Source organism: Aythya ferina, assembly GCF_964211825.1.
Source record: "Aythya ferina genome assembly, chromosome: 10".
NCBI lineage: Eukaryota > Metazoa > Chordata > Aves > Anseriformes > Anatidae > Aythya > Aythya ferina.
Window position 1 is genome coordinate 5120775 of NC_140306.1, and position 116385 is coordinate 5237159.

General features: G+C 48.7%; 1 protein-coding gene across 7 annotated transcripts; it reads left to right on the top strand.

Moving 5' to 3' along the window:
- The first annotated feature begins 1734 nt into the window (after positions 1-1734).
- FRMD4B (FERM domain containing 4B) lies at positions 1735-116120 on the top strand. 7 transcript variants are annotated; one of them, XM_084530875.1, is made up of 24 exons: positions 1735-1853; positions 58683-58748; positions 59348-59442; positions 61395-61487; positions 64689-64773; positions 75657-75713; positions 76746-76768; positions 89720-89803; positions 90948-91013; positions 91990-92047; positions 92992-93078; positions 101269-101345; positions 101820-101958; positions 102455-102596; positions 103450-103583; positions 103666-103785; positions 104840-105068; positions 108284-108340; positions 109654-109801; positions 110486-110611; positions 111453-112258; positions 112788-112920; positions 113449-113724; positions 114409-116120. In XM_084530875.1, coding segments are annotated over exons 1-24 (3120 nt in total). In that variant the 5' UTR covers positions 1735-1835; the 3' UTR covers positions 114410-116120. The 7 variants fall into 7 exon arrangements, with proteins under 7 accessions (XP_084387001.1, XP_084387004.1, XP_084387005.1 ...); XM_084530878.1 differs by lacking the exon at positions 1735-1853 and adding an exon at positions 9274-9318; XM_084530879.1 differs by lacking the exon at positions 1735-1853 and adding an exon at positions 32820-32834.
- The last annotated feature ends 265 nt before the right edge of the window (positions 116121-116385 follow it).

Genomic DNA, 116385 nt, shown 5'->3' on the forward strand with positions numbered 1-116385 from the left:
AAATAAATCACTTGTCATCTTCCAAGTATGACATGACCTCTGCATCACAGGAAGAAATCCACCCCATAAGGTTAAGTCACTACTTATCTGCTTAATGTCTGATTGACATTAAGCAGATTGACTGGGAGATTCAATTTATTTGTTTTTAAATAGGAGCCCAAACAACTTAATATTCCTTCTTGACTTAATCTGCTGGCAGGCTGGGTGTCCAATTCATTGTGTTTATGTATGTACGTATTTATTTATTTTTTTATGCCTCTTTTAGCATCTCATAGTCTGTGGGTTCCTATGGGAGTGGATGCTGTGTAACTGCACTATTGTAGCAATGGATGAAACCCACACAGAGATTATCCTTCATGTATAGCCATCTGCATTGGCTGCACTGACTTTAACAGCAATTTTTAAAGCATAGGCTCTTGTGGATTATCTGCTTGCTTCAGTGAATACAAATCAACTTGCTGGTAGATTAAGATACAAAAATTTCCATATCTGGAAAGTGTCAAATTAGTAATGGTAAAAAAAAATAATTAAAAAATAATAATAATATTAAAGCATCATAGAGGTTGCAATGTTTGGTCAGCAATTTAAGTAAATGGCTGCTTGTGAGGAACACTGGAACTGGGAATCCTTTACAGGTTAAGAAAATGGAAAATTTAGATCTGTCATTCATTAAACATGACCCAAACTACTCTAACCCTCTCCCATGAAATCACCATCTTCTGAACTGTAACATGTTAAGTATACCTAAGAAATAAAGCTGATTTAGTACCCTTTTGTACAGCTGTACCCCTGAAACAAAGGGCAGTGAGTTCCTCACTTCTGTGAGCACCTCGCTTTTGTTCTTTTGATCTAGTTTGGTACCAAGAGAGAAGGGTAGAGGCGAACTATCAAGGAGCTGATTACAATTTAATCACTGTGGTGATTACCATGTGCTAATTAAAGGCCTGCTGCTGTGAGACGCTGTATCCTTTCCGTGCCTTTACAGACCAGTTTTTCTACTGATGGTGGCTAGTCCTTTCCAAATGAGCAGGGTGGGATTTTCAGCAGCACATGCAGGAGCCCAGGTTACTTGGGTTTACATGAGGCAGCTGCTTGTGGATAGCTTCTGGAAGCCCCGTCTAACAGTAGTCTAACGAGAGATTTTGTTTGTTTGTTTACACAGTACAAACAGATGTAAACGCTGGCTCTCTTCTAGACATAAAAATTTAATGAACTCGGCCTTCTGTGCTAACCTCCGTGGGCCAGAAACCCCCCTTTCCATTTGTTTTAGACTCAGTCACAAAGAAGAGAAGAAAACCAGGCGTACTGGCTTCCAAGCTGTCTGATTATAAAGCCCTCAGTCTCTGTGAGACAGTTACACTGCCCTGAAGTCAGATGTTTAAAACACGCAGCAGGCTTTGTGGCCTAGCGCCCCTCTCCATTTCTCATACACAGACACCTTCAGTACCATCTAAATCCTCACTGCCTTTTTTGGCTTTTTTTTAAAACCTTCTAGAAGTTAAGATCCCTGCACTACCACACTGTGGAGATTAACATTTGTAGGATGTGCAGATGAAGACTTAATGGCCCTGACCAGCCTCATCTGGGGCCTCACCTGCCCCTATTTAAGCTCAGGTCAGGGGTTTGGCCCTTTCCTGAGCTGGTTTGGGTGAGTGCTGATCTTCAGCTTGGTTATGTCCCTGCTTGGCTGCCCACAGCCTGAGCTCTCCGCCTGGCCATGGGGTTGCCTGGTGGTGTGTGCCCCTGGCTGAAGGTGGCAGCTGCCTCAGGGCCTGCTCTGCTCAGGTACTGCAGGGCTGAGCCCTGCCCGATGAGGTCCCTGTCCTGCGGGGTGCATGGGTGCTCTGACAAAGGTAAGATCAGCTCTATGCTGTTCTTTGACAAAAAACAAATTTCTTAATGTGTTCTTTAAATTCTATGGAGTGTTTTTGCTACTATTACACTGGGGAAGTGAGATTTTGTGCCCGTGTTGTGGATGTTGAGCAGTGTTTGGAGATGTTATGGTGCTCAGTTTAACTTCTGAGCAGCAATAGCTTTGGTGAACTTCCTGTTGATGCATTTTCTTTGAGGTATTTTTTCCATGTAGAGGATTTGAAGCATAAGGGAAAATATGTTGCTGAAATATGGCTTGGGTGGTAACCTTTGTCATGGTCATTCTTGCTGTCCTTTTTTTGAGAACATTGAACATGTGGCTTTAACTTCACGGATCTGTATGACAGTCTTGTTTGATTCCCGGAAGGGTCTTGTGATGGACATGCTTGTAGGCTCTCTTCCTGATACAGGAAGAGGTCAAGACTCTCCATGAGTGTAATTGCATGGTTCACTTACTCACCCAAAGTCATTTTGGAGTACTCCGGAGGCTGAGAGCTCTAATGGAAGGTCAGCAACTTCATTTTAGATGGCTCAAGGTCAGAGTCTGATCTAGGCTGCATTAGTGAGGAAGCACAGCAAATCTTGTAAGTTAAGTGTTTTTATTCCTTCTTGACACCAGCATAACAGAACTGGAATGTACCCTTCAGAGTAGTTTAATTTATTATGATCAAATGAACAGGATTTAACAAACAGGACCCTGTTTTTCGGAATTCAGTCTATTGACTGTCCCATGGTATTTTTAGTTGGTTAAATGCCTCTAGTGTTATGCTATTTTCTGTCTTAATGTGTCTCCATAGTCTGGCTGGCCAAACGGGAAAACAAAAAGCCCTCACATCAAACCCACATGTAGCCATTGAGATCTGCCTGACAGCAAGAAGAATAGTTGTGCCAATGGTTTATGGCTGTCAAATATTCCTGGAGTTAGAAGCAAAGTAGCCTAAAGCTCTCCTCCTGACATTGGAGGACAGAAATAAGTCTAAATGTAACGTAATCATTTTCCTGATGCATCAGAAAAAGCCTGACAGCCTTTGCCTACTAAGCAAACGCATCTCAGGAAAACATGGTGGTGGAGAATTGGATTGAGCACATTCCGGAGTTCTCTGTAGAAAGAAACTAATGGATGAAGTGCTGAGAGTGTTTAGCTTACATTTGGATGGAAGCTTACCTAGCATCCTGCAAGCAGACTTTCTCCCCTGCCTCCTAGAAGTGATGTAGCTGTGGCCACTGGCTCTGGGTATGTGCACAGTGGCTGTTTTTTCATCTTGCCTGCACATGCATACGTGTTGAGTCTCCTGCAAATTAGTGCTTCAGGGTTAATGAAAGAGCACTTCTAGAGCCCGTCTTTATGGACTGCTCTAATATATGAAGCTAATAAATACCAAAGTGCATGTGATTGACATTTGGGTCTCCACTAGAGTCCAAAATGTAGTTCAGCAAAAACCACCTGAAAAGAAAAGGAGGAAGTCCTAGAGGAATTTTGGGCAGAAAAAGCCTAAGGATGGATTTGTGTGGAGGACAGGCTCAGGAATGTGGCTTTCCTGTTGGTAAGCCTGTTGACCTTTGTTATCCTCAGCTATCTCCATTTATAAAAATGAGGGACACTGCTAATATTAATCTTTGTAATGTGCTTTTGTCTCTCCTGGTGAGACTCTGGGTATTGTTTTCATTAATGCATGACAAGGCCCAGAGGTCTCCTTGATACTAGAAGGCCAGATTTTAACATGTTTGGATAACATTTTGAAATATGGGAGATTCTGCTTTTTGAATCTATAAGGGGCTACTATGACTCCAGAAACAACTGGGGAAAATGAGTGAATTGTTTGCTTTCAAAAATCAATAAATATTCCAAATCAGTCTGGAAGTACAAATGTAATGATCAGGAATATGAATGTAAAACCTCTTTCTGATTAGATCTAAATATATAGGGATATGAAAAGAAACATGCAGAGCAGGATCTCTTCCATTATTAATGATGTTGCAGACATAATGTGTTTCTGGAAAGACACGCTCCTGATCAACAGCAGTTAGGAAACCATGAACTTCTACAGTCACGGGTGAAATGCTGCGGCCTGTGGAGTGTGGGGTGGTTGGACCAAGTGGTTATAAAGAGCTACTCTGCACTTAGTAACTTGCCTTTGATTCTGTGGAAACAGTAGATAGAGCTCATAGTGAAGCAGGACATGAAATGCAAGAAAAGCCCAGTAGATTGTGCTATCAGCCATCAAAATTGCCATCATTCTTGAGAGAACTGAGTTTCAGTGATAAAAGGGAAAACATCTATGTCTTCAACTTATTTTCTCTTTTTATTGAGTATAATAAGTCTTGGAGAAGGTGTATAGCACCTGGGTGTGTATTTCTTGTCCTACTGTTAGCCTGTGGAAGTGCCTCATGTTTAGGAACACTGGGGCGATTAAGGGCCTGGAAACCAAATGTGAAAAATTCAACTCCTGCTGCAGGCTTCATCCACAGTCTGAGCTCATCTGTTGTATTAACCTGCGTGTAGGAGATCTCACCTACATTATAAATGAACAATATGAGGAGGTGGAATAGATAATTGCAAGCTCAGAGTGGAGGTGCAGGGAGATGACCTGAGTTAAGCTCCAGTTCACTCATCGAGTTTCAGGCTCTTGAGCTCGGGCACCAAGTTAGCCTGGGTGGAGAAAATGAAAGGAGGGGAGGTTATCACTGTCTCCCTCTAACATGGAATAAAACATGCAGCCTATAACGGTTTCTCTTGCTTGAAATATAACAAAATCTGTCCTTTGGGGGAGATGGAAATCAGATCTGGTGAAATGCCTTTGAAGATGAGAAATGTCTCTCTGCATAAAGAGCCTGGCCTAGCTGGGCCCAGCCCTAGTGGGCTTTCAGGTAACCCTGTAAGCAGCCAGCCAGACTGCCTCCAGCCCCAGCAGCACTCCCTTGGTAGCTGCTTTTGGGGTAATTGCTTGGTTAGGTTTTGTGGGTGGACTAAAACTGGTCTGTATAAGCAGACTTGTAGAAAAGAACAAATTGTCAACACTAATGGATTTTATAATCATTACCATTTCTAATTGCATTTATAGTGTTTTAGGAGAATACCAGCTAACAGAGCCATATTTGAGATGTGTTTGAATGAAAGCTGAAAATTGTACAGTAATGTTTGAGATCCTTCATTGTTAGGCATCACTAGGAACCCTATTTTTTGTCCATGTTTAATGCTACTGATTCTGTATTCAGCAGAGTCCCTTAGAATTGCATCAGTGTGTCTAAATTTAAGACATAGGTTTCCTCAAAATTTGAAGGGTTTGAGCTCTTTAAAGCTTATGCATTGTCAAGACAACTTATGAAAGCATATAGTGTAACACAAGGTAAGAATGAAAGCATATAGTGTAACACAAGGTAAGAATGATGTTTGTTTTACATCTGCTTAGTGAGGCTAAGGAGAGCCCAAGAAGCCAAATGGGGGGACCAGTGCTCTGAAGATGTCAATTTTTAGTTAATTCTATGCTAGGGTAAGACTGAATAGTGCTATTTTCCCTATTTCCCAGGTTTTGTACCTGTAAAATGGGGACAGCAACAAGTGTCCTTTGTAAAACAGCTCAGGTCCCTCTGAGCACAGCAAGCCATGAACAGGGGTTGTGTAGTGGTGCAGAGGTGGAGGAAGGCACTTCAGCACAGCCAAGCCTTTTAAACTGAGCTGGCACAGGTAGGCTGCTCACATCTGGAGTTGCTGGTGCCCCAGCGATACCCCAGGAGCCCTACTGAAAGCTGAAGCTAAGCATGTATAAATGTAGTTGCTGAATTTGGACCTTGTACTTGAATTCTGGTGTCTAGAGGTTGCTTTTCAGAGTTTCTCAGGGCTCAGGCCTGCTGTTGTATTTTTATAACAATAGCTTGTGTGTTTTGGCAGTTAAGGTAAATTACATCACTTTACTCTTTCCACATTTTATTTACCTCATTTCCTTTTCTAAAAATACACAAAAGATGACTATTCAGTGTATAAGGCACACTTGATACAAGTCAGAAATCAGATGTAGAAAAGCCAGCAGCCCCTTGTCCTCCGCTTCGTTTAAAACACATCACCCACATCACGCCCCACAAATAGATGCTGCTTGTGAAAGGCCGAGGTAGGAACAGCCCCAGGCTGCTCTGGAGAAGCAAAGGAAGGAGGAGGGAAAGCAGGAAAGGAGAGGGGGCCTTCAGCTTCCTCTCTGGGAGGAAGGCTGTGCCGGTGGGAGGAACCAGGCTCTCAGCCCTGCCATGCTCTGTGCAGCTGCCCCAAGAGCAGCTCTCTGCTGTCTTCTGCAGTTGACTCCAGTCTATCTTGGATGGTTTCTAGCATATTTTGTGCCCATACTGTAAAGGTTTGTGTATATTTGAACCTCCACCATCTTTTTGAAGAAGGAATATGGATCCCTTCCAAGCTGGTTGCCATCCTCCTCTTCTGGAGGTTTGTGCTCTGCCATGGGCATGGAGCTCCAGCACGTGGCTGCTTATCTCTGCTCTAGCACAGATCAGCAACAACAGTGTTTTGAGCTAAGCTGGCTGACTTTGCCTGAGAGTTGGGGAGGAATTATGTTTTTCCCACCCCAGAAGAATCTGGAAAGGGTTTTTTTGGTCTCAGCCTAAACTTCAAGCCTACCCCAGAACCCCAAAACCTGGATAGCTGCAGCTAGCACGCCTGGGTGTGGAGTCATTGTGCAGAGAGCATGAAATACAGCCTGACGTCTGCCATGCCATCACTCCAGTGATGCTCGTTTTAGGATCTGTATATAAAGTCATGGCTGAACTCCATAAACAGCCCGTGTCTTTAGTGGGGTCTCCCAGCAGAATGCTGCAATGGGCTAGACCAGAAGCCCATTTAGCCTGGCATCATACTGCTCATCCTAAATAATAAATGTTACCCACTCCGGCGGTTTGTACAGATTAAAATCAATGACAGATCTCAGCAGAGAGGCAAAGTACCTCTTAAAACATTAATATTCCTCCTTTGCTATAAAGGGATTTTGCAGAGCGCTATGGTCAATGCTGTAGTCTACCTTCCAAGTGAGGAAAAAAATACAAATTCAGTGATTATTCTCAAGAGATCTTTAACCCAATCTGTTTTAGATATTTATCCCCTAAGCTTTAGATATTTGCTTAACAAGAAGCTGATATCCAAAAAGTGTTTTGGGGCTAGGAATGCGGGGTTATATTACAGACTGCCAAACCTCCAGGAAATGCACTGATGGACTGTGCTGCGATGCATTTCACTTCCAGTTCTGAATTGTGCCAACAGCTCTTGGCCAAGGAAGGTGAAAGGACTTCATGAAGTCCTGCTTCAAGTTCTGCTCCAAGCCATGGACTAAAGTGGGTTTTCTCCCCAACCCTGACACCTGAAAGGCAGCCCTGCAGCCTCCCTCTCTGTGCTCAAGGTTCGTGTTTCAGGGATAACACCGTGGCCCTGCAGGTGAGTTTTAGGGAAGCAACCAAAAGGGCCTCTGCAGCCGGGGCAGTGCCGCTTTGCTGGCAGGTAGGACATGCAATCGTTTGATGTTGGTCTGGATCTGTCCTGAGCTTAGTTCTGTGTTTGTGCTGCCACCTTGGCTGAAGGTTGTGGGTTCCTTTATGGCTTGCTGCAAGTCTCCAGGCACACCCCACCTGCAGGTTCTTCCCTCTGTGCTTTGCTTGGTCTCCCTGCTGCTGAGGGCAAGAGACCGCTTCAGTTTGTGGGACACCTGCCCCATGGGGTCCTGGTCCTGGTTGGTGTTTTGGGGTCACATACAAGCCAGAAGGGGCTGCATAGCTTAAGGACTTCTCCATGTTGCCTTCATCACATCAGGTCTTCTACCATCACTTGTTCTCTGTGCACACTTGGTTCAGTTGCACCATTTTCTACAAGCCTTTGATTTCATTATAATGCAGCTATAAAACAGATGAAGAGTATTTATTCCAGCTACTATAAATATCGGCTGACCTTCTTTCTTCAAAGGAAGCTCACTCCTGTCTCTAGACTTTGATTTAGGATTACTTATGGAAGGCAAATAGATGCATACATCACATCATTAGGGGAAATTACATTGATATTTTGAAGTACTGCATGCAGGAAGGTTGGGATAGTGAACTTCAGTGGCTGAAATAAGTAGTGGTGGAATTTTTTGTGATACGCAGCAATCTCTGGGGGAGGCTGTGTGCATATTCTGCAGGACAGAGCCCACTGGGGATGGGGACTGGTAGCTGGAAGTTGGGCAGGGATGAGACTGGTGTAGTGATAAATGTAGCAGTAGCTAAGATCAGGGCTTGGTGTTTCTGTGGATAAATACCAGGGGATTGTGCAGGAAGTGCTGTGAGTGCAGGATTGTGCTGTGAGTGATGCAGGTGCAACAAATCTGCAAGGTGTATGGCAGAGAGCTTTGGAGGGTGATGTACAAAAAAAGAGACAAAGCCGCTGGGGTAGGAGCCCCAAGTCTGGGCTGCTCGGAGCAGGAGGGATGATGTTGCCACAGTCATGGCAAGAGGAAATGCACCTGGGAGCATCTTCACATCTTCTGAGTCCAGACCAGAACCCCAGAGGAAGAGAAGGAAGAAGACCCCCAGGAAGCCTCTGCTAGCCTGGGAAGGATGCTGTAAAGCTGAGTTCTGTGAGTGCAGATGGGGATACAGGCAAAACATGTAAGCAAGCTGAGTTGTTTGTTCCTCTGTTTTAGCCAGGCACTGGGTAATTGGGTGCTGTACCCTGAAAATGTGGCACACGGGAAGGTGTGGCCCTGCTGGGGCTGATCCCTTGTTCCTTACCAAAGGATTCCGAGGCAAATGGATCACGTTTACCTGGGAGGATTTCAATCTTGTGAATTATTAAATGCACCACCAAGGATTTGTGAAACTTTGGGAAGGACCCCAGCCTGCTCCTTGGTGACGATCGGAGCTTTTGGGTGCATTTCCTCACCCTGAAAGCCGCAATGGCTTGGTTGGGGGAACAGATGGGACTTGCCATGGTGCTGCTGGCTCCCGGGGGCCCCCCGCCCGGTGGTGCATCCACCCGCACCCCCTCTTTCTGTGCCAGCCCCGAGGCTGCTGCTCCCCGCTCGGCTCCGGGCACCGAGGCAGCGACAAAGCAAGGATCGTGGCAGCCCAGCGCGGCTGTTCCCGAGCTCAGCCCATTGTTCCCCGCCGCAGCCGGGTGACAAAGGGGCTGCCACAGCCCCCGGAGCTCAGCGCCCCCATCCCGGGGATGCTGCGCCCGGCCAGGGGCGCGCAGGGCGGGGGGGACCGCGGCCGGCCCCGGAGCCCCCCCGGGGCTCTCCGGGAGGGGAGAAGGGGCCGAGGGGGCCGGGAAGCGGCTCTGCCCCCACCCCCGGGCCGGGGGGGCCGGCGTTAAGCCCAGCCCAGCCCAGGCGCCGCAGGGAGGGCGGCCCGGGCGGGGATGCGGGGCCGGGCTGGGCTCCGCCGGCCGCCCCCCGTGTGGTGCTGAGCCCCGCCGGAGCCAAGGTAAGGGGGGACGAGGGGCGAGGGGACACGGGGGGAGGATGAAACGGGGGGTTCTCGGTGCTCCCGCAGCCCCCCCCGAGCTCGGGATCGGGGTCCCCGCGGTGCGGGGGGCGCTGCTGGATGCTCCCTGCCTGCCGCAGGGTGCGCGGAGCCGGGGACCCGCTGCTGCCCTCGCCGTGGCGGTGCCGAGCCGGGCAGCCGGGGCTGGCCCCGCACATGGCTGGGGACAGGCGGACAGCCAGCCAGCCGGACAGACAGCGGGGCGCTGGTGCCGGCCCCAGGCCGAGCAGAGGAAACCCACAGCGCTTCCTCCTGCTTTTGTTGCCGGGGTTCGCCTTCCCGGCTTCGCCTGGCTTCCTCCCGGCTCCCAGAATAGCAGGCGGCATCGCTGCCTTCCCCGCATTGTTCTCGGGGTGCTTCCTCTCGCCTCGCTCTTCCTCCAGCTCCGGCCAGAGGCAGGTTCGCAGCGCCCGGAGCTGCCGGGTCCTGCCCTGCCTCCTGGGGCAGCTTCTCCTCGCCCCTCGGTGTGAAGCCTGACAGCTGTGCCCCCATTCCGTCCCCATTGCCCGGAGGAGGTTTAAACTGCACCCAAATCAACTTTTTTAGCAGCTGCTGCGTGCTCAGGGTGTGATTGCTGGTGGCCTCTGCGGCGCTTTGCATGGGCTGGGGTGATGCTAGGCACTGCGCCCCTAAGCCAGGCTTTCCAACCCAGCTGTAATGATGGGAAATAACCTAATGCTTCAATTTTGACCATGGTGCGCCCTTTTTTCTTATGTGGGACTAGGTGGCCCACAGCTGTGTTGGGTGTAGCCGGGGACTTGCATTGAACATCTTGATCCTGGGCAGGGGAGGTGAGCGTGCCCGTGGTGGCTGCAGGAGGAGGTCCAGGGAGGAGCTGGGTCAGGAGCTTGGGTCTGAAGCTCCCCATCCCCACCTCCTGCAGTGTCCTGGTGTTACCCAGACCCGTTTGGAGGTGTTCCTGTGCCTGTGCTGGGCCAGAGGGCGGCCGGTAGCTGCTGGCTGCAGGACCGGGCTGCTTATGGGGCTTTGTTCCATAAGCTCTTACTTAGGGTTTTACCTAATGGGAAGCAAAGAGCAGCTGAGCTCATTCTCGTAACTTTCGCAGAATTCCCAGCAGTGAAGTGGCCTTTAATCAGGTCTTATGTGGCTGCAGCTTGGGAGGTCTTTGAGCAGCAGGAGGGCACTGGCTGGAGAGCTGCTCTGCGGGCTGGGGACACTGCAGGGCTTCCCATAGGGCTGCTTCATGCAGGGGTGGAGATGTGTCTAGGAACAGCCACCTGCTTTCATTTGTGGTCTCACTTTCTTGAATGATTCCTTGAAGATCTTAAGAGCTGCTTCTGCAGGAGTTAGCAGTGCTTTCCTTAAAGATTTATATTCCCTGCAACTGTGTGTTTCCAGGTTTGGTCTGGTTTATCCCAAGATTTATCGTGCTGATTTCCTTGAACATCTATGGGTGCAGCTGTGTCAGACTTGATCTTTTCAGTTTGATTCTAATGTATTGAACATGTCAAAAATAACTCAGTATGAACATGCACTTCAGTCCATTAGAAATGTCATCTTTGTCAGAAGGCAGCGGTTGTACAGAAACCTTTCAATCTGTTCAGTGCCGGAATGCCGTGGCTTTGAACACACGAATTCCTGAGGTCTGTCACGCAGGTGACTGTTTTCCTGTGGTTTGCCATGGTGATGCTCGCTTCGTAGGTGCTGAAGCTGGGGTGTTTTTGGGCTAGTGAGATAAAATGCTCTCTGCCCAGTGGGGTCGTGGATAGGCACCCTGGGCACAGGCCAGCCTGCCCTGAGCTGCTGGTAATTAAAGCAGCAGAGGGGAAGGGAGGCTCACTGCAGGGCTTACGCAATTTTCAAAGATCTCTTGCACCTCATCCTCTTTTCTTCCTCCTGTGCTCCTTAGTGTCTGCTGAATGGCAGAGGAGGGAAGGGGATGCAAGGAGTGGGGCAAATGGCATCCCCTGGCATCAGAGGCCTGTGCCTGTTGCACCTCCAGTGGAGATGGTGGCTCAGTGTCAGGCGCTGTTGTGAGCGGTAGTATAAATTAAAGCTTGGGGATGAGCAGGTTAGGAGGTTAATGAGATGTCTGAACTGAATTGATTTTCCATACAAACTGGCTATAATGTTTTCTTCACTTTCTCCCTGTCCCTGGGATGCTGTGTTTCAGCAGTCGAAGGATGTAAGGAGCAGCAAAAGGGCTGGAGGCATGGGGAGTTGTGGCAAGTTGGAGAATGTGGCTGGAAAACCTCTGTCCTTCTCCCTAGGTGTGCTGACACAACTTTGGCCAGAGTAAGGGAACTCAGAGCCCAGCTGGTGGTGTGCCAAGGGGCAGACCCCGAGTTCAGGCTACGTGGGAGCAAGGTGCAGCTCGTCCTGAGCTCCTTTGATATGAGATCTGCTTAAATCACGATTCAGACTTCACTCTTGGATTATATACCAAAAAATCTTAATTTTTAATTAAGGAAAAAACAGTTCTGTAAGAGCCTAGTACCAGGCTTCAACTTGCTGTTTTTCTAACTGTAGTACAAGTGAAACGGTTTCCGTGCTTAAAGGGGAAGCTGGAGTGAATGTAAGGGCTGCCTGCGGACAGCAGCTTTCACACAGCAGCGCAATTCTTGCGTAAGGTCTCTGAGCAGCTGAGGACAGCTGTGGAGCACATGAACCCACATGGCAGGTGAGGAGGATGGAGCTGCTCAGATCACCTCACCACTGCAGGAAGGGCTGGTGGGAGGGAGATGTAGGCTTGGCACCTCTGCATTTGTGATCAGAGCTCAGATAAACCAACGTGTGCCACTGCCACGGGGCTGGTCGATGCTTCAAACTCTGAGGTTGTGGTTAAGTCTAGGGCTGAGTGCACTGAGTAGGTCACTACCGGGCATTACTGATAAATGAGCTGTCCCCTTATCTCATGGGCCTGGCCATCAGTGTTGTATGGCAGCAGTTAGTTACGGGAACAGTTCCTCGGCTGGCTTAGAGCATGTATATCTATTTTTTAACAGGCTAAGCAGTTTGCATCCAGTGTAATGATGAAAAGCCACAAGGAAAGCTGCTATTGTTTGGCTGCAGCCGTTTCGAAGCATTAAGCCTTCCTCTTGCCCCCAACCATAATGCATCAGTGCTCTCAGCAACTGTTAACAATTCTGTGGTTAAATGGTGTAGCTTATGGAAAGCTGGCATTTTTTGTCTCCTGCTTTTTAAAGCAACACAACAAACCACCGAAACGTGGCTCCTTCAGGATTGTAATTTTTGGAAAGCGTAGATTGCACGTTGGATACATGCAAACTGTAATTTCAGCTAGCCCTTTGTTTTTGCTTAGCCTGCTTACAGGGTTCTTCCCCAAAATCTTCCCCCGAAGTTGGGGAAGGATGTGTTATGGTGATGCCTTCTCGGCTTAGAGCCTGACCTGGTTGGTGGTTGCAGTACGTAGAGCAGGCAAGTTTCAGGTTTTCTGCAGCTGTTACAACTTCAGCGCCAAGGAAGGGGACTTCCTTGTACAAAAGAAGGATGCTGAAGAGAAATGCACTTCTACCATGGTCATTTTGTTAGCTCTTGGCTGCTTTAACAAACCACTATCAAAGCCATTGTCCAGGACCTTATGAAGTTCCCTCAGACCTTCAGATGTCCAAAGCCCTGACACTGAGGTCCTTCCATTCCTCTGCCAGTGCAGGAGGTCCCTGCTCTGTGCCTCTGGCTCACAGCTGTAATTTTTCCAAATCTGGTGAGTGCTGGGTGTGACCAGAGCTGCTATGGTGTAGTTATGGTGCCAAATGAATTAAGCCACTGCTTTGTTGGTCTTAAGGGCATGCGTGTGATCAGTTACTGCTGGTACTGATCAGCACTGACCAGCTGAAATCACCACAGCCTGCTTGGCCGCGTTCTGCTGTGTGCCCGTGGCTTTGCAGTGGGAGGTAGGTACCCCAAACCCTCTAATATGCGCAAGATCTGTACCCTGCGGTTTTTCTAATGCTAATGTCTGAGCTATGCTTAGTTTCTTTGAAAGAGAATTCCACAGTCTGGTTAATCTCTGTGTATATCAATCTCTTACAATTAATCCTCTATTTTTTCAGATCCTCGTGCGTGAGGCAGTTTTAGAACCCAATCCATTTACCTTGTGTTGCATTACAAACAACCTCCCTTTTCCTGAAAGCAGAGACAAAGCGAAAATGGACACTTGTGCGTATTCTGCAGAGCAGTGGTTATTATTCCTCTGTGCTGTTTACATAAAATATTTCAGAGAATTATCTTTTCTCCCTGCAAACATTCCAAGGAAGATTACTTTCAGGGCTCATCAGTCCTGGAAAAAAAAAATATAGGAAATCCAGTGATGAGAGAAAATCCAATGGTGAAATCTTGATCCTCTTGAAATTAACTGGAATCATGAGGCCAAAATTTTGCCTGGAGTTTTACTTAAGAATTTCCTTGGAATACCGTTTGTGTGCTTCAGAGCTGTGGAATTGCACAGTTTTACTGAAATACCACTTCCCATGTGTTCCAGCTTTATTCATAAATGATCCAGCTGATTTTTTCCCCCCTTGAAATGAGGCCTAATATGATTAGGAAACTCCTGGAGTATTTCAATTGTTATTAAATCTACCATTTAAAAACATCAGCAAATAGTTGGGCACCCTTTCTCCTTATTTCCCAAGAAGTCCTAGAAGGACTTGAGCTCATTACGAGCATCTTGGGGCAGAGACTGTTTTCTGTTGTTTAGAAACAAGCCTGAAAGCAATAACAATCACTGGAGATTTTGGAGAACACTTGACTCAGCCTGCCCTGGCCCACGGAGCACGGCAGAGGCTGTGGCTGTGGTCAGAGCATGCTGAGTATTTTCATATGGCAGCGCTTAATGTGCTCATCCCTTTGGTTTAAGGCTCGAGTAAGAGGTGGAGGATGATGATGTGGTGGGAAGATGTAAGGAACAGGAGGCAAACTTGGGTTTTTGGGGTGTGAAGGAGTCCCCAAAGCCAGGAGGAGGAGAGCAGCTCTGTGGGGCAGTTCCAGATCTGGCTGGGCACAGCACAAAAGGCAGCTGCCATCCGTATTCTAGCCTCAGGCTGAGATCATAGCATATTGATGTATTTTATCTGACATAATACCTCCAGAGACACTGCAGTGCTAAATGCATGGGCTACAGGAATGCGGCTGCTGCATCAGTCCCAAGAATCTCGCTTGGCTCTTATGGGAAGCAGATGGACACATGCTCAGGAGCTGTTGTGCAAGAAAGCTTGGTCTGAAGCAACACTATAAAGAAAGCAATAATTAAAGGTAAAATGCCTTAAATATCAAAAGACAAAAAGATTAGACCTCGATGTGGTCTGTGACATTTGTCCCTGAAAGCAGTAGGGGGGGGTGGAAACGTGTACCCAGAGCGTGGCAAGCATCTCCAAAACGCTGGTCCCCAACTCATGGGGGTAGCTACCAGTTGTTTCATGAAAAGGAGGTTTTCTCCTTACTTTCATTTAGTTGTAAGACAATCTCTTATTACTCTTTCTGTTTTAATTTAGACTTATGTTCCTGGTTTAGAAAGCAAACTAATAACCCCTCCAGAATGCAGACCCAGCAATTTAAGTGTATTTAATTCTGACACCGAGCATAATGTGAAGGAAATATCTTTATTTGCAGGAATGATGCCTGGGAGCAGAACCTGGCTGAAAGCAAACTTTAAATGACCAAAACTTTAATAATACTCTTTCAGTAAAATGACAGCACCACATATGAAAGCTGTGTATGGAGCAAAAGGGTGAAACATGGGAACTTGAAAAGGATGTGCTGCGGTGGGAGTCTTTCCAACCTCTACCATGTTACTTGCCTAGCTTTGCAGTAAAATACAACAGTTTTTAAACACTTGTTCCTCCCCCAGTACCAAAGAAGCTCAGCGTAGGGTTGGTGAATTCTAATGCTTTAGTTATTAAAATACAGTTGGAGTATACTGAAAGCGAGCTTGTCAGTGTAATGTAGGAGAGATGTGAACCTGTTGTGTAGATAATGTACTGGAGTTTCTGGATACCTGGACTCAGTTTTCTTTCATCTTTCGAAATGAATGTTTAGGTAATGAACTGAACTCTTCTAACACTTGTCTTCACACTGAAAATTAATCTCATCTCTTGATTTAGCAGTCTCTGCTTTTTTTGCACAGGAAAAAGCTTGGAGAAGTGATGTTTCCTAATCATTTCTACGGCATGACCTGGTCCTGCCTGCATGGGAGTCAGAAATGGGAAGCTCCAGGAGGTGTCTGTTTGGCAGCCTTGCTGCTGATGCATTATCTGGCACGGAGCGAACGTTTATGTGCTTATCTGTCAGTATTTCCTAATGCTGACCATGTGAGTCTGCTGCTCTTGGCAAAGCGTAGCTCACTTTCCATGTTTTAGCCTTCATTGCACTTACAAGTAAATTGCCATAAGGGTTGGATTTGAGTCTCTGCTGGAAACAGAGGAGCCATCTAATAAGCTTTCTGTGGAACAGGAGGTGAATTGGAATTGAAGTCTAATAAGTGAACGGGTCCCAGTTAACCTGAGACATCCGGGGGTGTTGGCAGGCTTGGCTTGACAGCTCTTTTATAGGCAGTAGTGTGAGGCAGGTAAGGAACGTGCCAAAGCTGAAGCTTCCCAAGTTTGTCCCTTTGGACTGATTATTGCTGGGGGAGGAGAATAAAGCAGTGTGCCGTTCAGAGAGCAGATGCAGGGGGAAGCCAGGGGTGTATGTGTCTGGGCTGGGGTTACTGCTATCATCAAAGCTCCTGTCTTTCCCTTGCAAACCTTGCTTGTCTCTAAAAATCATGGGGCAGGTGAGTTCAGTGACTTTAACCAATTGTTTGCAGCCTAAACCTCATTTTTAACCCTGTGCTAGTGGCTGTGATTGCTGGTGCAGTGCATTAACATCTCCTCCTTCACCAGCTGCACCCTATCAGGGCATAATGTGCCTGTTAGGGCACGCTGCACCTCTTCTCCTTCCTGTAGGGGAAATCCTGTCCCCTTTTCCCATCTCTTCCACATGACTTGGCTGTAGCCCGGGGTGTGCAGCAGCAGAGATGCGGGATGTGCATTCAGATCCGTTCGAGTGCCATCACTGCTGCGTGGGATCTGGGAGGCAGCAGGAGCGAGGCTCCCTGCTTGCTCCAACACTTGTCTCCAGCTTCGTTGCTTCAGTGCAGGGTGTCTGCCTGTGCTTTGTGGTAGACTGCCTGTCTGGCACTTCCTCTGCAGAGTTGTAATTGCTGTTTTTACATGCTAGTGCTGTTCTGTAGCCCTGTCCTCCGAAAATAAAATGTGGGGAAAAAAAAAAGTCAAGAAAAGCTGACCCTGGGTGGGGCAGGGCTGGGAGCAGCAGCCAGAGGAAAAACAAAGGGAACTTGTGCGAAGTGACACAGGGTGGCAAGTGTGGGACTGCTGCAGGCAGGCAGCTGGCCAGCCCTTCTCATTAAAAGCTTCGCCCAGTGATTCCAGGTAAGTGGAAAAACAATCGGACGTGCTCTTCCACACCATTGCTGGGCTGTCTGTGGAGCTGCTGAATGCAGCATGGGAGCAGATTTCCTGCTCTTGTGGCTGTTTGAAAGGACATCGTGTTGTTCCCTCACCTTGCAGCCACTGCAGAAGCATGAGGGCAGGCCTGGGAGGTGCCAGAAGTTATTTCATGTCTTCTCCTTTATTTTTGGTGCGCTGCTGACTTCTGTAGTCGCAATCCTGCCTCTTCAATGTTCCTGCAAGCTGAAAGCTTTGCAGGATGCTTGGATATTCCCAGCTCTGGTGGTGGCAGGGGCAGCGCTGCAGCTCTAAGTGCTGCCCGGGGAGGCAGGTCCCTGCCTGCTGCCGTCTCCAGCTGCTCCTCCAGGCCCCTCCTGGTCCCGCTCGCTGTGCTCTGCAGCCCCTGGGCCTCTCCCAGCCCCGGGGGAGGCTTTGGGGCGGCCGTGCCTCCCGGGGCAGGAGTGGGAGCTCCTGTTGTGCAGGAAGCGATGGCTGATAAGGCTCCTCGGGGTGCTGCGCTTCCCAGCCTGGTATCCAGCGCTTCTGGAAGGGAATGAAAGGCTTTGGAGGGGGGTTGTTTGGTGGGGAAGTTTGTAACAGATGAACCAACACCTGGGCGTAGCTTGCTTTCTTCTCCTGGGGCTCCTGCAGATGTGGGAGCAGCCTCTAGCAGCGGTGCCCATCACCTCAGGCTGGAGAGACTTGGATTTTTAGGCTGCACATCACATTCAGTCCCTGATATCACTGGCTCTTGTGCAAGCCTTGTCTGGGTCCTTGTGGCTTGTGCTGTACCCCCTCTAAGCCTGCAAGACCCCTGGGTCCAGCCTGCTGCTGGCTACCAGGTAGGTTTAGCAGAGCCTTCCCAGCCATGAGGATCTCCTGGAGCTTGCCCATCATTACTGGTCCTTGTCCTGGGCAGCGCTGCGTGGGTTTGCAGAGCAGCCCTTTGCTGATGGAGCCCGAGAGGCTGAACCTGAGGCTCCTGCCATCAGCTGCAGGGGCTGGTTGTGTGTGGGAGAATCAAGGAACGGAAAGATGTGCATGGGAAGAAAAATAGTGGAGGAGTAAAAGCAGTTTTTGGTGAACTGGGAAGATCTGCATGAAATACTTCGTTGTGAGTGGTCTCTTCTGTGCATGGCGCATGGAAGTGGTGTGGTGACTCCCGGAGTCAATGAGGTGATGCTGTAAGGCTGCTCACAGCACAGGCCAGGTGTGCAAATAACCACCAAAGCACTAGGAGGTGTTTGGGCAGTGCAAAGAAACCCGCTGGCAGGTATTTGATGGGCGCAGGAGACCCATTCAGTGCCGTGTCACAAGAGGTGGTAGTGCAGGAGGCTGAGGAAACAGGTAGGAGCCTGGTTTGGATTTGCTCCATTTTAGCAAATTCTTCAGATAAGCCCATGCCAGGCACCAGCACATTGGCCTGAACAACAAGCAGGAGGCTTCGAGGCAGAGCTGTGACTGCAACAGGGTAAGTTTTGGGACCAGACATAACAGATGTAGGACGAAGCACGGCACGTCTCTGGGGGAGGAAGGATTCGGAGGCGTTCAGTGATGGTGCTTTGGGCCCTGCTCAAGCACAAAAGGCTTTGAAAGTTTTGGTTTGTCCCTTCGGTGCGCAATTATTTCAAGCAAACAATTTCTCTGAAGCTGTGCTGTGTGCCTGAGGGGAGAATGGGGCAAGACGGGAGAAGGGATTAAATTGCAGCCTCCCCCCATGCCTTCGGTGAGCTGTTATTACAGGCTGGCAATATCAGCTACTGGAGTCATTCCTCCGAAAATGAGGTGGTTCTCCGAAGCACTGTGCTCCTGACAGGTGCACATTCAATTAAAGCGCATTTAACTTCATTCAGAAAAAATCAAGATGCAGGTATTGATTAAAACAGCTCAGCCGTGGGCACGCAGCCCTGCCCTGTCCCTCAAGCTCTGCTCTGAGGCCACAATCACAGCTGCTTGTGAGCTGGGCGGGGATGTGCTGCATCTCCCCAAATTTTGAAGACGACCCTTAACAGAGGGATGTATTTTGCATGCTCATCATTCTTAGGAAACTAGCCATGAATGTAAAGTAAACCTCCAGCAAATATTGTGAGGAATGGCACATCCCCCAAGTTTTGGGAGAGCAATTCATCCTGCCGTAGTCGATTGCCTTGTCCTGGAGCTCCATCTCAACGAGCACTGCATGGGTGGCTACAGTAAACCTCCCTCCTTCCTTTTAATATGTGTCTCTACTACCTGATATTCAAAATGGGATTAGGAGAGGTGAATTGCTGCTGAAATAGGTAATAACAGAAAGCAAACCTGTCTGACAGCATCTGCTGCCTTCTGATCTGCTGGGAGCAGGCAAAAGAATCCTTAATTAACTTTTTTGCAAGGGTGGGGTGCTGTTTCTGTGCAGGATTCATTTAGGAAAGGCACAGCTGGAGTTGCTGTTGCCCGAGTTCCAGGAGCCTAATGAATTGCCCCAAATTAGCTCCTAGCCTGAAGTGGCTGCTGGGTTTGAGAGGAAAAGCTGAAATGGTTGCAGGGCGGGGAGCTGACTTGGGAGACTTGTGAAAGCTGGGGTAATAACGTGTCAGCTCTGACCTGCTGTTGTCAGAACCACCCCAAAAGCTGGTTACCAAAAGCTCTGTGCTGTTCCTGCCTTGTTTCTCTGACTCCTGCCTGCGTGAGGCTGCTCAGCCTGGTGCAGGGGTTGCACCCAACCTGCAGCAGAAGAAAACCTCTTTGTGCGTGGCCTTAACAAAAAGGGTCTGGGGTTGGGGGCTGAGGTGGCCCTGGGTGCACCCGAGGGCACAACGCTGTGCTGTGAGCTGTGGCTGAGCGCTGGCACTGCCCTGCCCTGGGCCTGGGTGCAGCAGCATTCACGAATGCCTTGAATTCTGGCCTCCCTACCCACTTGCTGTGTGTCTCCAGCTGCTCCTGCGTGGTTTCCGTGCATGCACGCAGCAGTCAGATGGTTGGGAGCTGCCTCAGCTGTTGGAGGCAGCGGTGCTGGGCTTATCTGCGTGGTGCTGAGGGCTTGCTGCTGATTGTAGTAGCAGAAACGTCCCTTCCTCCAGCAGAGCTCAGCGGTGTTACATGGAGGATGAATTCTGAAGGCTTTCCAGTGCTGCTGTGTGGGGATGGGATGTGTGCTGAGGTGCTCTCAGCAGAGATGCTCGGTGAAATGTGGAGCGTCTGGCTTTTGGGGTTGCTCTGAACCAGCAGAGCTGGGCTGCTGCTCTCATTAAGAGCTTGCTGAATCCAAAGCCCACATTGAACCGATGGGTTCTGTTGGAGTTCAGGCTCAAATTTTCAGAGCTGGGGATTTTAAAGTTTTAAATGCTGTGGAGCTGTAGCCACGTTTCTGTCTGTTGCTGTTTTAATGGCTCTGAGGTGACTTCTAAACCTGCTCTACATATCCTGTGTGCGGAGCAGTGCCAAGCAGCCCCTTCTTGTGAATTCTGTTAGAAAACCCAACTCAGCTCCAAAACAACAATGAACAACAGCTGAGAAGTGGTGTGCTGCTGCTCCGACGGAGAAACCTGATAGAGCAGGCTCCACGTCTTTGCTAAATTACACTGGGAGCTGTTGCAGTGAGCAGGAGCACTGCCACGTGCCCATGTGCCGGTGAGTTACGAGCACATTATCCTGCTGCTGCTCGAGGTGCTGCTGGGCACGGAGAGCCTGTGCTGGAACACAGCTTATCCAGCAGCTCTGCTGGCTCAAAATATTTGTCACGTCATCTTTTCTCTCCTTGTTCCCGGCTCTCCGTTTCAGAAGCTCTCACAAGGCATGAGCAGATCGATCCTTTCCTTCTCACCCCCAGCCCTCTCCCCATCACCGCGTGGTCTCTGGGGCTTCTCGTGGTGGTTTTGCTTCCTGTGCTGCTGAGGTGTGAGCAAACCATCTTGGGGGGGGGCTGGCTTCAGCCTAGTGCTCCTGATTTAAAACCAGTGCAGGCACTTGCAGAACAGGATCACCAAATCTGTTTGAATTACCGCTGCACTGCCTGACTGCAGAGGAAAGAGCCAAACCATGCACAAAAATAGTTGATATTTCTATGCCCAGCTGTGCATTTCCATAGAGGGGATGTTTATAGCAGTGCAACGGGAATGCATGGCACATAAGTACAACATATTCCCGGGGAGGTCTCTGCCAGGGGAAGGAATGAGATAAATCCTTCTTGGGCTGCTGGCAGGGCAGGGCAGCAAGCTCTGTTTCCCAGATGGATCTCATTTTGAGGACACCTGTGCCACCTTCTCCCCCTATCAGTGGGTGTGAAGAGCAGGTCAGCTGCGAACATCCCTGAGCAGCAGGGAGATCTTGGAGCAATTTTTCTATTAAGGAGTCGAATCCCTCTTGGAGAGGAAACTTGGCTGTTGATGAGCAGGGGCCTCTGCCCTGGCAGGGAAGTGGCTCGCTGGTAGCAAGCAAGCTGCAGGGAAGGTGCTCTACCTGTTCCACTGCCTTCTGGACATCTGTGGCACTGCATGGAAAGGCCCTTGTCTGGTTTCAGAGCTGAGCTGCTGGTCTGGATGGAGGAGCAGCTTGAAGCTGGCCGCTCCTGCTTGTGCAGGAGCCCTTGGGGACAGCTGGCACCTGCCCTGCTTTGGGAGAGGAGCTGCACCTCGGCTTCAGTTCCTTGCCAGGTGGCAGCTGTACCTTCTTTGCAGGGCGTGCAGAGGGTGCAGCCTTCTTCCACGCCCTGCAGTGTCCTTGTACCCCCAGGAGCCCCTCGGGGTGGTGCTGGCTGGCTCTGTGCAGGGATCTGGCTCCGTGCGTGCCTCGGCAGGAGGGGAGGCGAGTGCACGCTGCCTCGGGCTCCTTGTTCTGCGTTGCTGGACCTGTCTGACAGCAGGGCCGGGGTTTGCTCTGCCACTTTCTTCATTCTACTTAATAGATGCTTGTGGGCAGCCAGTAATCAACCCCAAAATGAAATGCAGAAGACGGGAAGGTTGCAAATGCGAGATGGATGAGCTTTCAGCTGCGTGCGTGGGACTTTGCATCTCTGGGGATGTACGTTCGTAAAGGCTGCGTTTGGGGATGGCACAATGGAGACCTAATTACAGGCCTGCTCTGTCACAGCTGTGCTACCCTCTTGTGCAGACCAGGCATACATTTTGGTTTCTCAGGGGAAAATATTGTGTGTAATTATGTATTTTAATTTTATCCATATAAGCTAAAATGAAGAATTTCTCATCCTTTTTTTCTCTACCAGTCACGCCTGTCCTTTCCCCCCTACTCCTTTGCCGGTGACTCTGGATTTTTACCTTTTTTCCCCTCTTCTGTCAATTTTCTGTTTTCATAGACATTAGGGGGTGCCTTTCTCTGGGTCACAGCTGGAGACATCACCAGGATTTGGGCTTCTTGCTCACTGCATCTGCGTGTCTGGGGAGCCACGAAGTCATCTGGCTTTTTCCCAAAGCTGTGTTTAAGACGTGGTGTAACAGAATTCCCTGCAGGAGAGGTGGTTTTGAATAGAAGCCCCCTTGAGCCTCGATGCTGAATGCCACCCAGGACTGAAATAAGGAGGGTGGCGAACTCTGCATGAAATCACCATAAAGCTGAAGCAAAGTCCCTTGAGCATCTCTAATGCGCTGTGATGGATGGGAACCTCACAAAATAGGCGTTTGGATGCTTTTTTAGGAAGTCTGTCACAGCACCATTGCTGACACAAAAAAAAAAAAAAGAAAATCAGTACAGTGAACGAGCTCTTCTTACTTCCTTCTCCCTGATAGAAAAATAGGATTTGTTTTGGATTCAGCTGCTGTTTTTCTTACTGGGGAAGCATTTAAAACATTTGTCAGCAGGTGTAGAGCCTGACTGCAGTTTTTTATTGCGTGTGTGCAGAGGAACTGGTTTGCTTTCCATGGAGCTGTTCAGGACAGAAAATGGAGCTGGGAGCCCAGCACATCGCCTCCCAAAGACTGCTTGGGGGAGCGTAACATTGCAGGGCAGGCTTGTTGCGTTAGCCTTACGTGGCACACAATTAAAAACAGTAAGTGAAAGCTGCTTTAATTTCTACTTTCACCTCTTTTCCCTTTTTTTCTCCCATGCTCACCCTTTGCAAAGGCATCCCGGAGCTGTGAGGTGCAGCAGCACCAGGCTGGGCCCCACGGGGAGCAGCTCCTGGCTCCCCAGCACAGCCCGTGCCCTGACGTGCAGCCACTTGCAGCTTCTTGGCTTTGTTGCAGGAGCCAAGAAATCAGCAGGAAAAGCATTTTTGGGCAAGTGGTACGAAGTCTTACAAACTCAACCCCCTGTGTTTCTGGCTTGTACACACTGACAGCAGTGGGAGGTGTCCCTGCCTGTGGCAGGGGGGCTGGAATTAGGGGATCTTTAAGGTCCCTTCCAACCCAAACCGTTCTGTGAGATTTTTTAGCATGGAAGCAGTCCTGTGAGCAGATGGCATTTGCATAACACTGTATCAGGACCTCTCTAAAACCCAAAGTGGCTTTCTCAGTTGCAGAGATTATTTATTTTTTGCTACAAATAATAAACATTTTTTTCAGCAGTAGTCCCTGCAGGGAATACTGATCAAGGCAGTTCCTAAGATCTTGGAGCATTGTCTCATAAAGCTGATGTGCAATCGGGTTGTGGTGTCTTGGGCTATGTACCTGGGCAGCTTCCCACCCATGGCTAGGTGGGGAAGTGTGCGGTGATACTAAGATCTGCCCTTGCTTCGCTTTGCCGGGTGTCTTACCAATACAGGCTCCTGAAAGGTTCATTATTTGGCGCTTGAAGCGTGGTCTGTGAGGATTCATTGATCTTTGTAAAGCAATTTGATCTTTTGCTAAAATGCAATCACGTCTCATGTTCAGTTATTACTGTGAAATGGAACCGGTGGTGGCTCTGAATGCAGGGCTCCTGCCAGGGAAGGGTTTCTTGACTCGGTTCTGATGATAAATTGTTTTTTAGGAGTACTCGGTTATGTGGGGTCGTGTGGGGGGAAGGACTCGCTTCTCCTGCTGCCATGGCATCAGGTTGGGGAATTGGAGGTGTTTGGAGGTGCGGCGATTTTAAACCCTGGTCTTACAGGGGTGAAAATGGTGTTAGCTGGGGGATCTTGCTTAGGGGCAACTCACTGGGGTTTAGGTTGCATACAGGTGTGAGGCTTTGTGTGAGATGGTAACAAGCCTGAAAATTGGGACAACTTTGCTTTCATGGATATTGCTGAAGACTAAAGAGCATAGCTCAAGTGCCTAGATGCTAGTGAGCAGAGGTTTGAATGAGGGAGAGCTGCTTCTCTGTGTTGTGGACAGCCTCAGACAGTAAATAACTCGCTTTCTGGGGTCTGATTCAAGCCTGCAGAAGGCGAGCTACCTGCTTGGGAGTTCAGCAACATCAGCTACCAGGCAGTCTTGGAGCAGCCCCCTGCCCATGTTGTTCCTGCTCTCCTGCACTTGCTCTGTTCCCAAAAGTTCAGGCAGCTGCCCAGATTTAGCAAAAACAGTTTGCTGGGCAGCACCTTCAGCGTGGCACCTGCTTCGAAGGGTAAAACTGGGCCTTGCTGATGCTTCAGCAGGTCAGGCCTGGTGTAAGGGAGAAGCTCTGGTGCCTGTGTGCTGCACTAGTGATGAACATCCACCAAGGACCTGGCTGGTGGTTCCCTAAGCAACCAGGAGGTCCTGGAGCCAGGAGAAGGGCTGCGGTTCCAGCTAGGACAGCCTGTGCCACGCCACTTGCTCAGATACCCCACGGAGGGGCCAGCAGGTAACATTTCCTTGGGACCCCACCTTGCAGAGCTGCTCTGTGCCTCCAGGCAGGAATCTTAATGCCCAGGGTGAGCAGAGCCTGTGGCCACAGCCTGCTGGGTGTTATTGTACTTTGGGTCTGGGCTTTAAAGGCTTGCAGGTGGGGCAGGATGGATTTCTGTCTGCGATGAGCACAGTACAGCTCTTGGGAATGGGACCACGGGATGTGTGCTCCCACCAATGCTAGGTGGACTTGCACAAGTGAGGGGGTGGATAAAAGTGGTGTTGGTGCTTTAAAAAAAATATCTTGAATGCCCTTCAGGGCTATAAATCTGCTCATCAAATTCACAAGTGCTTTAATTACAGAAGAGGTCCGTAAGCTATTGAAAGGCAGGCGCTCCGCTACCGCCTTGAAATCAAAGCGAAGCCAAAAATCACAGCACCAAATTAATCATCTTTGAGTTAAATCTTGCAAGTAATACTGTATAAACACTTCAGATCCAAAGGGGATTATAGGCAAATACTGAGCTGATGGAGGAGTTTAAGGCTCTTCTGAATTGCAAAGCGGGTGTGCAGCAAGCCTCGCTGGAGCCATGTGGGCTGTAGAGCAGGCAGGGCTGAGGAAATCGGACTTGAGTGAGAGCAGGTGGCTGGGGGGAGAGGGAAGGTGAAGCTGCAGATCCAGGAGTGGCCGAAGGTCCGTGTGTTGGTGGTGCTTTGCCCTCTGTCTGCTCCCAGGAGCTAGTGGGGTGAGCAGTGCTGCCTGGTCCTGGGTGAATCTCTGCCCTCTGGGTCTGCTGATCCATCTGGAAAACAGGCGTTGGCCTTGGTAGGAAGCTCAAGTCAACAGATTGCTAAATATTTGGGATGGTGTTTCACTTCACATCACTCTGCAGTGCAGCCAGGTGGGAAATCCTGTGTAACTGTGCTGTGATGGATCTGCTCGGTCATTGCCATGGGGGAGGAGGAGGAGGAGGCGGTGTCGCACGGATCTTCTGTGATGAAGAAAGCTGATTGCTGCCTTGCATGGTCCTTAGGGCTGTATCAGGAGGGGTGTTTCCAGAAAGCAGTCCCAGACACTCCCTCACAAAGACAACTCCAGGTTTTCATGCTTTGTATCTCCAGCAGAATACCCATGATTAATTGATGGCTTCATTTCCCTGAAGCTGCGTGCTTGAAGCCAGTCTCCATTATCCTCCCTGCACCTACCCAGACTGTAGAGGAATGACTCAAAGTACACATCACGTTGTTTTTCTAGTATTCCAGAGATTTTCCTCTTTTTTGAAATGCTTTGACTTCTCTTATCACTTCTACCTGCAGTGACTTGCAGTGCGAGCTCTGCACAGCTCATGTTCTCAGATGATTTATTTACCAGTGACACAGCGGAGCCCTCAACACAGTAATTGCAATGACGTGATCATCAAAGCATCAAAGGCAGGAGCCCCTCATTTCTCATCTGCCTTGTGCTGCTGCAGTCCTCCTACCTCTCCCTTTGTGCTCTTTGTTGCCTTCATCCTCTTGGGGAAGGGGAAAAAAATCCCATAACCAGATAAAAACCTGCGTGAGTGCAGCTGTAGGTCGTGGCTTCCTTTAGCCAAAGAGCACCAAAATGCTGTCACATTGCTTGGGGGTTTGCTGTCCCTGTCCCCCTCCATGACCCAGTGCTTTTTTTAGTGCCCCAGCCCTGCTCGGCTCCATCCTCTCCTGGTGAGAAGCTGCTGGGGTTGTGCTCCTGGGGACCCACCAGGACCATCATTGCCTGGCCTGGGGAGGGCTGGGAAGGTCCCTGGGAAGTGTCTTGGAAAATATGGGTCTTGTGTGGCTTGTGCTGAGAGCTGAACATCACACAGAGCTATCAACAAGAAGTGAGGACTGCTTTTATCCTGTCTGGGAGATGCTCCATGCAGCTGGAGAACTTGGCATTGAATTGGAAGATTTTGGCCACTGGGACTAAACGTCTGCCTGGGGCACAGGTGAGCAGCTGGCAGGAGTCCGCTCTGTGCCTGGGGAGCAGCCTCAGGGCAGGGTGGGAGCAGAAAGCTCACCTCTTCCCTGCTCTTCTCCTCATCCCCGTGCTGGTTCCTGCTCTGCAGCCCGCACAGGTGCTCCAGCTCAAAGGGGAGATTTGGGGCTCTTCTGTCTTGAGAGCATAACCCTCCCACAGCCTGGAATTTGGAAGCGGCTCCTCAGTGGGGAGGTGAGCGCTGGCGTGGGGATTAAGAAGCGCTGGGAAGGAGGAGGTCTGGTGGCACAGTGTGTGGAGCTGCCTCCTCTCTTGCCAGTCACCCCGCAGCGAGCTGCAGCTCCATGACATGCTAACAGCCTGAGAAATGACATGGGCTTGTTAGGCAGCTCGCTAAATGGACCTAGAGCCTGCAGCAGGAACCTTTCCAGCAGCCTTGGGAGCATCTAGGAACAAAACAAGCTGCAAACGCAGGGTTACTGCGGGCTTTCCTTCTGGGATGCTGCTGCTGCGGACCTTGGGGGTGTGGGTGCCTCTGGGGATGGGGTCCGGGGCTCTGCTCCCAGTGCTGGGACCTGCTTTTTATAGGGCTGGGCTGTGCTGCAGCTCCTCTGAGGGGTGGAGGAGGCCTGTGGGAAGGTTTTCCAAGTGATGGAGGAGCTCTTAGAGTCTAGCTTTGAAACAAATGCTTTCAGGTTCGGCTTGGTGTGTTGCTTTGAAAACGCACTCCTGCTCTCATATACTGGAGCCGAGCACGCTTGTCTCTGCAGAAGGGGCTGAAACTGCCTCTGGGGCTTGCTGTAGATCAAATGCTGCTGAGTTTGCTGCAGGAGGAACAGCAGATGGATCATCCACACCAGCTGAAGGACTTGGCTCCTGAGCACTGGGGCACCGGGAGCCGCTGTGCTCGGTACAGGTGGCCGTGTCCCTCTGCTACCCCGCTCCATTTAGGCAGGGCAGCCTGTGATCAGCCTGTGATGCTTCTGGTAAATGGAGGAGGGAAGTGCTGTTTTAAAATTCTGTATTAAAAGAAGCAGCTGTTGAATACGTTGCTTCCTGTCGCTGTGACAACTCCGTTGCAGTGTGAACTGCTCCAGGGGCGTGGGGAGAAGGGAGGTCTGCTGTGTTGCATCCTGATCAGAGCTTGGGCTCGTCCACCCTCAGAGGAAGTGTTTGTCCTGACCCCTGCCATTTAGTGGGTCATCTGTGCCCTAAAAATGTTTTTGTGTCCTCATGCTGTCCGTGCACAGGGTTTCTAGATGCTGGAGCTGCTGCCCTCCCTGGTAGTGATGGGGAATGAGATCTGCAGCGTTTGCGGCTCTCACCAGCAGTAACCCTCGGGCTTTCTCTTGTAAGCCCCAGACCCTGGGAGGCTTGATGTCGCTGTAGGTGCTCTCCTGTTCGGTGGATTTGCAGCTTTCAGGGTAACTGAGGAAATCTTGGGCATAGGAACCTCAAAGGATAAATAGAAAGAAGCCCAAATAAGAACTTGTAAAGGATTTCTCCCTTCTTTGTCGTCTTATCCCAGACAAAGCTTTTATCCCATAACTGTGAGTCCCCGTGGGCAACTTAACCAAAGCAAGTTTTTGAAGGAGTTGGCTTTATCTGCTAGGTGCTGTGTGATCTCCCAGAGCAGATATTGGCCCAACTGGAGGAAAGCTTTGAGGGCAAATTCCTGCAGTTTCAGCGAGCTGCTCAGGAGACGGGCTCTGACCCTGTTCAGCAGGATCGTCTGCATTTGCATCCCTAAGCAATGTGGTCGGGTGATGTGCTGCTCTATGTGGTAGCCTTCCCTTTTCCCTCTTCCCCTTCTGTTTAAGCTGTGAGGATCATTTCTGAGACTGTTCTTTTGCCACTTGTGGAAAGTGCAGAATTTTTCTTACACATCCAAGAAAATGAGTAAAACCTGTGGTTGAAATCTCTGTCCTGGAACTCATGTTCTGTACTCTGTATCTCGTATCTTATAACGTGTTGTCTTATTTTTGGCTGCCTTCTCTCAGGTTGTGCTGCGTGCCGTGGCTCCTGCTGGAGGACAACAAGCAGCAGCAGTGCAGGGAAGGCAAAATGTCCTTCTGCAGGCTGAGTGCAGTGGCCAACGCTTGCAGAGAGCAGCTCAGAAATGTGATCCAGGGCTCAGATCAGTGGACTGACCGCTAGGGAACCACGTCCAGACTTCAGGTTGTGCCATGCATCACTACAGCCTCTCTAGAAGTTGTGCTCTGCGACTTCAGCCAAGAGTTGCAGCTTTGCAGGGCGCTGCCAAATAACAGTGATGCAAGACGGGGCTCTCACTGCAGCTTCAACCCTTTAATTAAAGTAACATGGAACAAAAAGGGAGAATTAGTTAAAAATAACTCTCGGAAGCCCGGCTTGTCTTTTTATTAGACTTGTCCTCGCTTTCTCAGCTGCTCTGATAAGGATATTCTCCCTCTGGGATGGAGAGAATAAACTGGGATGTAACTCATTTGTTTGGGCATCGTGTTAATTAATTTCTAACACTAATCCCTTCCCTGTGCTCTCTCTGCTGGTTTGTCTGTAACAGTCCTGTTCCAAGGAGGGGATCAGCAACTCTTCCTGCTGGAAGTGAGGTGTTGGCACTGTGCACCCAGGGCTGGGGGGCTTGGTGTAGCCCTGTGGGGCGGTGCAGTTGGGGGAACCCCCCAAAGCCCATCCAGAGCACATGAAACTTCAGAGGAGGTTGGATCTACCTGAAATGTAGCTTTGCTTTTCTGTGAGACCAAATGTGTGCTGGGCACCATTCCCTAGAATAAACTGAAGTAATCCTCAAGCCTCTGGATAACACGGGCTGTTTTTTCTGATATCTTGACTTTTCTTGACTTCCTATGGAAGAAATTGTTGAAGTTCTCTTTAAACTGATGGGAACTTTGCCATTCAGGTGGGGGAAGACACGGGCTCTCTCTGATCTTCCAGGAATGTGGTGGGTTTTTGTGCAGCCCTTCCTCTCTCTCAGCAGTTATTCCTGGCTGCCCCCACATCCTGCTTGCTTAGCTCTGTCCATTCTTTCAAAATCAATAAAATTGCAGCTAAATCATTGGAGATGGAGAACAAAAACAAAATCCCAGCTGAGGTTTTGGCACGTGAGCATTGCTTATACACTGATGCGATGGTCTTGAATTCAGGCCAGCTTGTTTCTCAGCTCTCATCTATATACGTCTGAGCAGAAATCCCTGTTTCAGGCAAGTAAAGCCCTAGGCAGGCCTGGCAGAGGCCACTTTTTCCACTCTGTCCTAGCACCTAAGCTACTGCAGGTGTCCCAGCCCATGACCTCATGTGCTGCCCTGCCTGCCGAGCGCTTTCCCAGTGGCTGCTCGGGGCTGACTTTCTAGCAACGGAGCAGAGCGTGACCTCTGTCTGCCATCTTGCTGTCTTTTCAGGAGTTAAGGAACAGATGGAAAAAGTGCCTGTGAGACAAATCCTGGCTTCCGAACACTAAAAATCTGCTGGTGTGGAGGTGGACAGGCCAGGCAGGCTTTTAAAGCACACAGAGCAGGAAAGCACTAATTATGTAGTGGCTGCGGACTGTGGAAAGGACTGATCCTCCTAGGGAACCTCTCCAATCATGCTTCAGCTGCAAAGAGACATTTGGGATCTGTCTTGGGTCTAAATGCAGGATTGGGACCGTGGCAGCCTCGAGCTGAGAGCAGCTTGTAAAATATGAAGGGTAATCATCCCCTTAATGATCCTTTCTGTGGTGTCTGTTAACTTGTGTTCCTTTCTAGCCCAAGAACAATTTTATTCTATTAGATACCAGTTCTTGGAGTCTTTGGCTACAACAGACCTGGATTATTATTTTTTTTTTTTTGGAGAACACCATCACCTGGGGAAATTCAGCTGGGCAGTTCCTGTGAACAGAAAGCAGCTTTGCCCTGGGCAGGATGGGTATGGCTTCACTTTTCTGTGTGCAAAATTGGTGTTTTGCGTACCTATTTTGGTTCTGCTGGCAAAAATGGGCAAGCAAAATCCGTGTTTTGCTGAGGCTGGAGGTGATGGGAGCCTGACCCGGCACCGGCTGCCCTCTAGTGTGCTGCTGCCCTCAGCCAGTGCTGCGTGGCCCCAGGGTGCCCTCCACTGATGCTGAACCCTGTGACTGGTGCAGGCCTTTTAATCTCTACTTAAACTGACGCTCTGCTTTCCTGCCAGGAACCTGAGCAATGCATAATTGCTTCACATCGAGCAGAGGGGAGTTTAATCCTCATCTGAGGAGCACGGCCACTTTGGGAAGGCTGCTGCTGCGATGTGCCGGCCCTTCCCTCTGCCCCTGAGTTTTGGGGGGACCTGCTCCTGGGCAGGATCTGCTGGCACAGGTGAAGGGCAAGTTTCTGTGCTGGGTTTCTCAGTTTTGAAGCCGTAGGGTGGCTTCTAGCAGCTGCTGGAGTGAATCAGTGCCGCCATCCCTCCCTGCCAGCCTCACCATCTGTGTGTGGGGAGAGGTTTTGCTGTGTTGCTGTAGGTGAGAGGTGCTGCACGGTGCGTTTTGCATCCCTTATTTCTCTGGCTGCTTGTGTGTGGGGAGGGTTGAGCCAGTGGAAGTCCTGTCCGACAGCTGCTGCCCTCCCAGAGAGCCTTAACACACACTTAGAGCTGTGGCTGGCAGCACTGAAATCCCCCGGGGGCTGAGGACAGCTGCCCCAGACAATGAACTGAGCTCCAAAAAATGTGTTAACTCGAGGGATGCTCGCATAGCCCTGGAGAGAAGTGGAGCCCCTGCTTTTACCAAGGGTCTCAGAAAGCTGCACTGTGAGCTCTGAGCCACGCTGTGCAGCCTGGGCCGCAGCAGAGAGCGCAGATCCCAGCCCCACTGCCTGCCCTTGGTGCTGGAGCTCATCCCCTCGATGAGCAGGGATGTGCAGGTGCTGGGGGAGCACTGCAGCACCCTGCGGGAGGGAAGGCAAGGTGGAAAAGCTTTTCCTGCAGAAAACAGGCCTGAAGCAGCCCCGTGCAGCTTGCAGAGGGTCCTGCAGCGGGAAGCGGTGCTGCTCCTCGTCGGGGATAGCTGGGGGCAGGCGGGATGGAGCCCAGGACCTGAGTGTTGGGAGGATCTGCTTCAGCCTGACTGTAATTAGGCAGCGTGTTTGTATCTGCAGCTTGGAAGCACTTCATTCGTGAGCCTAATGGGGGAGGAATTATGCAGAGGTGAACCCAGAAGATGTTGAGCATGCCTTGGTTTGTTACAGACACAAAACCAGCCTTGCAGCAGACGTCCCCCTGGAAAGGGGAGCACAGAAACAATTTTTGCAATACGCCAGGCTTAATCAGCAGCCTGGTCCCTGCTGTTATGGGCTTGGACAGGGAGGTTCTGTGCCACTGTGGATAAAAAATGGAGAAATATCATCCTTTGAGGATGTGGGGGAGTTGTAAGGGGAAATTCATATTGCTATAGCGTCCAATGAAGGATCTGGACACAGGTCAGAAGTTCAGAAGGATGCAATCTGGGGTAGTGGATGGTGAGGGTTAAGCAGAGGCAGGAGGCTGCACCAGAGCTGCAGGCGGGTTGGTGTCACAAAGCAGCCCAGTGGCATGCCCGAGGTGTGACCAGCTGGGGGTGTTTTCAGATATCTTAAATTCTGCGTGTCAAATTCTCCATGCGGAGCACTCTGTGCCTGAGCCATCTGCTCCTTTGGGCGTGCTGGTGTTAAACCCGTCCCTGGGCATGCAGGGGAAGTGGATGAACGTCTTCCTGAGCAGCAGCAGCCCTTAGTGCTAAGGCAGGGGAAGCTGAAGTGCACAAACAGCAGCAGGGCTGTGACAGCGACCGCCAAGAGCTTGGTTTGTCCCTGGGAACCCCTCGTACTGCTGGGAGGCTCCCGAGGTCTGAGCTGCTTGAGCTGGACCCCGCTGGAGGGGAGAAGTGGAACCAAGAGCCCTAATTCCTGGCTGAGCAGTAAAACTAGGGGTGGAGAAGAGGGGCACATAATTATTATATTAAAAAAAATATTATATTTTTAAAAAATCTAGGAGAAGAGGAAAGGTTGTGTTTTGCATTGAAGCTCTGACTCTTGCCTTGTTTTTAATCCAGTCACCAGCCATCCCCTTTGAAAACAGCTAGGGGAAAGTCTGCAATCTCTGAACCGCCTTTGTTTTCCCCCTTCCCAGCCGGGGCAGGAGCAAACACATTACTCAGACACCTCCTGCACCGCTCGGCCTTCAGCGTGGCAGCAACAGGCTGAACCAGTCTGCTCGCTGCTCCCCGGGAGGTGCCGAGCAGGAACCCCGGGCACCCGCGGCAGGAGGAGCTCTGTGGGAGGCAGGAGCTGGGCTGCGGGCACCGGGTGCGGATCCAGCGCCGCGGAGGCTTTCATGGAGCGTGGCAGAGAGTGACCAGGGCAGGCAGCGTGTGGCTCCCTGAGGGACTCACCTCCCGAGTCGCAGGTGAGAGGGGTTTGATTGTGGGGAGCCTGGGAGGCCGGTGGGGTGTGTGTGTGTGGTTGTGTTTGTGGGGTTGGAGGTGTCCCTGGGAGCTCGGGTCAGGTGTCTTAGCCCAAAAGGCCTTTAGAAAAAGGAATTTAGAAGCTGCTTTGGAGTATGCTTTGCTTGAAGATTGCAGTGTGTAAGCAGCATGTGCCATGAGGAGTGTTGTGCTGCCCTGCTGTTTGCAGGAGCTTCTTGAGGACCCAGAGGGCTGGAGGCTCACAGTACTGGGCTGGGGGGGCTTCGCTGTCCCTGCTCCAGCCCCCTGCCCACAGAGCAGCTGCTGAGCCGCAACTCAGAGCCAGCCAGGAGCTGGAGCTTTGCTCCATGGCCTCTCAGAGCCGTGCTTTAGCAGTAGCTCTGCGTGCAGCAGAGGGAGCAGCAGGGCAGCGCAGCCAGCAGGGCTCAGCCCTGGGCTCTGCACCCCACAGCCCCGCTGGGCTCGGTGCTCCCACCTGCACCCCGCTGGGCACCACGACCCTTAGGGCTGGTGCTGTGCCAAGCTCCTCCTCATTTTGGGTGCTCCGAGGTCTGCTCGGACCCAGGCTGGAAGCTCCCAGCTGATGGCTGAGGCTGTATTTGTGTAAGTCCCGTATATCCCGATCTCAGGCTGTGGAAATGCTGGCTGCTGTTCTCCTTGTCGTAACAGACAACTTGCTGCAACCCTGCAAATAGGTAGGAATTGCTGATATAAACATGGTCTGGCACTGTAAGACAAACAGCTGGAAAATGTGCTTTCTCTGGTATATTGGAGGATGCGTGGCATCATCAGGGGCTATTCGTTAGGGCTGGCACCATCCCGTGTCAGAAAATCACCTGTCCCTGTCTTGATGTTTGCTCCCTCCCAGCTGTGCAGCAGGCAGGTGTCAGTCCCTTTCTCTCGTGACAGATGTCCTGCCCGTCACCTCAGCAGCACCTCGATGGGATACGCAAGTAAATCCCTGCTGTGGTAGCTGGCAGCAGGCGTGCGGAGGAGCAGATGGTGCCGTGCTGCAGCCGTACCTGCTGGAAGGCTGCTGCATAATTCAGCCCTGCAGAGTTGTCTTCCAGTGGCTGCTGTGTTCTTGGGGGGGTTTGTCTGATTTACCCCTTCCTCTTGCTGATGGTTAAAGGATATTATACATAACTTCTACTCCCAGAGGATTGGGAAATGCAATATCAAGTAGATTTGCGCAGGAATCCCTGAATTTATTCTCCCCTTGCTGTTTCTGTGCAAGGCATACTGATGTGTGCCACGTGTGCTGCAGGAGCTCGCTGCCTCTGGAGCAGGCAGGGGCCCTGTGTCCCACCACGGCCAGGTAATGCGCTTGGATTTAAAGGTGGGCTTGATCTTACGACTGCAGAAAGGGCCCAATATGAGCTCTCGAACTCAGTAACTCAATTTCCAAGCATCCTCTTCCTGCTCCAAATGGCTTCCTTTCCCTGGCTAAAGCTCACATCACGTCCTCTCCAAGGAGGATGGGAGAAATGCTCTTTAATTTCTCACTCTTGGCAGCTGAGGACTCACACCCATGAAAACAAATACCTGTTAATTATGACCATGAAACACTGATTGAATCATGGCTCTGATAATGGTAAGGGCAGTTTGCAAGCCTGCTTTATATCCCAAAGGGGAGAAAAAGAAATGAAATTCTCATTTAGGAAGCTTTGAGCCCCTCCTGTCCCTCTATGGAGGAGTTCCTCTGCCAGCAGGTACTGCTCAGTTACGGCACCGTTTCCACTTGGAGCGTGAGGGGGAGACTGAAATTACTGCCTGGGATAATGGCTGACAAATGGGGGATGCTCACTTGTGCTCATTAGGGGAGGAGGAACACCACCAGGTGTGGGAATGGGCTTGGGTCGATTCCTGCTGGGGACCTGGTGCTGTTGTAGGGTGGCCAGGCTGAGCCCAGTGGTGTGGCTGAGGGAAGTCAAAGCGATTAAAGACGGAGTAAAACACGAGATCCAAACTGCTTAAAAGGATTTTGGCTCCAGGTAAGCTTGTACCATCTACAGCCTTTTGTTAAAAGCCACTCTTCCTTGTACCTCTCTTCTCGTATCCCCCATGACCCTATAAAACACAGAGCTCTGCTTGGTTCAGCCCTGTGGTTGCTCTCTGCCACGTGGGCTGGCCTTTCCTCAGCCTCTACATCCCTGTCCTCACCCTATACCAAGGGAAGGGCGAGATGTGGGGAAGCTCCCTGGTGGCAGGGCAGGGCTCCGTGCCCGACACCTGTGTGGGTCTCGCCCTGCCACCACAGATCCCCCGCAGGGCCGAGGTCCTGCCCGGAGGGGCTGACTCAGCTGCGCAGCTCCCCTCAGCGCTGCCCTCGTGGCTTCCTCTGGTGTTGTCCCTTGGATGTTTCCTGGGGTCACTGCTCCCACCCCGGGGGCATCTGATAAAACTGCTGCTGCCGTCAGTCCCTTCTCTCAGTGCTTTTTTTAAAAAGGGAGGGAGGTTTGGACTTGGGGCTCCTCATGAAGCCAGAAGCAGAGCCGTGATTCAGCCTTTCTGTGCCAAGAGCAGTCCTGTGGGCACCACCCACGGGGATCTGGATTCCTGACCAATCTGTTTTCACAGGCATTGGGTAGAAAGCCTTAATACTTCAAAACAAGTTTTATTTTTGACTAATTTTAGCCGGCGTGAGGAGCTAACACTTACAAAATGTCCGAGACCAGAGAAGGGAAGGGGGAGAAGCCCCACGCTGCAGCCGGAGGAGGTGAGCTCACGTCGCGTGGCCAGCCTCGCTGCCAGCCTGCTGAAGGCAGCTGGAGCCTTTCCAGCCATTTCAACGGGCTTTGGATCAAGCCCGTGGCGTGCTGGTTGTTTGTTTTGGAGGCCTTGGGAGGATGAAAGCAGCCTTTCAATGGCTGCTCTTTTGCCTTTGGCTCGGCTCTCCGCGCGGGGCCGTGCACGTTGGATGTGCGCCTCTGCTCTGTGTTGGAAGGCTCGTGTTGGTCTTATTCGTAGCGATGTTCAGTGCCCCGTAAAAGTGCTGTGGTTCCTCCGTGGGGAAATGCCACGTGCTGCTCGACTCCTTTCCTTTTCCATCGTCAAATGCTCTGATAGCACCAAGGCTCGCCTTCAAGAAATGCGTTGCGTGTGCCAGAGCCAGCTTGGTCTAACAATCAAACACAGATTTGCTTCCTTCCAAATTCTGTGTGGTTATTCCCCTTTTATTTGTACAGAACTGACAAATGCACAATGCACAGCTCTGTTGGTAAAATGAGGTACTAATTGCTGTAGCAGCAGCTGATACAGCTTGAAATTTATTTTGCTTTTACCTTGAGGAGCAGAGTGGCAGTGGACCCGTGTTCTCAGAAAGCATTGCTCAACAGCACAGAGCTGGCACCTTACTACGAAGATTTGATCTGCCAATTTTTCTCCTGGTTGCCAGTGCTGTCTCTTTCCACCAGTTTGTGATTCTCCCTCTGCAAAAACCAGCTCTGAAGCTGCACGGCCATCTCTGCGAAGGGGTAGAAGCCTCTGGGCTTCTAAGTCCAAGGTACGGGGATCTAAAATGTGACCTTTGAGCGTGTACACGGGGAAGGACAAGTCCTCTCCTGGGTGTATGGCTTTCCTGGGCTGGGTGTGACCCATGAAGTCTGATCAAGGGCAGAGCATTGCTCTGAGTCATGATTTTTCTGGAGGCCACAGCATCCCGGGTTACTCATCCTGAGAGAATGAATGCACTGAGGATATAATTATCATAGTTAGACATCATTTATTCTCACTCTCTTACAGATTCTTGTCAGGAGACTGATAGGTTTGGGTTGTTATTTTTGCCTTCCTGGCCATATATATCAAGCAAAATGCTGAAACTTTACTACCTCATTTACGCTCGCTCTTACAGCGCTGTAGATCTCTGCCTGGTATTTAGGTTAGGCAGTAATTCTACCCCATTTGTTGTAGATTAATGAGGCTATAAAATAATCATAAAGCTGGGGCAGCCCTGCATTTTCACACTCCTCACGTATTTATATCTACTACGAAACGCTTCATCCCAACACAATTACCTGACTTTTCCAGGCTTCCTCTAATTCCCTGCCGACTCAAGGTGCTGGAGCCACCCCCTCGTTTTGGGCTGTGCTCGGAGCAGGGCGATGCCAACATCCATCAGGGGTTGGTGCTGTGGGGCATGAGGGGAGCCCAGCAGGTCTGGGACCTGTGGACATCGGGGTGACCTGCTGGGGGAACAGGTGGAGAAACTGCCCCATGGTGGCTGTGGGGAAGGGCTGAAGTCACTGAGGAAGGTGGTGGTGGTGGTGATGCTTCTCAGGGTGCCCCAGGGCTCTCCTCTCCTGGTGAAGCCTCCTCCGAGAAGGAATCCTTCCCACAAATCACCCTGCATCCTGCTGACCTCTTCCTCGTGCTTTCCCTGGTGCAGCCAGTATGGGTGTGAGCGTCGCTGAGGCTCTTCAGCATTTTTCAGGTGCGGGGTGTCTCTGGGCGCTGCACCAGGAAGCTGATGCCCAAGTCCTGCGATGTCCTCACCCATCCACTGCGTGTGCCTGTGCCCTCAGCCACCCGTGCCCACCCCCAGGGGCTGTGTTAAGTCCTGCTGACACCTCGACCTGCTGTACAGCACCTCTGGAGCTGTCTCCTCACCCAGGTAGCTGCAGGCTGCTGGCTCGGTGGGTGGCAGCCTCCCTGCGAGGCACCCACTGAGTCCATCCCCACCCTGCTAGGGGGGCTGCTGTGAAAGTGCATGAAGATGCTGTTTGAAAGCATCTGCAGGCCCCTTAGATGTGCAAGAGAAACAAATCTTCCTTTAGATGGAAATAAGATTTCCCCTCTCCCCATGTTTTTTATCCTCCCTTCCCCAGAAGCCCAGGAAGTCTCTGTGCAGACTGACTTTTGGTGGGGGGCTGCAGATTTCTGACTTAAATTTCTGTACATGAAAATTCAAATCCGATTTATGCATGCTGCTATGTAAAATATATGAGAAGCTGTGCTCTCTAAGCTGCGTGCAGACTTCCTGAAACAACTCCTCACCTGATGGATGCATATGGATGTGCCAGGTTTCAGCGAAACCGTGCTGAGTACACCTTGACCCGGCCGTAAGAGAAGCCTGACCAGAGAAGTTGGTTTCCAGAAGCCGGCTGATGGATGTGTTCTTATGCTGGTAGGGCTGTAGTGAGTAATGATAAACCCCGGTTTGTGAAACTGGAGCAGAAACTGCTCGTTTTGAGCCTGACCTGATTCTGTACTGCCAGGTACTGCGGGTGTGTTTGCTGCTCGAGGAGCCAGGCTGTGAGTGCTTTCATCATTTATTGAGTTAAAAGGCAGAGGCGCTTCGCTTCTGACATGAAATGATAATTAGTGTACTGTGGGGTGCAGACTGCAGGAAATTCGTGTTTCTGGCACAGTGTCTTGAAAAATGTGTTTGTCAGTGCATTTGTTTACGTTGTGTGTGTGTAAAACAGCATGTGTACAGCCCGAGCTACCTGCAAGGAGGAGGAAGGCAGCACCTCATCCCCGGCTTGGAAGGCTGTTATTAAACAGCATCGTGCTGTGCCTCGCTGAGGAGGGTGCCAGCTACTGAAAAAGCCTCCTGAGCAGCGCAGAGGAGAGGCTTCTTCCTGCAGAGGTGAATCATTTGGGGTGTAGCCGGCTCTCGGCTTCCTCAGCCCTTGGCTTGAGGCAGCTCAGCAGGCTGGGAGCCCGGTGGGGCCCTTGGAGGTGTCCCCAGAGGATGTGCTTCTCCACCAGGCCTCACCTGCGTGTTTCAAATGCCTCCATCACGTGCTGCTTCCAGCCTGAAAGGAGGACTGCGTGGCCCTTCCGTACAAGTCGTATTTGCTTTCTAAATTAAGGTTTGGTAACAAAACGCAGCAGATGAATTGTTGCGGAACAGCGGGCCTGCTTCTGAGAGGTGCCAAAATTCGTGCTGGTACACAGGATTAAGTACATTAGGAGGATCTTGGGATTTTTTCAGTAATCTCAGAGAATGAAATTGCTTCGCAAACACCTTTTGCAGGAAGTAGACTCCTGCTTCAGAAACTCTTCATCAGGGAGGGCTGCATGACACGTTTATCCCATACACCGCTGCTGTTGCTTCAGCATCTTATGTACTGAGAGGTTACAACATCAAAGAGGGTGACTGTTTTTCACTTTATCTTTATTAAGTTGTTAATTAAGGGCAAGAGTGTAGCAAATATGATTTTTGAGAAGTCACTTCAGGGAGTCAGGTGGATGCTTCTGGGACCCCATAGCCTTTGGGTCCCAGAAGGGCTGCAGCTGGGCTCAGCATTGCTCTGAGACCATCCCAGGACATGAGAGTTCAAACCCTTGAGCCCTGAGCAGTGGGGCAGAAGCAGATCCCAAGCAGTGACACCACAAACCAGAACTGCTTCTCGTAACCTGGCAAGGGCTGTCTGGGTTTCCCGGCCTTTGCTGCACGCTATACAGAGAACTGCATGTTGGTTCCAATCACATTCAAGCAATATAAGGGAAAAGTTGTGGTCTGAAGTGTGTTTTAAAGCAGTGGTGAAGACAGACATCTGCTAGCCCGTATAATTAGCGTTCGGTGCATCTGCACAATAACTCACTTCTTGCTGCAGAAAATTCCAACCAGAAATGATCAAAGCCTTAATGCCATTACCCAGGGACTGGGCGTGCGTCCTTTCCCTACATCTAATCACGGGTCTGTACCTGGGGACAATACCACTTTGTAGATGTAAGGGGAAATGGATGTTCCTGTCCCGTGGTCTCAGATGTAGTACGTGTATTATGTACCCATGTGAACTTCATATGGAGGACTTTGGAAAGAGAAGCAGTGATTGGGGTACCCTCATTCCCTGCATCATGTCACAGAGTGTAACATGCCAAGAGGCCAGAGAATCCCCTTGAGATCTCTTCCTATTATGCTGGTGGTGAACCTTTGTTCTCTTTCAGTATTTATTATTCCAGGAATACAATCAATAATACAAAGAGAAGCATGAATCTGCTGCATATCCAATTTGCAATCCTTTTAGTGATGCTGTCCTTAGATCCCTGTTGTGTAGGCTGACTCCAGAGCAGAAATGAATTCCCCGTTGTTCGTACAGCTGTAGATCAGATAGATCTGTAGTAGCTGTCTCTTCTGTTCCTTGAAAGCGGTACATCTACAGAGCCTTTTCCTGGGATAGAAGTGCTATTTTTCCCTCACAGAATAGAGATCTGGTTGCTGCAACCTTTGAAAACCATTTGCACATGCTGCTGCCTTTCCCATGATGAATTTTCTGTGATCTTTATTCTGCCTTTAAGGAGCGTGGATATTATTTAGGTATTTCAAATTAACCCACTTGCAATCAAGTTCTCAATGTGGAAGCCAACAGAAGACAGTTTGATCTGAATGGCCACTTCCACCCCATATTAAAACACCAACATTATTCCAAACTGCATTCACCTCTCTGTATTATAAACTTTGCTCCTTTTTATTCTGGGGGTGTTCAATGCAATGCCTGAGGTTCAGAGGCTCTTACTTTGGTCCCAGTTGCAGCGTGCTTTGAACCTGTTCTGATGTGATGCTTTGTGGTAGAACAACGCTTTTGGGTTTTATGCTGCCAGCTGCATTCCCTGGCCTGATCAGCTGAGTTTTAGCCTTTAATGTTCCCCCTCGCTCAGCGCGGCTTGTTTCTCACCTAATGGAGTTCAGAAAACAATCCAGAAGCACAGCAATAAGAATCGAGATGCCTTGATCTTCCTTCCAGCTCCGTGGCAGTTGTCTTCCAACCTTGGAGATGTCACCTTGTCTTGCTCAAATTTCTAGTAGGGGTTGAGACTGATTTGGCTTTCCAAGCGTGCAGTGATGTGTGGGCACTGCTGTTGGGGAGGAAGCTGCAGAGGTGCACGAGGTGCTCTTGTGAAGGAAAGGTCACTGCAGTCAGCAGTGTCCCTCTGAGCAGCGTGTGGGGACAAGGAGGGCTGCTCAGGGGCACGGGCCAGGAGGGGAAGAGGCTGAACATCCTCTGAAGAAGGAAGGACGGAAGGAAGCTCTTCTGTATTCATGGTCCTTAAGCAAGGGTGAGGAGAAGGTTCTTGCCCTGCTCTAGCACACCCAGAGCTATTGCTTTTTTTTTTGTGGGGACACAGTGTGCGCAAGGGAACCAAGTGTGGGTGGGCAGGACGGCTGGCAGCGCCATCTGAGGCAGTCTCAGGGATGCGGTAGGATGGCAGCGTAAGGAATAGCTGCAAACCTCACCAGTTCAACTTCCAAACACCATGGATCATAGCCCTGCTTGAAATAAAGATCCCTTCCTCTGTATTGGAGGAGAAAATCCCCATCCTTAATTTTTTCCTTAATGAGGTGATAAGGAAAACAAAGGCACTGAAGGCAACAGAGCAGAACAGAAACATTTAAACTTCTCAGAGTGGCTTGGCTGGATTTTCCTGGCTTAGGCTGGGGCCGTTCCCTGCACTGTTTCTTTAACTACAAAGCTCCTTTCTTCTAGAAATGGAACTTGAAAGTGATTGAAACTGGATTTTCTTTTTTTTTTCTGCATTTAAATTTGGAGATGACTTGACTGCAGCACACAGATGCCATGGGAGGTTTTCCTGGCGATCCGAGGCAATGGCATTACCACGGCCGAGCCTCTCACTGCAGTAATTGTCTGCAGATAGTTGTCACTGCTCTCCCAGTGGGAAACCAACTCCTTTGTACGTTCATACTGGTATTCATGTCCCCTAAGCACAGGAGTGATGAGTAACCTGGAGGGAGAGGAGGCTTTCCTTGTCTGCTCTGGTGCCAAGCACGAGCCTTTTGGTTTGTGCTGGTGGAGTGGGGACAGGCACTGGGGTTTGGCTGCTCACCCAACACCGCCACGGTTCCCACTGTCTTTGTGATCTGAGTGCTCTCACATGGGGGCAGCCTGTGCCAGCCAAAGCCTTCTGCGAAAACAAGAGGCTTGTGCTTCTGTGTTCTTGTTGCCAAAGCCATGTCCCCAAGTTTTCCATAAAGTGAAGTTGACTGTCACTGGAGTGAACAGGAAGAAAACTGCATGGATATTTGCTAAGACAGCTTCAAAGATCCAAATAGGGGAGGTTCAGCTCCCGTGCAGCCTTTACTACAGCCGTTTCTGCTCCTTTCTCACTCATTTCATTTCACAAACATGCTCCTTTCACACAGGGGTCTGTCTCGCTCATGCTTTTAACCAAAAAGCTGCTCTTTGAATGGTTTCTTCAGCGAGGTGCTGATGGTGGCAGGTTGGATCCCTCCCCGCCCCAGTCCCACTAGGCTCAGGAAGCCTCAGGTCCCCTGAGGGACTGTGAGAAGGTCGCTGCCCTTTGACTTTCCTCCTGGAGCTGCTCCCTAGGAAGGAGCTCCCAAACACAGGGTGCGGCTTGCTGGCATTCGCAGTTTCTGCCCCAGAAGGGCAGAGCGCTGCTGAATTCCCTACCAACCACCGAGGCGAGGCTGGGTGCTCTCGTGGGCTGTTATTTCAGTGTTTATTCACTGTGCTCTGCTTGTGAAGCGCGCTGCTAGCGTAAGGAGCTTTATTTCTCTTGTGTGCTAATGGAGCTGTCTAACAGGAGAGCAAAATGCTCAACAGCAGGTGCTGAGCACTGAATCGGTGCGGGATGCAGAAAGCAGGCGTGGAGCTCTGCACCCTCCGCACCTCCTGCCATCCCAGCTGAGGACGTCGGTGCCTCTGTTCCTCTCTTTCTGCAGGAGCTGTGCTGCTCTTATCTCCCCCTCCACTTGCTGCTCCCGAAGGTGCTTTTTGAGACAGGATTTCAGCGTCTAATTCGAGCGCAGGATCAGGCAGGAGAAAGCGATGACAGCTCCGCTCCCCGGGTGGCAGATAACGAGGTGTCGGTGGCCGTGGCACCCGCCTGGTGCGTTACGGGGAGCCGTGCGGTGCCTGCCCTGCTGCTGGGAGCCTGGTGGAGCTCCGAGCCTTACCACCCTCAGCGCGGCACAGAAACGGGCTGTTGCTGTCGGGGCATATGGCAGAAGGGTTAAAATTTAATTAGACGACAGAGCGGCAGCTACCGGAGCTTAGCGGAGATTTGCGTAAGCGGCTCAGGAGGACAAGGCTGCTGTGTGAGCTGCTGGTGGGGCTGAGCTACTGCAGCCGCTGGCTCCCCGCCGCCGGGGCATGCCTGGAGCCTGCCCAGGAAGCGCCGTGAAAGAGGAGTTTTGTTGCGAGGCCGGAGCTGGCTCCCCGCACGCCCTATAAAGCCCGCCGGCCGGCGTGCCAGCACCCTGAGCGCCGGGGCAGCTGGGTGGAGGAGCCGCGTTCATCACCCAGCGGAGCAGCCCATGGCCTCGGTGCTGATGTGCGGGGTGGAGGACCTGCTGCTCGGAGGCAGCCGCTTCGTCTGGACCGTGACGGTGGCGGCGCTGAGGCGGTGGTACGCGGGCCGGCTGCGGGCATGCCGCCAAGCCCTGCGGGCATGGTGCGGCCTCGGGGACGTCTACCAGGTACGGGGGGAAACGGTGCGGCACCTGCTGCGGGGTCCCGGCAGCGGCACGGGGCCGTGGTGGGGGACGCCGGCTGCGTGGTGTCTCTTGTTTGAGAGCAGGAGGCTGTAATGCCACCGTGGCTGGGGTCGTGGGGTGGGTGCTGTCAGCAGGGGGCTGCGAGGAGTTTTGAGTTCACTACTTCTGGGGGCTTCCTCCCGCGGGCAGAAAATGCAGCACAGTCACATCCAGCGGCACTTAGTGCCAGGTAACTTTCTTTGGAGCCTGCTTTTGCCAGCAGTTATTTTTATCCATCTGTATTTATTGTCTCGCATGTAGGCACATGCTGCGTGTCCCATCACGCTGTCAGTGCGAGTGTTTGCTTGGCTGTGGTGAATATTTCCAAGCTGTTTCTCCCCGCTCTCTCCCTGCTGTGTTGTGATAAAGGGAGCTGCGCAGCTCCCAGCACACCAGCTCTTCGTAGCCACCAAGGTGTAATTTCCACGTGGGAATTGTGCTAAAGGGACCTCTCTGTACCTATCTAATCCCAGAGGGATCCGTTGTGTTTAGCTGTAAGGTATGCCAGGAGTCAGAGAACAGTTTTAAGGTGATAAAGTTCTTCTAAGTGCTCAAATGCAGCTGTGCATCTCACGGCTGACAGCGGCTGTGTTCTTCAGCTGCTTCTCTTCAGAGCCTGGCTCAAAGTGAAAAGAGTTTTAGGAAACAAAGCCTGACTGCACCTCTGTCTGGAGTTAGCGTCCTGGTGGCTGTTGGTGAATTAACCTGTCCTCTATGGACAGCATCACTGCCTGGTGTGGTGGAAAGTCCTAAAGTGATGTGGAAAAGGGCAAAATGAGGGAATGGGTAATGCCAAACGGGGTCTGGGGGTGCTTTGCCCATGCTGAGAGCACAGCCAGGTGCTGGGCACACACAGCCCGGTGCCTGTGCTCCCCGTGCCGAGGATCTGCTGCGGTCTGTGCCGTGTCCCAGAGAGAGGGAATGGGCAGGAACAAAGCTGCTCTCACATCTTAATGTCAGGAATTTCCTAATGGTAATTTCGGGGTGTATTAAACAGATGGCTGAAAAAATGCCCTGCAGCTCTTCCTTGGGTTGCGTAACACATTGCTTTTTGTGCTGAAGCCTTGGCTTTTTGCTGTGAAAAATGTTGGCAGTGTCCCGGCTGATTCCAGTGGAAGCAGGACCGAGCCCATTGCTCTCCATGTCACCAGCCTGGCTGGGTGTCGCAACCCCGAAAAAGTTAGTAAAAAAGTGAAAAAGTCCTGTAGTCAGTGCAGCTGCGTGAAAGCACCTTTTCTTCCTTGTGTTTTCATTAATAGCAGCACCTGGACAGGTGTTAACAAAATCCTTTTTCACCTTGGCTTCACCAGAAAGCTCCTCTCTGGGTTCCTTTACAGTCACGTTCCACGTATGAAGAAGATCCCAGGTGGTATCTAAAGGAGCTTATGCCTAAACTTCTGCCCTCTATGATGACTCCAGGGAACGTGCATGGTTTGATTAAACCGGGGATAAATTCAGAGCTTTGTCCCTGAGCTGTGTGCTCGGGGCGTGCAGGGGGAGGTGAGAGGTCCTCGTGCTGTTCAGCCCCAGGGGCTGCAGGTCGCTTTGGTCCCTGCTTGGGGCTCAGGTTGCTCTGGGGATCAGTGGCTGTTGTCAGGTGAGTTGGATGCTGTTAATGGGGAGCTCTGCCTGTTCTTGTAATCGCCTCCAAGTTATTGTGGTGGAAGGAGAGCCAGCAGAAGGCTCCCTGGGCTGGTGAGTTGTCCTTCAGTGAAGCACTGGCTGGCCTCACGGGGGTCCTGAGCTCTCCTGGAGCCCCAGCAGGGACAAGACACCGCCACCTCCCTGCTCCTGCACCCGCTCTCCCCTGTGCCTTCCGAAGCAGGCAGGTGCAGGGGCTCTCACGTGGGACAGCCCTCTGGCCGGGCTCAAATCCTCTGCCAGCATAAAGCCCTTACCTGCCTGAGTAGCTTTACGTGCAGGAAACACAACACAAAGCAGCCTTTCAGTCACCTCTTTAGCCTTGTTTCGAGCACGGTGTGGGGAAGCGCTGAGCTTGGGCACTTCCCCAGGCTGGCCTCTGTCTCAGGGTGCTTTGCTTGCCCTCTCCATGCCAACTACAAGGAGATGTGTTACAGGGAGACACGATTCACATCTCCTGGGCGTGAGGCTGGGTGTGGAGGCACCCCCAGGTCAGGCCCTGTCCCACCGCTGATTTGGCTGCCGGTCTCGCCTGTGAAAGTAACTCCGATTCACGTGGCTCGTGGGACAAAGCGCTTTTCCACCTCGGGAAGGTCACTTCCTCAGGGCTAAGGGCGAAACCTGCTGACGAGGCACAGTCACTGGGCCTTGTGCGTGTCTGTCCCGTGCCTACCTGGGGCGGAGGAGAGGAAGCGGCTGACTGCTGCTTCCTATGGGGCGGCGCAGAGGGCTGGGGCAGCGGGACCACGCTTCCTCTCCTACCACACCTCAACTTCTCTTTACAGAAGTGCTGACAATGAACTTGGAGGTTCTTTTTAATTTATTTATTTATTTTTAAATTAACTCTGGCTGCTTTCCTAGGCCAGTTTTTATTTCAGAGGGGTGTGAGGCAGTGCTGTGATGCCTCTCATGCCTTGGGGCCGGCTGCAGCCCCCTGCAGCAGGGACGTGACACACGGTGGGTGACCCTGCAGGGACTCAGCCTTGCTTTTACATCTTTGTTCTTCCCAAAGCAGCCCTCTGAGTGTTTCTGCCAGGCGTGTTTCCATCTGAGCTCACGATGTAGCGTTTTCAGTTTGAGTTTGTTCAAACAAAAATAAGGCTTCGTGCCGCTCCGCCCTCTTCCCCAGCAGCCAAACTTCATCACTAGACTGTGAATTTCACCTCATTTCCTCCCCGGTGTCCCGGTGCCAGGTTCAGACAGTGCCTTCCATTCACTGCCCCCTCCAGCCTGTGTGTGTATGTTTTTATGACCTGATGCAGCTCGCAGACTTTGTTGGATTTCAAATGTCGCTGGCGCCACTTCTCAAAACCCAGCTCTTGTACGACAGTGCTGCTACACGAATGTTTTTGTATAAATCTCCAGCTCAGTTCTCTGCAGTCTGGCCAGCTTGGACAAGAGCGTCATGAAAAAGCAACTTGAAAGTAGTTCAGGCACACGCTGCTTTTTCCATGCTTCGTTTCTGAGTGTTTAGCTTGCTGTCGCTCCTTTTCTAGCGTTGCCACTGCTGCTCTTTGCCATCTCGGATGGACTGTCCGTGTGCTTAAAATAACACCGTGCTATCTTTGTCTCCTCATTTTCTGAAAATCAGGCCATCCTTGCACAGTCTGCATCGCTCTCAAAACCTCTGGGTCATAATTAGTGATTAGCAATTCTTCTAATCTTCTGTACAGATGGAGACCGGTTCATTCGCAGAGACTGCAAAGAGGATAAAGCTATCAGCACTGGAAAATATTAGCTTAAATACCCTCCCACACACACTCACGTACACTTTTCCCTGCTAATGCTCTGCCCTCCATTTAAACGTGCATCAACTCTGCATGCTGGGGAGGAGAGGTGCGGAGACAGAGGTTCATCAAAATGCTGAGAATAGCCCCAATGTGCCGTTGTTTAGCCAGTGGAAGCCATCCCTGACAACCCGAGCAATGTTAATTTTAAGACTGTGGCTTCCTGGCTTGGTTTTCCAGCTGATGTGGGAGGTGGGCTGCGTGGAGGGTACGTGGTGGGCATGAGAGCACCGTGTGGGTGGGTGGCTCCTGGGAGAGAGGAAGGCAAAGGGCTCGAAGGTGGGAGGAGAGAGATGGGGAGAGCAGGGAAGGGCAGCACGAGAAGTGCACGGCATGAGATGTGCAGGCTGGGCAAGCAGGGAAAGAGGAGAGACAAGAATAAAACCAAACGGCTCCATTGAGATGTCAAAACCGCTCCTACTCCAAGCTGAGCACAGCTTGTGAGGAAGTGTGGGAAAACAGGTAGAGAAAAAGAGCAGAAGTGCACGAGGAGGGAACTGAGGTTGTAAAGAGACACAGCAGCACAAGGGGAGTGATCTCCAGCAAGGTGGCAGCCCTGGGCACAGGGATTCCTGCTGTGCCCACGTGGAGCTGCCTGCCTGGTGCTGGACTGGCTGCGTCTGGTTGCCATGGTTGTTTTGGGAGAGAAAGTGTGGAGAAAGCCCTCTGGGAATCTGGCTGGGCACACGCACTCAGCAGCCCTGCAGGTCGGTGTGTTTGCTAAGCTGTAGTGAAAGTGGGTAATTCCTCCCTGACAGCGAGCGAGCTGCAGCTGCTCACCAATGGAGCTGGGGCGTGCTGTGCCCTGGGATGCTCGCGTCCTCCGGCTGCTGCAACCTCCTCCTGGCACTCTTATTTCTTCTCCAGATGAGAAGGGAAGTTAGTTTAAAAAATATCTGTGGCCCACAGCTGAATTACACACCCAGATGTGCGTTTGTATAAGTTCCCTGATCCTCCGAGGAGCTCTGCCCTTCCCCTCTGTCAACTATTCTTGTCCCTGGTGGTGCTCCAGTAGGGCAGAAGCTGGCACCACCCAGGTAACCTTCACGTCATTTCTCTAAGGGAAAATGACTCACTCTCTATTTTCCGTCTTATTTTGTGGCTTTGGATTCTGTGTTTTGGAGATAAACACAAGCCTGTTGCTCTGAAATACTTTTCCCAAACTGTCTCAGTTGCCACCCCGTAGTTTGCCGGTGCTGTTTGGAGCAGCCAGCTGGACCTGGACTGGCACCCTTGGTCCTGTGGGGCCAGCTCATGATTTTTTCATGAAACTTGTGAAATTGAGAGCTCTTGGAGTCATGAAACAGCATGAGAATACTACACAAAGTAACCATGAAGGAAAAAAGAAGTCCTTGTTTGTAGAAGTGGGTATTGATAAAAGCTGGTTGCTCTGTTAAGGAGGACGAGACACCTCCAGCTGTCAAACTTAATTTCCTGTTATAATTCAAATTATTAATCTCTAGTTTATAAAAAATTGGGTGGAGAAGTCCTCATACTTTGTCCTTTCTGTACAAAGTGGTTGCTCAGTTGTTGGGAGCGCAGATCTTTGAAGGAGAGCATCCAGTTAAGTTGCGGTGCCCGTCCAGAGCTCCTGCCTGCTCTGTGCCGAAATGCTGATCAATACTGCTGAACTGTGTTTCTGAAGGAGGAACAGCCTCTTGTTTTCTATTTTGAAGTAAATGCATGTGTAAATTTGAGATCTGATGTCTCTGGTGTGCCTGGCTGGGGGTAACGGACTGCGTGGTGCAGAGGAGCTGCATCCTGGAGTTCTTTGTGTGCGTTTCTTTGGGGTTTCTATTTCATGGTTGTTTTGTTTTTTTTTGGTGGGGGGGTTGTTTTCAATGAAAGCAGTCTTAGAAAGCAGTCTGAGTTGGTTCTGCAATACCTGTGCTCTTTGACTCGCTCGTTGCTGTGTCAGACGCCCAGAGGTGTGGGAGGTCTCAGAGGCTGAAGTGCCAGAGCGGGGCTGGCCGTGCTCCAAGCACAGCCCCATGTGCCGCATGCAGAAAGCAGCCCCGCAGAGGGGTGGATGAACTGTTCTGGGCCTCCACCAGCACAAACTGCACCCCTGGAGACCAACCCTGGCAGCAGAACAAATTCAGATGGACTGCCAAAAGTGTCAGCTCGGGTCTGCGCTCCTCCCGAGGGGCGCCCTGGAAGGGAACCTGGAAAATGCCGTGCGATGTGTGCCTGGGTGCCTGCAGTGAGGGGTGAGGAAGCAATGAGAGCCCCGAGTTTGTTGCCCCTGCTGCGTGTTACTTTACCCAGGCTCGGGAACACAATCTGCTGAAACTTGTGGAGCTGGAGAGCTGGTCCTGAAAGCCCAGCTCTGCTTGTGAGCAACTTCTGGTGGATGGGGCTGAGCTCCTCTGCCCTGAGGTGGGCACTGTGTCATGCCCGCGGTCAATAGCTGCTTTTTGGGTTTCCTTTCATGATAAAGGGGTTAATATTACAAAGGAAAAAAATCATTGTAATGCTTTCCCTGCTCACCCCCACCCCCTGGTTTTAACAATTGCATTTCAACCTCTTGTGTCCCCTGACTCACGCTGGTAGGGCTTTTGTTTCTGAATCTGTAATCAAAGCAACAAATGCTAAGGTCACTTCCTTGAGATTATATGGCAACGGAAGAAGTCCGGGATCGTGTCTCCCTTCTTCCTCAGCTTGAATGTACAGAAAATACAAAGGCTGAGTGCACGCTTGTTGTTGGGGACTTCTCAGGTTTCTCCAGTCCTTTTAAATCCAGCAGGGTGTGTGGCTTGGAGGTAAGAGGCTGTATTTTAATTTCTGATGCTTGGCAAAGGCAAATAACTTCTTTTTTATTGTTGTCGCATTGTCTGCTGACTTAAAGATAATGCAGAGCTCGGGAGCTGCGCTTGCAGGAGAGAAGGCAGCCAGAAAACAGCAGAGAGCAAAGTGAGTTTGCTTTCAGCAACCTTTTTGCTTGCTCTTTTTGATTCTGACAGATGAGTCCCCAACAATTTTGGTGCCTCTCCCTGCACTCCACTGGGGAGGTGAGGGGCTGGTTGTTTATTCTCGGCATTTACAGCTGCTTTTTCCTGCTTTTGTTGTTCGTGTTGTCCTGGCTGCTTTAGGAAAGGGCTAAATCCAGGCTTTATTCGGGTAGCTCTGCAGCACTGGAAAAGCAGGTCTGTAATTTCTGCTTACAGAAAAAAAACATGTTTTCAGATATTACCCTTACAGGCTGCTCCGAGATACCATTTACACTGAACAAAGCACAAATTCATAAGTCACCAGAAAAAGGCAGTCAGTGCCTGGCACAGTAGCTCCTTTCAGCTGCTAATTATTAAATGTCTCATCAGGAGGGCTCCCACCCTTGCCCCCAAAAAAACCTGCTGAGGTTGGCGGTGGGGATGCAGAAGTGCACATGGAGCTCGTCAGTGGCTGTCGAGGAAGAGGCTCTGATGAGAAGAGCTCGCTCTGCTTTAGCACTGAGCCTGGAGCAGTCCCGGGCTGCCCAAAAACTCAGGGTGCTTGGTGGGGTGCTTGGCACGGAGCTGGCCCTGCCCAGCTCCTCTCCACCACACAGCCGATGCTCAGGGTTTTGGGTTAATCCAAACAACTGAGACGTTCAGGCTTTTCTTGCTTTATCTGCTTGCTCTGTGCGTTTTTATTAAGCTCACAGAAGTTACAGGTGGCTCGGAGGTTCGCATGGACGTGCGATAGAGCCCTTAGTGATATTTTTCTTTGCCTCCTGCTTACCTCACGTCTGGTGGCCGGGTTTCCTGAGGGGCCCCTGCCAAGCACGGGAGCAGCTGGAAAAGTCCAGGGAGAGGAAGGGGGAGGAAAGGGCCGGGCTGGAGGATGAACAGGGTGCGAGGACCCTGATGGGGAAGGGATGAAGGTGCCCTATGGGTGGTGGTGGAGAAGCAAAGAGGGCAGCCCAGCACTGTGCTAGCTCCGGGAGCCTCCCACAGGTGCTGCCAGGAAAGCTCTGCTCACTTGAGACCTTTTTTTCCCCTCGCTTCCCAGGAGAGTGCCCGGGAACAAAACATCTCCACGGGCTCCATGCGTGGTAATGACCCGAGTGCAGCGGCGCAGAGCGAGATAAGCACGGCCCTAGCAGACACGGGTTTGTTAGCAGAGTTCTGCCAAGGAAAGCAGATGTTGGATGAAGTATTTCATTGACTTGATGTTTATGGCAGATTTGTGCTGATTGCTTCCTATTAATTTTCCTGATTTTTTAGGACTAGCCATAGAGTTTTAAGGCCTGCGCGTAAGTTTCCTGTTTGCTCTTTTCTTGTTTTTATTTTGAATCCTGTGCAAATCGGCAAATGATCGGTAAAATACAGACAAGTGGAAGAGTCCTTTACATCAGCCGTGCCCTGCAAGAAGAAATAAATGGGAAAAGGAGGCTCAGAGGGAAAGCGTGTTGGCGCTTGGCCCCGAAAGCTGCAGTCGCCTGCGGTGGGGGAGAGCGCTTGGGCTGTTGCTCTGCCAGACTCCGTCAGCCCCCCCAGCTGAGCCAGAACATGAAAGTCAGTTGATGCTCTGCAGGAGCCAATTTTGTCTTCATATCTTCAGTTCATGGTGCTATTTTAGGAAGGTGCCATGCAACCCAGAGAGCCTTTAGGCTCCGGTTCCAGGCAGTGTGTTTTATCTCTTACTCTTTGCCAAACTTCACGCAGAGCCAACATTTCCTTGGAGAGCATCATCAAAGGGGCATTTGTACCAGCTTGCACTCAAGTGAGTAACCTCAGCCTGTCTGGTCTTAAAACACAATTCCTGTGCACAGCGTGATCCAAGGCCAGCCTTCAGCAGGTCCCCATCCCTGCCTGGCTCCTGCTGGGATGAGGAGCAGAGGGAGGTCTGCAGCCCTTGGAGAGGAAGGAGGCAGCACTGGAGCCATGCTGGCAGCATGAGATGGGTCCTGAGGTGTCTTGCTTGTAGCACGAAGGGTGAAAGATGTAGCCAGGCACCTCAGTGCGTTGCCAGCTATTTAACGTAAAGCAGATCCTGGCTTCTGTTGAGGTTAATGGCAAGATAGCAAATGATTTAAGGCAAAATGCTGGCCTTGTTGAAGCTAACACCAAAGTTTGACTCCCTGGGGCCAGGACTTCAGCCAAAGGCTTTGTAACAGCCTGGAGATGGGACAGGGAAGGCGGCGTGTCTGGAGCCGCGTGCTGCTCCCTGCACGGCTGCAGAAACTGTGCCCTTCAAAGGGATCAGGCTGGGAGGAGACCGGTGTATTCAGCCCCAAGCCCTGCCTGCTTAGAGGGGCAGCATCGAGGCAGGGTGTGTGGTGCTTCCCGGACCTACCCCTCGGTGCTTTTCCACCCCTGCCCATCTCCCACCCACGGGCTCCTACCCACAGCCATGGCCTGCAGAAAGGCCGGCGAGAGGTACGTTTCGGGCATTTTTTGGATCCTTTACAAAGTTTTCATAGGAATGCTGGTATAAAACCAAATCCTTGTTTTTTTTTTTTTTTTTTTTTTTTTCCTGAAAGCTTCATGTGACCCTGAGCGCTGGACCACGGTGAGATTTTGCTCTCCCAGTAAACACCCCAGGGAACTCTGAGGTCGTTTATAAAGCGTTACAACTCACAACTTCTTCCCTGCTTTCCCCCTCAGCAGCACACAGGCCCCTTCCTTCCAGAGGGACAGCCCTTTGCTTGTATTTTCCTGGGATGTGCCTGGTTAGGGCAGCTCTATAGGGCAATACATTCTTGCATCTTATTTCCTCCTTTTCCCAGGCCGTGTCTGCAGCCCAGACATAAGCCGGCTGTGTCCGAGTCAGAGAAGCAGTGCTGATTTAAGGCAGCTGAGGATCTGCTCGAGAATGCCTTCATGGCTGAAGGAGGGGAAAAAAAAGCACAAAAAAAGCCACCTAAATCCTGATGAAAATCTGAGGTCAGCGTAGGGGCTTCAATAGCAAGCTTTGAAATCTGGTACAGCCTTATGAGTTACAGAAGAAAGGTTTGGCAAAAATACCCTTACAGGAAATTACTGGCGTGGCTTTATAGCCGGTTAACTGCAGCTCAGGTAGGGATTTGGGGATGAAATCCTCTAAGTGCGGGGCTTGTTCTTGTCTGGGCTCGTGCACCTGCAAAGCAGTGTTGCTGCCTCTTGGGCACCAGTCAAAAAAAGAAAGTGGTGAGGATTTGGGGGGTCCCCATGTCCCCGACCTGGGGGAGGTTGGGTCTGTGTGCTGAAGGGCTGGCATCTCATAAATTGGGGGGAAATAGTTCTTGCTTTTTACAATCCCATAAGATTTCCTTTAGTTCCTGGACTGCTCGAGCTGCTCTGAGGGCCGTGCCTGTTTCAGGAACGAGGGATCCGGTTTTTGCAAGCTGTGCTCTAACACACCAGTGTGATTTCTTGGAGAACTGATGCTGAAAGCTTTGTGTGCAGGACGGTTGTTGGGTGAAAATGGTCCCCTCTTCTCATCTGTGGATCAGCAGTGGGGTTTTCCTTACCTAAACATTCATAGCATTTATCTACTTGCTTGGGCAGTGAAGTTTAATTCCATGTGGCTGCCCTGCGAGGAGCTTACAGCTCTGTGCTGCGGGGAGCAAAGCCCTGCTGTCACACCCGGGTATTTTCCAGGTGCTCACTGACAGCCGTGCACAAGCACAGGGATTTATCACGAGGAAGGGAAGAGGGGTTTAAGTCCTGCCGCAGGAGCTGGTATTCTGTCAGCTGTTTGTGTTTTTTTTTTGACCTAAGTTTTTTTTTGGAGATTTCCTGTTTACACCCTCATTACTTTTTTTCTTATTTTTGTTTCTGAGTGTGGTGACACAGATGAATGTCTAAAAATGTTGGAAGTAACAACTGGCTTCAGCTACGGAGGATGTTACTGCTGAAGAGAAGTAGCGTAAATATCCTGTGTGTTTTTTTCCCCAAATAAACATTCAGGCTCAGGATATTACAGTGAATTGGTTTAAGCAGCCAAGACATAAGCTTTTTCTCTCTGCCTTTACTTTTTTTTTTTTCCCTTTTTAAAGGACTGACATCTCGGAAAATCTTGCTTCCATGACTTTACATGGAGAATTTGTCTTAGTTTTTGTCACAAGTGAAGTGGAGGAAAAAATGTGTTTTTCTTTTACTGACTGCTGTTAAGTGAACAGTATTAAAGTAATATAAACCTAAAAATGCAGAACAAAACTTCTTCCTCTCACTTTGTAAGAACTCCTGGCTAGACTAAATCTTTCTGGATATTTTAACCCATTGTTCCTGAGACCCTTAGACCTGGAATAACGCCATAGATCCTGAGAATTATTTCTCCTTCATTATATTCATTTAAATAAATCAGCTTTTTGGTGGAAGCCCAATGCTACTATCTGCCTCTATGTTAGGGGGGGCTGCAGAATTGCAGTAATACTGCATCAGACGGGGTTTTTATTCTCTTTCCTTTTCCTTCCCTTTTTTTTTGAGTTTTATATTGCTTCTTGGGTGATTTTGGGAAACAATAAGAATCCAGCAGCCCTGAATCTCAGGATGGCTTTGCCATTACATTGGCAAAAACAATGTTTGCGTTGCATCGCTCTGCTAATTTCCTACTGAGGATGAGATGATACGGGGATACTTAATGAATGTTATGCTGCTGCTTTCTGTGCTAAATAATAGCCTAAATATTAGCAGCCTTTTAAAAATAACTTCTAAAAAGACTGACTTGGGTGCATGTTGCAAAAATATAACCAAATTGTTCATTTGCACAGACAATGCAAAATCAATGAGAATAAGCTGAAAACACAGATGTGAGCCTATATATATCTCAAGGGTGCTTGTGCTGCCCCTTAACTGAGCCAGACAGCTGTGCTCAGCTCATGATTGATTGGTCCAGCTAAATAGAAAATCAATTATATTGTTCAGATTAGCGAGGCGTTCTGAATTAAAGATGAAAACGTGTCTGTGAGGGGCTTCCAGGGCACTGGGGCTCGGGCAAGGAGGAGCCCTGCACCCGCAGAGCTGGGGACCATGTCCAGGCTCCTCCAGAGCCCAAGGAAGCTGGCCAGGCAGATGGACGTGCTGCAGAGAAATAATCACACCCATGTCACTGGGGGAGTTAAAAACAAGTCCTTCAGCTCCAGGAGCTCAGGGTGTCTGGTTGCTGAGCTGAAGACGCTCTTCCAGAGCCAAAATCCTTTATATCCTGTGATACTGTGGTAGCGTGATGCTTCTTATGAAGCTCCCCAGCTTTTCTTCAGGCATCAGGAGAGGAGCACACCACTGATACCTGGTTTGTGCTGTGCTTCTGAGCTGGTCTCTCAGCTCTGATAGCCCCTGAAGCTTTCTGTTCTGCCCCCCTTATGAACAAAGCTTGGAAAATGCGAGGAGGGAGCTGCTGCTTGGAAATGACCGCTCACGTGGGTGAGGTTCCTGATGCAGGATGGGTTTGTGTTGCTCCCTGATGGTGGCTGGGAGTGATTTGCTTCCAGTTGTATCTGTAAATACAGGGTAAGCAGGAGAAGTGCACTTTGCCCCATCGGGAATGGGGTGGGGATTTTTGGAGCAAGCTCTTGCACATCTGCAGGAACCACGGTGCTGGTTGCTAAAGCCTTGGGTCTGCAAGAGGCGCCTGAGGGTTGGTGTTTGGGCTTCCCTAGTTAACCCTGCTGAAGATTTGAAGCCTGCAAGCAAAGCTGGCGGTCACCCCAGCAGATCTGTGCTCCTTGACGGGGCTCTGGTGCAACGTGGGGAGTGCAGACTGGTGGAGAAGACACCTTAGCAGGCACCCAGCCATCAGGCATGCCCACGTAGACAAATAAAACCATTTCAGAGCATCCAAAGGAGGGCTATGAAGATGGTGAGGGGTCTGGAGGGCAAGGCGTGTGGGAGTGCTGAGATCCCTGGGTTTGTTCAGCCCCGAGCAGAGCAGGCCGAGGGGAGGCCTCATGGCGGCCTGCAGCTCCCTCACAGGGAGCGGAGGGGCAGGCGCTGAGCTCTGCTCTCTGGGGACAACGGTAGGACCCGAGGGGATGGCATGGAGCTGGGACAGGGGAGGGTCAGGCTGGGGGTTAGGGACAGGGTCTGCACCCAGAGGTGGTCGGGCACTGGGACAGGCTGCCCAGGGACATGGTCACAGCCCCGAGCCCTGAGTTCATGAGGCATTAGGGCACGGCTCCCAGCCACGGGGTCTGGTTTTTGGGTGGTCCTGTGCAGAGCCAGGAGCTGTGCTCGATGGTCCGTGCGTGTCCCTTCCAACTCAGGATGTTCCTTGATTCTGTGATTTAGCTTTCCAGTATTCTGGGAAGCAGCTGTGTGTGAGTTGTTTTAAGATGAGATTCCCGGAGTCCCAGGTATTAAACGTTAGTCACCGATTCAAGAGGAGATTTCAGGAGTTGGATTAGTTGGAGGTTTTTCATGGTTTTTTAATTGGCTGCTGGAAGAAAATTAGGGCTTGTTTTTACATGCAGACTACCACGATGACTTTGAATACTACATACTATTCTGTTTTAAAACCAGTCCCATGGTAAGCGTGTAATTTTGCATTATGTATATGATGTGGGCCACTGCTAAGAGGGGCTTCGCTTTCCTCTTGAGCTCCCTGCTCTCTCCTCTCCTTTGCCTTGGACCTAGCAGCAATGTGGGTTGGTTCAGCTTGCTGGTCCACTGGGAAGCTGATTTAGGTGGTGGTTTTCTCCAAGCAGAGTTGTGAATATTCAGCCCTTCTGAAAATCAGACTCTTAAGCTGTGTCCTTACATTTACTCATCGATAAAACCAGGGATAATTATATCTTGCCTATCATCAGGGGCGTTGTGAGGTTTAATTACTTTTAAGGTACATTGTGATCACCTTGGGTGGCTGAATAGGAGGAGCACAGGTTGTGGCTGGTATTTCTTTTATGTTTTAATCTTGCAGGCAACCTTCCTCTCTCCTCAGCACAAGGCTTTGTGTATGTGTTTGCTATAATAGAAACCCTTTTTTCCTTAACAATAGACAACTGAGGCAATTAAAACAGTCAGAAGTGATTAATGTGATTTCACTGGGTAAAAAGCTAAAGCAGCTCGCAGTTAAATAATGGCAACCCTTTTGCTATCTCAGAGCAACAGATGGGGAATGATTTAAAAACACTATTGGATCTGACACTTCACAACAGGGGCAGATTGGTAACAGTATGTCAGAGCCAGAAACGTGCAGCACCTTGAAGGGTGTGCTGATGAGATGATTAACTGACGGCAGCGTGCAGCTCCTTTATGCACGTGCAGTGTCAAACCTGCAGCTCTCGGTAACAAATGGACCCGTGATGGGATCGTAATGGATTGAAAGACATCAGACAGTGTGTGCAGCAGGCGGGTAAATCGTGTGGAGCTCACTGGGAGCCAGCATGGGGATGCTGCAGTTTTGTTTCCAAACCCCGGAGGAGGAAGCTGGGAGTGTTTCCTTGCAGGGGTGCAGCTGTGGTTCGTATAGGACTGTCGCTGGTGTCTCTGTGGTGGTGCAGCCTCAGGTCTGCACCCCTGCATGCACAAGCTGCTTGAGGTCACCCTTCATCTGGCCCTTCTGTGTGAATTCACACTGACAGCAGAACAAGAAAGTCAAAGAGAAGTATTTTCTCCAATTAGACTTTCTCTGTTAGTGGTCCTTTTATGAGTATTGCTGTTTTGGTGAGCAATGCGGTGCCATCTATAAATATCCCTATTTTTTAGTAATGTCTGTTGGGGGATATGTCTATAGGGATATGTCTATCCCTATTTTTTAGTAATTTTTTAGTAAGGAGCACCTGTGGCACTGTTACCAGTAAGCTCGCTCCATCTTCCCACACAAGACAGAGCTGTGCCTGCAGACATTCATCTCCAATCTTTTTGTAATGCTGCTTGGGAAGAGGCTCCCTCATGGGTTTTGCTCAAAATGAGCTCAATTAGTTCAAACAATAAACCTTTGTTAATTCAGCCTCTTACGGCTGAGAGGGGCTGGCTGGTTACAGCAGAGGCAGTGTGCTGCAGCCCTTGCTGCATGCAGCAGCGCACTGAAACGGGCCAGTGCTGGGGAGAGGGGAAATCTCTTCAATTGTACTGGAATTGGGTGAGGGAAGGCTTTATTTTCATTATTTATTTATTCATTTATTTAAGTCTTTACAGGTTTTGGGTGTGCAGCAGCCTGGGGCTGGCTCCTGCAGCAGAGCCCCGTCCTTGTCACCATCACAGGGCAGGAACCGCTGCGTCTTGCTGCCTAATCCCATGGGGAGCCCCCGTCTGAGCAATCCTCAGCCTCTGCTCAGAGCTCAGGATTTACAGTCTGCGAGGAGCTGGTGCTGTCAGGAACACGAGTCACTAAGGCTGTGAGAAGAAATACAAAAGCCAGGTTTCCTTTAGCAGCTCTCACCCCCAGAGCCGTGCAGCTGGTCCTCTGCCTGCGCTGGCCGGAGCCCGTAATTAGAACAGAGTTTGAATAATGTAAAAGCCTTTGTGGAAATGTATTATATTTCAAAGGGCAGATATTAAAAGGGCAGAATAATGTGCAGCTATTTCTGAATTCTTCTCCTGTGAAGAGGAGAGAGATGTTGATTGCAAGGGATAAATGTGACACGAAGTGGGAACCAAAGCAGTCCAGGCATAACAGCAGAGGCTGCACGCCTCGTCCTGTGCTTAATGCAGTTCAAGCATTTCTCTTGACCTGTACATGCACGTGTGGAAGCATCCTGGGGAAGCAGCAGCTTCTACTTCTCATGAGAAGTTATTTATGGGAGAGCAATAATGTGCTTTTGGAGACCAGGTCCCGGTCAGCAGACCAAATTGAGGCTGATCCATCTGCAGGGTTGGATGGATGGAGGTTTCTTCGGTCCTTGGTCATCTGCACTTGTCACTGGAGCAGAAAGTCCTCGCAGAAGGTCGCTGAGCTCCAGCACAGTGTTGGTTTCCTGATCAGTGCTGGTTACAGGCTTGTTGTATGCTGTCCTAGCCTCACGTGGCCCTGTGCAAAGCAGCAAGGTCACAGATCCTCCTGTTTCTGACGATGCTGTGTTGCTGTCTTTGCAGATGACAGAGGGCCGGCACTGCCAGGTGCATCTCCTCGATGACAGGAACTTGGAGCTGCTGGTTCAGGTAAAGATCCCTCTGCTTTGGGCACTGGTGGTGTGGCCAGGCCCGGGGCAAAATGATTTTTATTCTGCTCTGATAGTGCTCATGTAACCCTGCCACTGCAGGGAGCTGGGGGTGTCACCAAAACGGTGACCATCAGTGAAATCTTAAAGCCATGCAGAAGTTCCACTGAAAAAGTTGTGTTGGGGCTCTGAAGTCCCACCAGTTCAGTTGTTAAAGTGGAGATTTAAGCTCCCAAGTCACCCAGACCTCTATAAATGCTTTGTCACCTTCCTCTCTGTGCTCCTAATTTGTCCTGTAATTGATTAAAAGTAATAGTTTTTTGCACTAGTGTTTGTATAGAGTTTGTTAGTATTTGCAGTAGTTTTTTGCCAGATTTCCATGCCTTTTTTTTTTTTAAGGAGTGCCAGTCAGGGCTGAGCTGTGAATGCTGTTTGAAGAAAGATGTTGCATCTCTTACTAGATCTAGCAAATAAGAGAAGTGGAATTAATGGGCATGCTTTCAACATGCCGTCTGCAGTTGTGTCAGTGTTTGCAGAGAAGATTATTTAAATGAAAGGTCTGAACTGAAATGAATAAAATGGTCTTGAATCTTTCAACAGCCCAAGCTTTTGTCTCGCGAGTTACTGGACCTAGTGGCCTCACACTTCAACCTGAAAGAAAAGGAATATTTTGGGATAACTTTTATAGATGATACGTAAGTATGCTAATTCATTTTAAAGAGCTGTGGTTTATTGCAAAGTGAAACCTATCCCAGACACTGTGGCAGCTCAGTGTGATGGAAAATGCCTTTTTGAAGAAAGGCTTTCCTCCCTTTTGCTTGTGCTGTTTGGATGATGAAAGAGGAAGGTACCAAACAGGAAAAAAAAAAAAAAATTGGAAAATATTTGGCTGGCATAAAATGGAAAACACTTGTAAAATCCCTGCCTGACACTTTCACTTTTCACGCTCATCTTACAAGATGAAAAAGCTGATTCAGAAATAATTTCCCATGTGAACGCCCCCAACTTCCCCACTCTGCACTTTTAATAATAACAAAAAGGATTTGGGTTTATTTTTGAAACAAATAGCTTGTATTGCTTTCCACATTAGTCTCAATGCATTATCAACGAGTTGTTTAAACCCAAATGTCCTGAACTGTGAAATATGAAGGTAGGCTTCCTGTAAACAATTTTTCCTTTTGCTTGCCTATTGCTTTTAGATATCCAACCTATTCTACAGCCTGCCAAAAAGAACTACAAAAGCAGCAGATGTTGTAAATGCCCAACTCTCCCTTCCTGAGCTGTGCTGCACCCCCTGACAGCTTCCATGGTGGCTGCCTGGGGTGGGCAAGGTGCTGCAGCCAGAAACCTGCTTCTGCTGCTGGATGGAGGCAGCTGGGTTGATGGAAATCTTGGCTGTTGTTTAGATGGATCTCTGAGAATTGCCCCAAAATGCTTTCCCAGGTGTGCAGGGTGCAGCCCAGCAGGGTGTCAGCTCCCCAAGGGCTGGCATCTTCAGCAGTGTTACCTGACAGCTCCCTGAAAGCGCAAAACAGCTGAAGGTAGAGGGAGAAACGGAGTTGTGCATAAATATCACCCCTAAATAAACCTTTTCTCGTCCAATGAGAATAATACTAGTCCCTGTTGCTCTCTCTGCTGCCACTTTTATGGTGTTTTTCATGGGAGCTTCTACCTACAGACCACATTGAGCTGAGTTTGGGGTCACCCTGAAGAGGCAGCACTGGCTGCTGGGGCTTACGGGGGTGGTAGTAGCCACTCATCTCTGGACCCCTTACTGCGGCAGGATATTATTAAGTTGCTCTCATCTTGAGTATTTTTGCCACATCCTTGTCTTTTCATCTCTTCAAGACACCTTCCAGCTCTTCTGTAAATCCCTTCAGACTGCTGTTCACACACGGCTTTTTCAAGAGCTGCCTCAAAGTTCTGCTGGAGGTCTTTGGTTGCTGGCGCTCCCTCGTGGCGAGCTCCCTTAAAGTGCTGCCAGTGGATTAGCTAAGAGCTGTTGGCATCCCCAAAACCACCTGTGGGACTCCAGAGGCTCCCTTGGGTGCACAGGGCTTGGAATGAGCATGTGGCCTCTGGAGGGCACCCATGCTCCGTGGCTGGGCAGACCCAACATTTGGGGGCAGCAGCAGGCTCTTGGGCTGCTCTGAGGCTTCAGGGTCATGAGGGAGGTTACTGGGACTTGAGGGATTTAATTTATTATTTTTATTTATATTATTTTTTATTTATTTATTTTTATTTTGTTGCCAATTTCATTTTTTTTCAATTTGAAGAGGCCAATTTTAGAGGCATGCAAACTGCCACCCTTTGCTACAGATCAGATCCCCCTGCTGTGCACGAGGAGTCAATGGAAGTCGCCCCATTTATAGCAAAGAAGGGTCTGCTTCTTTTTCTGGACATCATATTATGGCTTTTGTGCTACAACTGAAAATACAACTGTAAAGAGTGTTTCCTAATGTTCAAAAGTGAATTATGTCAACATCTGAAGTTAGGGAAAGAGGAAGGAATTTGAACTGTTTGCCTGCTTCAGAGCTAAATTTTGCAATTTTTTTAAAGTAATGCTTGGAGTAAACATGCACTGGAAAGAACACATTTCCACGTTTCCCTTCCTACTTGTAACCATCCCCTCAATCTGTTTCTGCAGAGGTCAGAGCGTCTGGCTGCAGCTGGACCACAGAGTCCTGGATCATGACTTGCCCAAGAAACCAGGTCCAGCAACTTTGTATTTTGCTGTTAGGTGAGTAATTGTTTCCAGAGAGAAAACAGTACCCACTTGGTTCATTTATCTCCAGCGGTTTTTGTTTAAAGGAATGGATTAGTGATATAGGAAATAAATGTCAAACCGATACGTTATTTTTAAAGGGTGACTAAGTCCTAGGTAAGTGCTGCATTCTTTTGTGTTTAGCTATGAAATCAGGTAGTTTGGAACCTGCTACTTTTTAAACTGGTACTAGCACATTGTTCCTTTTTGTTTGTTTAAATCACCCCCTTTTAAAATCTTTTATTTGTCTGACTTGTCTTTAATAGTGCTATATTTTGATGCAGTTTGTTTAAACAATCACACTTTTTCATGTTCTTATGTTTACTTAAGGTTTGTCAGCACTTGAAAGGGATTGCTGATGGCTTCTTTGCTCACACAGCTTCAACCAGTCCCTAGGAGAAAATAAAATCCCTGGCAAAGGGATGATTTTGGTCAAAGTAATTGCATTACTTTAGGACTTTTGCTGGCAAAGCTCTGCTGGTTAGGATGTGTTTTTTTTCAGGCCCGTAACAGACAGAGCTGTGCTGGCAGAAAAGACCAAACGTCATATTCTTAGTGTTGTTAGAGTTTATATTTTTGTTTTCTTTAGTTTGTGAGGAAAATGAGAGCAGACTGACCTCATTCACTTTCCCTATCAAGATTTATGCCTTGTGTGCTTAATTGCCTGAAGCACTTCCAAAGCAGAGCCTGTTGTGCAGTTCGGTCAGTTGGCACCATTGCCCTGCCATGTCCTCTGCACTCTAGACATGGAGAGATTGGTTCCACCAAGTGGCGCTCTGTTTTTGCTGAATACGTGCTTATTTGTGATGGAGTTAAGTGCTTCTCTTCCTCCCCCCTTCTCCACTTTTTTCAGGAAAGGGAGGGAAAAAAAACACATTTTAGAAGGGTTGATGGTCTCCTCGAAGTATTCACTGTTTGAGGACCTACAAAACTAAAATATATGACTGGACATGGTGCCTTCTGCCCACTGGGGGCTACCATGACCTCACACCTGAGCTGTCACCTCCTGGCAGTTCTGTGGTTGGAGCTGATGTCGTTGCCTTGTGATGTCCAATTTTGCCCTCTCCATTGCAAGATGTTCCTCTGCAGGACGGGGTGTGTAGAGACCTGGGCAAGAGTTAATGCATGAAGAGTAGGCTTGGGAAGATCAACTTCTAAAAGCTAATTTTAAACTTAACTGCTCCAGGGTGATGAGATCCAAAAGAAGCGATTGGGAGCTAAGGAAGAGGGCAGTGAGCAGGAAGCCTGTGCAGAGCAGGAGGAAGATACAGGAAGAATTAGCAATGTTAAAACTATCTTATGGTTAAAAAATAGATATTCCAACAGATTCAAAATGTGCAGCACTGCATTTTGTCACAACTCTTTGCATAAATGACTCCAGGCCTTTGCTCAGTGGCACAGGCCTTGGGTGGTTGGCTCAGACGCTTATCTCGTGTGAGCACATGTGCCTTGTCAGAGTCTATTCTTTAGTCAAACTCCCATGAGAGCAGCTGAAATGCACAGTTGGAGGCTGGGATGGAGAAGCACAGCAGGGATGGGAGGGACAGGCGGTGTGCAGGTGATGGGCAGCGAGCACCAGCACACCTCTGGCCGTGCACAAGGTGACCCCGCTGGATGCAGCTGCAGGGCAGCCCTTGGTCTGAGTGAGTGGGCATGGACTGGAGAGGGGATACTTATTTTTATGCTTGCATAAACTCAATCCGGTCATGTAAATCTTTCATATGGCACACTCAGCTGCTGAAGAGCTGTACGATGCAGGTTTAGGACTTAGAAAAATATCCTTCTAGTTTAAAGGATGCTGACAGCATCAGAAATAAAAGGAGAACGCTATATTTTGTTTTGAAACATGCCTGTTGTCCCACGAACATCCTTATCTCTTTGCTCTGGTGTTCTCCATCTGCACTGCACTGATAAGAGCATTCAGCTTGTGCCACGGAAGAAGTGAAGCGCCCAGATCTGCCCAGGAGTGCTTCCCCTAACTCGGGGGCTCCCACCATCTCCTGCTCTAACAGCTCTGACCGGGTGCTGCTCCTTTTCAGAGCAGGAGACGCTGCCCTGCTTATGAGGGCAGCAGTAAGCTATGACTGATGGTCTGGGCTGAAAAAAACTGCAGGTGCAAAGCAAGGGATCGTCTCTGAGCGTGGCAGGCTGTGTGGTCTGTGTTAGCCCTCCTGGCCTCTCGTATCACAGGCTGGAAGCTGAGAAGCCCTGCTGGGGGCTGTGCTGCTGGGGTGGTGGTGGTTGCCCCAGCCCTTTGGCTGCAAACAGAAGTGTACCTCCTTCTAGCATCATGTGAGAGAGTCTGGATCCAATCTGTGATGATAATGAAGCACAGGCATTCTGCTTTTAAATCCTAAAAGGATTTAAAAAAAGCTAAAGAAGGATTGACAGGACAATGTTCCCACAAATTTGTCTCCTTAAACCAACTTGGCAGTTCCGTGCTCCTCAAATTAGAGACGTGTTTTCTCTGCATCTCTGTGTCTCAGCGCTGCTTAGTTTGATGCCCTGAGTGAGTCAGAGGTGTGCAGACAAGTTGTGTGTGGCTTGCAGAGTGCCAGCTGTGTGCATCATGTTTGGCATAGCTGTATAACAAATCAGGACACATCTGCCAACCTTGGCTGGGCCAGAGCAGCCAGTAATGGAATTGCTTTATTTGGTCGTGCCTCTGCAAAACGTCGCTTGTTTGTATGTGAACTGTATAACCGTAAAGCTGTTCTGGTGGCAAGTTGTGCACAAATGTCAGAGGCTGGTGGGTTGCAGTGGGATTAGCTACTGCTTTGTGGGGTGCTGGCTTTCCATTTTTCCATTTCCATGAGGCTGTTTCCCCAACCTGTAACACCCAGTTTTAAGTTACCTTTTCCATTTCTGTGGTTTTGCCTGCATAGGAGGAACGGGGTTTGCTGCTTTAAACCTCAACAGGGTTTGCAAATGAGATTAGAAGTCGTCAGCTACCTGTGATGCGTTGAACAAAAGGAGTTTTTTTGTTCCCTTCATGCTGTTGACCCACAATTTTCTGCTTGTTCCCTCCTAATAGGCAGGAAATGAAGTGCAGTAGCTTGTAGTTCCTCTGTACCGTTTTATTGCTGGAGAGCATAAAGCTGAGGAAATCAAATGATTTGGGAGGAAGATGAAACCTATTCAAGAAAGTAACTTTGCTCTATTTTTTTTTTTTGTCAGGTTCTACATTGAAAGCATTTCCTTTCTCAAGGACAAAACGACGGTGGAGCTGTTCTTCCTGAACGCCAAGTCCTGTGTGCACAAGGTAAGGCTGGGCATCCTTTGGAGCTCCTTGTTGTGCATCCCCTTCTATTGCTCCCCACACCACTTGGATGGTTCTGCAGACTTGCTGAGAGCGCCATCCTATTTCTAGATCTTACCGACATAAAAATCTCAGCATGCGTTCTCTCCTCCTCCACTTAAACACTGATGCTTCAAGCAAATGGATAAGGATAATGATGGCTTCTTGGTCGTGTTTTCACAACCCTGCTGTGTGCTCACCACACTGAAATGTCTCAAATACTCGAAAGCTTTTAAGTTGTTTGAAATCTGGGTTGTAGCTTTGCAGGTAGGCTCTGTCCCGGAGTGACATATCCCTCTACATGCTGCGTAGTAAATGTTTAAGGAGGAAGGTGAGGAAGATCCTATGCTCTGGTTCCTAGTTTCATGATTTTGTACCTTAGTTGCAGATCGTGGTTAAATTAGTCCAAGGGTCACTCTGTTCTTACAACCTTTTCTTGGAAAACAATCATTTAGTGTTACGTGTAAGCTCAGCATAGCAGGCCAAAGTTTTCACCTTTATTATGTTTCCTATTTTAGAGAACTCTCATTCTGTATCCAATGTTCATTATTTTATGGTAGGATCAGAAAGCTTTCACAAAAAGCAGTTAATGGCGACGTTGTGACTGTGGTTTGTGCAGGAATTGCTTTCTGGAAGAGTGGAGGAAACTTGCACCTTTTCACAAAATATTCAAGTTTTAAAGAATGTTTGAAAAACTTGGGGCCTCACTAGTTACGTTTCATTAAAAGCAAATCTCCGTTTGGCGTATTTGCCATTTTAAATGAAGGATCTTGGCAACCTGTAATGAGCCTTCCAGGGAACACTGGAGCAGTTAGGAAAGAAAACAAATTTTGGAATTGGAAAATGGGACTGGTTTTAGTCCTGGTATGGGGAAAATACCCCTGCCCCAAGAAGCAGTCTGCTATTGAAATAAGTACTAGGTGCACATCAAAACATTCGGGTGCAAGTGGTGCTTTTATGTAGATGCATAAAGCATAAGAGAAGTAAAAAGGGAAGCATGAAAAACGCCCTCACTGATCATAGGCATAAATATGTCATCAAGCTAATAGAGAGTCACTTCTGGCCCAGATAAATATTATTCAAACAGCACAACTTGGTCTTATTGAAACGAAGTGTTGATAGTTGGGAAGCGCTGATCACGCGCAGAGTGCTGCAATAAGCAGGCTGCATCACCCCGTCCAGTTCGGGGCTTCGGGAGCAGGGAGGTTTGCATGAAGGCTGCTTGATTTTCCCCCGTTGCTCTCCGGGAGTGTGCTCTAACCAGCAGCAACGCAAGTGCCAGCTGTCCCCAGCAGTGTGCCTCCTCCCAGCTGCTTCCAGTGATGGTTTTGGGCAGGGACAGCCTCAGAGGTGGTGGCTGCGTGTGCCCTGTCCCTGCCGTTTCCTCTGGTGGGAAGGGGACGAGACCCCTTGCTGCTGCCCGCATCCCCTCCACCTTGGGATGTGCTCTGTGAAACTGCAGCTGGTTTGAGGTGCTGCAGCTCTGAACTCAGAGTTTTTTCTCCTGCATTGCACAAACTCAGGAGGGGAGCCCTTCTCTCCCTGCACACCCAACACTGCAGGGCCAGAGCTCTCCCTATTTCTCTTGGGCTCTTAACTCATCCCCGCTGCGCTCTGCGTGTCGTGTCAGCTTGTGCCACCATGGTCCTTGCGTGCCAGCAGCACTCTGCCTGGCACCTCAGCTGATGTGGAACATGGTACATACACCGAGATGGCCAACATGCACGGGGAGGGATGTGTAGCAATGGGAACACAGGTGGGTGGGAAAGTGGGTAGGACTCAACCTGTTTATTTAAAGCTTATTTACTTTCAAGATGTTTGCTTGGTTCAGTGGCTTTTAACCTTCGAATTAATTCTCTTTCAAATATTTTTCTACCCCACACGGTAAGCTTAAGGTCGCTCTAGAGTTCAAGCAGCGTGATGTGCACATGGGACAGATTCTTGTGGATCCAGCCCATGGGATTCAGACAAAAGGAGGCACAAAGCACCCCGACTGCAGTGTGTGTGCTGGCGCGGTGCTGCAGCCTCCTTGGTCACTGCTGCGGGGTGCAGCATCAGCTCCCTGCATGCAGATCCCTTGCTCCAGTGAAGCAAGTGGCTGGTGCTTGCTAATGATGGCGAGGAATGTTCCCTGGCACTGCGCAGTTGTTGATCCAGCTTGGGCAGTTCAGACCTGCCCCAGCTTTGCTTTTTTTTTTCCCTCCTTGCTGCATTCAGAGTGAGAAAACCCCAATGCACCAAAAAGTGGCACCCCCTGCCCAGTCTGTGTGCTCTGCCGTGCTCCTCAATGCGCAGGGGTGTGCTGGAGAGCACAGTACCAGGGCTGTGTCCTAGCCCAAATCCTTGCTTGAAACCTCTGCTCTGTGTGGGTTGGGAATGTGCTGGAAGGAGAGCTGCTGCTATACTGGGGTGTGAGAAGGCCTGCAGTAATAAGATTGCTTAAAAGCCCGTCATGTTTTTTACCTTCACAAAGCCACTTCCAAAGTCCTCATGATGTCCAGCATCGCTGGGTCCAGGCTGCTGGGCAGTGTGTGTTGACTGTCCTGCCCCGCATTACTCCAGAGAGGTTTTGCTTGGGGCTGAATGAAAATTCAGGAACAAAAATGATAGCATATGATATATATTTATTATGCTAGTATAGTTTACAGAATTTATATCTTATATAATGGAATAAAAAGCTGAATTAAAGTTTTGAAGCTGGAGAAGGCTGACTTAGTGATCTTCAGTGAACAGCCACTCTCTTGTTCTTCCTCACCTTTCACCTCCAGATTCCTGCAATCCTTTTCGCTCCTTTCTGCAAGTTGGCTACTGCACTTCCCTAACAAGGGTTTGAAGAATCTGGGGCTTGCACATTTCACAAATTCTATAGTCACTTTGGCAAGGGAGAGACAACGTAGACAATAAAATCTCTGCTGCCAGAAATATATTTCTTTCTGCTCCTCACCCACTCACCCACCTCCGAGCTCTTCTGTCAGAGCTCCTTTGTGCCTCTGCTGCCCTGTGCCATCCTGTACAGCCCACCTCGTTCTCTGCCTGTTCCCATTGCCTTGCCCTCATCCCCTGCAAGCAGCTGGGCAGCAAAGGAGACCCCTTTGCCCTAAGCACTGAGGACTGGGGCTCTTTTCTCTTTTTGTAGATCATGTTTTGCTAGTGCTGGAGCTCTGCACCCGGAGCAAAGAGAACTGCCCGGCGCTGCGCTGCGAAGTTCCCCCACACGTGCTCCGTCTTAACCCACCTCTGCGTCGGCACTTTCCTTCTGTTGCACGGTGTAATGCAACACCACTTCACACACCTGGAAAATAAACTTCCTCTGTTGGATTTGCCAACACACTCCAGCTTTGCTGGCCTTGCCCTCCCCGTGTCTCACCGCTTACGAAGCCGAGCGCAACATTCACCGTTCCGCTCGTGAGAGCGCCCGGCGTTTCCTCATCGCTGCTGCGTGCACACGTCTTGGCCTCCAGCCTGTGCAACGAGTGCTGCCAGCTCTCTCGCCCTGCCCTGCTTTCATGTCGAGCTGCCCATTTCTTCCCCGCTCCGCTGAAGTCCTGTGGCCATCGCGGTTCTGTGTGGCCGGGCCAGCTGGCTGGCTCCTGCGCTCCAGCATCGGCGCTCTCTGGGTTGGAGCTTGCAGAAGCCGCGTCTGCTGCCAGGAACACCACGGGCCGCTGAGCACGAGCTGGGAGCTGCTGAAGCTTTCATCTCCAGGGCTGCAGAAGGGCCTCTCTGACTTGGTTATAAGCTTGGTTATCCACATGTGTTTGGGAAACTGCAGTGAGGGTGCTTTCTGTTCATCTGGGCTCTCTTTTCTTCCATGCCTCTCTTTTTTTTTAAGGCTTTGAGAGCCGCTGCCTGAAAACCTTCAGTGGTGACAACCTCAATTTACAGGCTTGCTTTCCTGTCACTGAATTTAAGAAGCTGGGTTTAGATTTACAGTGATCTCTGAAATCTTCTGTACAGCTGGAATTTAAACAGGGAAAGTCCAGCACTTGGTTTCAGGTGAAATGGGTATCAGAAGTGATGTTTGTGCAGGGACAGGAGAGCTTTGTAACACGTTTGGTATGTTACTGCACAGGGCCCGGCCGTGGCTGGGACACTTTTAAAGGAAGTGGGTAGGAGCCGGTCAAGCACATGTTGATGATAAATTTGGAAAGATAAATTTGTCTTTTCTTTCAAAACAGCCAAGTTTGGAAAACTAACACCCTACTTGGCTAGCGAAGCACTGTCAAGTTTATTGTGCATTAGAGCTAACCTCCTTATAGCTCCGCAGCCATACGGTTGACTCCTTGCCAGTCCTTAAAATATGTTCTGTAAACTAAGAGCTTGGTCAAGTTGGCCGTGTTCCCCTTTTCCTCTCTCTATGTGTGTGTGTTGGGGGATTTATTTATTTAATTTCCCGTTCGTTTCAAGGACGTGCGAGAGTTGCTTTAAAAAAAGAAAGAAAAAGCTAAAGGAAATGAAAGTTTTTGGTGGAATCTGTAACCGTGATAGCTTCGTGAGCAGCGATGCTTGTGAGCCCTTGGCAGCCAGAAGACCAGTGCTTACCAAGAGGAGCTGCTGAAACAGCCCCCTGGTGTGAGCATAAAGCCTGGCTGGCTTCCAGCTCGCGGAGAGCAGAGTGGCTGTATATTAGAGAGCTCTCGAAAGGTTTACAGCAGATATTTCCTAATTCTCCCCCATCTCGAGGGACCGGGGAGCGTTCCCATGCAGGCTGTAACACGGTATAGCCTGATCCTAGCCAACCCTATTAAAATACGCTCTGTCTGTTGCCTGGGTTTGTCATCCTGCTCCTGGAGATGGCCCACGTGAAGCTCAGGACCAGCTGTCCTTCTCTTCTCCACCTCGGGGGCTGTTGTTATTTCCTCCTGTGGGTGCTGGGGGCCACCTCCATGCCCTGAGCCCCTGGTGGTGTGTGAGCAGAGGCGAGGGATGCAGCAGAGCTATGCCTGTGAACGCAGTGTGACAGACTTGTCTTTTGGCAGGAGGCAGGACCCTAAGCTGCTGGGAACTGGTAGATGTCCCCATGAGCCCCATACTCACCAGTACCCTGTGAAACCTCCTACTGGGCTGCACTGGTGGCTTGGGGAGGTCTTGGCCACGGTGTGGGTGTAGTCAAAGGACTCCGCAGCTGCTTGCAGAGGCTCTGTGCTGGTCTGAGGCTGCCTGCTGTAAGAGGCGATGGTGCCCCAGCCCTGTTGAGGCTCTCGATGGGGAGGTGGAGCCGTGTCCCAGGTGTATCTGGGCCGGCCCGTTGCACGTGAGGATTTAGTTGTCAGCCAAAGCTTCGTAACTCACACCTCTTGACATAGTCACCTCCTTCTGAGCCTAACTGCTGGCATTAACTGTGATGGAGAGGTCTGCACCTTCGATCTTCTGGCCACGGGTGAAGATGCTGTGCCACCCCAGCCTGTTCTGGCGTTCAGGTGCTGGGTATCTCGCCGTGGTGTTGCAGCAGGAAAGAGAAAGGCTGTGATTATCTGGCAAGAATCACCAGGCTTAATGTATATCCTGGCTCACAGGGAAGACTTTGTGCGTTCTTCCCTGTTCTTTGCTTTTTGCTTTTACATTGTATTCATGCAGGGGGGAAGAAAAAGCAGCAGCAGATGACTGGGGCCCTGTTGTGCTGAACTGCATCGAGAAGTCTCTGAGTTACCCCTAGACTGTGTCACTGTCCCCAGGGGTTCATGTCGGTTTTGGCTAAGGTATAAAGCGCAGACAAAGGAGATGGGGTGAGGATGACTGGCAACCACAGCGAAATAAAGGGTGTAACAGAAACCTGAAGCTTTCGTTCCCTGCGAGGTGACACCGGGCAGCAGCGACAGATTTTTTTTGGCTGGAAGGGCCTGAGCCGATGAGCTGGGCAGTTCCTGCAGGGAAGAGCTGCAGCATCCAGGGGACCAGCAAGGTTTGGGGCTTCAGATCCAGGAGGGAGCAGGACTGCGATGGGGGCGCTCTGTGGGGCAGCAGGGACTGCAGACAACCCACGGGGGATGGAGAGGTGGCTGCAAACGCCTGGCGTCAGAGCAGCCCCTGGCGGTGTCGCTCTCAGGTTGGAGGTTGTTTGCTCGCTGCCTTGTGCCTCCTCAGTGTAATCGCTGCTCAGAGCGAGTTGCTGAGCTTGCCTGACCTACTTCTTCCAGGGCTGCTCTCGTTTCGTGGTGTAACAGGTTGTGTGTGGCCCTGCAGAGGCCACCTTGCTGCCATCTCTGCTCCCATGGAAGCCTTGAGCTCAGGAAAGACACGAAGCTTTTAGCTCTGCGGGGACCTGACCTTGCACCTTTGGGTGCTCGGGACACGTCTGTGGGCACCGGGGCCCTGGTGGGAAGCTGCTGCTGCAGTGCTGGGGGTGAGGGCATGGGAGCTGGCGTGGCTTTGTTCACTTGTTCTGGGTCCACACCCAGCTAATTGCCATCCGCAATTTGACAACGTTCTTGGAGACGTTTGGTTCCTTCCTTTTCCCTCTAATTGCACCCTTTCAGCTTTCTTTTTAATCACCTTTCAGAAATCACAGGTAATTATATTCAATATTGTAGCTGTCTCGAGGCTATTCAGGCATAGTGTGGATTTTGGGGGGTATCTTGGCTTAATACAACTTTTTAAGAGGTTGGCTTGAGGGAAGAGGTTCTTGAATAACTCAATTCTCAAATCTTCACGTGAAATGTTGTCAGAGGGCACGTAACCTCCAGAAATTAAAGACTGAAGAAACTATCAATTTTAATTTCTTGCTCTGGCTCTCAGGAGTTAAAGATGACAGCTCCTGTGTTGCTTTAAAAAAATATCCTTTAAACAGCCTAAAGACTTGCTTAGCACAGTTAGTGCTCGTCTGGCTATCGTCATTGTTCTGCGTTTTCATCGGGCTTTCAGACGGGTATCTCTGACAGTTCCCGTGTTGATGCTGTGTCTAATGAGGGCTCGCTGCTCTATTCATCACCAAGCCTTGTGATTTTATCACATTCATGAGCCCGTTTCAGTGCAGGCAAAGACCTGAGCTCCTGTCTGAACCAGGGGCTGAACTCTGCCTGTGGACACTGAAGGCAAGAGTTGTTTTTTTACTAGCTGTGGAGATATTGCTGGATTCCTGCTGCACGCTCACTGGGCTGGGCATCTGCTCCAACCTTTTATTATTCCGACGTCTGTCAGGGTGACAAAGCCACCCCAATCCACTGGACCAAACGCACTGTTTAGATAAGCCGGTGGCCTTTTGGAGAGCTGCGTGAGGGGGTGAGGCTGTCTCCTGGTTGAAATGATTGGTCCCTGTGCGAACTCTAATTGAAAAATATCAGTTTCATCCCTCCCCTAGAGCTGCACCCTCTGTTCTGTTCAAACTTATTTACATCTAAAATGCCGAAGACTCAGATTTCATTATCTGAATTGCATCCATCTACTTAACCTCGTGCTAGTGACCTTATTCCCACGTGGGACACATCCAGGAACACCTTCCATCTTCATCGAAAACACAACCACAGGAGTCTTCACTGACCTGGCTCCCAGGGCTGCGCCTACTTACCGAAGCCTGCGCTGAAATTCCAGGTTTTGCAGGTGAACCTTTTTACAGCCACTCTTCCCCATTTGGTTTTGAAATTGGAACTTGCTGTTAAAGCAGGGCTACAACAGAGCCCCCTGTTTGCCAGCCTGGGAGGCTGAAGGATTGTTCCAAAATCACAATATTGTCAGAGAGAGGAGAGAGCCCTGGTCCTGTGTGAGTGATGTGTGTTGCTGTACGGGTCTGTGTCAAGTCAAAGGCTGTCCAAACTCCTTGACAGCCCAGGGCTGGATCCCATTATAGCGATGGCTAATCGGGGAACCAGATGGCAAATAACATTATATTATGATGGAAAATAATCCCAGGCTCTGAGGGAATTGTCCAAGAGACTGTCAGTTGTACAGCATCAGTCTGTTAGATAAAGGTTGCTCTGGGATCCCTTGCTTGAAATCTCTCTGCTCCTCAGCTACTGCGTGCCCTCAGGTCAGTCCCTTCCCCTCCGTGTCCTTTGATTTTAGCCCCTTGAAAGGTAGGGGTTCTGCTGATTGCTCCGTGGTGTTTTTTCTTTTTGGGGGTACAGTTACTGTATGGCGATACCTGGTGATAATTAGGTTCTGTCCAGCCTGTACAAAAAGGCTTTTTTAGAGCACTTTTAGGTACCGGTGTGGACAAAACCTGGGAATGGCTGTTTGAGAGTGCAGGGGAAAAATAAGTAAAAGTTTTAAGTTCTGGCATCAAGGTGGGGATACTTACACAGAAAGTGGTTTTGGCTGACCTGCTGTGGTTGAGTGTTACCAAGCGTGTGTGTTTTGTACCATCAGGTATCCCAGATAAAAGGGATGGGGAAGGTCCTCCAGTGAAGACGCCTTCAGCATCTTGTTTAAAACAGGCCAGGCTATGGAGGACTTCCCTACCTGCTCATTCCTAAACGCAGCTTTTAAGCAAGCACCTCTGAAAGTGAGGACGCCGGCTCTGCAAAACCCTCCCGGTGAAAGCAGTGACCGAAACCGCGCCTCCCGAAGGAGGGAGGCCTCTGTTCCGCCTGTTGAAACCCTAAATGAGGTGGTTGGGGAGTTCACTTTCAGTGTCCATGGAAATGCCATAGCAGCCCGGTAAAGTGACCAGAGTTCCCTGCAGCTTGTATTTAGGACCAAGCAAACCAACGCATAAGAGCAGCTTCGTAATTACCGTGGCTAATTAGTTAATGTTAGGGATAGGCTTTGAAGATGAAAAGCGAAGAGGTGTTCAGTTATTAAGTCTCCAACACCCCTGTAATGCCAGCAGCAGCTCTCGCTGTGGGTCAGCAGGGACTTGCAGCTGAAGTGGCTCACCCAAACGCTGCAGAGTTTTCCTTGGAGCCTGCAACAAAGAGCGGGGGCCCTTTGATGTGAGGATTGCATTTGGCTAGGTAAATCTCTCCCTGAGCTTGTTGTAGCATAAAGGTGATGAGCCCCATGCAGCCGATCCTGCCTCGGGGCAGGGAGATGGTCTTGATGAGCTTTTAAAGTCCCTTCTGGCCCCGTTTTCCCTGATTTTGTGGTCCAGGGAGGGCTTTGCTCAACTGGAGCTTGTTTTTCCTGCTGGGCAATGGCCTTTTCTCAAGTCTGGGTTCCCCCCTATTGGTGCAGAGCATGGTGCAGGGAGGACTGGTGTCCCGTATCCTCCCCACCACTGCTTCCTTCAGAGGCTGTTTGAGCAGATGCAATTGAAGCTAAATTGAAGCTAAAAAGGCGGCTGAGATGTGCATGACAAAGACTAACCTGCTGCAGACCTGGAAGTAACAAAGTGCCTTCATCTTGCACCTACGTGAAGACCGATGGGGCTGCGAACCTTGCCTTTTCTCCCGAGCATCTACATTAAAGAGATCTGAAGGAAAGAAGAATTTGAAGCCTTTTTTTTTTTCCCCCTCTCCTACGTTGTGATGTGCCCCTCCTCTTCTAATAAAATGTCTGGGAATGCTTTGGAGGCTACTTCTGCATAGCTCTTGCCACACCTGTTGGGAAGGGGAAATTCCTCGGAGTCTGCCCTCCCGGAGCCGCCCCGGGGAGCGCTGCTGCTGGAATGTTTTATTGACAAAGCTGGCAAAAAACTTCCTTTCCATGAAAATTGAATGATTTGTTTGCTCGCTTTTGAATTTTCTCTCCGTGGGCCAGACCTGCAGCTGTAGTTAATTAGCCCAGCTCCAGATGTGACTTATATATTTAGGGATGTCACTTCCCTGCATCTCCGTGAGTCTGTAGGTCTTCCTGCTGCCCTGGTTTGGGCACTATTTCAGCTTTTGGTCTGCCTTGTCCCTCATTCAGGCAACAAATCCTAGGGACAGGGCTGCGTGTTGGGATCTTGGTGGCAGCGGGTAGGCAATCACGTGCGCTACCTTCACTTGCAGAAGGGTAACAAGAAAAAAATCTGAAAATTCAAGGGATGGCTCCTGGGCCAATTCTGTGCTTTACGGGTGGTTTGCAGGGTGTAATAGGCTTGGGTAGCTCCAACAAACAGAGCTGAGTTGCAAGTGTGTTTCTTTTACTCTCCCAGTCCTATTGCTGGTCCCAGATAGAACCAAGAGCAGGATTTCTGCTTGCTAGAGACTGATCTGGAAAGATTGCACTTAAGATTGCAAGCTTAAAAAAAGAAGAAAAAAAAATACACGTGTACTTCTGATGCTTTAGCATTTATCGTTGTGCTTTCAGGCCATGACTGCAAGACTCTGCCTGGTTTTGGAGTGGGGTCAAGAATTGAGCTTTCCAGAGTGGGAGGCTGTAGAGCTCCTCTGAGCATTGCAATAAAACGCATGTACTTGCAGGATTTGGAGGCTGTAAGATCTCCAGACTGTGTGTGGTAAAAGAAAATTAGTTATAATGGCCTCGTGATTAATAAGCAGCGTTTATCTAGCATCATGGGTGTGCATACCACCATCAAAACAAAGCCGAGGTCTCTGCCTGGGGGAGGTGGTGTGCTTAGAGCCATAAATACCTGCACTACAACCTGCTCTCTTCACGGCCAGTGCTTTAAAATGTGCAGGATCAGGTACCTGGCAGGGCGTGTGCAATAAAACACATTTAGAAAGCCAACACGCAATGGCATGAAAAGAGAGGGGGGGGGGAGTCTGGGGGAGGTGGGAACGGACACCCTGTGTCCCTGTGCGCACAGCAAGTGTTCACGGAAGGGGAGAAACAGTCCCGGGGCGGCGAGAGGGCTGGGACTTGCTCGGAGCCTGGGCTCCCCCCCAGCTGCTGCTGGCAGAAGCGATGCTGCTCGCCCAAACCCTGTGTGACCAAACCCCGGGTGAACTTCCCTCGGCAGGCGGGCGTCCCAGGGGGCGGGCGGTGCGGGGCTCCCAGCGCTCACCTTCTCCTCTCTCCGTGCACAGGGGCAGATCGAGGTCGAGAGCGAGACCGTCTTCAAGTTGGCAGCCCTGATTTTGCAGGTAAGCTCTTTTTTCTCGTGCCTGGAGGCGCACGGTGCCTTTCTCCTATCAGCAACTCTGCAGCTTCGGCATGTGCAGCCCCTTGACTTGTTAGCTCAGCTGCGTGCTGCCTTTTTTTTCCTCCACTCTATGAAGACAAAACCACGCGGTGTAGTTCATATTCTCTGTAGCTGAAGAGGGGGAAAAAAATGCTACAAATGTTGGGAGCTGTTTTTCTTTTAGGTTAGGCAAGAAAATGTATATTTGTGGAATTTTCAATTGGAGGAGTGAAGGAAGGAGGAAAAGTTCATCAGGGGAAGTAATTTATTTGTGCAGGTTTCTATCCAATGTATCACTCTTTTAATTTAACTGGATGCTAGAGATCTGGGAAGAAAGAGAAGAGTATGATACTGTAGCTAAAACTTGTGTGATGCCTGTGAATTTTTCTTTCAGAGCACATAGTTTATACATCTATTATCTTAAATTATGGTAACTTTTTCTCCCCTTCATCAAGTTGTGTTGTCCTCAGACTTAAACTTTGGTTATTTACCACCTTCTGTGAAATAAATATCTCCTGTTAAAATGTTGGTCGTGTCCTCCCTCCCACACACACACACTGTCACTGACAAAATGCTCCCGCAAAGCTGCAGTGCCTTGATCTGCCCGAGCTGCTTCCATCTGAAGCGAGCCCAGTTCCTCCCGAAAGTTTGACCTGCTCGTAAAGCCGACCTTTAGCTGGGTTTGGTCGGCCAGAGAGAGAACGGGATTTCACTTCTCATGCAGTAAAAGAGACGTGGGATTTGGATCGTGAAATTCATCCCCCTTCTAGAAGCAGAATTATTTATGGTGTAGGTGGATAATCTACAGCTGGAAGCGTAAAGGGCCAAGTCCTGTTCCTGAGTGCATGCAGGCAGCCTCTGGGCTCCGCATGAGTGGAGCTGAGGTCGGGATCCAGCCAAAAAGCTGTGGGAGTGGGGCAGCGAACAATGCTGGGAAAACCGAGGAGTTTTGAAGAGATCTTGTTTTAATTCTGTCACTGTTTTTCAATTGTAGGAAGCGAAAGGGGACTATTCCAGGTAATAACATTTTCCTTTCTAACCCTAATGTGCTTGATGGATGTGTTTTTGTTGGTTTGCATTGTGTTTCAAACAATCAGAAATGGGGGGGGGGGGGGGCGAAGTCCAGCCGGGAGCAGCGGCTGCAGAAAGCAAAATGCACCGCTAGGCTGGATAAAATCTGAGTCCGCAGGGTGAGTAAGTCCTTCTGTGAACATGCTCTGAATCAAACCAATTTTCAGGCCATCCCTCTCCGCTCTCCTCCCCAAATGTGCGTGCCTGAGTGGGACGGGGAGAAAACAGCCTTGCAGCTCGGCTCCAACCCTGCCCGTGCCCCTGCCCACCCGGCAGCAGCGCGTGCAGGGGGCTGTGGAGCTCGCCAGCTGCCCACCGAAGTCAATGAGCTGCTTTCTTCTGCAGCTGCCCTGGGGCCTCCCCCTGTGCCCGCACCTGACCCAACACTTGTGCTGTGGCTGGTGTGCGAGCCGTGTGCTGCGCTTTGGCTGTTTGAAGCTGCGTCCTCCCAGGGTGCTTGCCCTTGGAAATCGCTTTCTGTGGGTTCACCTCCGTGCACTGGTTTGGGTAACCAGCACTGGGGGCTGTAAGGGGAGCTGGGGTCGCACTCGGAGCTGTTGGAGCCCGGGGAAAAGGCCTTCAATTAGAAACAGCTCGCTAAGCAAATAGAAATCCAAAAGGTCAGCTTTGGTTGCGTTAATGTTTTACTACTTGCTGAGTTTCTATAGAGGAGGAGTGATGTGTTTACACTTTTGCTGCCACAGCTCTCCTGCTGCAACAGACGGGTTTTGAGAATGCTCAGCAGAGAGCTACCTGTAAAAACGCAGGCCGTGAGTCGCACCTGGCTGCCAAAACCTGCAGCAGGGACATCCTCTGCTCTTCCTGCTGTGTGTGGTTGTCAACTCAGTGCCAGTTCTTTGGTCCGAGACCCCTTCTCCAAGTGCCGGTCCTTCCTCCACTGAAGGACAGGCTTTGTGTGAAGTCCATCACCAAGCTCCCTCTGCTTTTTGTTGGTGTGCTGTGATGCCTGCAGGGAGGAAAAGATGCCCTTGTGACTAAGATCAGCTGGCTGGGCTGGCTCTGCAGATGATTTCTGTTCCTATTCATGCTGTGGACCTGCTTTGTGACCCTCAGGATATTGCTTATAGCCTCAACATGCTGCCCGTTTCACCAGACTGCTCATCTTGCCTGATTTCACAGTGATTCCCAAAGCTTTGCTTAATTTAGGGACAGAGAACTCACATTGCCACAGTTCACTTGTCAAGAAGTGACTCATTAAGCTGCAGCCGCTGGTGGCGTGGGCTCTCTTAGCCTGGTACAAGATCTCAAGAAAAGAGGTTAAGGTTAAAACCTACCTTTATAGTTAAAACCTCCCTTCTGTGGTTTGAACTTAACTCTGACTCCTTATCACTTGCAATAAATAGGTTTGTAAGCATTGCTTCACCTGCACAGGAACAGTGTACGTGGCTATTTCACATGCCTCAGCTGACAGGTTGGAAGGAGTGTGTCACCTGTGGTTACCTTCAAAAGTATTTAAAGAAAATGGGAGGGAAGAGGTGAACTACACGACTGATCTCCTTTTCCACGTGCAGCTCTTCCCAGAGTTGCCTCTTGCAGGAGATCATAGCTGTGGCAATTGCTTTCACTGTATTAAAAAAAAAAGAAAAAAAGTTATGCCTGCGTAGCAAATGAGCACAGCCAGCTGTCCCAGCCCCCGGCAGTGAAGGAATTTGATTTTACATATCACAAGTGGTCATTTGGACCGCTGATGATAAAGCACGAGCTTAATTACCGACCTATCTAACAAAGATACTGTGTGAGTGCTCTCCCTGGCACACGCACCGCTGGGAGCAGGGACGCGGTGCTGCAGCCTGCCCGCCCTTCGTGCCCTGTGGTTCCTCCGTCTGCGGTGCCTCGCTGCGATGTGCTCCCCGTGCGCTATCATTTGGCAATTCCACTTTGAGTCACTTTCTGGAATGCGGCTCTTGCACCATTTCTGCTTACGTGAGAACAGCCTGGTTAATTTTTTTTTATATGTAGGATTAGTGCTGAATGAACTCCCGTAGATACAGGAATCGCCCCAAGTCCTGGAGCTTAGCGTGCTGGGAGTTAAAAAGGGCCAGTCCAGGCAGCACTGGTGAGCTCTGCTTGTGTCACACACCTCCTGGGAGCTTTTTGGCAGGCACACATCCCTCATGCTGACTCCGGGTGGGAATACACAGACTGGTACCAGGGTACGAGTGCTTTAAACTCCCACTGCTCTCCAGTAACCCCTTTCCCAACCCGCTGCTCAAATTCTCAGATAAGACCTTGCTGGAAGAGCGCAGTAATCTCCTGAGAGCCACCCCCCATCCTCCTGGGCTGAGTGGGTGAGCACATTCTTTGGAAATCTGTTCATTTTCAGCGAGCAAACCTGACGTGCGGGCACTTGGAGGAAGTAAAAACTTTAGGTTTCCTACACCACGGAGGTGACCCTGGGGAGCCCTTGCAGCCCAGTAGCGCTGCCAGCACGGCCACACGAGGGTCCCTGCGGCTTGGCCCCTGCAGGTGCCGTGCGGTGGTGGGTCCCCAGGGTGCTGGGCTGCCCTCCTGGCACCAGGACATGTGCTCTGTCATTCAGAGAGCAACACGAAACACTCAATTCCCACTTGGAAAAGACACCGGGTTGAAGACATCTTGATAAAGCCTTACAGGCTGTTAAGTACAGGCTTCAGAATTACACCCACGGCATGCCCGGTGCAGCTCTGCCCTTTTTGGATCACTCTGGTTTCTCAAAGGTGGCCTCAAATTACCACGGGCCGCAGGAGGAATTATTAGCGAAGATGGCAACGTGCCGCAGTGGTGCAGCTCGCCGCACGCCCAGTTCCTGTTCCTGTTTACTGGGTTGGTGATCCCGGCCACCATCAGTAGTCACCCATCTGGGTGATGCAGAGCGTGCCGCGGAGGTGCCCCATCTCTCCCGGGTGTGGGGCAGCGTCAGGGCTGAGGCAGGCACAGGTTTCCTTCGAGAGGTTTGTGTCTGGGATGCTGGCAGCAAGTTTGGGATGCTGCACGTCGATGGCCCTCTGCCTTCCTGATCCATGGCTTGGTGCACTTTGCTCAGGAGGAGGGACGTGATGCTCATTCGTGTTCGCTGCCCACACCTGATCTAGGACTCTGACTTGTCTGTTTTTCTTTCTGAACTCATTCATCTTCTCCAGCTCCTGTATTAAGAACCCCAAACAAAACGCAAGTCATGAACGTTAGCATAGTTTTGAAGCTGTGTTCCTTAGGTGCAGTCACCCGCTTGCATGGTTACCAATGGAACAGAAAAAAGCTGCAACCCTGCTTTAAAAATTCTTGAATTTTTAAACTTTCTGCAAAAGTTTTAAAAAGAGAATTTGATTCAAGTTGCAGCTTCTGGCACAGTTGAATTTTATTTTTTTTTTAGAGGGGGGGACAAAGTGTATGTTCTGCTTATGTTAGGATTTATTTTTTTTAATTTTAAAGAGACACAGTCAGAATAATTACAAGACCAGGCTGGAAATTATTCACCGTGTAACTATGCAATACATGCAGTCTTGTCTCCTTGCAAAATAAATGATTTACTTGTACTTAGTTTACAGACTACGCATCTGCCCTCAGAAATGCTGTACAATAGTAGATAGCGTTGTGTTTCTTTGTAGCTGGAGAAAAGAGTTTGTAACTGCCGTGATGACTGATAGTACCAAAAATGCTGTGCTTCCAACGCTGGAGAGTTTATTAAAATCAGATTAGCTGCTTGGACTATATCAAGAAAGTAACTTTTGGAAAAAAATGATCTCTGACTGCTAATCTTGGATCCCATTTTCCACAATAACACTTGTAGGACCGCAAGGCAGCCCCGCTCCCTGCAAGCTGATGAAGTTGCTGGAGGAGGGCTTCCGTTCCCTTTAAATAGCTGACACGTTCGGTTTTGATTCTGGCCTGTGGGCTGCAAAGATAACTCCTGACTGGTGTAACATAACACAGACAAAATAATGAATTCCTGATAGCTGACATGTGTGAGACACTGGGGTTTATCATTACGTGGGTGATAAAGGCAGTCTGCAGCAGGAAGAGGTTTGTGTGAAAGATACGTTTGCTGGCTGTGGCGATAGAGGAACTGGCTCAGAAGCTCCAAACTTTACAAACTTTATCAAAGAGTAAAATAAGCGCTGGGTCTAGTCGCAGAAAACTGGCATCAGGAATTTGCTCCTAATTAAGACGAGCACTCACTCTTAGATTTTGGGTAATGTTTGCTTGGGAGTATGATTGCTGGAGGGAGAATCTGTTGATGGAAAGGAACGTGGAAATGGTGATGTGGGCAGTGCTAGGAAATAGCTGCTTTGGAGAAGTCAGAGGGTGTCTGACAGCGAAGCACCTGCTAGCTGCCGCGCTTACCCAAGGACCAGCTTGGCATCAGGAGCAGGACACGCCTGAGAATTGTCGGAGCCAGTTTGTCCAGCCTGTTTTGGGAAATCTCGCCAGGTTCAAATGACCAAACCCCAGGTGTGGCCACAGCCAGGATTTGGGGCAAAGCAGAAGCACAGATTTGGAGCAGATTCCCCCGTTGTCCCTATTTTCCCATCCTGGGGAGGTCTGGTAGGGATCCATGCAGTGTGGTGGGAGCCCACCTTGCAAGCCCACCTCAAGGGACCGTGGTGGTGGTGTTCTCAGCCTGAGCACATCCCGGTGCCTCTGGCAGCCCCAAAGGATTTCCTTCCAAGCAGGGCACGGGCTGTACCGGTGGGTGACATAAACGAGCCGGTAGGATCCACGTTCTTGAAGCTGTCTGGTGCCTGTCATAGACACCAGCTCGGTTTAGTTTTGGATTTTCCTTTTAATGCAATTGCATATTTTAGATGCCTGTGCAGCGACGTTTACAGAGGCTCTCCCCAGCACAGCCCACTGCTCCCTGGAGGTCGTGTCTGCACAGCTGGGAAATCAGCGCTGAGCGCGCTGGTGCTGTGCTTGTCCCCACTTTGCTCTACGGTTCCTTGTTTGCCGAGTGAGTCACTGTGTTTTGCCTTTCAGCTGCAACTCTACTTTTTTTTTTAAATGCCTTGCTAGGCACTTGCTCATGAACCATTAACTCTGGCTCAGTCAAACCTGGCTCTGTGTGTTCCTGCCCTCGCTGCTGCAGTGAATAACTAATGTGGAACACGACGAGCACAGCTTTATTAACTTCGACCCTGTTTGCTGAGGGAGGTGATTATGTATTTCACTTCATTTGGAACACGTAAAGAATGGAGGTGGTAAATAAACACTTTTAGGGAAAGGAAAGTAATGTTTAATACATATTTCATACAGTGGTGATTTCCCTACTTGACAAATGTCAGATACCCACTTTCACAGAGATCTCTCTCTGATTAATTGAATTTTATACCTTCTTGAAAGAAAAGCTGGTTGAAAACTAGTAATTTTTCCATAGCCGCGTGCAAGTCTCTTGCTTTTCTTGAGTTCATGTTCAGATTCCTACCCCCAAGTGTATCACACGAAACGTGTAGTGAAGGAGCCAGGCAAGGAGCCACTGAGCTCCCTAACTCCATCTCCCAAAACACTCAGGCAGTAGTTCTGAGGTGGAAATGTTGTTCTTTCCTGTTTTGTTTTTTTTTCTTCCCTTCAGTAAAAAGCTGAAATTCATTGTGTAGACCAGGTGCAATTACAAAAAGTCGTGTTTAAGACACCAATTTTTTGCTAGACTTAACACCAACATTTTGTTTTCTGCTAGTGCTACTTGTAAAGTTCAGGGCAGACCAAAGCATGTGTCATCTCTGAAATGCTGTCATTTTAGCATTGTGGGTTTTTTTAACAGAACAATTTTAAAATAGGAAATTGTAAGGGCTGCTGAGGAATTTATATAGTATGCAGCAGTTGAGTTAGCCTGAATTAGGTGGAAGCACTGAGTGAAGTGAGCAAAGAATTAAATGGAGAAAGAAAGAGGGTGCTTTGAGTAATTTAATATTTTGATCTCTGGGGATTTGCTGCTTGGATATTATAGTGTAACTCTAATAGTTACACATAATTATGGCAGTTGGGTAAGTAACACATTTCTGTATTTTATATGCAAGATGTTAGTACAATTTCCAGAGGGGCAGCAAAAGCGGTCATGGTGTTTTGTCATATGTAAGGATCCTTCAGCAGTCTTTTCTTTCAGTTCTTCGTCTTTTCATTTAAGGCACTTTTAGCTCAAAAAGAAGCAGTGCTATGGTGGGTACAACCCAGCCACCTAGGGAGGGCTTTTGTGCGTGCTCAGAGGTTCTCCAGTCCTGTACCACAGGCTGCAAGCAGCAGTCTGAGCTCTGGTCTGCCTCCAGACAAAAAAAAAAAAGGCAACAAAATCCTCATTTGTTTTTCCTCCCTCGTGGTGTTTGGGATCTAACCAGCAGTGTGTGTTTTGTGCCTACAGGAAATGGGATGACAGCTCTTCAGCATCAGCTCCTTGCTTTTGCAGACTACTGGGCCTTTATTGTTACTTGGATGCTTTATTTTTCTTGTGGTTGCGTGTATCTCTGTATCAGCACGCAGAGCTGTGATAACAAGCTTTGAGCTTTGCTGCTGCACTCAGACATGCTAAAAAACCACAACTAATGTGGCTAATCTGACTTTTGTGCGAACAGGAAGAAAGCGTGAGTGTTAGAAATAACAGCGGGTTGTTGCGAGGAAGGGCTTGGGATCCTTCAAGCGTTGTATCAGCTGTGAATGGCCATATTTTGCTCTACAGTGAGTCCCCAGGTGAAGCAGAGCCATTCTGCTTTGTCTGCACTGACCAAGAAGCCCTGCTAACATGCGCTGCAGCTTCATAAAGGAGGCTTTGTGGCACCAGGGCCGTGGGACCATTAGCCATCAGCAGCCGTGGGTGTTTTGTTCAAGCACCAAAGGATTTTGTCTTCAAAATATTAGTACTTCACGCCAAGAGCTGTGGAAGAAGTGAAGGTTTAGGACAGATATTCTGTGGCCACCCTGTTCCCTGCCTGCAGAAGGGAACATATGAATGGTACCTCATTGGCAGGGGGCTCCAGGAGCATCTCACAATCATTTGTCTGGTTCCCACATCCTCAGAGAGAGAGGTTCATTCATAGAGCTGCTGTAAAAGATGTTGGTTTTTTCTGTGGTGTTCTTGCTACATTTTCCAGAAGCCGATGCATGGAGTCACCAAACCGCTGTGAAATGAGCAGGTGCTGCTGCCGTTTCAGAAAGTCAGGGGAGGCTCGAGAAGCTGAGAAATTAGCCTAAAAGAGCAGGGCTGGAGCTGAAGGTCAGGCACTAAAACTGAGGTTGCAGCACAGCATGGAAAGCCTTGGGCTAGCAGCATGGCCCCAGCATAGATATGCAACAAGCCTGAAACATTTGCTTGGCATTGAAAAGGCCATCTGCACTCTTTATCATGTTCCTTCTCATGTCCAGGCTTTGGAAAGCTCTTAAAAATGCTCCTTCAAATACCTTTCTGAGCAGGCGGTTCTTATCTGCTATTCAAGTGGCAAACTTTTGCCTGCCTGGCGAAGCTCCCCGCTGGCTGGGGGGAGGCTCTGGCTGCCCTGTGCAGATGGGAGCCCCATGTTCATGGCCTTTCCAGGTCCTGGTCTTCCTTCAATGGAAAAAATAACTTTCTTGAGTGTGCCATCAGACCATAAAACTGAAAGGCTGGGAAATGATGGGAAACGTCTGGCATTTGTCACAAAAGAGGATTTGTCAGAGAGTGCATTTCAAAATCCTGCTGCCAAGATCCTGGTGCTCTGACTTACTCAAAAGCTGCTAAATCAATTGTCTCTCCCCTTACTTTCCCCGCTCTGTCTTCCTTCCCTGCCTTTTTTCTCTTGCACTTTTAACCCTGCTCATTTTTCCCCCCTTGCTTTGCTGCTTCCTCCCCACACCTGTTTCATGTAGTACCTTGGAGGGCAGACCAGCCTCCACGGGAGCGTGCGAGGCAGCCTGCTCGGCCCTTCTGTTTATTTTAAAACCAAACAAAAACCTGCAGGAAATGCACCTGTTGCCGAAGCAGTCCAGCTGCAACGTGACAGCCCGTGTTGCTGCCTGTCAGCTAAGGTTGAAGGGAAGGGGAACAACGTGGAGACCTCGGTGATGCCACCCTCAGTCTGCCCACTGTGGCACCAGGCTGGGTGCAGGCAGCAGCATGGGATGTTCTTGTGCACTTAGCCTTTAATCATTTATATTACTAGCTCCGAACATCTTGAAGAGAATAAGAAGGAAAAATCTTAATGGAAAATTTCTGACGCATCTGCACAGTGCAGGGTAATGCTGTATTTTTCTTTAGCTGTGGAGCTGCACGTTTCTCCGTCTCGCATGCGATTCTCAGAAGTGGCTGCTGATTGTTGGTGTCAGTGAAACAGCTTTCTGGTTAACTTGTGCGGTTGGTCGGTATTTTCTAAAAACAAGGCCACTCTAAATTCCACTGGTGGTACGCCTGAAGTTCATTACAAGAACAAACCAAATGTAAAGCAGTCACATTCAGAAGGACCCAGGAGAAGCTTTCTAATGATCACACAGAAGTATAAGAGCCAGTATTTACATGAGGACAAGAGGCTTCGAGAACAGAGGAAAATCACTGTACAGTGAACTTGCCCCAGCGATAAATTCCTGCCTACTGGAGTGTTATCAACACGGTTCGGTAGAGGCACACACCTGCCGTCACTTCAGTCAGTTAAAAGTTGTCTGAAGTCCTATTCTTATCGATGTATTAATATTTACAAAGAAGATGCGGCTTAACTTTTTATGATATAGTCCAACATATTGCCTTTGCTGCTGTGGGTGTGTCTATTGCTCTTCACATTTTATGTTAATCTCATTAACCACGTCTTATTACATCTACGTCTGTTGCCTTGAATTACTGCATTAGCAGCAGGCATAAGCTGTTTGTGACAGTGGGCGCAGGGAAAAGCCCGGGCAGCCATTAACAAATGGTCTTAATTAGCACAGTTCTTTAAATCTTTGCCTGGCAGGGAGTGTTGTATCATGCTATTACAAGCTGTGAGGATACACTTTCTGGGAGCATAAATATGTCTCTTTTAATTTTAGTAATGTGCTTTCAGCAGAGCATGCCATGGTAGTCTGACTTGGTTCCCCCCTCAGGAACCAAGTTTTCTGGTGGGGTTTTAGACACCTAACGTTTCCCTGGCAGGTCAGCAGGCTGTAGGAAGCACATAGGATCTGTACTGGGTTCCTGCTAAAGATAGTAGTTTGGATGTGGGAACTTCTATTCATAGTACGGTGTGTGGTTAAATATTGCAATTGGTTATTTTAGAGACGTTATTTAGGCCCTTCGGTCCCTGTAGAGCTGGCACTGAGCAGAAAATCAAGCACACAATACCCCAAATGAAAGCTAAGGCTCGGTGTGAGGAGGGTCTGGTGTAGATTTGCATGTACGTTGCCTACAGCAGTTCAGGTTCTGCTCAGTACCTGCTGGGGAGGAAACTCCCCTTTAGAGGGCGGAATGGAAAGGAAAGGGTCTATCAGCTTGTTTTCTTTCATTCTTCTCCATAGTGGAAAAATACTTGAGACGAGTGTTCTCTTAGATTCCCCTCCTGGGAAATAAACAAACCTTTTTGCCAAAAATGTTCAGTCCCGTTGACTCTGGGCGGTTTAAAGTTTACGTGTGGGCCTTCTGCCAAGAAGCACCAGTCAAGAAGCCCCCTCTGTAGTTGGGGTCAGACAAAAAGCGAGTGGGGCCCTCTCGGTCCCGTTGGCCTGGGCCTGCTGCGGCTCTGAGGAGAGCGGCCCTGAGCCACGGCCGCGCCGAGCACCACGCTTGTCCTCTCGCCTGGGCGGCTGTTTGGGTGGCAGGGCAGCTGGAGCCAGGGCTGTCTGCCCTCTGGTTTCTGCATTGCCTTGTGGTTGTTGTGAAACTAGACAGGAACAGGTAATAATTCAAGCCGTCGCTCCTGCTATCTGCAGTCGTCACCTCTGGGGAATGGCTGGGGCTCAGAGGGCTTGGGAAAGTGATCCCGAGGGTCAAGGGGAGACGTGCTTGGTCTCCTCTCTGCAGATGAAGTGATAATGAACTCTGGTGAAGGAGGGAAGAGGTCCACTTGAGGCTTTTATTATCCACGAAGCTGTGAATCATCCCAAATGCTAATCCTTGAGTGCGCAGTCAGCAGATCTGCGCTGCTGAGTGCCAGCCTGCTCTGAAGGCGTTCAGCGTGCGAGGCGCTGTGCCCTGTTCTCCAGGTCTTTCGCATTTTTCTAGGATTGTTTCATGCTTAATTTCAGGATTATGCAGGAAAAAAAATAAAATTCTCATGTGGCTTCTCAGAGACATTCAGGCCTTATAAGTCCATTTTGATAGGGTGCAGAGCTGCAGATCAACGAGACGTGACTGCGTTTGAACCAGCTACGAGGTCAGGTCCCTTCAGCAAGGCAAGTCCCAAGGGGCAACTTGGCCTCCTAAAAGGAGCGTACTTGCTGCTATTACGAGACGTTGGGTAGATTTGCAGGTTGGCAGGAGAACAGAGAAGCTCCAGCTCCGCTAAAAGTCGTCACAGCTCCCTGGGCTCTGCCTGCGAACGAACTGCCCCAGGGCCTGCGGTTCTGGGTCGGCGCTGGAGGGGTGGGTCCCGCCTCGGAAATGATGGCAGCCCTTTAGTCACCGATGTCCCAACGTGTGGGACATAATGTGGCATTTCCGTGCGTGGTAGAACACGGCTGCTGAGGTTGGTGGCGTTTCTGTGGAGAGACGGTGCCTTGGAGGCTGCTGATGCCGTAACGATTGGTGAAGGAGAGCTTGGGACATCCTGACCGAGCTGCTGTGGTGGCAGCTCAGGCATCACCCGTGTCCCTGCCCTGCAGTGGGGTAGGAGAGAGGGGGCTGCACCCCTGGGGCTCAGCTCTCATCTCCCAGCATCAGCCTCGTCACTGCCTCAGCCCTCACTTGGGCGTTTTGTTGTTCACCGGCAACGAGGCTTCTACATAGGGGGTCAGGGACCTGCTATTAAACCTCTGATTATGAATCTTTTGTGTTGAGAACCTATATATTTAGAGGAACAACCCTTTTGTGTGGTAAAAATGAGCTATTTTGTTATCGCTTCCTTCTGAAACCCTCTCCTACTTCACTGTATTTCCCTGCCAGCCCTGTCTGTTAATGCGGCCATTACAGTTATGAGTCAGGCTTAAAATAGTAGGAAATCTTTATTTTAATAATAAATTATCCTGAGTTTATGATTTGAGTTGGAAGGGAGCTCAGGAGGTTGTCTAGCCCAGCCTGTTGCTCTGAGAAGGGTCAGCTATGTGTTAAGACCAGGTTGCTCAGGGCTTTGTTTTCTTTTTTTGGTTGTTTTTCATTTTGTTTTGCTTTGTTTAGCTTTAGGATGGTCTTTTTGGTTTGGTTTATTTTCACTCTGGTTTCTGAGACCTCAGGAGGGTGAGATCTGTCTGCATTTTCATGTGGCCCTACAAAGCCCTGGTAACCTGTCTCTGCGCTGCAAGCTGGGATGTTTTGCAGCCTTTTGATACCATCAACAAGCTTATAAGGGGTGAATAAAACCTCTTTTTGCTTTTGTGAGTGCTGGTCCTATGAGCACCGAGAGGAGAGATCCTGATTTTCTACCCAGATGTCCCCATTTGTGGCAGCTGGGAGCTGGCCAGCTTGCAAAGAAAAGTGCATATTCTTGGCAGAAGAGCTCCGGCTGCAGAGCTCAGAAACAACAGCTCCTGCGTGCTAATTGACCACCCCCCTTCTTGGCAACTTCATCAAAGGCGCTGAAGAATAAATACGCTGTTGATTGAACTGTTTCCTGGTCCCCAGAGGTGGTCCCTCTTAGTCAGGGTTGAGGCGCATTGTCAGGGCTGGGGGAAGAAGCTTGGAGAGCAATTAGCCTGCGCTCGCTGGAGGCACAAAAACTTTTAATTTACTGCGCCTTCCATGTGACATCTGCTGTGAGACTGAAGGTGTGAGTGGTTCAGTGCAACCTCCATTGCCTCCTCCACCTGCGGTGGATCATGTGTGGTGTCAGAGCAGGTTTCTGTGCTGATATCTGGTATACGGGTGCACATAAGTCACTTTGAGGGAAGAGGGGCAACGCAGCTCAGATGGGATTTGTAATAGTGGACGCTGATGAAAACAGAGCTCGGGAGCAGGGAAACACCTTCAAGGAAAGCCTGGCTGCAGAAGTCGAGGCAGATGCCGATGAACATGACTGCTGCATTCTTTTCACAGAACAGTCGTGTTCATGCTTGCTCGCGCTGCTGTGAAGGCATGCAGAAATCCTGCAGAAATGAGGCGTGCAACTTTCAGCTGATTAATTAATAGAGCATATAAGGAGAAAATATTCACCATTTTACTGATGCCTACAAATAGGTTTTAAAATATTCTGCTGTTTGCTGTTGGTTTTGTGACAAATTGCATTCACATATTTCAACAGCCTGTATTTTGTTCGGGGCTGGGCCTAGAGTCCAAAATATTTGAACTTTCTGCAGAATGTGAACTCCAGGAAAACTCCTTCCAGTAAAAATATTTCAAAGTATATGAACTGAAATCCTTTGTTTTGAATTGGATCTGTGTCAAACTCTGAGATTTGACAAATGCCATGCTGCTTCATGGAATTTATTGTCTACTGCAAAGGATTTTAGCTAAAGATAGAGCAAAAATAGCACTGCAAGCCTTGCCTTTGGGCAAAAGCTTTCCTTCTGCAGCTGTTGAGAGCTCAGTCTGTACTTTGCAAACTGAGTGTGTGCAAAATAAATATTGATACCACACTCCCGCCACAGTGGCCTGACTAACTCGATAATCACGTGTCTGTATAATGAGTTACAACATGAGTCTGCACGACACCATGTACATTACTGTCACATGAGCGGGCCTCTAGAGTTACGTTGCTATGACGGCCTGATATGGGGCAATCCACCTTGTTCTTGGGTAGCAAATACAACCCTTTCCTTCCGCTGAAACCGGCAATTTGCATGAATGATTCACCAGCACTGACTCTGTGCCATTTTTGCTTTTAGTGATGAAAACACTAGGAAAGATTTGAAGACGCTGCCTGTCTTCCCTACCAAGACGCTGCAGGAGCATCCATCGCTTGCTTACTGGTGAGCTGTTCAATTCATTTAAAATGGAAATCTTTGTTATGGGTAGTAATGACAAGATCACTTTTAAACAGTTTTGTAAAATGTTTTAAAAGTTTTCAGCCCGTGTTTTAAAAGACTCGGCTAATTGCTTGTGTTCAAGCATTTCCAATTTTAGAAGGTTATAAATTACACAAGATCCGATGCAAATCCCTGACTGAAAGTTCGCTCAAATTAAATTGCTGGATCAAAGTAAGTGGGCACCATGCATTAGAAAGAGATGGAATCTGAATCCTGGCCAAGTCTGTGTTTGCAAAGAGCACCTTTTCAACTACTAAACAGCAGAGCCTCTGTGGTAGGCTGACCTTGGCTGGTGCCAGGTGCCCACCCAGCCGCTCTCTAACTTCTCAACAGGACGGGGAAGAGATGAGATGGAAAAGCTGGAAACAGAAAGGCAGGTCCAGTTCTGTGGCTTGAATCTACCATAAAGGAATACAACATTTGGGATGAATGAACAATTTTGTTTCCTTGTAATTCATGCCCTTTATTCAAGTTTGACTCCCTCACTTATTTCATTCTTAGGTTTATGATTTTTTCTTTCAGAACAAATACTGTTGGTTTCTCTTTGCATTCAAGTGTCTGACACTTAAATGCACGTTTTATTTCTCACTCCACTAAAAGAAAATGTTACAGTATGTAACAGGAAAAATGTAAAAATGTCACTGCTGACAAATCTATAGTTCTTTGTCTATGAAATGTCAGGTGAAAAGAATACACTAGGATGAAAATGTTTGTTTTAACAACTTCTGCCATACATATGGAGCACTAACCATCCTTTGAAGTTTGGTTTCTTTAGAATGTGAAAATGAATTTATACAATTAGTACTAATATTCTGCAGCAGCATCTACAGTTGAGCAGGCTGATCTGAAATGATTTGGTAATTAGTCTGGAACACAGCATGCAGTGGTGGGGATTAGAAGGCAGCTCCACACTGCTTAATGAAAGGTGGGAAAGAAATCAGCAAGAAACAAAATGAAAACTAGTGAGAAGCGTACGGAGGGGCACTTCTCTGCATGCTGAGCAGGCACCCAAATTTCAACAAATGCTATCACATGTGGGAAAAAAAGTCACTGAGCCTCTAAAGTGTTTTTTCTGCTTGTTTTGCAGTGAGGATAGAGTAATTGAACATTATACACAAATTAAAGGTCTGACCAGAGGACAAGCCATTGTTCAGTGAGTATGACACTTACCTTGTGAAGATGATCTTTTTACGAACTTTTTTCTCTTTTGTTGAGAAGTGGCAATGCAGGCTCTTTTGGTTATTATTGCTTTCCAACTTTGCCTTTTGTATCTGTCAGAATTATTTTTACTGAGTAATATTTTTAAAGTATTTCAAGCTTTAGATGTCACAGATTTCCACTTAAGGTTGTATCTTGTCCTTCAAATACCTCAAATGTAAGAGAAACAATATGGGCCTTATTTATTCAAAAAAACCTTCTCCATACCCTGCTTGCTATCACTTAGTCTAAGGATGTTACCTTAAGTTCTGTAAGGAAAACAAATGCACGTGTGTTCAAATGCTCAGAATTTAGTTTTCAAAAAACAAGGTCTTGCAGGATGAGTACAGCCCAGGGAACCAAGAAGATTGAGATGATTGCTGTAGTTGCATATTGTAGACAACTTGCTTTTTTTGTCCCATAGTTTAGGGCCTGCAACTTTGTCCCAATAATTCAGGGGTTTCTTCCAACAGGAACAGAGAAAAAACTATCTCTTCAGTGGTTGTCTGAATTGCGTCATGAAACAATTGTACAACTCCATAAACAATCTCGTTTGAAAGCTATCTATTTTAACAAAAGCACCATCATGAAATAATTATAAGCACATCTCTCCTGCCAATGTTTCCCAAAAGACTTGCACATTCAGTTCAGAACTGGAAGTTTTGCTTTCAGTTCTCTGAACTTCTGATAGGAGATCGAATGTTTTGTAGTATGAGAAATCTTCCATTTATTTTATCTGGGCCAAAATACCCCATCTTTCCCCGAGCCCGGGCGCTATTTTTTTCCAAAAACATGGGCACTAAATCATTAAGGTCTTCAAAATATGCAAATGATAAATGACATGTCCTGAATGTATGTGTGAAAAAAAATATGTTAATAGATATGATTTCCTCCAGAGAAAACCATCTGATACACTATAAATCTGTCTACAGGTACATGAGAGTGGTAGAAGCTTTGCCAACATATGGAGTTCATTACTATGGAGTAAAGGTTAGTAAATGTCTATAGATAATGTGATTGCTTGGCTTATTACATGTGATTGCATTCCTAAAGGAGTATTTTGATGATTCAGTACCCGTCTGTCAAAATTAAACCCCACATTTTTCAACCTCTATACCTTTTCCCTCTTCAGTTCTCTTTTTAAAATGTTTTCAGAGAGAAGCAAAGCATTACGTGCAATAGAAAACAAAAAGGAACCTCTATGAAAACCTTCAGTCATGCTATCAGGACCTAAATTCATACCAGCTTAATTAAACTGGGTATCACTTCTAGATTTGAGACAATTAATATTTTTGAGACATTTCTAATCAAGACTAGAAAAAATACAATGTAGAAAAGCGCTTCTAAATAGCAACGAGTAGTGGGTGCACATGTAGAGTGGGAAGATGCTGTATAGTTGAACAGTATTTTTGGAGAGTGATGGAAATACACTATTTATTTCCATTTGTAGAGCAGAGACTGGACAAATGTGTTTTTTGCAGAAGAGCTCAGCAGAGGTGATGTCTCCTTACTTTCAGTCGTGGCCTTGACAGTGGTACCTGGGAAGCCGATGGTTTGCACTCTTGCAGCTGTGTCATGCCTGAATTTAGTGGATGCAGTCATTGGCCACATTTTTTTCTCTCCTTTACCTTTTCCTCCTCACAGCCACCTCTTGCAAGGAGTGACACCCATTTGTTTCAACAGTGCTGTTGCTTTTTTGTCCACTTTGCACAACCACCATGTAGTTTCTTGCCTCTGCCTGAGAAGGCAATGGAAGAAATTTTCAACATTCACTTTAGCAATCCACTTCACATCAGTTTGTTTGCATAAAATGTCCTTGTTCCCTACCTACTTGTACTCGTCACAGAATGAAGTAGGCTGTGATCTTGGAATTGCTTAATTTTTAAGTAGCATTTTTAAGTAGCTCACAGTTCATGCAGACTTCCCTTTTGTAGGATAAACAAGGAATCCCTTGGTGGCTTGGAATAAGTTATAAAGGGATAGGCCAGTACGACTTACAAGACAAAGTCAAGCCCAGAAAAGTAAGTTTTTTATATCATTGCATTTGTTGGGTTGGTGGGGAGGTGTTGCATGCCACTATGTACCTTTTTAAGCTATTGCTTATAAAACAACTGAGCAAAAGACAAAGGGCTGGAGGCAGAAGAATCCTGTTAGCATCCAGGCAGTAAAAATTCTCCCCCCCTTGGTTAAATACTGGAAAGTAATTGACTACAGCCAGCAGCTCCCTTTGGCAGCTTTGTGGTATTGAGTTTGGTGGTCTCAGGACAGTCTCTGCAGGAATTTTGGCAGTCTCCAAGGATAACTACAGAAGCGTGAAGGAATTGGGCTTCTGCAAACCCCAAACTAAAGGCCTTGTACTTGAGTAGTGTTTCGTTTGGCTTTCAAAGGTGTAATTTGTGTGAAAAATAATGAGAAGATCCACTGATGTCCACGAAATACAAGCAGAACTGTGTGAAACTGCAGGCCTTTGTAGGCGATTGTATGTTTTCATGATGCAATGACTTATAAGGGGGGATTGAGAGTAAACGCCAAATACTGGAAGTCGTTCTGCTCTTTTTCCACCCCCTTTCTCCCCAGTGTGTCTCCTGCCGAGTAAACTCTGCCAACAACTTCAGCTGTTGTTGAAACAAGGCAGAGGGTCCCATATTCCACTGCTGGCTCCCTCGCAGCCATCCATCAGTCAGCCCTAACAGGCTCTTCTGCTGGCAGCCCTGGAAATCCATTGTGCTGCTCAAGCACACGATATGTTGGGAACTCATCCAGTCCTGTAGATGTGTAAGGCTCACTGAGACAGGACTGAGCCCTGGAAGTCTTTGAAGGGGTCGGCAGTGGGGAAAACACAGCGGTGCACGTGCAGGAGCTGTGCTGTTGGGTTGGATATGTGTGGGGTTTTTTTTTGGTCATGTCTTTGCTGGAACATTGAGGCTGTAAGGAGATGCAGACACGGAGCTTGCTGTTCTCTGTTCCCTGGAATGATCTGGGCAGGAGTTCACATGAAGCGTGTGCTTCCTGCCAGGGAATTTTACATTTGCAAAATGATAATGTTTAGTGTATTTGTGCCAGAAAACATGGCTTAACAAAACTTCCTTGTGAAGAGCAATGCCCTTTCAAGTTCCCAACGTGATCTTCTCTTTCTCCAGAGCAGGCTATGACTTGGTTTCTTTTGTGCTGTACTTACATACCTGTGTGTCCAAGGTTGAACTCTCAAGTCCTTCCTTCACTTTGTTCAGTAAAGCTCTTTAGGTCTCTCTTACCATGCATGTTCTGAAATGAGAGTGACACAATAGAAACCCTAGAAAATGTTAATACAGCCATCAATCGTCAAAGAAGAACATAAAGCATCTCCTCTTGCTCTTGAGCACTTGCCTATATTTAGACAACATCTACAAGGTTTTCCCGATCAGATCAAACGCAGACCATTCTCCAGCCAGGATGTCCTGCTGTGACCAGCAACTCTCTCCAAGAAAATACATCCTGCCTGGCTAGGAGCATTGCTTGGCCAAGCACTTTTCTGCTTGTGGGATTTCAGTTTACAACATCAACCAGGCAGATTAAGAAAATTTTTTAAGGTCAGCAGGACCCAGATAACAAGTCACACCCTGCTACAGTTGCTTGCGAGGCGTTGCCTTTGAATGCAGCAGGAGTCGTGTTTAGGAAAAATAAAATTAAAAAACGAAACAAAACAGAAAAAAACAGCACCCAAAGGTCACCTCTGCAGTGGAAGTGTTACAATGGAAATGGTAAAAGTTGTCTGCTACGCTCTAATTATAATTATACAACGTAGAACAGAGATGAAAAGGGAAGGTGGGAGAGAAGAACTTAAATGCAGAGGGAAGGTTTAATGCTAATAAGCTGATTCAAAAAGCAAGGATGGATACGGCTTTAGTATTATACAGCAGTGGTATTGCAATGGATTTGCAGATTTATCTTTGGTGCTAACAGGAGGGGACAAAAATCGCTGAAGTTAAACTGCTGAAGACACTGCCGTTTGTTTCAGTACAGCTACATGTATATAGCCTCGCTGCGAGTGCTGTGGCAGGCAGAAGTTTGCTTTCAACGAGCGTTGTTGTTTGTTCACATTTATGAATGCATCAAAATATATTTTCAGAGAGAGAAGAGTCTGTATAGCTTGTCAAAATCTGCAAGGAGTCAGCAAGAACCATCCTTTCCAAAACAGCAAGAGCGGAATAGGCATGTAAATTTTGTCTGCCTGTCTGAGCAGAAGTGCTAGTTTTGCTGGATTTAGCAGAATTTTCTTGCTTTCCTCTTCAAGATGGAGCCAAACTCACAACTGCCGTGTGCTGGTGTTATCCTGCTGTTTATGTTGTGGATCAAAAGTGCTGTTGTGTTTATCCCCAGCCATCTGGGAGAGAGCATCCCACTTGTACTCCACTTCTCCCACTAGGGATGTTTAAATATACATGTCTAATTAACTCAATAACGGGGAAAGGCTGAGTCAAATCTAATGGAGACTGGGATGGCCTTTCCCAGTTTTAAAGGTAAGTGATCTCTGGCTGTGTAAATCTCTGTGGTACCTGCTGAAATGGGAAAGCTTACAAGATTCAGGTAGGAACTTGGAGTTGGTGCCTGCGCTCCACCTGAATTCTCACCTGGCAGCTTTATTTTGCTCCTTGTACCTTTTGTGCAACAGTCGTGGCTGCTGCCAGCCGTAGCTGCGTTTGCTTAACATGTTGATCACGGGCTCTGTTCAGAGATAAATTCACATTCAGAAGAAAACCTATATGCGTATTTTAATTAGCTGCATCTATTAATGCAGTGTCAATTCCCAACGGTAATCTTCAAAAAGTGAAACCTTCTGGCTTTGTCCAAGTAGGTCTTCAGGCAAAGAGACCTAAATATGAGCCTCGGAGCGCAGTGGTTATCCCAAGATTTTGTTGTTGGATCAACACTGTGGCGTGAAGTCCAGGGTTGAATGCTCTTCACAGGAAGCAACTTGCAAGACAGCACCAGATGAAGCAATCCCAGATACTCATCTGCCTTGCCAAAGCTTGTGCATGCCGTGTCAGTCATCCGTGAGCAGCGCAGCCCATTCGCCCGTGCGTTGTTGTAGGTCGGGGCTGGACCAGGAGAACCTGCTGTGTCTGCCTGCCTCTGTCACGCTGGCTGCGGAGGTTTGATTCCAGACATTGATATTTTGCTGGTGAACCTGAGATTGTTTGGAGAAAGGAGTTTTGTCGATGTTAAGCTGCTCCTGGAACTTTGTAATTTTTTGAAGTGGTTTCCAGCAAAGCGGACCCAAATTTTACAGCTCGCCCTGGACTGCGAGTGATGGGAGCCGAGGGAAATGCCTTGCTGTGACAGACTGAAGACAGAGAGCTGTTCTTGTGTCATTTAGGAAAATTGTCTTTTTCTTCCTAGATAAAAGCTGTGGCTCCACACTGGCTGGAGGTTATGCTCTGGCTCAGTTGGTTGTAATCCCAAAGTCTCACAGGGCATAAAAAGCTTGGGTTTGCAGCCCGTGCTCAGCTCAGACCTGGGATTAACTCTGCAGTCCTGCTCTGCAGACATACCCTGCCTTCAGCTGCAGTTAACACGGAGATGTCTCCTGCTTGGAGAAATGTCTCTTGCTTGCTGGGGAGTGGTGTCTGGGTGGCATGCCAAGATCCCATCCCAAGTCTCTTCTGAATTGATTAGGAAACGTATAAAATGGGTCCCAGGGCGCAGAACTTCAGATGCTGTCTCAAAACAGGGTACTTCTCCCTTTCATCTCCACCCATATTCCTCTCCCTGGTGAGAGAAACAATGCCCTGCCTCGTTTCTGGAGCGTGCACTGTGGAGTGGGTCGAGTTTATTCAGCGTTCAGCCAAAGCGTGGTGATACTCTGAGGAATGGGAATTTGAGAAGGCTGCCTGCTTGCTTTTGGACCTTTTCTCCCACTTCATTGTGTTTCTGTGGGCGACTCCCTGGTGATAAATGAACTCCAATGTCTGAAGAGGAAAAGTAATCTCGCTATGGTATTGTTTCAAATCTGCAAGGATTTCAATTCTAATGCTGGTCATCTTGAATACATTATGTTCTCAGGAGTGTTTTTGTTAGAGCATACTGGTTTTGAAACGGGTAATATTTATGATATTTTTCTTTTAATTCCACATATACGTTCTAAATGCTGATGCTGAAAGTTTTCCCTTGCAGAACATTTGCTTAATGTAAATTCTCTGTCCTGCTTGGCTGAATTGCTCGGAACACAATAGGGTTTGTGCAGGCTTCTCAGCAGGCGGATCTAATCATGCAAAGACTTCTTTTACTATGTTTATTTCTCACCGAGGAGAAGTCATTGATTTAGACATAAGATACTAAGCTCGCATAATTATTTAAAATAAACACAGAGCTGTTACAAGTCCGCTCTGAAACTCGGTTCCTTCCAGATGTGCAGAAAGTTGCTCGAGCTCGTGGCCCGCAACGCGCACGTTCTGTGACAGCCGCATTGTTCGTTGCTGAGACATCGCTGATCCTTGTTAAAGCCCATGCCAGTGAGAACCTGGCAAGGACCGATCACAGTGCATTAGAGAAAAAAATGTGATTGAAGAGGTTTTTAGACTGCTGGCTTAATATGTAAGAGATGAGGGATGCCTCCGGGTGAGCTCTGCCAATTTATGCTGGCACAGGTGAGAGCTGTCTGCCTCCTTCTGTCAGAAGTTGCTGCAGGTGGGGCAGCTTGGCTCTCCTGCCATCCCCTCAAATGCCTCCCTTTGCAGCCAGGCAGAGCAATTTAAAACAACAACAACAACAAAAAAAAAGATTTCAGTTGAAGGCAGCGTGCCAGCCAGCAAACTGCTGCTGAGGGGCTGAAACGCAGCCCTTCTTCCAGCCCTGCCGGCAGGGTGGTAATTTCCTTCATCGGGGTGGGGTGCATTCCTGCGGGCAGAAATCTTTTATGTTTCCTTGGTCTGAATCGCCAGATTTGTCTGGAGATTGCTGTTCCCAGTAAGCTACTGGGATGGCAGTGGCTGCACCTCCCTACGGGCACGGCACGTACCACAAAGCGCTTCCCGAGGGAAGGAGTGCTGCAGCACGGCGCACTCATCCCTGCTGCCTTCTGCAAAGATCCCTTGGGTGGAAAACCAAAAATTGAGGTAATTGAGCTCTTGGTGAGAAATTTGCCATCACTCTTGGCTCAGGAAACGTGCCGGGGCTGGAGCTGCCACTGAGCAGTGCTCGGCTGCTTGGCCCCTCTCTGGATTTCCATCCCTTTGAAAAAAAATAGATATTTTTAAAGTAAGTTTTGAACTAAATGTATTGGGTTGATCCGTGTGTTAAGCAAATTGCCTCTTGCCTGTTTTTTGAGGCAGGGGCTATGCCAGCTCCCTGCCCGTGGTCCTGCTGGGGCCGTCCTCCCCAGCTCCTGCTGCCGGGCCCAGCCAGACCTGCCTTTTATTCAAAGCTGGATGCGAGATCAGCCAGGCTGACAACCAGCTGCATCCACTATTAAGGTGTCTCACTACTTAGGCAGGCACTGTCTGCTCCGTGTCTTCTTAGACTACAATTAGAAGCTCTTCTTGCATGGGAAAGAGGGCTAGGAGGGCGATCCTTTTGTTCTGCGTGCTGCAGGATCACAGGAGGCGTGCAGGAGGTGAAGCTCCCGTGCTTCCAAAAGCTGGGGTCAGAGCCCTGCCCAATGCCGAGAGGTGAGGTTGGTGAGGTGCTATCAGGTCGTGTTGCACTTTCTCCAAAAAGACCCAAGAAGCAAATCCTAAATAGGCCAAATCCCACTTATAGGGTCCGACAGGCAGCCCCCACCGTGCTCAGTGGGTTTTCCATGAGCGTGTAAGGGTCTGGCAACGTCAGAGGATGGGGAGGGGGGTAAGGAAAACCCTCATTAGATCAGGTAGACGTAATCATTGGGCTACAGGGAAAATGCACAGCAAAAACATTTCAATCCTTCCAAACTGTTCTTCCAGCCCTCAAGAAGCAGTTCCAAATCCACCCCCCTTCTTTTTTCTTTTAATATGTGGGCAGTTTGGGGGCCAGGGGGCGAGCAGGACATGGCTCTGCTCCCTCCCCAGCCACCTCCAGGACACGTAAAGGCTTTTTTATGTCATTTCATTTATTCTTTACATCTTATTTATTACTATTTCATTGTTACCATTGTTTATTTTAAAAATATTTTGTATTTTATTTTTTATTTTTATTTTTGTTTTGTTTATTTTTATTTTTGTTTTATTTTTTAATTTAATTTTATTATTTTATTGTTTATTTTTATTTTTATGTTAAATCTATTATTTTTATTTTATTTTTTTTATTATTTTTAATTTTTATTTCCATGTTAATTCGATTATTTTTATTTTATTTTATTTTTTTATTTTTTATTATTTTTAATTTTTATTTTCACGTTAATTCTATTATTTTTATTCTATTTATTTTTAATTTTTATTTTATTATTTTAATTTTTTCCCTTTTTTTCCCCTATTTTTCTCATTTTTCCTTTTTTTTTTTTTTTTTTTTTTTTTTTTTGTAATTCTCCCCGTTTCCTTTTACGTCGTTCTTTTTTCCCCCTTCCTTCTCCCCCCTTTTTCTTTTTTTTTTCTTTTTCCCTTTTTAACCCTGCCGCCGGACGCGCACCCCCCACCCCTGCTGGGGGCGGAGCAGCGCCGAGGCCGGGGCTGAGCCCCGGAGCCCGGCGGTGGCGGTGCCGGGGCGGAGGCTGCGAGCGGCGGAGCCCGGCCCCGCTGCGCCCCGCCCGGTGCCGCCCCGGTGCCTGCGGGTTCCTGGGGGTTCCTGGGCAGCCGCCGGCTGCCGCCCAGCGGGACGGGACCCGCGGGCCGGGGACAGGTAGGGACAGGTAGGGGCACCCCGCTGGGTGCTGCGGGGACCCTTCTGCTTTGGGGAAGGGGGCGGCAGGGGGGGGGGGCATTGCGGGCAGGGCGCTGCTGGCGCTGGGCGCTTCTCCTCGGTGCGGGAACGTGGTTAGGAGGCAGGGGAAAGCTTCGGTGATCTTCCAGCAAGTGATTTATTGGGATTGAAATGGCATTTGGCCCCGCCGCGGTTTTTTCGTGCGGCGGAATCTAGCAATGAGTGGTGGTGCTAGGAAGGGAAGTTTTAATGAAGCAGAGGAAAGGGCTCGGACGGAGAGCTGCCGCAGAGGTGTGAGCAAGGCTGTGCTCCTTACAGCCCTGCCAGGGCAGCTCTCAAACGAGGGAGCGTGGTGGCATGAGAGGAGCTGTACGGAGCGTGAGACCGATCCATAGCTGCCGTGTGTTGGTTCCCAGCCATGCCAGGGTGTCACGGTGAGGAGCATCGCGTGTGCTGGGGCTCTGGGGCTGCTGGTGCCAGGTCCTGGCAAGAGCTGCTTGGCAGAGCGACCCTGGAGCTCATGGGGGCTGGAGAGGTCTCTGCTGTTCCCTGTCGCCTTCAGCAACACCTCGGGGACACGTGTGCGGGTGTCCATGTGCCCCCACGTGTAGTGCTGGGCAGGGCGTGCTGCTGCAGGACCCCGCACCGAGGGGCAGGGGAGCAGCAGCCCTGCGGGGCTGGGCTCAGGAGGTGCAGAACCTGTGGGGTGAGCCCCACGGGGCACTGGTTCTGGCACAAAAAGCAGGCGGGTTTGTGCGAAACCCCTAGCCCATGGGTGCAGCTGCTGAGCCCTGGTGCAGAGGGTTTCCTTCAGCGTGTTCTCCTGGCTGGCACTTTGCAGGAAATCGGCAGTTTCCTTACAGCAGTGTGTGCTGTGGGGCCAGTCCTCCCCTAGCTGCTGCTTCTCTGTGCGTGTTTTACCCTGTTCTGAAATGTCTCACCAAATCCCACGCCCAGTGTCTTCAGAAAGGAAAGGTCTTGGTTGTCCCCCAGCTGCTGCCGTTCCCTGGGGGTGTTCTCACTGAGGAGGGAGACTCCTGGTATCCCTGTAGTTGCTGCGTTTGGAGTTCTTTTGCATTTAATCAGAGAGAAAAGGACTTTGGCCACCCTCCCAAGGTCCCTGCAGACATGCAGCAGTGACATTAATTGTGCTGTGGATAAAAGCAGGTATTTTCACAGCCCAAACCCAGAAGTTGCAGAGCATTGTTTGTAAAAGCGTGCATTTAGGGACATCCCCTACATTTATATCAATACACTATGTTATGAATGTTATTGCTGAGTCTGTGCCATAGCTGAAGATACACAGGATTTGTAACTCGCTGGAATTGGCTAATGTAGGGGCAGACAGTTGGTGATTCTTGGAGTGACCGTGCTCTGCTGTTCTCTCCCCGTTCTTATAGCTATTCCAATGGAAGCAGCTGGAAAACCTCTACTTCCGTGAGAAGAAGTTTGCTGTGGAAGTGCACGATCCCCGCAGGTGAGGCTGGAGAGGGGATAGCCGTGGGATGAATCTTCTCCCAGGACTGGCTGTTAGTCATTTGTCCTAGTGCCTGGGGATGGGAGGTGGCAGTGCACTGGTGGCAGTGCAGAACTGCGGGCACCTCCTGCCCTTCCCTGCGGTGGCACTGATGCCAGGGGTGAGGGAGGGAGCTCACCCTCAGCTGCTTTTCTGTGCCTTCCCTTCCAGGAAGGAAGAGCCTTTGCCCAGGGTGAATTTCTTATTCATAGAGCTGCTCCACAGAGCTCAGCCAGGAGGGGCTTTGGCTTTGTAAAATGGAGGGCAAGGTAGGAGGGAGGAAAGGCAGCAGCAGCGGGTGCTGGGGAGAAGGGAGTCCAGGTTTTTATATCTCTAAAATAAAGGCTGTGAGTCTTGCCTGGTTAGGAAAGAGGCTTTGGAGACTTTAAACCTCAGAGGCCTGTCCTAAAGTTGTGTTTCTTTTCACCTCTTCAGGATTTCAGTCTCGAGAAGGACCTTTGGTCAGAGTGGACTGGTAGTGCAAACCTGGTATGCAAACACTTCCCTGATCAAATCCATCTGGGTAATGGCAATCAGTCAACACCAGTTCTACTTGGACAGAAAACAAAGCAAAGTAAGTTACAAGGCATTTTGCTGTAGGCTTAAGCTTCAACACCTTTCCTACATATCCTTCAGTGCATGTTGTTCCGTGGATAACCTAATCCCTAGAGAAAAAATACAAATAGTTTTTGTCTGCTTTTTGAGCAGTCTAAGCTACGGTATTGTTATTCGATCCATTTTAGGCTGCCTCCAATTAAGAGCTATGGAAGTGTAATCACAGCAGAGGGAATTCCCATGTCTCAGTATTTAATCTGCTTTTTCTTTGGTCTCTTTCTCATGTTCTTTTTGAACACGGTGCAAACAGAGAAGAGGTTTCGAGTTTGGGGGCAGTTCAGACTTTGGGGACAGGTTTGAGGAATGCTGGGGCAGCCAAGTGCACAGTCAGCTCCTGTGATGCTGCTGCTTTAGCCCTTAGTTTTGTGGGAGATGGGGTGTGAAATGTCATCTTCTGTGACCCCATGTTCTGAAGTTAATTAGAGGTAACTCAATGATTTATTTAACTCTTTCAGGCAAAAATTCCTTCAGCCAGAAGTTTGGATGATATTGCCATGGATTTGACAGAAATGGGAACACCAAAGGTTTCAAAGCTAGTGACTATGGAAGCAAAAAATCAGCTGATTATGGCCAGCAATGGCAGTTTAATCTCATCAGGTAACATTTTGTGTAAATGCAAGACCCTGAAGTACAGCAGCACTTGTGTGTTAACAGGGATAATGAGTCCAGCTGACCACAAATACAGTGAAACGTGTGACAACATGTATTGGTTACATATCTGAGGCAGAAACATCTCTTGTATGATCTGCTGTTTCCTCTCCCATTGTAACTAACAAGGAAGTGAAAATGTGCTAAGGACAGATAAGCAACCAAGTACTTTTGGTCCACAAGTAACTTGATATCACTACCGGTTGGTTAGCTCATCCTTGAATGACTGACTGTACGTCTCATCCAAGTGTCATTCAATCCAAACTGAATCCAGGCAAACTTCGAGCACCTGCTCTAGGAGTTGAATTGCCCTGGCTTTCCACAAAAAATAAGCAGAAAAGAGACATTCTCCTAAATAAAATTCAGCCCTGAAGTGGACTTCAGATCTCTCCACCACCCGTGGAGGACTCCTAGGTAGATAAAAGCCTGCCTTCCCCAAAAGAAGTGCCTGGAGGTAAAGCCCAAGTGAGGAGAATCGGTGTCTGTATCAAAGCAAAATCAAAGCTGAAGTATCAAGTGTATCATAGAGATCCCTAATGTCTCGATTTGTTTTGAGTAGTGCGGTTTTGGCTTGTATGCTTGAGGCTTGGCCAGTATTGAGGGTTTGAAGAAGTGCAGATTTCCTAAAAGCCTTCTTCCTGGATGACACAAGAGCTGGACGTTGCATTTTGAATATGATGCAGTTGGGCTAGGTTGGCCAGTTCTGGGGAGATCTCCGCTTTCCTGCCCAGTCCTTTGTTGTGGGAAGGAAAGCAGTGGTTTTTACCTATAAATTCTCTAACAAAGAGAATGTATTTTTCAGGCTCTCAGGATTCGGAGGTCAGTGAAGAACAAAAGAAGGAGAAAATTATGGAGCTAAAGAAGAAAGAGAAACTCCTTCAGGAAAAACTGCTGCAGAAAGTTGAGGAGCTGAAGAAAATCTGCCTGCGCGAGGCGGTGAGAACAGCACCTTACCCAGGGTTGGGGTGGGCTCTTCTTGCTCACTGGACCTTCATGTAGAGCCCTCTCTGTTCCCCAGGAGCTGACGGGCAAGATGCCAAAGGAGTATCCTCTGAGCGCTGGAGAGGAACCTCCCCAGGTCAGAAGACGTGTTGGCACAGCTTTCAAACTGGATGACAACCTGCTCCCTACTGAAGAGGTGAGCACTGCAGCTTGTTTTCACAGCAAAGGTGGGGTGGCCAGACCGGTGGCCAAAGCCACTTCGAAATAAGCCGGCTCTTACCTGATTGTTTAAGAGGAGGCAGCTGGGGGCAGTTGTGTGCATATGCCTGAGGATCTAGACAGGTGCTGCCCTTATTTCAGCTGCGCACCTTGAGAAAAGACCAGGAAACTGGCTGTTTCAAAAAGCCTTAAAATCCCTAACCTGAGCCCCCGATTTGACCATGTTACTTGCATTTTAATGTAAATTTTGCTGTGAATTAGAGAAGAGCAGGTTCATGATGCCATTTGAAAACCTGTGCATGTGAGGCTTTCCTGAGCATTGACTTGTGGTGTTTTGAGGTTGTGTTTGAGCCCAGAAAGTGGCTGGGGTGTGCTTGTCCCCCTTGCAAAATCATCTGTCCCTGAGCATAGTTGTGTGACAGATGACAGCAGGAGATTTACCTCTGGCTTAATGCAAGTTCCACCTAAGTAAAAGCTCCATATTGCTCAAGAAGCTAATATGAATTTTGCTGGCAGAAACTGACTCAGGAGATATGCTAATTCAGATATGTGCAGTTTCTGGAAGCGCATCATTTCCCCTCATTCCTTAAGATACTTGCTAACTAGCTGTGTATTCATCCAAGCAGTAGGTAGACGTTGGGCACTTTGCATCTGTCTTTCACCCAAAACTCGCTGCACTGGCTTTACGTTATTGTATAATCCGTGTCTGCAGCAAACTGATTTTATGTAGTCTGCCTACGTGCAACTGAAACAAAATCCTACTGTCCAGATTTAATAATGTGTTACTTAGCACTGCTGCAGCGCCTTTCGTTTGAGCCTCTCAAAGTTGTTTACAAACAATTAATTAAAGCTTCCTACTCCCAGTAATGTAGGCATGGTGATACCAATTTTTATTTTCTCTAAAGCAGGGAGAGATTCAAAGAGGCATTTTCAGGCTTTGTCTTGGAGCAGGAGGTTTCCACTTCATTACTACAAAAACAGATCATCGTTTGTATAACCTCATCTAAATATCTCATCTCTTGAATTTACAGGATCCCGCTCTGCAGGAGTTGGAGAGCAATTTTATCATACAGCAAAAGCTGGTAGAAGCTGCAAAGAAACTTGCTAGTGAGCCAGATCTCTGCAAAAACGTAAAGAAGAAAAGAAAGCAAGAGTATGCTGATGCTGTAAAAAAGCTTCAAGAGATAGAAAATTCCATAAACGAATACAGAATCAAGTGTGGCAAAAAACCAACCCAGAAATCATCTCTTACTCTACCAGGTAATCAAGAGAATTCCCCGTGCTCTGATGAAAACAGGGGAAAAAAAGTCATTTGGCTCACTTACAAGTTTTGTTTACATGTGTCTATGCGATTTTTATCTTCTCCAAGGCAATTAAATAAGAAAAAGAGATGCAATTTGCTGCATCTGATACAATAGGTCCACAGCTTATAGGCTGAGGGCAGAATAAGCTGCAGTTTTCAGAACAAGCACAGACACGTTCCAGCACCAGGTAGCGACCAGGAGCGCTATACATAGAAGGGCTGGCGGGAGCATCTCAGTCGAAACTGGTGTGGTGTCCTAATTCGTAGTGTATTGAATGCAGGTGTATTTCTGAGCTGCCACACGCAAGATCTCTCTCCCTTCTGCAATGCTGCAGTTCTGGCAAAAACAGAACGTGTGAGTTTTTCTAAGGAGTCAAGAAAACAAGGACCAGAGATTTTGTTTCGTGATTAAAAATGACTGATGCCTAGGAAGATGTAAGCAAAGTTCAGGAGTTTATGAATGCAAATTGTGTCATACAGATTTTTGACTAAATGGATTTGCCAGTGATGAGCACAGTGAAAGCAGGTGTCCTTGGCTCTTTGATTCTGAAAATGTGGTTTTCCTGAGGGAGGTGAGACTCTGGCTTCTTCATAGCACAAAGCATGAAAACTTGGTAGCATTCAAGTTAACTGAAGGAGCATGAGAACAGTAAAGTTCATAGGTGTATTGGAGGCTATCCTAGTTCCTATAGCGTTTAAAAGTTTTAGGACTTGTTTTACTTTTCCTTTCCAGGGAAAATTATTTGACTGATTTCTTTTTGGCTCCTCTGTCCCCGAGGAAATGTTACATGAAGCTGGTATTTTTTTCCTGGGAATTGCAGGGTGGGAAAGAAAATGCAATTTTTTTCTGCTGTTGATATTGATACTTTCTCACTGACACTTGAGATGGAGACCTCTTGTGTTTTCCCTGGAGGAGAACCCTCTCGCACTGCCAGGTTTCTGTTGGGATAGCCTTGCTTTGTCTCACTCTCATTGAGAGCTTGATTTGGATTTGCACCCAGCAACACTGTGCTGTCTATCATCACAGGGTGTTTTTTCTGAAGGGCTGGTGATCACGTTTTAATGTGGCCCAGCTAGTTCCTAATTGACAGAGCTGAGGAAAACATCTGTTTTTCCAGTTATTGCTCACCAATCTGGATACCAATTGTGGGAGGCCCTGCATTACCTGTGACATGTGATGTGGAGTAACAGCACGGGGAGCTGCTGAAGGCCAGCAAGAGCATGGGCAGCATCCGTGCACTGCTGCTGCTTGTTGCAGGGAGGTTGTTTTTTTTTTACCATTGTGCAAACAAGGAACTTAGGAGCTGGATGTGCAATCCTCAGTCCTTATACAAATTCCATTTAGCCCATCATTTTGCAACACCTGATACATGGCATCCTTGTTTGCTGTCTGAGGAGGGAAACACAGACAGAAGGGACTGGGCAGCCTCTCCCATAGGGGCTGCTTTCCTGCAGGTAGCAGCAGCAAATGCTTGGCCAGCAGTAAGGTAGCTGTGTTCCCTTCCAGCTCCCGACTGGAGCAGCGTCTGAATGTTTACAGTACCTGAAGCAGAGCCCTGAACTGCTTCAAGTTCAGTAACTGATTGATGTGTAACCTTTTCACCGTTACCGACTGTACTGCTGGGTTCAAGGTACAGGGCTGAAGAAAGCTGAGCGGTAATAAAGTCACTTGCAGCTGTGAAATTTGGGAATGGCTTGTTGGAAATGACGTGTTAAGTAGTAACAGTGATTTATTGAGTTATACCGTAGGTATTTACGTCCCAGCTACAGGAGTGGTTGATGAAGGACGTGCTGGGCTGTCTCCTCCTCAATATGTTCCCTTCTTCCTTTCCTTTGCTTCCTCTGTACCCCAGAGAATTTCTTTCCCTTTTCAGGGAATTTCACAGATTTGAGATTTAAATTCAGAGCTCCTGCGTGTGTCAGCACTGCAAATCCTTCTGTAGCCAGCTTTAGGCTTGCTTTTTGTGTGTGTCTCTAGGAAGATTTTTTTATTTCTTTTTGCATTGGGCCCAGTTCCTTATTTCACCATCACTTGGTAAATTCATGTAAATAAACTCCTGTAAAGCTCCTTCCCCGTGTCAGGTTGCAAGAAGCGCTGCAGCCCACCTTGGTGGTCTGACAAGCCCCTCGGGGCAGGGGCCAGCCCTGATGTTTGGCTCTGCTTGAAGAGAGCAGCTCTGTTTACCTGGTTCTTGTAACTAGAGCTTACCTTGCACAAATCAGCAGCGTTCATTGCGGGTGTTCACGGTGAGTGATGCAGTAAGCAGATGTCACGTGTGAGGTGGCAGCCACCATCGTCATCTGCAGCCTCCTTTCTCTCATTCGTGGAGGCTCACGCAGAGTTTTCACCTCACCAGCTTTGTGTCTTGCCAGCAACAGGCTCGATGTCTCTCTGGGTTAATTACCTTTGGTGCTGCTTTTTATCACCAGCCGGATTTCTGGGCCTCAGCTGGTCTGTTCCAGGACCATGCGGGCTGTTTGGCAAGGACAGGCTGCTTGTGAGCCTGGGTGGTGGTGTGTGGTAATAAGGTGAGGGCACAGGCACATGCAGTGAAGTGCTATGAATAAATAGCAAAACATAAAAGAAACAGGAAAAAAAAATGCAATGCCTGTGCAACAGTTTGTGCACTCTGTGCTGCTGGAATTTGCAGTGACTTGACTGAAATCGGTGGAATTTTTCTGGCTGTATATTAATTTAATTGAAGCAGAATTTGTATGCTGATGAAACATTCACAGGTTAATTTAATTCCAAATTTCAAAAGGCGTTTAGTACCTACCTGGTGGGATTTCAGGTGTACCTGAGGAGATTAGATGCTGGCAGCTAAGATCTACGTGTCTGTGTAGGCTCCTGACTCCTATAGAAGCACCAAAACACCCTGTGAGATCTCTTGGAAGATGAGTGGAAAACACCTTTGTGAATCTTGGCCTGATTCCCACTGCAGTTGAAAAAATCTCCTTTGATAATTATGGGGGTAGCTTGCTGAAATGCAAAGACTACAAATAGGTCCTGATAGGACGGCAAAGCAGGGCCGTCTTCAGGCTGCTGAAGTCTAAAGCAGCGCGATTGCAGCGTTACAAGTAGCAACTGGCTCTGAAGCCTTAGAAAATAAACTGTATGTGATAGTTTGAAATTAACGTGGAGTGTGCTTTAAGTGCTTGTTTTCATTCACAGATGATATAATCCCATCTGAGAGCAGCTCTCTGTCTGATACAACAACCTATGATGATGGTATGTTGATTATCCTTTTCTGCCTTTGAAGTGTGCCTGTTCAGTGATACTCTTTGACTTAACGTCCTTTAGCCTGCTACTTTATTGTCTTTCAATGATGAATTACAGCAGAGTTAAAAAGAGCTTAATCAGGAATGTCTGTTTTCATAATGGGTTAGTTATTGAAAGTTTCTGCTCCGTGGGCTGATTTAAGTTGTCTTCAGAGAAGGCACTTGGTTTTATTGTGATGGTTTTGTTGTGATCAGCCTGGGAAACTGTGAACTGCCAATAGATACTCCATCCCTGGGACCTGACCGAGGCAGATAAGCAGCTGGGAGGAATTCCCCAGCTCTTCTGTCCTCACAGTTACTAAAACTTATAAAAAGTGGAATAGTCAGAGATCCTAACAATCTGTTTACGTTTCCTTGTTACCTAGTGAGCTGCATCTTGCATGGGTATGGTGTTTGCTCAGCTTACTCACGTTGGGCACACACCCACAGACGACACATTCACACCCTGTTCCACAAGGTGGAAAGGACTTGGCTTGCCTCTCCCTTGGCTGGGTAATCATCATCTGGGGACAAACATTATCTAAATTATTACTCACTTTTCAGTTAGGGCCTGATTCTGATCTTGCTTTGTCCCAGTTTTAGACTTGTATAACCCTTCTGACGCTTTAAAATGGAGTCGCACTTGATTCCTGCTTGCACAAGTAGAAGTAGAGCCAGAGCCTTGGTTTGTGAATGCATTCTCTATGATGCTTGTCCTGTGTTTATATGTATTCATTGTAGTTTCCTTTTGGCTCTAATGGCATCTGGATTGTGCCTTAAGCAAGTGAGAACAAGGATCAAACCAACGTCTTCCCAATTGCCTTCACTCATATTTGTTTGCCAGTGTCTTTGCTCTCTCAGTCCCTTTTGAAGTCAGTCCCTTTTAGGTTGTATTAAACTAATCCTTCACGTCATTTCCAAGTGAAGTGCTGAATGGTGAGGGAGAGGAACTGGCTTTGGAGAGGCTGAGCGTGCCAGCTCTGCTCTGGGAGGGACAGAGCTGCAGACAGGCACTTTCCCAAGAAAGTTCCACTCTGTGGTGCTACAAAATGCCAAGCAGAAACCTCTGTCAGAGGTGCTGCGGAGACCTGCGTGAGCCTCCACGACGTCCTGTCCTGGTGAAGGAGAGCTTGGTGCAGGCAGGTGCGGGAGAGGCTCCCTGTAGTCACAGCTTCCCTCCTTGTCCCCACAGCACAAAGAGTTTCTGTTCAGGAGTCACAGATGTATATGTAGGACAAAAATAGCAAGGATTTTGCTAATAAAATACATATTCCTTTCCAACAGCCAGTGAATCCCTCACTGTGCCAGCACAAAGAACCAGCTCTGCACAGCTTTCTCCAAGGCTTCCTCCACCAAAGTCCCTTGGGCTGGAGAGAATCCATCTTAGAAAGTCATCCATGAATGAGCAGCTCTTGGAGACGAGACACTCCAGGTATGGCATATCTCACTGCACTCTCTGTGTTGTTGGCATAAATTCGGTCTTGTCCATGTAGAGACTTTTTTTTTATGGGCTCTCCAGAGTTGCCGCTGTCTCTGCACTCTTCTGGGGTTCAAGAGTTTAGTGATAAGAGCTAAATTTCCCGTTTAGTAATACAGTGTGTATGAGTAGTCAAGTCTCTGTGAAACTGCAGAGTAGTGCAGTCTTCGTGAGTCAGGTGAGAAATTTAATAGCAAGGACTGCATTTAAGGAATCGATCGTGCCCACCAGTACTTTCACCCTTTTGTGGCCAAGTGGTTTGTTTTCAGTATTAAACAGCTTGTGTGTTTCCTGATGACTGTGCATAATTGCTTCAGATAACACCTGACCATACCCATCCCTCCTGATCCCATCAGTATGTCAGCAGGTACATGGTCAAAGCATACACAGTTCACCTAAGACTTGGGGAGCACTTTTCTTCCTCTAAGAATAGTAACCTCTTGAACCACAAAAAGGGCTTCAATTTTTCTTCTTGTTTAGTTCTGTTCTGTATATGGAATCATATCCAGTTACCCTTACCTGCTTTTTTAGCCCTTAAGATATTTTTTATTTCATTTAAGACTGAGGGTGCATGGAGTCTCAGTAGGTGTGACTTGCATTGTGGTTGACCTAACTGGGGTTCTGTCGTCTTCCTTACAGGGACCCGCTCTCAACTCACAGCAGTCCTTATCGCACCCTGGACCGACTGCCCCCGTCCCACGGGGGGAGAAGCATGCCTACAACACCCGTGCTCACACGCAACGCCTACAGTAGCAGCCACTTACAGTAAGGGGGGTTTATTTTGAGTTTAAATGGTGTTAAGGGGATAAAAGGTCATTTGCAGTGCAGCTCTCAGGGGTCAGGCTCTCAAAGTGCCTTTTCTGGATATTTGAGGCACAAGGTTGCTATCAGCCACCATCTTCTGGTACAGTTTTGCACCGGCTTTGTAACATGCAAGTGAGAGCATTTGCAGGAATATAAATGCTGGGCAGTAGCAGAAATAGTAGCACACACTGCTGCACTACTGGGTGCCTGCAAAATCAGGAGTGAGATGGAAGCTGGCGTGCAAGCTTACAGATATCTTCTGTGAACTAAGGTCCTTCAAGCCTCCTGAAAAGTAAGTGGCCAAATAGAGGAGAGAGATCCGAATTGGTGCCCTTACTGTGGGAAGGAGAGATGCTATAAATGTTAAAATGTTATAAAGAGCTTATGGTGTATTTGGCTCTGGTCACACAATCGTGGGACACAGCCATGGGAAACCCAGCTTCCTGTGCTCTGATCCTTGCTCAGCTACTTGTCTAGACATCACATACTTACACTGTGAGATCCCTCCTGTAAGTCATTGCAAAATGCGAGTTTGTCAGCATTGTTGCGTGTATCACTGTCACGGGTTACCTTGCTCACCGTGAAAATCTGAAAAATCTCCTGCTGTTGCAGCAAAAGTAAAATTTAGCCAAGCTGAATTTCTTGCAGTGCAGGTACTCCATGTGAGAAGGAAATGCTGGGTTTGTGTTGTGCTTTGTCTGGGGAGGAAGCACACCTGATTTGCCCACACGTGCTCTATCCAGCTCTGTCTGTATGTCTGCGTGTGACTGCTTGTAACCAACCTCTGTCTGTATTGTTTCAGGCCAGATGTTTCCCCGCACCATTGCAGGCAGCGCAGTGGCAGTCTGGAGTCCCAAACCCACCTGCTCTCCGAGGCCCCCACTGAAAAGCCAGCCTTCTCCCTTTCAAAGTCCCAGCGAAGCAGCAGCACAGAGATCCTAGATGATGGATCATCCTACACTAGCCAGTCCAGTGCTGAATATTACTGCGTGACGCCTACATCCAGACCATGTTATACTACTCAGACGCTTGACAACAGGACCAGGGGTCGAAGACGGTCAAAGAAACAAAACATTTCTGCTGCGAGTTCAGGAAGCATGCCGAATCTTGCCCAGAAGGACGTCCGGAATGGTGTCTACCACAAAAATCAGGAGCAGCCTTCCTCCAGTTACTATATTTCTGGATATTCCCCTTACACCGAATCTGACGTTTATTACAACGGAGGATACGTTTATGAGAGTGACACAGAGGGACAGTACAGTGTCAATCCTCTGTGTCGCGCATCGGCACATTACGGATATGACCGTTACAGGGAATTCAGGTCTTACCACGAGGACGAAGTGGACAGAGTACCCCACAACCCATACGCAACCCTGAGGCTTCCACGGAAGCAGGTTGCTAAAACGGAGCATATAACCAAAAACATTCACAAGGCCTTAGTAGCAGAGCATCTCCGTGGTTGGTACCAACGTGCCTCCAGTCAAAAGGAACAGGGTCATTGCCTGCAGGCAGGCTTTGAGTCTGACAGAGGATCTCAAAGGAGTTTGGGCCTTGCTGGTGTGCAGGCGCCATGCTCTCCTAGCAGTCGTGTGTCATCTTTCTCTTCGGGTAATGTCCGATTTGTTCTATGCTAAATGTTTTGTACATCCCTTCTGTGTATCAATTCTGCCCAAAACCAGCAGAGTATAAGCAAGGCTGAGAAGTAGATAAGGAACTGAACAGGATTTTTGTTCTTGCTTTTCTGTGACTGGGAAGAGACTTACTTGTCTTCTGTGGGTAAAACTGCCTTTTAGTCTCTGTAAGCACGGTAGTTCAGAGCAGCACAGAGCCATATGTTTCAAACAGGCATATTTATCAAGTAGAAGCCATGTACGTGCAGTTACTGTGACAGTATCCAAAACACAGTACAATCAGCATCACTGAACAGTCTTTTTATAAAGAGATTCCCTCACTCTGAAATACCCCTGCAACTGCTTTCCTCATCACAGCGCTTGTAAATAACATTTTGAGTTTGCATTCTCTGCTTGTGTGTCCTGCAGAAACGCGTAGGGATTGCTAATGAGAACTGTCTCATTTGTCTCATCTGATTAGCTGCAGAAAGATCTAATTAGCTGTATTTATTTTTTTTGAATTCCAGCATCTTCTGCAAACACTGCTGGGAACTGGCGGAACCCGCTTGCAATGGGACTTTCAGATTATGATACGTTATCTCATTCCTCTTTTGCCAGCTGTTATGGAAACACTTATGGCAACCTCCCTCTGCAAAGCAGGTGAGTAAATTGTGTCAAGATTTTCTGTCCTTTCTCCCTCCTGCATTTTATAGGCGACTAAAACATCTGAAGAAAGCAGCTTGATTTCAGGGATGAAGAGTACTTAAAAAAATTGATTTAGTGAGAGTATCCTCTCCAGGTGGTATAGATCAGCCTATAACTGTACCAACAATATTCAAGAAAGGGGGAAAGAGGCATAGTGAAGGATGAACTCACCTGTGGCATGGGCTTTTCCTCCAGCTGATGCTGGACAGCCAGCTCCTGGCAGCAGTGATGCTGGGCAGAGCACCTGCTGAGCCCCCTTCCTCTCCCTGCCATGGCAGGAGGTCTCTCCTGTGCCTGTGGTGTGGCAGGACACTGACCTGTTGTGTTTCTGGTGCTATAGCTCCTGTGCCAATAAAAAAAAACAAACAAAACAAATAAATAAAGGCAGCACCTCTCTTTAATCACACATCACCCTGCTGCTGCTCAAAGGCAATACCGACTTGGGTCATCTCGTTAATAAACCAAGCGCATCTTGCTTGGCAGAGCTCAGCCAGTGACCCCGGTGAGACTTGCTGCTCCTTGCAGCTGCGCTGGGTGTGGGGGCTTCCCTGAGGACTGCACGGAGCCCAGGATCTCGCTTGGGCGTTGCAGAAGTGCATGCGAGACTCTTGCTGCTCCTGCTTCGTGTTTTTGGTCTCCCCTGGCTCTCGCACACCGGCTGTCACCAGCAAGATCAGAGGCCGCCTGTCCCGGGAACGGCTCTGCCCGCACAAATGCCATCCTGCCTAAGTGCTCTTATGCTAAGCCTAGCCAGCTGTAGTAAGTACTCCGCATGCGTGTGCCCAGCTTCACGTGTGGCTGCTTGCGCTTGCTGCCAGGCTGACTTGGGGGCAATGACCGAGTTTTTCATTTGTTTGTTTTAAAATGAGCTAAAGCGTAAAAAAAAAAAAGATACAAAAGCTTCTGCTAGATCCTCGTTTCTAAGCTAAATGCCTTGGGCTTTTTGTTGGAGTGATCTAAAAGCTCTACAATAACAGTGTTTAAGAATATGGTTTTTACTAATTGCTTAACTTCCTATAACCAGGCTGTGAAAATCGCTTATTTTGGCAGGCTTTTCCGTATGAGTGCTTTTTTACTATTAATTTCCCATGTTCAGAATCAGTAGGCCAATCATTCATCTGTTCTATTTTCTATTTTAATGTGATTATGTCAAACGAGCAATCAATACACCTTAGAGTCTTGACAATTTTGAGTAGCTGAGATCCTGTTGCACGAATAGCCTAATTACAGCACAACACCTGGGTTTGTGTTTGGATCCAAATTTTGCTGGGGGTGTAAAATCACAGCAGCCAGCATTCCTTCAAGCCCAAGGGGGCCGTGTGAGTTCATGCTCGCCACGCTGAGGTGGGCTGGGGCTCCTCCTGTTTGTACATCCCCAAAGCAGAACTTGGGGATTTGGGGGAGATCTCGACTCCTGCTTATCCCTGATGCCATCTCTTACAGAGCTTATGCAGAGACGAGCCAGCTGGGTGGTGATGAAGAGAACCAGTTGGAGGAAGACTTGCACAGCAACGAGCAAAGGTTATTCTGGCACGAGGATTCAAAGCCTGGGACGCTCGTGTAGACCGACTGCAGCCCTGCATTCGTACCCTTGTGTGCCTTGCACAAAACGCTGTTACTCCGAAGGAGACCTCGGGGGCACCTTCCCGACCGAACAAAAAGGAGGTGTTCTGTTGCTGGGAAAGATGAAGTTCAGCATTACGAGGGACTGTAGCAAAATGACAAAGTCTTACCAAGAATGGCGCTTCTTTCTGAATCCGGATAGCCTAAACGAGCAAGGGCAAGCCACGATGTAATCTACGACAAGATGCAGCACTTGGTTGAAGTATTTATATTCAGCAAGCACTTTTTTTGAAGATTGGAAGGTGTTGAAGGCAAACCTCAGAAAAAAAAAATGTGAAAAGGAAACTCTTATGGAAAAAACAGGAATTCTAGGAGCACAATTACAATGTCTGAAAGAAGAACAAATGGAAATTTTTTCTGACGTGGCTTATGATGACCTGGAAGGACTTTCATAAGCTTGTGAAGGATAGATACTGTGTGTGTGAATGAGGCAAAGGGTGATTTAATCAGTATTGGAACATTACTTGAAGGAAGGCTGGATTTTTTTTATTATTCTTATGGAGGTTTGAATGAGTATATCCATTTTTGGGGTGTTGTTAAGAGTGTTTGTTAGCACCACAAAGGAGTTCTGGAAAGAAAAGGATTTGCTGTCACAATATGTCATGTAAAACTCTAGGTGGTTGTGGATTTCGGAAACAGGAGTAAACTTTGAACTCCTTTCCATGATAAAGTGTAATTACTAACCTCACACTTACCGACCTTTCCATGGTACAATTTCACTGTGCAGAGGAGCAGGCAAATTTCACAGTGGCTGCGTAGTGTTCGTTGGGTGACAATTAAGTTTTGCTCTGCTGTAGTGAACTGAGGATTGGAAATAGAGAGTTGCAGTTACCACAGGACAAGCAACTCGATTGTAATGGCCAGTATTTTGAGGTGGATGCAAACATAAACAGCCAAGTGGGTGCCTTAAAATGAGGGGCATTAGAATTGTACCACGAGCCATCTGAACTGCCAGGTGCGTTGCGAAGTCACTAAGTGACTGGAACAGCATCTTTGCAAAACCATTTATTCAGAAAAAAAGTGCGACTGCAGTCTTGATCTAAGAGGGATAAACCTACCTCATGTCATCCATCTGTAGGAACAAACTAGCATGGGTTCTCTTGCGTGATTTATGACGACTCATTTGCATACTGTAAAATCTCTCTCGTGTCTCAGCTGTACTGTGCTTCAGGATCCCATAAAATGGTGCTCTTTTTTCTTTTATACAAAAGATTAGTAACTCCTTGTTCATATTGTGAATAGAAAAGTTTCTGATAAACTTTTTTGGACGTTTTTTACCAATATTCCAGAGCATGTAATATATACAGAAGGACACACTTGTTAAGCTGGTACTTAGTCGTTTGTATTATTAGAGTTGCAATTTGGAATTAAACGAACAAAAACAAAATAAATAACTTATTTCCTTGGTTTTGCATATTTGTATAGCCTTCTAGAAATGCGAAAGCTCTTTTTTGCTTATTCTTTTACTACTCATGAATTTCTAGACCTATTATTTTGTATAGGTCAATAAACTGAAAAGTGTGCTACCACAACCACTTCAGCATTCCTCCTATTTCTACTTGAGTGCTTGGAAAAGTGCAGCGTGTCATTTCAAGGCTTGAAACTAAGATAGAGGGAATTACCATGGTCTGATTTCTTTTGGACTGTGCAGTATCAGGGTTGGCACTGAGGGTCAGTGGCTGTGGCCCCCTTGCAGATCAGCCCGCTTGGGGCAGGGGAGCTGGCAGAGGCTGCCCTATTGCTGGGGAACACTTGCCCTGGGACAGTTCAGACCCTTGGAGAATGTGTCTGTAAGTC

Bases quoted from the DNA above. Each gene is read 5' to 3' on its own strand.
- FRMD4B (XM_084530874.1), top strand. From the start codon at position 43,100: ATGGCCTCGGTGCTGATGTGCGGGGTGGAGGACCTGCTGCTCGGAGGC. The intron at 102,597-103,449 runs GTAACATTTTGT...TGTATTTTTCAG, and splicing joins TGGCAGTTTAATCTCATCAG to GCTCTCAGGATTCGGAGGTC. The intron at 110,612-111,452 runs GTAAGGGGGGTT...GTATTGTTTCAG, and splicing joins TACAGTAGCAGCCACTTACA to GCCAGATGTTTCCCCGCACC.